Consider the following 122,324-nt stretch of genomic DNA (forward strand, 5'->3'; position numbering starts at 1 on the left):
AACCTGGTCACCTTCTCCGCTGTCCGCCGCTTCTGCCGCGCAAGGAAGCAAGTGCTCACTAAAGCTCAACACACACACACGGGTCCGGCATATTCCGACCTGCGAGCGGCCAAGACCATTCTCATCCTTACGGCCTTCCTCTTAGCCTCGGTGGTCCCTGTGGCAGTTCTCGTGGTGGGGAGTGTTCTAGGTGTAGACTGGTGCCGGTTCTCCCGCTATGCCTTCTGGCTTCTAGCCTGCAGTAGTGGGTGGAACGTTCTGATCTACAGTGCACGGGACCGCCGGTTCCGTCAGAGGGTGCAGGAGCTGTTCCTGGGGAAAGGGGGCAGCAGGAGGCGGGTACAGGGGGGCGCAGAGCCTGGTCGGACCCCTGCGGTGGCTCATTGGGGTAGAGGAAGGTCGGGACGCTGTGTGGCGGTCATCAGTAATGTCTTGACCCCTGACTTTACAGTACTCACCCCAGAGATCACCATCAGACATGAGGTCACCATGGTCACCAGTCTTAGGAGGACAGAAGACAGGTCACCTATTTGTTCTAAAAAAATATAAATAATTTTAAAACAGTTGATCTGAAAAAAAAAGTAGATAAGTCACCATAACAGTTGGATTGCCAACCGTCGTGCAATAACATTCCAAATAAGAAGAAGAAATATGAGGTCTAAAATATCTAGAATATTTAAGGCAGATATATGGCCAAAGTAAGTTTGGGTACTGTATGGCAGTGATCAGGGATGTTTTGTGTCTTGAAACGCAACGTTTCGGCTCGAGTGCAACTACACAAGGCGCTATCTAGAACCTAAAAGGGGACTTCGGCTGTCCCCATAGGAGAACCCTTTAAAGAACCCTTTTTAGTTCCAGGTAGAACCTTTTTGGGTTCCATGTAGGGTTCCCAAAAGGGTTCTATCTGGATCTAAAAAAGGTTATTGCTGGAACCAAAAAGGGTTCTCCTATGGGGACAGCCAAAGAACCCTTTTGGAACCCTTTTTTCTAAGAGTGTAGAGTGCATGGTTTAATCATGAGCAATGTCAATGGTGTGTATATAGTATATAATATGATACAAATCAAATCATATTGTATTTGTCACATGTGCCGAATACAACAGGTGTAGTTCTTACCGTGAAATGCTTACTTACAAGCCCTTAACCAACAATGCAGTTTTAAGAAAATATAGTTAAGAAAATATAAAATAAAAAGTAAAATAAAAAGTCACACAATAAAATAACAATATCGAGGCTATATGCAGGGGGTACCGGTACCGAGTCAATGTGCGGTGGTACAAGTTAGTCAAGGTAATTGAGGTAATATGTACATGTAGGTAGAGGTAAAGGGACTATGCATAGATAATAAACAGCGAGTAGCAGAACGTGTAAAAACACAGTGGGGGGGAGGGGTCAATGCAAATAGTCCGGGTGGCCATTTGATTAATTGTTCAGGAGTCTTATGGCTTGGGGGTAGAAGCTGTTAAGGAGCCTTTTGGACCTAGACTTGGCGTTGCGGTACCGCTTGCCGTGCGGTAGCAGAGAGAACAGTCTATGACTTGGGAGACTGGAGTCTTTGACTATTTTTTGGGCCTTCCTCTGACACCGCCTAGCTTGGCCCCAGTGATGTATTGGGCCGTACGCACTACCCACTGTAGCGCCCTACGGTCGGATGCCGAGCAGTTGCCATTCCAGGCGGTGATGCAACTGGTCAGGATGCTCTCGATGGTGCAGCTGTATAACTTTTTGAGGATATGGAGACCCATGCCAAATCTTTTCAGTCTCCAGAGGGGGAATAGGTGTTGTCGTGCCCTCTTCATGACTGTCTTGGTGTGTTGGACCATGATAGTTGGTTGGTGATGTGGACACCAAGGAACTTGAAGCTCTCGACCCGCGCCATACAGATAAGATATAGATTAATTCTAACTTGATGCTTTCACAAAGCGTTGTAAACTCAATGAACTGCTATTTCCTTGTATGGTGACGTTCAGCGTGTTGTAATTGTGTGAGTGTTGATTCATTGTACATTCAAATGACATATTGAGCACATCATCATAAAACAACCAATTTCATGTGGGAGTGAAGTTCCTCTTGTTTCCATCTCTGGTAATAATTTGTGTGGGCAGATGAGAGATGGACTGATGCTAGCTGGTCCTGTTTATTTTAGTATACAACTTAGCTAGCTTGATAGGTAGCATCTAATAGATTGTGAATTCACTTACAGTGGGGAAAAAAAGTATTTAGTCAGCCACCAATTGTGCAAGTTCTCCAACTTAAAAAGATGAGAGAGGCCTGTAATTTTCATCATAGGTACACGTCAACTATGACAGACAAAATGAGAAAAAGAATTCCAGAAAATCACATTGTAGGATTTTTAATGAATTTATTTGCAAATTATGGTGGAAAATAAGTATTTGGTCAATAACAAAAGTTTCTCAATACTTTGTTATATACCATTTGTTGGCAATGACACAGGTCAAACGTTTTCTGTAAGTCTTCACAAGGTTTTCACACACTGTTGCTGGTATTTTGGCCCATTCCTCCATGCAGATCTCCTCTAGAGCAGTGATGTTTTGGGGCTGTCGCTGGGCAACATGGACTTTCAACTCCCTCCAAAGATTTTCTATGGGGTTGAGATCTGGAGACTGGCTAGGCCACTCCAGGACCTTGAAATGCTTCTTACGAAGCCACTCCTTCGTTGCCCGGGCGGTGTGTTTGGGATCATTGTCATGCTGAAAGACCCAGCCACGTTTCATCTTCAATGCCCTTGCTGATGGAAGGAGGTTTTCACTCAAAATCTCACGATACATGGCCCCATTCATTCTTTCCTTTACACAGATCAGTCGTCCTGGTCCCTTTGCAGAAAAACAGCCCCAAAGCATGATGTTTCCACCCCCATGCTTCACAGTAGGTATTTTGTTCTTTGGATGCAACTCAGCATTCTTTGTCCTCCAAACACGACGAATTGAGTTTTTACCAAAAAGTTATATTTTGGTTTCATCTGACCATATGACATTCTCCCAATCCTCTTCTGGATCATCCAAATGCACTCTAGCAAACTTCAGACGGCCCTGGACATGTACTGGCTTAAGCAGGGGGACACGTCTGGCACTGCAGGATTTGAGTCCCTGGCGGCGTAGTGTGTTACTGATGGTAGGCTTTGTTACTTTGGTCCCAGCTCTCTGCAGGTCATTCACTAGGTCCCCCCGTGTGGTTCTGGGATTTTTGCTCACCGTTCTTGTGATCATTTTGACCCCGCGGGGTGAGATCTTGCGTGGAGCCCCAGATCGAGGGAGATTATCAGTGGTCTTGTATGTCTTCCATTTCCTAATAATTGCTCCCACAGTTGATTTCTTCAAACCAAGCTGCTTACCTATTGCATATTTTGTCTTCCCAGCCTGGTGTAGGTCTACATTTTTGTTTCTGGTGTACTTTGACAGCTCTTTGGTCTTGGCCATGGTGGAGTTTGGAGTGTGACTGTTTGAGGTTGTGGACAGGTGTCTTTTATACTGATAACAAGTTCAAACAGGTGCCATTAATACAGGTAACGAGTGGAGGACAGAGGAGCCTCTTAAAGAAGAAGTTACAGGTCTGTGAGAGCCAGAAATCTTGCTTGTTTGTAGGTGACCAAATACTTATTTTCCACCATAATTTGCAAATAAATTCATTAAAAATCCTACAATGTGATTTTCTGGATTTTTTTTCTCAATTTGTCTGTCATAGTTGACGTGTACCTATGATGAAAATTACAGGCCTCTCTCATCTTTTTAAGTGGGAGAACTTGCACAATTGGTGGCTGACTAAATACTTTTGTTCCCCACTGTACGTAACAGAAGCTTGTGTGTCAGCCTTGCCTTTATTCGTTGCATCTCGTCTCTCTCTTAATTCAATTCAAATTAATGTAATGTTGAAAAATTGTATTACAATGTATATTACTGCCTTCATTTTTGCTGGAACCCAGGAAGAGTAGCTGCTGCCTTGAATACGAATTATTGGGGCTTTATTGGCATTGGAAACATATGTTTACATTGCCAAAGCAAGTGAAATAGATATTAAACAATTAAAAATGAATAGTAAATATTACACTCATAAAAGTTTCAAAATAATAGAGACATTTCAAATGTTATATTATGGCTATGTACAGTGTTGTATACATGTGGAATCTCTCTCTCTCTCTGTGTCTCTCTCTGAGTGGCGCAGTGGTCTAAGGCCACTGTGCCACTAGAGATCCTGGTTCGAATCCAGGCTCTGTCGCAGCCGGCCGCGACCGGGAGACTTTATGGGCGGCGCACAATTGGCCCAGCGTCGTCCAGGGTAGGGGAGGGAATGGCCGGCAGGGATGTAGCTCAGTTGATAGAGCATGGCGTTTGCAACGCCAGGGTTGTGGGTTCAATTCCCACGGGGGGCCAGTATAAAAAAATATATGTATTCACTAACTGTAAGTCGCTCTGGATAAGAGCGTCTGCTAAATGACGTAAATGTAAAATGTAATTCAATTTCAATTTAAGGGGCTTTATTGGCATGGGAAACATATGTTTACATTGCCAAAGCAAGTGAAATAGATGATAAACAAAAGTGAATTAAACAATAAAAAAAATTACACTCACAAAAGTTCAAAAAGAATAAAGACATTTCAAGTTTCATATTATGTCTATAAACAGTGTTGTAATGATGTGAAGATAGTTAAAGTACAAAAAGGAAAATAAATAAACATAAATATAGGTGTATTTACAATGGTGTTTGTTCTTCACTGGTTGCCCTTTTCTTGTGCCAACAGGTCACAAATCTTGCTGCTGTGATTGCATGCTGTGGTATTTCACCCAATAGATATGGGAGTTTATCCAAATTGGATTTGTTTTTCGAATTATTTGTGGGTCTGTTTAATCTGAGGGAGGTATGTTTCTCTAATATGGTCATACGTTTGGCAGGAAGTTAGGAAGTGCAGCTCAGTTTCCACCTCATTTTGTGGGCAGTGTGCACATAGCCTGTCTTCTCTTGAGAGCCAGGTTTGCCTACGGCGGCCTCTCTCAATAGCAAGGCAATGCTCACTGAGTCTGTACATAGTCAAAGCTTTCCTTAATTTTTGGTCAGTCACAGTGGTCAGATATTCTGCTACTGTGTATTCTCTGTTTAGGGTCAAATAGCATTCTAGTTTCTCTGTTTTTTGTTAATTATTTCCAATGTGTCAAGTAATTATCTTTTTGTTTTCTCATTATTTGGTTGGGTCTAATTGTGTTGCTGTCCTGGGGCTCTGTGGGGTCTGTTTGTGTTTGTGAACAGAGCCCCAGGACCAGCTTGCTTAGGGGACTCTTCTCCAGGTTAATCTCTCTGTAGATGATGGCTTTGTTATGGAAGGTTTGAGAATCACTTCCTTTTAAGTGGTTGTAGAATTTTACAGCTCTTTTCTGGATTTTGTTCATTAGCGGGTATTGGCCTATTTCTGCTCTGCATGCATTATTTGGTGTTTTACGTTGTACACTGAGGATATTTTTGCAGAATTCTGCATGCAGAGTCTCAATATGGTGTTTGTCCCATTTTGTGAATTCTTGGTTGGTGAGCGGACCCCAGACCTCACAACCATAAAGGGCAATGGGTTCCATACCTGATTCAAGTATTTTTAGCCAGATCCTAATTGGTATGTCAAATTTTATGTTCCTTTTGATGGCATAGAAGGCCCTTCTTGCCTTGTCTCTCAGATCGTTCACAGCTTTGTTTCCTGTGGCGCTGATGTTTAGGCCTAGGTATGGGAGACACCTTGGTCTCCCACTAGAGATCCTGGTTCGAATCCAGGCTCTGTTGTAACCGCCCGTGACCGGGAGACCCATGGTGCGGCGCACAATTGGCCCAGAGTAGGGGAGGGAATGGCTGGCAGGGATGTAGCTCAGTTGGTAGAGCATGGTGTTTGCAACACCAGGGTTGTGGGTTCAATTCCCACGGGGGGCCAGTATGAACCCCCCCCCCCCAAAAAAAAAAAACATCTGTCGAAAATAATGTATGCACTCACTAACTGTAAGTCGCTCTGGATAAGAGCGCTCTAGGGCAACGGTGTCTATATGGAATTTCTATTTGTGGTCCTGGCATTATTTTTTGTCTTACTGAGATGTATTGTCAGGCCCCAGGTCTGACAGAATCTGTGCAGAAGATCTAGGTGCTACTGTAGGCTGTCCTTGGTTGGTGACAGAAGCACCAGATCATCAGCAAACAGTAGACATTTGACTTCAGATTCTAGTAGGGTGAGGCCGGGTGCTGCAGACTGTTCTAGTGCCCTCGCCAATTAGTCGATATATATGCTGAAGAGGGTGGGGCTTAAGCTGCCTCCCTGTCTCACCCCACGGCCCTGTGGAAAGAAATGTGTGTGTTTAGCACATTTTTACCGCACACTTGTTGTTTGTGTACATGGATTTTATAATGTTGGATGTTTTTCCCCCAACACCACTTTCCATCAATTTGTATAGCAGACACTCATGCCAAATTGAGTCAAAAGCTTTTTTAGAAATCAACAAAGCATGAGAAGACTTTGTCTTTGTTTTGTTTTGTTTGTTTGTCAATTAGGGTGTGCAGGGTGAATACGTGGTCTGTCGTACGGTAATTTGGTAAAAAGCCAATTTGACATTTGCTCAGTACATTGTTTTCACTATTATATTTGTATTGTTTGTTTTCTACAGTCTTTTTTGCTCATCTTTATCAAGGGTGACATTAATTATCAACCTGACTGAAATATGTGTTGTGTGATTGATATAGATTTAATAAACAATATTGATTTGTATGATATAACATGCTGTAGAAAATGATCCCAACATGCATCTTTACACCTTTATAATATATGAAGTACGATCTGTCTTTCTTCAACATCAGATTTTCAACTTTTCTGTTTACACTATTTGTATTTATTAAGGATCCCCATTAGATCCTGCCAAGGCAGCACCTACTCTTCCTAGGGTCCAGCAACATTAAGGCAGTTATATACAGTTTAAAATATTACATTACATTACGTTTCATAACACTTTACCCAATACATTTAGTGTGTTTCCTAAGGCCACTACTCCACTATCACATATTTACAATACAACATCCATGTGTACGTGTGTGTAGAGTGCGTGTCTTATCATGTGTCTGTGCCTGTGTGTGTGTGTGTGTGTGTGTGTGTGTGTGTGTGTGTGTCTCCACAGTCCCCTTTGTTCCATAAGGTGTATTTTTATCTGTATTCTTTAATCTGATTCTACTGCTTGCATTAGTTACCTGATATGGAATAGAGTTCCATGTAGTCATGGCTCTGTAGTACTGTGCTCCTCCCATAGTCTGTTCTTGACTTGGAGATTGTGAAGAGACCTTTGGTGGCATGTCTTGTGGGGTATGCATGGGTGTCCGAGCTGTGTGCTAGTAGTTTAAACAGACACCTCGGTGCATTCAGCATGTCAACACTTCTTACAAAAACAAGTAGTATGAAAAATGTATGCACTCACTAACTGTAAGTTGCTCTGGATAAGAGCGTCTGCTAAATTACTAAAATGTAAAATGTAATGTAAATGAAATGTACGAGTCTGCTGTTAATGATAATGCAGAGGATTTCCCCAAGGTTGCTGTTGACGCATATCCCACGGTAGTTATCGGGGCCAACTTTGTCTCCATTTTTGTGGATTGGGGTGATCAGTCCTTGGTTCCAAATATGGGAAAGATGCCAGAGCTAAGGATGATGTTATAGAGTTTACGTATAGCCAATCGGAATTTGTGGTCAGTATATTTTATCATTTCATTGAGGATACCATCAACACCACAGGCCTTTTTGGGTTGGAGGGTTTGTATTTTGTTCTGTAGTTCATTCAATGTAATCGGAGAATCCAGTATATTTACTAGTTGATTCTAAGATTTGTATTTGATCATGTATATGTTTTTACTGTATGTTCTTTGTTATGGAGCCAAAAACATTGGAGAAGTGGTTTACTCATAGCTCTTCGTGTTGTTGTTTGTTTGGTGTTTTCCAATTTTCCCAGAAGTGGTTAGAGTCTGTGAATTCTTCAGTTACATTGAGCTGATTTCTGATGTGCTGTTCCTTCTTTTTCCGTAGTGTATTTCTGTATTGTTTTTGTGATTCACCATAGTGAAGGAGTAGGCACAGGTTTTCTGGGTCTCTATGTTTTTGGTTGGATAGGTTTCTCAATTTCTTTCTTAGGTTTTTGCATTCTTCATCAAACCATTTGTCATTTTTGTTGCTTTTCTTAAGTTTTCTGTTTGACATTTTTAGATTTGATAGGGAAGATGAGAGGTCAAATATACTGTTTAGGGTTTCTACTGCCAAGTTTACAAGACTTCTGAAAAATACTAACTTTTTCAAATCACAGCACCCCATGACTAGCCCGGCTGACGCTCGACCCACGTAACTACACAGCGAACTGAAGACTTTGAGAGCTGATGTCAGCCAGTGTCACGCCCTGACTCAGGGGACTCTTATATGTTGAGTCAGGGTGTGTGTATTCTTTGTTTGTGTATATTCTATGTGGTTTATCTAGGATGGGTATTTCTATGTTGGCCGGTGTGGTTCCCAATCAGAGGCAGCTGTCGCTCGTTGTCTCTGATTGGGGATCATACTTAGGCAGCCTATTGGCACTATTGAGTTGTGGGATCTTGTTCTGGGTAAGGTTTGTTGTATGTACAACCTTAGGACTTCACGTTTCGTTTGTTTGTTGTTTTGTCGTGTGTTTATTCAGTGTAAATAAACATGTACGTATATCACGCTGCGCCTTGGTCTGACCCGTCATTCAACGAGCGTGAAAGCCAGACTACCCCATGGCAACTTATTTTACAAATATTGTATCACCTAACATGCCTATGGTTGTTGCTAAAGACATAAATATAAAATACATAATTTTCAATGTCTTATGTCCAGTGTTGTTTGGTTTAGAGGTCACCTGACCTGACCTGGTCTCACATGGGTAGGTTATACGTTCACTTCTGCTTTCTGGAGATCTACAGGAACTTAAGATAAGAGGAATTATTACCAAGGGCCAGATTCCTAGTGGGGGTCAAGTGATATCCATCTGAGGCTGGACGTTATCTGGACAGGAAGGCCACTAACTCCACTTCAAAGAATCCTGATCCAGATCTGGGTACTGGGATGCTGGGACTGCATGCAGGATTTATGCAACAGGATGTAATGCCTTGTAAAGATCAGTCCACTGTCCCACTGAATGGGGTTCGTCAGCAGCACAGCAACAGAGAAACAGAGAAAAATCATCATATGGCAAAGTGTTTATTGGGACAATGTTATTTTTCTTTCATTTTAGTCCTTGGAAATGGAAATTATATAGATGAATATGCATCATCATTATTCAGCTTCGCAGGATTTATGAATGCCTAAGAGGCTTAGAGTTCTGGTTGCCTGTGTTTCATCATCAATCATTTAAAAGTCTAATTACAGAGAGAACAGGGAGGAAGGAGTAAGGAGAGGCCACTTCATATTATTTAGAGATACACAATTGCCCAGAATATAGAGCTCTGTAAAGGGTCTCCATCTATTGGCCAATTGTGTAACTGAATTGAAGTGGACGTGTTCTGCCATTGAACCACAAGAGGGCGATAGAAGGCTAGTTATGTGACGTCTCAGGCCAGCGGTTGGCCAGGAACTTAATCAATCACAAACGGGAAATGAATTCAAACCATGTATAACACAGATTCCTAGTGTAGTATAAATCAATATCATTTTATTAAGTTGATCTGATTCCTTTAACTTGGAAGAGGGTGTTAAGTGTTTATTACCTGAGGCTTTTCTAGACAACCCAGACAACTTATACAGGAAGTGGCCTTACAATGGCTAATGATACCTCAGACAGACAGATACACATACACATGCATGCATGCACAAACACACACACACACACACACACACACACACACACACACACACACACACACACACACACACACACACACACACACACACACACACACACACACACACAAACACACACACACACACACACACATACACACACACACAGGCAACCACAGTCACACACAGACAGTACTGAATGCGATGGATGACGCACTGTGGAATGTGTATGTTGTGCCTTGCTCTAGCATTAAAAGACAAGTGTGCTATGGAATTCAGCTCAGCTGACGAACAGACTTCCACACCTATCTCCCCTGACAACAATAGGCCTACCACACCTACAGTACCAGTCAAAAGTTTGGACACACCTACTCATTCCAGAGGTTTTCTTTATTTTTACTATTTTCTACATTGTAGAATAATAGTGAAGATGTCAAAACTATGAAATAACACACATGGAATCATGTAGTAACCAAAAAGGTGTTAAACAAATCAAAATATATTTTTGATTTTAGATTCTTCAAGGTAGCCACCCTTTGCCTTGATGACAGCTTTGCACACTCTTGGCATTCTCTCAACCAGCTTCATGAGGTAGTCACCTGGAATGCATTTCAATTAACAGGTGTGCCTTCTTAAAAGTTAATTTGTGGAATTTTTTTCCTTCTTAATGCGTTTGAGCCAATCAGTTGTGTTGTGACAAGGTAGGGGTGGTATACAGAGGATAGCCCTATTTGGTAAAAGACCAAGTCCATATTATGACAAGAACAGCTCAAATAAGCAAAGAGAAATGACAGTCCATCATTACTACATAATTCCATATGTGTTATTTCATAGTTTTGATGTCTTCACTATTATTCTACAATGTAGAAAATTGTAAAAAATCAAGACAAACCCTGGAATGTGTAGGTGTGTCCAAACCTTTGACTGGTAGTGTATCTCCCCTGACGACAGTAGGCCTACCACACCTATCTCCCCTGACGACAGTAGGCCTACCACACCTATCTCCCCTGACGACAGGAGGCCTACCACACCTATCTCCCCTGACGACAGTAGGCCTACCACACCTATCTCAATGGTGCTCGTCTGACTGAGTCACATACAGCCACAAACTAAACATTGCTGTTTTTACTGAGTCATATAAAAACACACACATGCATCTACAGTACCTTCAGAAACTATTCATACCCCTTGACTTATTCCACATTTTGTTGTGGTACAGCCTGAATAATGACAAAGTGAAAACATGTTTTTTGAAATGTTAGCAAATTTATTGAAAATGAAATACGGAAATATCTCATTTACGACGGAGGGACTCAATTTAACCCATTTTAAATTCAGGCTGCAACACAACAAAATGTGGAAAAAGTCAAGGTGACCGTGTGAATACTTTCTGAAGGCACTGTTTGTCCTCATGATTGTGTCTGAGATTATGTTTCAACCTGCTAGTAGGCTACATGGTGTTCTTATTGCATTTATCATATCTTAGAATGCATCTAGCAGGCATAACTTTGCATTATAAATGGACCATTTAGCTATTTGACATAGAATTTTAGGACCCCTGTACAGTATATACAAAATATTTACAAATTATTTGATTAAACATTGAATTTGGCCTTTACTACTATAGCCCATAGAAACGTATTGAATAACACATTTGTACATGGCAAAACAGACAGTCAAAAAATAAAGAATAAAGAATAAGGTTTTGAAGTGTCCTATCTCAGAGATATAAGAAAACTTTTTTCATTTTATTCTTTGCACTCTCTATTTAAAGGTAATTTCCAATTGAGCCGACATATGCAGCAGTTACGGTGAATGCGGTCTCCATGAATGCGGCACCATTGCATTAAAAAGGTGCATAGCCGACAAAGCGGCCTAAAACAGTGATGAAAAATCATGTCAGCTACATTGTTATAAAGCATGTCAAATTCAACACCTAAATGACATGAAATCCTCACCCTGATCAACATTAGACAGAAAACCTGTAACCGCTGTTCATCATGACCTTTAACCTTGGTTACAGAGTCAGTAATTGGCTGACTGAGCTCTGCTCTGCCTGCTATGTGTCCTCTTTGATATTTATGTAAGTCAATGGTCCCCTCCTATGCCTACCTCGCTCTTTCTGTTGAATCAGACTGTTGAATCAGACTGTTGAATCACCCATTCCCCCAATGGTGAAGCCCTACCAACATCAGAGAACATCTGGAATAATTAACCGCACACGGAGACAAGAGTAAATAAAGCCTCTCTCTCTCTCTCTCTCTCTCTCTCTCTCTCTCTCTCTCTCTCTCTCTCTCTCTCTCTCTCTCTCTCTCTCTCTCTCTCTCTCTCTCTCTCTCTCTCTCTCGCTCTCTCTCTCTCTGAATTCACAGTAAAAATAGAATAGATACTCATTCACCTCTCCATAATTTTCTGTCGTGTCTGTGGAGTCTGTTGTGTTCATTGTCAGAGGATAGAGAGAATCACATGACTACATCAACCATCTATATTCTAAGGTAAACCTAGAATGGCATTACAACCTACATCTATAACCCTAACCCTGGAATGTTATTGCAATGTCCCTACAGCTATAACCCTAACCCGCTGGGAAGTGTGTCTATGTTGACAGGAAAATTCCCTTTTGGGTGCTACAATACTGTCTTCATCGATTCCCCACAATCATTACACATTCGGAATCTGTCTACTCCCTTTGTAAAACAGGCCTGGGTGAGGCTTCATGTTGAAAGCTACAACCTGGTCGAAAGCTTCAAGTGACTTTAAGTGACCAAATGTACTTGGCAAAGTGGGTCAGTCAGTCACAGGAAGGACAGTACGATGATCCCCCCAGCATACTCCAGTTCCTTGGAGGATAGGATGTCCTGTCCAACTGTCCACACTAAATGTGATGAGGGTGATAGAAGGAGTCAGGCGCAGGAGGGTAATCACCAAATACTGAGTTTAATCCGTCTTTACACAAAATGCGCTGGATAGCGACAAACGAAACAGGCAGAGGGGAAACTATCTACCCTGGCAATACACTGTAATGGTAGCTTCAACATTAATAGGCACAGGGGAAAATATCTACCCCGGCAACAAATAGGTACGAGTAGCTCCACCGAGCTACACTACTCTCACATAATAACAATCACCCACAAGGACAAGGGGGGCAGAGGGAACACTTATACAGGGACTAACGAGGGGATAAGAACCATGTGTGTGTAATGACAAGACAAGACAAATGGAATGATGAATATAGGAGCGGCAGTGGTTAGTAAACCTGAGCGCCGAAGCCTGCCCGAACAAGGAGGGGAGGCAGCCTCGGCGGAAGTTGTGACACTAAAGCTAGGACACTGATCTATGGTCAGTTGAGCTTTTATCTCTCTAACAGTTAAACTTGGGATTTGGCGAGGGTAAGCTGATCCTAAATCTGGGTAAATTCTACCCAGAGCCCAAAAGAACATGGTGTCCTTTTCACATATGTTTGCCTTGTTTATGTCTCTTCTTCCTGTTCCTTGTTGGGTTGTTGCGTCCCTGTTGGGTTATTGTGTCCTTGTTGGGTTGTGTCCTTGTTGGGTTGTTGCGTCCTTGTTGGGTTTTTGTGTCCTTATTGGGTTGTGTCCTTGTTGGGTTGTGTCCTTGTCGGGTTATTGTGTCCTTGTTGGGTTGTTGTGTCATTGTTGGGTTGTCGTGTCCTTGTTGGGTTATTGTGGCAGCAGGGCCAGAGGTTGGTGGGTTGTTGTGGCAGCAGAGCCAGACGTTGGTGGGTTGTTGGGGCAGCAGAGCCAGTGGTTGGTGGGTTGTTAGGTTTATCTAATGGTTCCCTGGTTACTGTGGTCAGTCCAAAGGAGGGACAGAGAGCATTCAGTTGTAAACGGCCTGGTCACCAAATAAGGAGTGCACTGACCAGTAGCCTACAACATGACTAAACTGCATCCCCAACTCAAAGTTGAAAATAAGAGCTAATCATTATTTATTTATATATGTTTTTTATATATATTGCTGAACAAAGGTGCCTCTTTGATTTTCTGTCCCTTTTGTGATGATCTAATGTATAAGATGGGTAGGCAAAAATTATAGCAATAATACCCCTGTTACTGTTCACATTTATTTATCTTCATCCCATTCCTCCCATCACAGTCAATTCAAAGATTTGGCTGCAGTAGTGCTGTAGACGACTTTATCACTGACCTCAACCCAGAGTCTCTCAGAGCATTCACAGTCAGCCAACTGACACCCCTATCAGACCACAGCAAAATCACGGTCTACTTGAATAGAGCAATATTCAATCATGAGGTATCAAAGCCAAAGGAACTGAATAATATTAAGAAATGCTATAGATGGAATGAAAGTAGTGTGAAAACCTACCAAAAAACAATTAGGCAACAACAAATTCAATCCCTTTTAGACAACTTCCTGGACAAAATGTTCCACTGTAATAGTAAAGGTGTAAACTTGGTAGTAGAAAACCTAAACAGTATATTTGACCTCTCATCTTCCCTATCAAATCTAAAAATGTCAAACAGAAAACCGAAGAAAAGCAACAACAATGACAAATGGTTTGATGAAGAATGCAAAAACCTAAGAAAGAAATTGAGAAACCTATCCAACCAAAAACATAGAGACCCAGAAAACCTGAGCCTACGCCTACACTATGGTGAATCACCAAAACAATACAGAAATACACTACAGAAAAAGAAGGAACAGCGCGTCAGAAATCAGCTCAATGTAATTGAAGAATTCACAGACTCTAACCACTTCTGGGAAAATTGGAAATCACTAAACAAACAACAACACTAAGAGCTATGAGTAAACCACTTCTCCAATCTTTTTGGCTCCATAACAAAGAACATACAGTAAAAACATATACATGATCAAATACAAATCTTAGAATCAAATTACCGTACGACAGACAACGTATTCACCCTGTGCACCCTAAATGACAAACAAACAAACCAAACAAAGGCAAAGTCTTCTCATGCTTTGTTGATGTCAAAAAAGCTTTTGTCTCAATTTGGCATAAGGGTCTGCTATACAAATTGATGGAAAGTGTTGTTGGGGGAAAAACATACAACATTATAAAATCCATGTACACAAACAACAAGTGTGTGGTAAAAATTGGCCAAAAACACACACTTTCTTTCCACAGTGCCATGGGGTGAGACAGGGATGCAGTTTAAGCCCCACCCTCTTCAACATATATATCAACTAATTGGCGAGAGCACTAGAACAGTCTGCAGCACCCGGCCTCACCCTACTAGAATCTGAAGTCAAATGTCTACTGTTTGCTGAACTCTCAGTAAGACAAAAATAATGGTGTTCCAAAAAAGTTCCAGTTGCCAGGACCACAAATACAATTTCCATCTAGACACCGTTGCCCTAGAGCACACAAAAAACTATACATACCTCGGCCTAAACATCAGCGCCACAGGTAACTTCCACAAAGCTGTGAACGATCTGAGAGACAAAGCAAAAAGGGCCTTCTATGCCATCAAAAGGAACATAAAATCGACATACCAATTAGGATCTGGCTACAAATACTTGAATCAGTTATGGAACCTATTGCCCTTTATGGTTGTGAGGTCTGGGGTCCGCTCACCAACCAAGAATTCACAAAATGGGACAAACACCAAATTGATACTGCATGCAGAATTCTGCAAAAATATCCTCAGTGTACAACGAAAAACACCAAATAATGCATGCAGAGCAGAATTAGGCCGATACCCGTTAATTATCAAAATCCAGAAGAGAGCCGTTAAATTCTATAACCACTTAAAAGGAAGCGATTCCCAAACCTTCCATAACGAAGCCATCACTTACGAGGAGATGAACTTGGAGAAGAGTCCCCTAAGCAAGCTGGTCCTGGGGCTTTGTTCACAAACACAAACAGACCCCACAGAGCCCCGGGACAACAACACATTTAGAACCAACCAAATAATGAGAAAACAAAAAGATAATTACTTGATACATTGGAAAGAATTAACAAAAAACAGAGCAAACTAGAATGCTATTTGGCCCTAAACAGAGAATACACAGTGGCAGAATACCTGACCACTGTGACTGACACAAACTTAAGGAAAGCTTTCACTATGTACAGACTCAGTGAGCATATCCTTCCTATTGAGAGAGGGCGCCGTAGGCAGACCTGGCTCTCAAGAGAAGACAGGCTATGTGCACACTGCCCACAAAATGAGGTGGAAACTGAGCTGTACTTCCTAACCTCCTGCCAAATGTATGTCCATATTAGAGACACATATTTCCCTCAGATTACACAGATCCACACAGAATTTGAAAACAAACCCAATTTTGATAAACTCCCATTTCAACTGGGTGAAATACCACAGTGTGCAATCACAGCAGCAAGATTTGTGACCTGTTGCCACAAGAAAAGGGCAACCAGTGAAGAACAAACACCATTGTAAATACAACCCATATTTATGTTTATTTGTTTTCCCATTTGTACTTTAACTATTTGCACATTGGTACAACACTGTATATATACATAATTTGACATTTGAAATGTCTTTATTCTTTTGGAACTTCTGAGTGTATCGTTTATTGTTAATTTGTATTGTTTATTTCACTGCTGTTTACTATCTACTTCACTTGCTTTGGCAATGTTAACATGCATTTCCCATGCCAATAAAGCCCTTAAATTGAATTGAAATTGAATTGATTGTCTTCTCCTTTGATTTAGACAAAAGAGATCATGGAGATGCCGGGGATTGAACCCAGGGCCTCATACATGCAAAGCATGCACTCTACCACTGAGCTACATCCCCTCCCCTACCTGAAGTTATGCAACAGGCTTTATGTGCTTTCCCTGCAGGCAGGTGTCAGTCCTTATTGGTCCTGTGAAAGAGGAGCCAGTAGACAGCCAGGTTATTTCTGTCTAACTGCGATGCAATATGATTTGAGGTGCACAGTCTCAACCCTTGACCTTGTGTTCATTATGTGTGTGTGTGCGATTGTGTGTGTGTGTGTGTATGGATGTGTGTGTGTGTGTGTCTTGTGGATGTGTGTCTTTGTGTTTGTGTTGTAATTGGCTTTGGATATTTCAAATTCTGTCCTTTTTTTATGTCATGAATATTGAATTTGAATTGATATTTTACATGAATATTCACTTTTGTTTCTATTTTCAAGGAAAGACATGTACCACAAAGTACATTCCTTTCATCCATTCATATTTTCTTCTGTTCTCTTCATAAAAACATGCACAATATTTTGTAAACAGAAACAAGGACTTCACTGTAGATGAAAAAGAAACATACAGATTATTTATAGACACACATTTCTCTTTGATATAATCCAGGCTATTTTTAGCTGAAGGTTGTGTTTTGGTTCACTGTAATGGGATTGGGGAAATAGCCGATCTTCCCACAGCGCAAATACACACCCTGGTTGGAGAGAGAGGGGGAAAGGGGAAGAGAGACAGAGAGAGACAGAGAGAGAGAGAGAGAGAGAGAGAGAGAGAGAGAGAGAGAGAGAGAGAGAGAGAGAGACAGAGAGACAGAGAGAGAGAGAGAGAGAGAGAGAGAGAGAGAGAGAGAGAGAGAGAGAGAGAGAGAGAGAGAGAGAGAGAGAGAGACAGAGAGAGACAGAGAGAGAGTGAAAAAGACAGTAAGGGGGAGAAAGAGTGAGTGTTTCTGTGTTTGTATTGTGTGTGTGTGTGTGTGTGTGTGTGTGTGTGTGTGTGTGTGTGTGTGTGTGTGGTGTGTGTGTGTGTGTGTGTGTGTGTGTGTGTGTGCATGCATGCGTGATCGGGTGGAGACCAGCATTTTCTCATCAGCCATGATATCCTAATCCATGGGAGATTAAAATAGCCCTGTTTCCTAATATCTTCCAGAGGGCCGTGGACAGGACCAAGGCCTCTCCCTGCTGATCCCCAGCCACACTCTCCACCCCGAGCCCTGCCAAGGACATCACCTCCAGCCCTGTTTGTGTTAGCCATGTAGGGACAGACTCACGGAATCGGGCACATGGAGTGAGGATTTTAGGAGAGCTAAAAGAGAGGAGGAGATTGACTCCCTCCCCTATCTCTCTCTCTCTCTCTGTCTCTCTCTCTCTCTCTCTCTCTCTCTACACTCTCTCTCTCTCTCTCTCTCTCTCTCTCTCTCTCTCTCTCTCTCTCTCTCTCTCTCTCTCTCTCTCTCTCTGTCTCTCTCTCTCTCTCTGTCTCTCTCTCTCTCTCTCTCACACACACTCTCTCTCTCTCTCTCTCTCTGTCTCTCTCTCTCTCTCTCTCTCTCTCTCTCTCGTCTCTCTCTCTCTCTGTCTCTCTCTCTCTCTCTCTCTCTCTCTCTCTCTCTCTCTCTCTCTCTCTCTCTCTCTCTCTGTCTCTCTCTCTGTCTCTCTCTCTCTCTCTCTCTCTCTCTCTCTCTGTCTCTCTCTCTCTCTCTCACTCTCTGTGTCTCTCTCTTGCTCTCTCTCTCGCTTTCTCTCTCAATTCAATTTCAATTTAAGGGGTCTTTATTGGCATGGAAAACATATGTTAACATTGCCAAAGCAAGTGAAATAGATAGTAAACAAAAGTGAAACAAACAATAAAAAATGAACAGTAAACATTACACTCACAAAAGTTTCAAAGGAATAGAAACATGTCAAGTGTCAAATTATGTCTATATACAGTGTTGTAACGATGTGCAAATAGTTAAAGTACAAAAGAGAAAATAAATAAACATAAATATGGGTTAAATTTTACAATGGTGTTTGTTCTTCACTGGTTGCCCTTTTCTTGTGGCAACAGGTCACAAATCTTGCTGCTGTGATGGCACACTGTGGTATTTCACACAATAGATATGGGAGTTTATCAAAATTGGGGGTCTGTGTAATGTGAGTGAGGTATGAGTCTATGGTCATACATTTGGCAGGAGGTTAGGAAGTGCAGCTCAGTTTCCATCTCATTTTGTGGGCAGTGTGCACATAGCCTGTCTTCTCTTGAGAGCCAGTCACAGTGGTCAGGTATTCTGCTACGTATGTATTCTCTGTTTAGGGCCAAATAGCATTCTAGTTTGCTCTGTTTTTTTGTTAATTCTTTCCAATGTGTCAAGTAATTATATTTTTGTTTTCTCATGATTTGGTTGGGTCTAATTGTGTTAGGTCTCTGTGGGGTCTGTTTGTGTTTGTGAACAGAGCCCCAGGACCAGCTTGCTTAGGGGACTCTTCTCCAGGTTAATATCTCTGTAGGTGATGGCTTTGTTATGGAAGGTTTGTGAATCACTTCCTTTTAGGTGGTTGTAGAATTTAACGGCTCTTTTCTGGATTTTGATAATTAGCGAGTATCGGCCTATTTCTGCTCTGCGTGCATTATTTGGTGTTTTACGTTGTACACTGAGGATATTTTTGCAGAATTCTGCATGCAGAGTCTCAATTTGGTGTTTGTCCCATTTTGTGAATTCTTGGTTGGTGAGCGGACCCCAGACCTCACAACCATGAAGGGCAATGGGTTCTATAACTGATTCAAGTATTTTTAGCCAGATCCTAATTAGTATGTCGGATTTTATGTTCCTTTTGATGGCATAGAAGGCCCTTCTTGCCTTGTCTCTCAGATCGTTCACAGCTTTGTGGAAGTTACCTGTGGCGCTGATGTTTAGGCCGAGGTATGTATAGTTTTTTGTGTGCTCTAGGGCAACGGTGTCTATATGGAATTCGTATTAGTGGTCCTAGCAACTGGACCTTTTTTGGAACACCATTATTTTTGTCTTACTGAGATTTACTGTCAGGGCCCAGGTCTGACAGAATCTGTGCAGAAGATCTAGGTGCTGCTGTAGGCTGTCCTTGGTTGGTGACAGAAGCACCAGATCATCAGCAAACAGTAGACATTTGACTTCAGATTCTAGTAATAATAATAAATAATATGCCATTTAGCAGACGCTTTTATCCAAAGCGACTTACAGTCATGTGCGCATACATTTTTACGTATGGGTGTTCCTGGGGATCGAACCCACTACCCTGGCGTTACAAGCACCATGCTCTACCATTTGAGCTACAGAGGACCACGTAGGCTGAGGCCGGGTGATGCAGACTGTTCTAGTGCCCTCGCCAATTCGTTGATATATATGTTGAAGAGAGTGGGGCTTAAGCTGCATCCCTGTCTCACTCCACGGCCCTGTGGAAAGAAATGTGTGTGTGTTTTTGCCAATTTTAACCACACACTTGTTGTTTGTGTACATGGATTTTATAATGTCGTATGTTTTTCCCCCAACACCACTTTCCATCAATTTGAATAGCAGACCCTCATGCCAAATTGAGTCAAAAGCTTTTTTGAAATCAACAAAGCATGATACTCTCAATGGCTAGCAAAGAGAAATGCACCTGCATGTGTTCAAAGGGGCCGCTGTATTTCTCTCCCTGCCCTTTCAGTGCTGTGAATACTTTTATGTGACTTCCTTGGAATCCAAAGGTATGAACACTGAGCAGTATGATGGAAACCTATCCAGTCCAGGAAGGGAATATATATTTTGGACAGGCTGCAGGGTGCACTGCAACTGTCTATACTGTTCCCTGGTTCCTGGTCCTCAGAGGCATGGGACACAGCTGAGCAGACTGGACAGGAAACAGTAGGCCTTACAAGGGATTGACCAAGTCAGCCCAGAGAGAGAACACATACACACACACACATACACACACACATACACACAGACACACACACACTGCAGACTATGATTAAAAACCAGTTGGGCTTGATCCAATAAGCCAGGCTGAAAGAGAACTCTAATTAAACATATGGCAACTCTACACATGTTGGGTTGTATTATGCTCTATGATGAGCCATGAACTATGAACTGTTCTTCATGTTTTGTAATTCATTGCTGTAATGAATACATGTGCATGACCTGTGTGTTAGTGCAGTGTTAGTGCTGTGTGTGCATTGGCCTGAATTTGTTTACAGTAGGCCTATAAGCAGGCCATAGCCGCTGGCATGTCTCTCAGTCAGCTGGGAGGAGGTGATACTGATAGAAAGACTTATCCTGACCTATCTGCTGTGGCTGTACACTTATCATGAGCCAGCACACTCACACTGATGAGAGGGTAGAGAGGGAGATAGGGGAGAGAGAAGGGGGGGAGAGAGGAAGGGGAATGAGTCTGAGAGGAGGCAGGGCATAGAGGGAGGGTGAGACATGTTAGAGAGGGAGAGAGAGACATGGCAGAGAGGGAGAGAGAGACATGTTAGAGAGGGAGAGAGAGACATGGCAGAGAGGGAGAGAGAGACATGGTAGAGAGGGAGGGTGAGACATGTTAGAGAGGGAGAGAGAGACATGACAGAGAGGGAGAGAGAGACATGTTAGAGAGGGAGGGTGAGACATGGTAGAGAGGGGGAGAGAGACATGGCAGAGAGGGAGAGAGAGACATGGTAGAGAGGGAGGGTGAGACATGGCAGAGAGTGAGAGAGAGACATGGTAGAGAGGGAGGGTGAGACATGTTAGAGAGGGAGAGAGAGACATGGTAGAGAGGGAGAGAGAGACATGTTAGAGAGGGAGAGAGAGACATGGCAGAGAGGGAGGGTGAGACATGGTAGAGAGGGGGAGAGAGACATGGTAGAGAGGGAGAGAGAGACATGGTAGAGAGGGAGAGAGAGACATGGCAGAGAGGGAGGGTGAGACATGGCAGAGAGGGGGAGAGAGACATGGTAGAGAGGGAGAGAGAGACATGGTAGAGAGGGAGGGTGAGACATGGTAGAGATGGAGAGAGGGGGCTGAGAGGAGAGGGGGTAAAGGGGTATAGAGGTCTGACAATGGGGGAGAATGGCAGGGTTAGCGAGGGTTGCCACATTCCAGTGTAAATGTGGAATAGGGTGAAAAGAGAGGTAGTCCTAAAAGTAATCAGAGAAGAGACAAAGATTCAGTGAACTGCAGGTCAGACATAAATAATGGGCTATATTTACTCAATGATTTCACCAGTGCACACGCTGCAAAGCTAGCACCTGCTAAATGTATGGAAGCAACATAATGCTACAACATCAAACAGCACATTATGAACACCTCCTCCAACTCTGCCTCCTCCCCTTCTCCATACCTTAGACTCCTCCCCCCTTCCTCCTCCTCTTCCTCCTCCACCCCTCGCCTGAGAGTATGTTATGTCATCAGGTTTTCCCTGTTTGTGCTTCCCTCCATATAGGCAACCCTGCAGATCCATCTCTCTATCCATCACTCCATCCATCTCTCTATCCATCACTCCATCCATCTCTCTATCCATCACTCCATCCATCTCTCTATCCATCACTCCATCCATCTCTCTATCCATCACTCCATCCATCTCTCTATCCATCACTCCATCCATCTCTCTATCTATCTTTCTATCCACCTCCCTTCCTGCCTTACGGCAAATACCTCTGTTCCTCGGTCATAGCCTTCTGAAGGTCGAGGGTGCTTTGTCTGACCTGTTAGGGCTGGAACAAAAGCCTGAACGTTGCAGCCCTCTAGGACCAGAGTTGCCCATACATGTTGGTGAAACCTACCCAGACACAGAGAGGGACACTGAGCCTTTGAGTTTGCTCTGTCAGCTGTTATATTTCTCTTTCCTGTGAATCCATCTCGCATCAAAAGCACACATAGCTCTGTCATCCCTCTTGTTCCTAAAGCTGAGTACAGAAAACAGGTCTTGGGTGATATAATTAAGCAATAAGGGCCGAGGGGGTGTGGTTTTTGGCCAATATACCACGGCTAAGTGCTGTTCGTATGCACAACGCAACGCGGAGTACCTGGATACAACCCTTAGCCATGGTATATTGGCCACATACCACCAACCCCTGAGGTGCCTTATTGCTATTATAAACTGGTTACAAATGTAATTAGAACAGTAAAAATGAATGTTTTGTCATACCCGTGGTATACGGTCTCATATACCACGGCTTTCAGCCAATCAGCATTCAGGGCTGGAACCACCCAGTTTATAATTAAGCATAGTAGGCAGATACATGTGAGCAAAACCTCAGTCTCATCAGCAGTTGTATGCTCCCTTTGTACCTCCTAACAAATGTTTAATGCAATAAGTAAACAGAACACATAATGTCATGTTCTAAAGTGTCATCTACTGCCTTTTGCTGAATATATGCTAACCATACACTAACATGCACACACCCAACCCGTTGTTTACAAATCTAAGTTTGCCCTCACGTGCCATTGCGGGGTAAGGGAGGTTAGGGGTAGGCGTGATAGCAAAGAGCAACTGAGCTAAGTGCACACACACACACACACACACACACACACACACACACACACACACACACACACACACACACACACACACACACACACACACACACACACACACACACACACACAGCAGCCCAGTGACCTTTCCCCTACTTCCTCTACCAGACCTTGGTGCTTGCTGGGAGAAGTGTAGGAATCCAGTCAGCATTCTGCAAAAACAGTAATTGTAGTTAAGAAGAAGAGAAGGAGGGAAGGAGTGAGGAAGTCTATCACTTCTATGTGTACTTGAGGAGAGTTTTCAAGTTCAGCTGACAACAAAAGACTCTCTGGTCTGGGTTACTGTGAGAACATTTATGAATCATATTTCACAAGATGTATTTTTGGGGTTTCAGTCCCGAGAACACAGCTTTTTATTTAGGGATGGATTGTAATTTACATAATGGGTACCTGGAGGAAAATGGGGGAGGGTCATGATTGTTCCATTTCAGTCAAGGGGAGGGTTTAGTATTTTTAAAATCTAGTCCAGGGGAGGGTCATATAATTTGTAATTGATTAAATGTCTATATTTTTCAGGGGATTTCCTATGATCTTCCAAGTAGAAGAACCCATTACCTTCTAAAGACTCTTGTGTAGCAAAACGTGTGCATGTTTGTAGGAGTCTCAGCTTTTCATGGATAGCTTTTAATAGTTTGTAGCTCAAACCCTTCGGACTCTACAGACGTTTTTGTAAAAAGACCCGGCCCCGGGCCCCTTCGGGATCCACCCTTATTTCACAAACACCGCTCTAGCTCAGCCCCCGTTAATCACAGACTAATCACACAGGTATCAATGGATGCAGAAGAAATATACTAAACCAATGGTACAACCCAGTCTGTAGCTCGAACATACAATGCTTTAAAGGGGTTAGAAGTCCAAAACGTGCTGGCGCCACGGTGGGACTAGGAGTTAAGGGGACTGAAATAAAATAATTTGATCATGGTTAAAATAGCTTTTGACTCAGGCTGGTAATCAATAGGGCTTATACAGTAACTGAGCTGTAACAAACACCAGGGTCAAAGATAGCAGACAGACAGGCTATCTGCTCCATGTTTGTGTACATGGTGTTATCACAGTGCAGGTATCAGGGAGAGGTGAGGTGTGTGTGTGTCTGTATGTCTGCCTGCCTACAGTATACCTGTGTAAGTGTGTTGCTTAGCACTTGGTAACTGTACAGGCCTGTCGCTTATGGTCTTGCCTTCCGTTTAGACGGCTAAAGCTGGTCTCTCCTGTCATCTTTCAGTGGTGCGGTAACCACAACAAAAGCTGTCAGAGAGAGGGAGGCTTACTGGAGAGCATGTAGCCTACAGGACATGGCCAATCACTGACACAACCTGTTCTGTTAGCTTTGATCTGTGTTCAAAACACACTGTCTCCCCTTCCCACTTCTGTACTCAGACAGTACAGTATGCACACTAGTCAGTATGTACACTAGTCAGTATGCACACTAGTCAGTATGCACACTAGTCAGTATGTACACTGACTGTAAGTCGCTTTGGATAAAAGCGTCTGCTAAATGGCATTTTATTATTATTATTATTATTATTATTATTATTATTATTATACACTAGTCAGTATGCACACTAGTCAGTTTGCACACTAGTCAGTATGCACACTAGTCAGTATGCACACTAGTCAGTGTCTCTCTCTCTCGCTCTCTCTCTTTCTCTCCCTCCCTCACTCTCTCTCTCTCTCTTTCTCTGTCTCCCTATGTCTCTCTACACGAACTCACATTTGTATCATAGTGATTCAGTTCAGAGTCTCTGTGGAGGACATTGAGTCCTGTCTGACATGACCTGTCCTGTCTGATCTGATCTAGGAGAATGTGAATATCTGCTCATAAACCAGATTGACTACTGACCATCACACCCATGCTTAACAATAAACCTTTGTCTCAGATGTTGTAAGAGATACTGGCTAATCCTGTGGTCACTGAGTAATTCTAACATGTAGGCCTGCTGTTAATGTGACGAGGTGTGAATGAAGGAGTCAGGCGCAGGAGGTAAAACACCGAAGTCCAGAGTTTATTCCGTTTACATAAATCAAACGCACCCAGCGTCAATATGAAACTATCACAAGGGAAATATTCCACCTTGGCAATAACAAATGGAAGAGTACCGAGCTACTCGCTCTCACAATGAAACAATCACTCACAAAGACAAGGGGAACAGAGAGAACACTTATACACATACTAATTAGGGGAATGAGCACCAGGTGTGTGTGATTGACAAGACAAGACATGACAAGTGGAGTGATGAGAATGGGATCGGCAGTAGCTAGTAAGCCGGTGACGACGAACGCCGAAACCTGCCCGAACAAGGAGGGGAGGCAGCATCGGCGGAAGTCGTGACAGTTAAGCCTTTGCTATAGCAATCAAACAACCTTACTGAAAGGTTCCTGATGGTCCAAACTTTAATGTACTAATTTCTTGGTAAGGTAAATATGACCTCTGGTCCTCACAGCAAGCCAATAAGACAGTGTATCTCAAACTCAAACCCATTGGGGTTGTGTGGATGTTTGTGTGAGGGGTGTGTGTGTGTGAGAGAGTGTGTGTGTGAACAGGATTCCAGACCCTCAGGAACCTTGGCCTTCTTCCAATATGGAGGGTAATGTTATGGTGTTAGGTGTCATCTGTGAATGGCATCCTCCCTGACATAACAACAAACTTTCCCCCCATACTGCAACAAGCTCCAACAGCAGACACATAGCATGCACGGCATACACACATTGACGTGAAGATTCAGGAAAACTAGCGCAAGACATAACTTAAACAAACAGACAGTTAAGTTATACACAATACATAGCCGTAGGTCTGTACGTTAGCACAAATGTACTGGACTAACAAGACTCAGACAAGTGCACACATCATTGAACATTTGTTGACATCACATACTGTATGCAAAAGTTTGCTCAAACGCCTACCGTTGTACACACACACACAGTACAGATCAGCTGGCAATTGTCTTCACTGACAACCTCTCCCTGACCCAGTCTGTAATACCTACATGTTTCAAACAGACCACCATAGGCCCTGTGCCCAAGAAAGCCAAGGTAACCTGTCTAAATTCCTATCGCCCTGTAGCACTCACATCTGTAGCCATGAAATGCCTTGAACGGCTGGTCATCTCACTTCAACACCATCATCCTAGACACTCTGGACACACTCCAATTCGCATACCGCCCCAACAGATCCACAGATGACACAATCTCTGTTGCACTCCACACTGCCATCTCCCACCTGGATAAGAGGAACACATATGCGAGAATGTTGTTCCTTGACTACAGCTCAGCATTCAACACCATAGTGCCTTCCAAGCTCATCACTATGCTAAGGACCCTGGGACTGAAAACCTCCCTCTGCAACTGGATCCTGGAGTTCCTGACGGGCTGCCCCCAGGTGATGAGGATAGGCAACAACACATTCGCCACGCTGACCATCGACACGGGGGCTCCTCAGGGGTGTGTGCTTAGTCCCCTCCTGTACTCACCCACGACTGCGTGGCCGTGCACAACTCCAACTCCATCATTAAGTTTGCTGACGACACAAGGGTGGTAGGCCTTATCACCAACAACGATGAGACAGCCTATACGGAGGTCAGAGACCTGGCAGTGTGGTGCCAGGACAACAACCTCTCCCTCAATGTCAGAAGACAAAGGAGCTGATCGTGGACTACAGGTAATGGAGGGCCGAGCACGCCCACATCCACATCGACAGGACTGTAGTGGAGAGGGTCGAACGCTTCAAGTTCCTCGGTGTCCACATCACTAAGGAATTAACATGGTCCACACACACCAACACAGTTGTGAAGAAGGCACAACAACGCCTCTTCCCCCTCAGGAGGCTGAAAAGATTTGGCATGGGCCCTCAGATCCTCAAAAATGTCTACAGCTGCACCATTGAGAGCATGTTGACTGGTTGCATTACCGATTGGTATGGCAACTGACTGGCATCCGAACACAAGGTGCTACAGAGGGTAGTGCGTACGGCCCAGTACATCACTGGAGCCGAGCTCCCTGCCATCCAGGACCTATATACCAGGCAGTGTCAGAGGAAGGCCCTAAAAATTGTCAAAGACTACAGCCACCCAAGTCATAGACTGTTCTCTCTGCTAACGCACGGCAAGCAGTACCGATACTGGAACCAACAGGACCCTGAACAGCTTCTACCCCCAAGCCATAAGACTGCTAAATAGTTAACCAAATAGAACCCGGACTATCTGCATTGACCCCCCTTTGCACTAAATCTTTTGACTCATCACTACTTCTTATTATATATCCTGTTGCCTAGTCACTCTACCTCTACCTAGAGTGCATTCGGAAAGTATTCAGACCCCTTGACTCATCAATCTACACACAATACTCCATAATGACAAAGCAAAAACATTATTAAAAATAAAAAACTGAAATATCTGACTAGTCTCCCAGTCCCTGCCACTGAAAAACCTCCCGACAGCATGATGCTGCCACCACCATGCTTCACCGTAGGGATGGTGCCAGGTTTCCTCCAGACGTGACACTTGGCATTCAGGCCAAAGAGTTCAATCTTGGTTTCATCAGACCAGAGAATCTTGTTTGCCTTTTGGCAAACTCCAAGCGAGCTGTCATGTGCCTTTTACTGAGTAGTTGCTTCCGTCTGGCGACTTTACCATAAAGGTCCGATTAGTGGAGTGCTGCAGAGATGGTTGTCCTTCTGGAAGGTTCTCCCACCTCCACAGAGGAACTCTAGAGCTCTGTCAGAGTGACCATCGGGTTCTTGGTAACCTCCCTGACCAATGCCCTTCTCCCCCAATTGCTCAGTTTGCCCTGGCGGCCAGCTCTAGGAAGATTCTTGGTGGTTCCAAACTTCTTCCATTTAAGAATGATGGAGGCCACTGTGTTCTTGGGGCCCTTCAATGCTGCAGAAATGTTTTGGTACCCTTCCCCAGATCTGTGCCTCGACACAATCCTGTCTCTGAGGTCTACGGACAATTCCTTCAAACTCATGGCTTGGTTTTTGCTCTGACATGCACAGTCAAATGTGGGACCTTATATAGACAGGTGTGTGCCTTTCCAAATCATGTCCAATCAATTGAATTTACCACAGGTGGACTCCAATCAAGTTGTAGAAACATCTCAAGGATGATCAATGGAAACAGGATGCACATGAGCTCAATTTTGAGTCTCATAGTAAAGGGTCTGAATACTTATGTAAATAAGGTATTTCTGTTTTTTAATTTTAATATATTCGCAAACATTTCTAAAAACCTGTTTTCGCTTTGTCATTATGGGGTATTCTGTGTAGATTGCTGAGGATTATTATTATTTAAAAAATATATATTTTAGAATAAGGCTGTATCGTAACAAAATGTGGAAAAAGTAAAGGGATCTGAATACTTTTGAAGGCACTGAGGGAAAAAAGTATTTGATCCCCTGCTGATTTTGTACGTTTGCCCACTGACAAAGAAATGATCAGTCTATAATTTTAATGGTAGGTTTATTTGAACAGTGAGAGTGTCACGCCCTGACTCAGGGGACTCTTATATGTTGGGTCAGGGTGTGTATATTCTTTGTTGTGTATGTTCTATGTTGTATTATCTAGTGTGTGTATTTCTATGTTGGCCGGTGTGGTTCCCAATCAGAGGCAGCTGTCGCTCGTTGTCTCTGATTGGGGGCATACTTAGGCAGCCTATTGGCACGGTCTAATTGTGGGATCTTGTTCCTTGTAAGGTATGTTGTGTGTTCTACCTTGGACTTCACGTTTTGTTTCTTTTGTTGTTTTGTCGTGGTGTTTAATAGTTTAAATAAACATGTACGCATATCACGCTGCGCCTTGTTCCGTCCCGTCCTTAAACGAACGTGACAGAAGATCCCACCAGACCTGGACCAAGCAGTGTGCCGAGGAGGAGCAGAGAGGATGGACTTGGCAGGAGATAAGAGAGGATCTGGCAAGAAAGATGGAGGCCCTGAAAGGGATCAGAATGGGATCAGGGTGGAGAGGCAACCCCAAGAACCCCACGGGGGGCCAGTATAAAAAATAATGTATGCACTCACTAACTGTAAGTCGCTCTGGATAAGAGCGTCTGCTAAATGACGTAAATGTAAATGTAAGAAAAAAAAATTTGGGGGGGGGGGGCACACGGTGTGGACGACGAGGCAGCAGGAGGCCGCGACAGGGCGGATCTGCTGGTTAGGAGAGGAGGCCACCATATTACGGGGGCTATTGGTTCAGAGGGAGCAGGAGGTATTCGGTCAGAGGGAGGCGCTACAGGAGGCTAGAAGGGAGAAGGAAAGAGTAGAGGCACGGCGAGAGGAGCTGGTTGGCAGCAGAAGGAGCGGGGGTTAATAAAGGAACCCAGTCCTGCTCCTCGCACCAAGAAAGTGGTGCGTGTCGCCAGTCCGGTCCGGCCCGTTCCTGCTCCCCGCACCAAGCCAGAGGTGTTCCTGCCCCTCGCACCAAGCCTGTGGTGCGCGTCGCCAGCCCGGCCCGACCTGTTCCTGCTCCTCGCACCAAACCAGTGGTGCGCGTCGCCAGCCCGGCCCGGCCTGTTCCTGCTCCTCGCACCAAGCCAGTTGTGCGCGTCGCTTGCCCGGCCCGGCCTGTTCCTGCTCCTCGCACCAAGCCAGTGGTGCGCGTCGCCAGCCCGGCCCGGCCTGTTCCTGCTCCTCGCACCAAGCCAGTGGTGCGCGTCGCCAGCCCGGCCCGGCCTGTTCCTGCTCCTCGCACCAAGCCAGTGGTGCGCGTCGCCAGCCCGGCCCGGCCTGTTCCTGCTCCTCGCACCAAGCCAGTGGTGCGCGTCACCAGTCCGGCCCGGCCTGTTCCTGCTCCTCGCACCAAGCCAGTGGTGCACGTCGCCAGTCCGGCCCGGCCTGTTCCGGCTCCTTGCACCAGACCAGTGGTGCGTTTGTCCAGTCCGGCACGGCCCGTACCCGTTCCACCGGTGCCTGGTCCGGCACCGGTCAGCTGCTCCACTCCGGAGCCAGAGCAGTCCGCTCCACCGGTGCCTGATCCAGTTCCGGTCAGCTGTTCCACTCCGGAGTCAGAGCAGTCCGCTCCACCGGTGCCTGATCCAGCTCCGGTCAGCTGCTCCACTCCGGAGCCAGAGCAGTCTGCTCCACCGGTGCCTGATCCAGCTCCGGTCAGCTGCTCCACTCCGGAGCCAGAGCAGTCCGCTCCACCGGTGCCTGATCCAGCTCCGGTCAGCTGCGCCACTCCGGAGCCAGAGCAGTCCGCTCCACCGGGGTCTAGTCCAGCTCCGGTCAGCGGCTCCACTCCGGAGCCAGAGCAGTCCGCTCCACCGGTGCCTGATCCAGCTCCGGTCAGCGGCTCCAGTCCAGACCATGACGTCAGCCCCTCTCCAGGTTCGGGGTCTCCCACACCAGGGTCCAGACAGGGTCTGGCATATCGTGGGAGGAAGGAGAGGGGAAGTAGCGCGCCGAGGTCCAGACCAGACCAGGGGCGCAACAGGGAGGCGGAGAGTGAGAGGTCGTCACGCCCCGATCCAGATCCGCCTCCGAGGCGGAATGCCCACCCGGCCCCTACCCTGTTATGTTTATGTTGTGCGGTCGGAGTCCGCACCTTTGGGGGGGGGTACTGTCACGCCCTGACTCAGGGGACTCTTATATGTTGGGTCAGGGTGTGTATATTCTTTGTTGTGTATCTTCTATGTTGTATTATCTAGTGTGTGTATTTCTATGTTGGCAGGTGTGGTTCCCAATCAGAGGCAGCTGTCGCTCGTTGTCTCTGATTGGGGACCATACTTAGGCAGCCTATTGGCACGGTCTAGTTGTGGGATCTTGTTCCTTGTAAGGTATGTTGTGTGTTCTACCTTGGACTTCACGTTTAATTTCCTTTGTTGTTTTGTCGTGGTGTTTAATAGTTTAAATAAACATGTACGCATATCACGCTGCGCCTTGGTCCGTCCCGTCATTCAACGAACGTGACAGAGAGACAAAAAAATCCAGAAAAACGCATGTAAAAAATGTTATAAATTGATTTGCATTTTAATGAGGGAAATAAGTATTTGACCCCCTCTCAATCAGAAAGATTTCTGGCTCCCAGGTGTCTTTTATGCAGGTAACGAGCTGAGATTAGGAGCACACTCTTAAAGGGAGTGCTCCTAATCTCAGTTTGTTACCTGTATAAAAGACACCTGTCCACAGAAGCAATCAATCAATCAGATTCCAAACTCTCCACCATGGCCAAGACCAAAGAGCTCTCCAAGGATGTCAGGAACAAGATTGTAGACCTACACAAGGCTGGAATGGGCTACAAGACCATCGCCAAGCAGCTTGGTGAGAAGGTGACAACAGTTGGTGCGATTATTCGCAAATGGAAGAAACACAAAAGAACTGTCAATCTCCCTCGGCCTGGGGCTCCATGCAAGATCTCACCTCATGCAGTTGCAATGATCATGAGAACAGTGAGGAATCAGCCCAGAACTACACGGGAGTACCTTGTCAATGATCTCAAGGCAGCTGGGACCATAGTCACCAATAAAACAATTGGTAACACACTACACCGTGAAGGACTGAAATCCTGCAGCGCCTGCAAGGTCCCCCTGCTCAAGAAAGCACATATACAGGCCCGTCTGAAGTTTGCAAATGAACATCTGAATGATTCAGAAAACTGGGTGAAAGTGTTGTGGTCAGATGAGAACAAAATCGAGCTCTTTGGCATCAACTCAACTCGCTGTGTTTGAAGGAGGAGGAATGCTGCCTATGACCCCAAGAACACCATCCCCACCGTCAAACATGGAGGTGGAAACATTATGCTTTGGGGGTGTTTTTCTGCTAAGGGGACAGGACAACTTCACCGCATTAAAGGGACGATGGATGGGGCCATGTACCGTCAAATCTTGGCTGAGAACCTCCTTCCCTCAGCCAGGTCATTGAAAATGGGTTGTGGATGGGTATTCCAGCATGACAATGACCCAAAACACACGGCCAAGGCAACAAAGGAGTGGCTCAAGAAGAAGCACATGAAGGCCCTGGAGTGGCCTAGCCAGTCTCCAGACCTTAATCCCATAGAAAATATGTGGAGGGAGCTGAAGGTTCGAGTTGCCAAACGTCAGGCTCGAAACCTTAATGACTTGGAGAAGGTCTGTAAAGAGGAGTGGGACAAAATCCCTCCTGAGATGTGTGCAAACCGGGTGGCCAACCACAAGAAGCGTCTGACCTCTGTGATTGCCAACAAGGGTTTTGCCACCAAGTACTAAGTCATGTTTTGCAGAGGGGTCAAATACTTCTTTCCCTCATTAAAATGCAAATCAATTTATATTTTTTTGTTGTTACTCTGTCTCTCACTGTTCAAATAAACCTACCATTAAAATTATAGACTGATCATGTCTTTGTCAGTGGGCAAACATACAAAATCAGCAGGGGATCAAATACTTTTTTCCCTCACTGTATCTACCTTAATTGCCTCGTACCCCCGCACATCGACTCAGTACTGGTACCCCGACTCAGTACTGGTACCCCGACTTAGTACTGGTACCCCGACTCAGTACTGGTACCCTGACTCAGTACTGGTAACCCAACTCGGTACTGGTACTCATTGTGCATTTTTCCTTGTGTTATTCTCTTTCTATCATTTTTCTATTTTTCTCTCTGCATTGTTGGGAAGGGCCCGTAAGTAAGCATTTCACTGTTAGTTTGCACCTGTTGTTCATGAAGCATGTGACAAATAACATTTGATTTGATGGATTTGATTTACAGTACATGTAGGCTATGCAGAAAACTATAAACTCAACACACTCATACAGTACAAGTGTTCACATAATTAAAGCCTGGTACAACACATAGTGTACATAGGCAAACACACGTAAAACAAACCCTCAGTCAAGGACCATGGTCACCAGCTTGCATAACTTGTGAGGAGTGGGAGCAAGGGTAGGGGAGGGGAGGGCTGTGGGAGCTGACAGAGATTACTTGTCCTGGGCACAGACCACTGAGTCTGGAGTCACCAGCTGAGGCTTTCAAAACCTTCACCGCCCATTGGCTGCTCAAATGCTGCATTCAGACTTAACCCATCTGATTGGCCAGTTTGTGTCGAGTGGCGCTCAAAGCCACTCCCACTGAAGGGAGAATTAATAAAATATAAGGAGGGGGAGGGGAGGGGAGAGAGGGAGAGTAGGGGACTATGACATTTAAAGCGACAGTACTCTTAATAATGCGATGGAATATTACCACTGCACAATCAAGTTATTACTATAACATTCAACAATTGTTTTTCTGTTTATTCAGTGAGCATATGTTCCTTATTCATGTGTTATTAAATGAATATAGGCCTAGAGAGGAAGGCAGATTGTAATGTTATTTTAGGGTTAAGGTTATATCTTGTTTTAACTGTTGCATCACTGGACTGAAGCTTGCTGGTCGACATAATTTATGTAGGCGTACTGTAAATCATTTTTCACCCATGAGAGATTGATCATGAATTTAGTTGCAATTCAATGTTTTAAATGCAAAATGTTTAACGCAATATGTTTGTATCTTCAGGGGGCACAAGAAGAGTCAAAACAATTTTCTCTGAGTTTGTAATATAACCAGAAAGATATTGTCTTTGTCCTGCTATCTCTTAGTCCATCAGGAATTAGTAATGATGAGGTTGACAGTGAATTTCCTGTCTATGCTGTCAAACAGCTTTCATCACTTTATTGGTCTCGCCCATCCTCACACACAGACTGGAGTCACTCCACAGGCCATTCACAGCTCTAGGATCAGTTTACCCTCCCCGCCACCAGCCGTAACCAGTTGGAGGGGAAACAAAACACTGACCTTAGATCAGCTTCTAAGGGCAACCCTATTCTACTCTATCAGAGCAGGTTGACTGCTTTGAGTAGGACTACCCAACCCATACCCAACCCCCACTCTGTTACCAGGACGCCCGGCTTGGATCTTGTGTAATATTCCAATTGGCCCTCGGTTGTTGAGGGCGTGGAAATGGGCGTCACTGGAAATATTGTGATATCACAATCAGCTGTTTTGTACGTTCTACATTCTGATCCGAGGATCAGCTGGAGGAAGCAATAACAGAGGGAAAATCTGCAGGGGAAAAATCGAACAAGAGGGAAAAACTACAGATGTTATGATCTGAACATCAAGTGTAAATTCTAGTTTTACACGAAGTCCCTTCTTCTAAGAAGAAAGCCTTTTTTTTTATTTTATATTATGGTGTTTTAACTACCTCACTTAAAAGGCTACCTAAAGCTATGCTTTAAGAATTGTTGTCGTTTCTACTTTGTGTGAGATCATCACGTTTACAACTTGAATTATATTGCTAATGCAGGTAAGCTATTAAATCTACTTTGCTGTTGTTTTTTGTGCTTTTTGGAAGGCAAACTGTGTAAGCTTGCAGGGTATCAGGCTACCTCTGCCACTGACGCCTGTATAGCCATCTATGATGATGCATAGCCTATCTCATAACAGAACGATGAAGAAAATGCTAATTAGGTTGTGTTATAAACAGATTAATTCTGAAACGAAACAATCAACATTATGACGGAATTAATCCATTGTAGTAGTGGCTGTCACAGAGGACAATGTATTGTCTCGTTAGTTCTGCATGAAATGAATTCTCGACTGTTATGCATCCTAGACATCCGTTTATAGGTCATGGAAATCTTGATGGCTTCCATAAATTGATGCTTTTACGGAAATCTCGACGTCCGGTTTATGATCTCACAGAATATGAAAATTATGTTTACATAAAACCTGTCCCTGTTTTTCGAATGAAGACGATGGGGGGGGGGGGTATTTTTGAATTGTGCCTTTCTCTATGAATCATGTCATCAGTACTTATGTAGGCCTATGTATGGATTTTGACCGACCTCGATATTATAATCGATTCCTTCGCATCAGTCCTCTACTGGTGAGCCTATCTGTCATTGCCATGACCCTTCAGCTATCCATAGCGGTGTCACAGAGACTCGGAGCTTACACGGATAATTAATGTTTAACCTGACCGCTATCGACAAGGACTTATTCTGGGCCTTATTTTTCTCGTCGTCGGTGACATTGGGAAGGTTTTTGTCATCCAAATTACTTTCTGTCGGTCTTTGAATCAAATGTACACTGCTTGCTGTCGGCCCCATAAAATAATAAAACAAATATATGTTTTTCATTTCTCTCTCTCTCGCTCTCTCTCTCTCTCTCTCTCTCTCTCTCTCTCTCTCTCATCGGCATCTGTCATGTGGATTGAAGAACTCGAAACAAAGCAGTTAAGAATGTTGAATCATTCCTTTATTTATTACCAATGCTTGGGGGTTATTCTTTCTTTTGTATCCGAACAATTGCAGTTTAAATACATAAATAATTATTTGACGGCATCCGAATTGTTCCTTTTCTATTCGCCGCTGTTCTTTTTTCCTTTTGCTCGACTGAAGTAGGCTGAACCAGCAGCATCAGTGACGTAAGAGTCCTTCGTCATGCAAGCGCATAGGAGGTATTTATTTTTTATTCGCGAAGCCACTCCCATCTCCCTCAGCTCCTCCCTCTGTTTAAAACGCCTTCTGACAGCCATGAGCAGAGAAATTATGAGGGCATCTGGGAACAGCAGAGCAACAGAGGGCTTTTGTTTTGTAGAATTAGGAAGAAAAAATAAAATCTATAATTGTCTACATCTGGTCTTTAACTATTTACTATGAGCTTATACTGGTTTATAACCAGTTTATAGCCAGTGGATCAGGGTGAAAAGCACACAAAATGCATCAATGTAATATGTATTTGTACACTGATTTAACACGTTTTATTATTTTTGCTATGTATAATAAATTATTAACTCAACAGGTACCTGGCAGGGCTGTAATTACCATACCATACATGCCATTAGTTTTGAATAACACATTTTTGCACATTGGTTCAATCTCCATTCCACACCATTTAATGTAGGGGCATGTTTCCTGTCACAATGGAATCTTTATGACCACAAGTAATAATTTAACAGGCACAGTAAACATTGTGATATCATCCAGATGATAAATGCCTTGTGTTGGTCTATCATATTTCCTGCTTAGTTTATACAGGGCAAAAATAGGGGAAACCTCTCGACATTTTACTTGGATGCATTTCCAATGTCTTTTTTCCTGTTTTCCCCACATATCAGTCCTTATATGGACCACCTGTGCCATGAGAGACCATTGCTGGCTGTTTAATGATATTTTCAATATGTTTCCAGTGCTGTTCTTGTCCCTGGTGTCGTCTGTCTGTCTTTCCCAATAGACAGAATGGTATATTTATACACCAGGCAGATAATACTGAATTAGCATCACAGCTGACTGATAACATTTGCTTATCAAGGAGACTGAATGGTGCTTCATACAGCTCCTTTAAAGGAAGTGTGTGTGTGTGTTCATGAATTGGGAACTCATAAAAAAGTGGTCCTGGGGCAGTTGAATATTCTTAGGAAGATTCCAAGTGGGCAAACTCACGTAAACACTTTTTAGAAATGTTTTATCTCCCATCATCCTGTGACTTCAGTAAGCCTTAAGGAATGCATGAAAAACAGTCAGGAAGGGAGCGGATCAACGGACTCCTCTCTGTCCTCTGCAACATCTCTCATATCTCCACCTAAACCATCAACATTAATGGAATTGGTAGCCTATCGCTTTATTTTACGAGCCTTCTTATGACGTTTTATATTTGCCTTATAAACATATGCAGCCACAGATAAACCATTACAAAACGGTATAATACAACGATAAGACAGAATCTAGAAGTCAGAATGAACTTTCTTAGCAGTAGGTTTTTATTGTTTTATCCTCTCCACAAGCACATCACACTGGTTGAATCAACATTGTTTCCACGTCATTTCAATTAAATTGAACCAACGTGGAATAGACTTTGAATTGACGTCTGTGCCCAATGGGATGATAATGAATCTGTTTACATCCCTGTTTTGAGAAAGGCATCGTTACTTTCTTCTTGGATGCTTTCCTGACAGGATACTGATGGTCACACACACACACACACACACACACACACACACACACACACACACACACAGACAGACAGACAGACACTTTGACAAAGAGCCATTTTGATGGGATCCGATTATATCTAGAATAGACACACAGTATGGCTGACCTCTATCGTTTCTGACAAAGTGTCTAGCAAATGTGATCATTTGTGTGTGTATGTCTGTGTGTGTTTTTCTCCTGAGCGTGAGACTCCTGTGTCCTCCTGCGGCCCCTAGTGTCAGTGTCACCATGGCAACCGTCCAAATAAGCAGGAAGTGTCGCTGTCCACCCATCCCTCTCCTTCTTCCTCGCTCTCCTTTCCTTTCACTACTCTCTCTCACTTCCTTTTACACCTTTCTCCTTCTCTCTACCTTCTCTCGGTTTTTATCCATACCTGTAGCCTAATCGTTATCTCTTTTAATTTTTTATTCCTCTCTTACACCTCTCTCCTTCCCCCCCCATATTGTCTAATTTTAGAAAGTACACCCTGTCAGATCAGAGAGGTCAGTGTTCTGTCGTACCGTCCAGTAGCCTCTGCAGGAATGATATGTCTCCCTGATATCCAATATCTCCCTCCATGGTTAAATACAGGGACAGGGACTTTATGTGCAGGCTCCAGTGGCTCAGTTGGTTAGAGTATGCTGCTTGCAACACCAGGGTTCTAGGTTCGATCCCCAGATGATCTATGATGTGTCTGAACTTTTTTGTATAATATACTGTGTTTGTTATTTTTTTTACTGTCTTTGTGTTACTCCTTCCCCCTAGATTACTAGGCCCCGATTCCGACCCGAGTTAAGCGTGCGTAAATTGAACTTTTCTCTCTATGCGTATTCTGACCTTGAACTTAAGCATGAGAATAGCATGCTATTCTCCCGCTATTCGTTCGGGGTGGAGATCTAAGAAATTAAGCTGTGGTGGAGGTATGTCTTCAGATAAACTGTATTCTGACCTTCAATTATTTCCCTCATAATTCCACCACCTTTACGCGCGAGGAAACCATGAATAAGGTCTAGCGAACCTGCCGGTTCCAAGTGGAAAAAGTGTCTACTTTTTCGTTTCTCTGATAGAAATAACAGCATTCTCCATGCACTGTAATTTATAAATGAATAAGAGCTATTGATAAGAGCTAGGTAAATGAGTAATCCGTTTGAAGAAGGGGATTGTAAATACACATAGCAATTGTTTTAAATGATTTTGCCTTATGATCCCTGGAGACGAATGTGAAACCAGCGATATGGAAGCAAACTGAAAATCATGTCAACATGACATGTATTGCGGCCCCTTTTCCACAGTGAAATAGGCTCCAAACACACCAAGACAGTCGTGAAGAGGGCACGACAACGCCTTTTCCACCTCAGGAGAATGAAAGATTTGGCACCGGTCCCCAGATCCTCAAAAAGTTATACAGCTGCACCATCGAGAGCATCCTTACCGGTTGCATCACCGCCTGGTATGACAACTGCTCGGCATCCAACCGTAAGGCTCTACAAAGGGTAGTGCGTACGGCCCAGTACATCACTGGGGCCAATCTTCCTGCCATTCAGGACCTACACTACCAGTCAAAAGTTTGGAAACACCTACTCATTCAAGGGTTTTTCTTTATTTGTACTATTTTTTACATTGTAGAATAACAGTGAAGACATCAAAACTATGAAATAACACATATGAAATCATGTAGTGAACAAAAAAGTGTTAAACAAATCAAAATATATTTTATATTTGAGATTCTTCAAATAGCCACCCTTTGCCTTGATGACAACTTTGCACACACTTGGCATTCTCTCAAACAGCTTCACCTGGAAAGCTTTTCCAATAGTCTTGAAGGAGTTCCCACATATGCTGAGCACTTGTCTCAATTTGGTTGAGGTCGGGGGACTGTGGAGGCCAGGTCATCTGACGCATCTCTCCATCACTCTCCTTCTTGGTCAAATAGCCCTTACACAGCATGGAGGTGTGTTGGGTCATAGTCCTGTTGAAAAACAAATGATAGTCCCACTAAGCCCAAACCAGATGGGATGGCGTATCGCTGTAGAATGCTGTGGTAGCCATGCTGGTTAAGTGTGCTTTGAATTCTAAATAAATCACAGACAGTGTCACCAGAAATTATCCATATTGACCTTCACGTTTCTCTTTGCTTATTTGAGCTGTTCTTGCCATAATATGGACTTGGTCTTTTACCAAATAGTGCTATCTTCTGTATACCCCCCTACCTTGTCACAACACAACTGATTGGCTCAAACGCATTAAGAAGGAAATAAATTCCATAGATTAACTTTTAACAATGCACACCTGTTAATTAAAATGCATTCCAGGTGACTACCAAGAGTGTGCACAGCTGTCATCAAGGCAAAGGGTGGCTATTTGAAGAATCTCAAATATAAAATTAACACTTTTTTGGTTACTACATGATTCCATGTGTTATTTCATAGTTTTGATGTCTTCACTATTATTCTACAATGTAGAAAATAGTAAAAATAAAGAAAAACCATTGAATGAGTAGGTGTGTCCAAACTTTTGACTGGTACTGTATATACTAGGCGGTGTCAGAGGAAGGCCCAGAAAATGGTCAAAGACTTCAGTCACCCAAGTCATAGACTGCTGAACAATTAATAAAATGGCTACCTGGACTATTTGTATTGACCCCCCCCCCCCCCCCTTACATTTTGTACCATTCCATTCCGTTTACCGTTCGTTCCTCTGTCATATCCATGCAAGTTGTTCCTGAGGGTCGCTAGCATTAGTGGATCATATTAGGCTAACGTTGTGCAATAATTTGGGACATGTAGCCTATTTGAATCATTATGGAAATCAGACCACAGTTAGCAGGTTAAACCTAGAGCCTGGCGCACGGTTCACGACGACTGGACCGTTGTCATACAGTTCCATGATTAGTGAGAATTAGGGTCGATTTATAGGACTATTGTTCAACCCCTATTGTACACTTTCTTTCCATCTTCCAATATTTCATGGATTGAATTTGAATATGACAACTTTCAGGATGAATCGATGGCTCTCCAAACCTGTTTTTTTTTTTTATGATTCATGCATACTTTCCTAACCCTAAAATGTGCCTAAATAATCTACAAGATCAGAGTATTTTAAAATCTACCAGTTGGTGCAGAAATAGAGACGAAGATGCATAGATGGGTTGGTTGTTTAGCAACAAAAACGAGGCACGCACAACCATGGGGCAAAACAGATGACAACATGTAAGTTATATTTCGTCTCCAATGTTTTTTGAAAAAATAAATAAATTTGCACAATGACCACTTGATGTCTCTCAAATACATTGTTCGAGTTGTTGGTTAGCTAGCTAGCGAATTTTAGCCATATTAGTATTGTCATTAAATCAGTCAAAACACCTTAAAACAAGAAATGGAATCAATAACAAGATGAAACGAGCCACTTACGATTCCCCAAATCGCAGTTTCTTATCATTCTTGCTAGCAATCTGGCCATCCAGAATCACAACAACAGACGCGCTGAATTACATTTATTCAATGCGCGCAATGGAACCACCGTTATGCACCTTCATAAGGTAACTACTGAGAAAGAAAAGCGTGCGTAAGAAAGGCGTAATTTCCTAAATCGGAATCGGGTGCCTAGTGTCTTCTCTCCGTTGTCCATCTGGCCTAAACCCATTCTGTTAATTGGTCAGCGTTCACCATAGCAGTAGCACAGGGGGGAGGGTGTAAAGCCATTGTTCCTCAGGAACAGCCTGGCTGAGTCTCGTTAGTCTGCAATAGCTTCCCTTCCCTTAATCTAATTTCCTTCATTTTAACCCAATTCAAAGGACTCCTCTGAAAGAAGCCATCTATCTGTTTGCATTTGTGTCTGAGTGTCTTACAGATTCTAACTGCATGCATTCATTCTATGATCCTATTGAGAAAATACTATTGTGATTGTTCACGATTTGTTGCGCTTATTAAGCTATTTACTTGTTATTCATTTCGGAAATACATTACAATTAATAAAACATTTTCCAACTTGAGTTGAATTCTTTGAAGTACAGTAAGCACCACAATGTGCGCACCGTTGTTGCTGCATCATTTACTAGTAGATGGAAGACAAATTGACCAGCTGAAACAGGACTGTAAAAAGTAATACTGTTACCTTCTCCAGTCAGCCTGTATGACCCAGACAAGCCTCCTCACTGACCTTGGAAAACTCAGAGTTAGACAGAGACTGCATCTCAATACTCTAGTAGCTTCCTCTCCTCATCTCTTTCCCTTCATCATATGCACTGATCTGAGGACACAGAACAGGTGAAGAAATTATAAGTGGATGCCTGCTGGGCATTTGCTTTCAGTTTACCCGTCCAGTTCTTTCAGATTAGTGCGGGGAAGGGAATGAAACGAGGATGAGGTGAGGAAAACACGAGACTGTTGAGATGCAGCCGACCTATCACACTTTCTAATCTTCTCCTCAGAAATGGTTCCTTCACCAGCATGATTAAAGTAGCCCTGGAACAGAGAGGCTGTTTTTGTTCAGTTCTGCTCACATGATTTTGCCACATACACTACAAAAGTATGTGGACACCTGCTCGTCAAATATCTCTTTCCAAAATCATGGGCATTAATATGGAGTTGTTCCCCCCTTTGCTGCTATAACAGCCTCCACTCTTCTGGGAAGGCTTTCCACTAGATGATGGAACATTGCTGCGGGGACTTGCTTCCATTCAGCCACAAGAGGATTAGTGAGGTCGGGCACTGATGTTGACCGATTAGGCCTGGCTCGCAGTTGGCGTTCCAATTCATCCCAAAGGTGTTCGATGGGGTTGAGGTCAGGGCTCTGTGCAGGCCAGTCAAGTTCTTCCACACCGTTCTCGACAAACCATTTCTGTATGGACCTCGCTTTGTGCACGGGGGCATTGTCATGCTGAAACAGGAAAGGGCCTTCCCCAAACTGTTGCCACAAAGTTGGAAACACAGAATCATCTAGAATGTAATTGTATGTTGTAGCGTTAAGATTTTCCTTCACTGGTACTAAGGGCCCTAGCCCGTACCATGAAAAACAGCCACAGACCATTATTTCTCCGCTACTAAACTTTACAGTTGGCACTTTGCATTTGGGCAGGTAGTGTTCTCCTGGCATCTCCCAAACCCAGATTTGTCAGTCCGACTGCCAGATGGTGAAGGGTGATTTATCACTCCACTGCTCCAGAGTCCAATGGTGGCGAGCTTTACACCACTTGGCATTGCGCATGGTGATCTTAGGCTTGTGTGCGGCTGCTCGGCCATGCAAACCTATTTCATGAAGCTCCCGACAAACAGTTCTTGTGCTGACGTTGCTTCCAGAGGCAGTTTGGAACTCTGTAGTGAGTGTTGCAACCGAGGACAGACGATTTTTACGCGCCATGCGCTTCAGGAATCGGCGGTCCCTTTCTGTGAACTTGTGTGGCCTACCACTTTGTGGCTGAGCCATTGTTGCTCCTAGACGTTTCCACTTCACAATAACAGCACTTACAGTTGACCGGGGCAGCTATAGCAGGGCAGAAATTTGATGAACTGACTTGGAAAGGTGCCACGTTGAAAGTCACTGAGCTCTTCAGTACGGGCCATTCTACTGCTAATGTTTGTCTATGGAGATTGCATGGCAGTGTGCTCGATGTTCTACACCTGTCAGCAACAGGTGTGGCTGAAATAGTCGAATCCACTATTTTGAAGGGTTTCCACATACTTTTGGCCATGTCATGTCTCTCCTTCATCAGTTTTTTTACCACTTTGTGGTGTGCAACGCTGCTTTCTAAAGTTCCTCTCCACTTACTCCACATTGTAATCTAAATATTTTTCTTGCTGTTATTAATAGTCTCTCCTGTCTCTCTTTTGTCTCCCCACAGGCCTTTGCAGCGATACCAAGTAAAACCTTACATTTGCACTACGGAAGCCTGTCGAGTCCTGTAAGAACATCAACCTACGAGATCAAGACAAAAAAAGAGCTTGAAGGAAAGAGAGGCCAAGAAAACCGTGCTCACTTTCCTGACCTGGCAACTGTTTGACAAAGCAAAAAGCTAAATACGAATTCAAAAATACTTAATAAGTAGCAAAAACATACACATTACAAAGGCAGCTAGCTTTTCCTTGAGAACTACAACTACACACAGCACCTGACTTCCGCGACCCCTGATCCTTGACGTTTTACCCATTGACGTGTACCCGACCAACCGGCCCAGCCATGTTCCAAGCTCTGAGCAGCCTGTTCTTCGGGGAGGTGGAGGAGGTGGCCGCCGAGATCAATGGGCCAAATCCCTGTGTGACCGACGCTGACGAGGAGGGATGGATGCTGGTCAACCTGCCCGGTGAGTCCCCCCTTAGGGATGGGTGGAGGGGGTTGGAAGTGGAGAGGAGAAGGGGAGTCACTAGATGGCCAATTCAGAATGGACAGAAGTCCTGTAGAGCATGTACATCAGCTGTTTGTTTTCTAAGGTCAAAGGTTTTGGTGATTTATGGTCAGCACTTCAGTCCTCTCTAGTATGGCCATATAGTGATGGGGGGGGGTGAGATATATCGTAAACAATCTCCATCAAAGAGAATCTGAATAGTTTAGAGGCCACTTCTCAAACTAAACATATAAGCCCCAATGAAACACCTCACAAAACAGTCAGTACAACAATACTGTCACTGACATGACCAGGCGGTTAGAGGTTCGAAGTAACTAATTATATTATTCCTATGTTTATGTTTTGTGTTTCTTTACCCTTTCTTCTCCCCCTCTCCTATTTTATTTAAATACCCTGACATTTCTCACACTGGTGGGTTTGTGTGTTTGTGTGTGTGTTTGTGTGTGTGTGCGTGCGTGCGTGTGCTCCCCTTTTAATGACCCCAAAACCTGCATGGCTTCTTCCACTTTCTCCCTAATTTACACCACCCTAAACATACACCACCCTAACCTACACCACCCTAAACATACACCACCCTAAACATACACCACCCTAACCTACACCACCCTAACCTACACCACCCTAAACATACACCACCCTAAACATACACCACCTAACCTACACCACCCTAAACATACACCACCCTAACCTACACCACCCTAACCTACACTACCCTAAACATACACCACCCTAACCTACACCACCCTAACCTACACCACCCTAACCTACACCACCCTAAACATACACCACCCTAAACATACACCACCCTAACCTACACTACCCTAAACATACACCACCCTAACCTACACCACCCTAAACATACACCACCCTAACCTACACCACCCTAACCTACACCACCCTAAACATACACCACCCTAAACATACACCACCCTAAACATACACCACCCTAACCTACACCACCCTAACCTACACCACCCTAAACATACACCACCCTAACCTACACCACCCTAACCTACACCAACCTAAACATACACCACCCTAACCTACACCACCGTAACCTACACCACCATAAACATACACCACCCTAAACATACACCACCCTAACCCACACCACCCTAACCTACACCACCCTAAACATACACCACCCTAACCTACACCACCCTAACCTACACCACCCTAAACATACACCACCCTAACCCACACCACCCTAACCTACACCACCCTAAACATACACCACCCTAACCTACACCACCCTAACCTACACCACCCTAAACATACACCACCCTAACCCACACCACCCTAACCTACACCACCCTAAACATACACCCTACCTCAATTGGCCAACTCCTCCATGGCCCCACCTTTACTGTGTTCTCAGGGGAAGCTGATTGTGCGATGCTAGTAGAGGGAGGGATCAAGGTGCCATCGATAGCACAGGCGCTTGCACAAAACAACCAATCAAATTACCCAGACACACCCACCAGAACTGAGTGCCCCGTCCCCTCTCCGAACCCTTCCCCCCAACATCAGAATCGCCGCAGAACACACAAAGCTTGTTCACGAGCGGCGACAGTGGCGCCATCAGACCCCCTCTCCACTCTCCCTTCTGCTAGCCTGTTAGCCGCGGGCATAGCTACGCCCATATCCCTAAAAAGGCGGGCCAGGCTCTCCACCCCATCTGTGTCCCCTGGCAGTAGTGGGTCGGAGAGAGGCTGCATGGACGAGAGCTGGTTCGTTACCCCTCCCCCCTGTTTCACTGCAGAGGGAGCCACGGCGGAGACCAGCCCCATGGAGGACCTGCTCATAGAACACCCCAGCATGTCCGTCTACGTCTCCCCTAGCAACCTGTCCATGATCTCCAACGGCAACCTGTCCATCGTCGGGGAGGAGAGCATCACCAGCCTGACAGGCAGCATGAGGTGAGGACCGACCGACCCGATATCTTATTATATCTTTGTCACCATGTAAGAGATTTGGTACATAGCCACAGTTCTATGAGAGAGCTACATAACTTATTGACTAATGTTCTATACCCCCACTTCCTCGTATTCCTCCCCTCCTCTAGCAGGGTGGCAGAACCAGCCGCTGCCCCTGCCGTCCACAATACAATGCCCACCAGGGTGACCCGAGGAGCGGCTGCCCAGGCTGGTACCCTGGCCAAGGTCACCCAGGTGGCCAGGGTTCAGAGGGGCAAGGCCCGCACTGAGAGGCGCCACCTTGGACGCAACCGCATCCAGCGCCAGAACCGCACTAGGGAGCAGGTTCCCCGCCATGCAGCCCACGCTAGAAACACCTACTTGCACCAGCCCTGCCAGCGCAACATCTGCCACTGAGCCTCCACACCCACAGGGGGAGCCATTTACTCTGAGGGCATTAGTGGTTATACTCCCCCTTACATACACACAGGTAGATTTATATGGACACACACATATACACAAATATGTAAATACACATGTACACACAGCACATAGACACTCATTCTCTCTCTCTCTCTCTTTCACTAACTCACTCTCTCTCTCACACAGACACACAGACACACAGACACACAGACACACACTCATTCATTTACATAGGCTACTGTGCCCTGTTAGGCCCCAAACCCCAACCAAGCCCTCTAATAATTTAATAAGTATTATGTTGTTAGCTGTCACACATAATAATTATTGAAAAAAACATGCAAAAAAAAGATAACTTAGCAACTACTATGTGTGTAAAACTACAAAAACTTCCATCCACTCTCTCCATTTCAGTTGAAATACTCCTCTCCTCTATCTCTTCCCAGTGGAAGTACACCTATTTACTGCCATGGAACACATGGCCCTCTCCCCTTTGCAGCCGTCCTATTGCTTTTAACCAGGTTGGGGGACAGACATGCTAAGGAGGAGAAATGAAAGATGCTCACTCTCTTTCTGCGGGGACAAGCTTTTATAGGGAATCTTTATTAGATCGTACACCCCTGGACACGTAATAATTTTAGCTGTTGAGTATCTATGTAGCTATACTTGTTATGAATGAGGGCGGCAGGTAGCTTAGTGGTTAAGATCATAGTGCTAGTAACCGAAAGGTCGCTGGTTCTAATCCCTGAGCCGACTAGGTGAAAAATCTGTCGATGTGCCCTTAAGCAAGGCACTTAACCCTAATTGCTCCTGTAAGTCGCTCTGGATAAGAGCGTCTGCTAAATGACAAAAAAAAAAAAAGAATGAAGACAGGGAAAGGCTGCCCACAGGAAAAAACATATAATCTTGTCCTTTATTTGCAGTGTTTGAGTTATGAAAGATTTTAGGAAAAAAAAATCTGTTCACAAAAAGGAAGGGTATACCGTGTACACTACAGTGAGAGAGGAGAAAAACCAGAAGAGGGGTTTTTCTTCTTGTCCCACTGTGAGGGATGGAAGCAGGAAGAGGAAGGTGAAAGAGAGGAAGACGAAAACAGACTGAAAAGTAAAAAGAAGACTAGAAACAACACATTTGAGAGTTTAGACGGATGACAGAGGAACAAGAGTGGATATAGTTGAGAGTTTAGATAGGATGACAGAGGAACCAGAGTGGATATAGTTGACTGTGTAGTGTAGCTTTCTGTGCAACCAATAGCTAGTTTTTAGAATGTCTAACTGGCTACTTTTACATAGTTGGCTTGCCATCTGTGACTAAGACAAGTTTGCCAATGCAGAAACAAACTGCCACTCTGTTATCTCAAGTCAGGCAGCCTTGTAAAGCAGGAAGCTGATTTCCTCATTTCCTAAATGTCTTTGTCCAACAACTACAACACGATCATGAAAGTAATTCAAAGCTGTCTGGTCATAAGAAGTCTAGTATAGCTAGCTTCAATGACTGTGCATAGTTAACTGTGTATGTACTGTGCAAATTACTTTATTGGGACGTACCATAATGATATATGTAGGGAAACTAGCCAAGGGTTGCCTGTAGGTTACAAGGTATGACAGGCTAAAGTAGGTGCAGGGCGGTATAGATGGCAACTCTTTATTTTGTTTAGTTGGTTTGTTTGTTTGTTTTTCTGCTACTGTTATTAAAGTTATGGAGAAGGTAGGCCTAACCATAGCTCTCTGCCTGATGTCCGTGACAGGAAAAGCCTGCTCCCTGCAGGCCCATAGGGAGAGGAGAGCACACCGTTTCATCCAAATAGCTGACAACCTAAAAACTTGGCCTCGTTTGACAGAATGACTGTGAAAAATTCACACTTTGAGGAGAATAGTATAAAGGAAAAAAACAAGAGAATAAATAAATATAAATTTGCTCAGCACATACATTGGGCTCCAACTGTTGGTGTGCTGTGATGCTGTTGTATTAAGACACCTCCCCCCTAACTAAATATCAACGAAGTGACAATCTTGCCCATGAAAAGACAAAACAGGGAAATAGATAACATCGACCGATCCCTTTTCACTTCACATCATTCAGTGACAACATGGTAATCATGGTAGGAGACTCGGGGTGAACACACACACACACACACACACACACACACACACACACACACACACACACACACACACACACACACACACACACACACACACACACACAATGTCCACCGGGCTGATACTGCTCAGTGTTTCTAGTAAAGACTGGCTCAAGGACAGAGAACGAGTGATGAGTGACCCTTTACATTCTCAATAGCACATCCAGCCGTAACAGTGTCCCCACCTTAAGATCTAGCTTACTGAGATGTATTCAACTACAATAGTAAACTATGGTGCTGAAGTGTATATGACTATATACTAAAGTTTGTAAATTATTTGCGACATGGATGTAAGTTTGCACTGTCATACATTTTAGTGAGTCAAAGTTTTAGCTGTGTGCTGTGTGATGTCTTTTTTTCTCCTTTGGGATGTTTACTCTTTTCTTTTTGTTTTGAATCGAACCGTCAAAGTCTGTGTGAGTGTGAGAGGATGTGTGTTTAAAAAAAATACTTAAAAAGACTAATAATAATCAATTATTTTTCTTGTACATATTAGAATACAGTTTGTAATGCTCCTTGCCGTTAGGTGTCAAAGCCACTCAGGATTTGAGTCGTTAGAGTAGCTACCATCTTGACTGAGGACAAGACTGTCCCTGCCTCTTTCCTGAATTGGACAGTAAGGATGCATCTCAAAAGTGTCATCCTTTTGGGTTAGGATGTATTAACGTTCCAATTAGACACTGCCGTCTAGGGGGATAAAAGTGTAATAACTTGTAAGGACAGGATAATTTCATGCTGGCATCATCATAACGCTACACATATTTAAAAGTATAAAGATGTATTTGTGGGAGCAGTGTAACATTAATAGTTCTCTAGATAAAGTGAGAGTGATCTGAGAAATTGTTCTTATTGTTTAGAATGTTCTGAACTAGAAACATTTATTTTTCCCTTTAATCACAAACCACCATGTTCCACTCAACGTATCGCCAACTATCTTGTAAATTACAATATTTTATTTGAATTATCTACTAATATATGATATAATTATTAATATTATGTATATTTATTTTTCTGTTGCTGTTTTAAATGATGACTGTATGTAACTCTGTTTGATCCTGTGAATGACGCAGTGTGTGGATTGCAGTAATGAGTCACACACACACACACACACACACACATTCACACACAGATACACACACACACAAATACACACACACATCTGGTCTCCATGCTTCCTTAACCCCTAGAGTTTTCTGAACCCTATACTACAGTACCTCTGGGGTCACACTTCTTACTCGCATGATAAAGACATTTTACAGGGAGAAAGGGGAGGGGGCCTATACATGAGAGACCATAGGTGTGTGTGTGTGGGACTCACCCCCTCTAACGAGGCCTTGTTGGTCCTCACTGCAGACTGTTTCTCTCCTTTTCTTGTTGTTCTTTTCTTTCCTCCCATCACCCTCTCACCTTTACGTTCACGTTATCTCCAAGTTGTTGTCTTCTGAGTATGTAGTGTGGGACTAATAAAAGGTGTGGGTTTAGGGTGGCAACCCGCCAATCACAGAGAGAGGGCGGGGCCACCAGGTGCACGCGTGTCTAGTGTGACGTGAGAGTTGTGTGTGGGGGACGGAGGGAGGGAGGAAGGGATGATGGGAGGGAGGAAGAAAGAGGGGATGTGACAGAGGATGGAGTAAGCAGATTGATTTTAAAAAAAAAACTGCAATGAAATGTATCAACAACAAAAAAAATGCTTGTATTTTTTCCCATATAGTTAATAGAACAATTGTTCACCTAGTATGTTCATGTTTTAAAAGAAAGGGGGTTGATTGTGTGGGGATTTTTTTTTCTGCTTTGCGCCCTAAAATGTGATGGCAGCTTAAAGATACTTTGGGGTTCTCCCATGTACCATCTCAACGAGTACACCCTTCCCCTGTCAAAAAAACGATTTATAGACATATAAAAAAGATTGGTGTATCTGATATCTATGGTGATCGTGCCTTTCACTATTTCTGCATGGTTTTTGTGATGTACTGAATTGTTCCATCCCTGAGTGGACAGTCAAGTCCATAGACAGTCAAGACCTATGCAACCACCAACAGATGGGTTAATCCAACATCCATTCAGAAAAACGCAGGTACCACACAAATCAACAACAACAATAAACACTCAGGTTGACAACCTGAATCTCGTCTCATCATTTACACCTGAGGGACTGGGGGGAAGGGGGGGCAGGGCCACTTGGCTGGGGGTTGGGATGAGGACTGGAGTTGGGGCTGGGAGGATGGATGGGGTAGATTTGATCTGGGTTAGGGTTGGGTTGGGTATGGAGCATTTGAACAGAAGATAATTTGAATGAGAACAGAACATTCCTCCCATAGTCTCTCCATGTAATCTTGCGTCAGCGAGGGCCTCTGGCCATCCTGTTAAGTCAAGAGACTAATCTCCATTTAGACTATATACCAACTTAATACCGGCTATATATCCCATCTAATAGATTAAAGTGTGACAAGAATTTGAGTGATGGAGTGGAGATACAGTACATTTGAATTGGAGAAGCCAACGTTGAGGAAGGGTTGAGTATAGATTTGGTTGCAAATGGGTGGGGAATGGGGAAGACAGTACAGACACACAGAAACAACAGCCTCTCCAAGTTCGTTCCAGTTTTAAATCTTGTGGGGGAAAGAATAGGTATGGGTTTTTGAGCAGCTGTTACATTGTACGACCTAGCAGGGTTAAAATACACACACACACGCACGCACACTCGCACGTACACACACAGACACACACACAAACACGAAAGTGTAGAGATAGAGAAGCCTATGACCGGTAGGGATGCATCTGGGTGGCCACTTTTGTCTCTAAAAATGCCTAAAATAGATATCTGTCTGTCCGTCTGGCATTTACTCCTTAGGGTGGATTTACATTAGTAAAATATGTCTAGTGAGATCTATCTCTCAACATCAGATGTGCAACTATTCTGTTTGCACTAGCCTTGGATGTGGTGTGGCCAAAGCGATATTCCTGTTTCATGTGGAAGCGCAACTATTAGCATACCGTAATTACCATAGTATATACACTAACAAAATAAGGATAGCAATTTCAACTATACAGGAGCTTCTTATCTAAACCATATTGCATATAGTTTTGCACACTTCATTAACGATATGATTCACAAATGTGTGGATATTTTAAAAGCCTTTAATTTTCAATTTGGCTAAGAGAGCAAAAATGCTGCCTACTGGTATTAAGGTAATTAAGGTAATTTTTGCAGGAGCCTTTGTCTTTACACTGTACCACTCAGAGGGGGGTATGTGGTATTGAAAGAGATATTGGACATAGTCTGTGTCATCAAAGTAGTGTAGGTAGTGTAGTGGAAAGTGGCTCTAATTCTCTTTACTTGAGTTGCAGGGTGGTGTAGCCTATAAACAGAAAGAGAGAGAGAGAGAGAGAGAGAGAGAGAGAGAGAGAGAGAGAGAACGAGAGAGAGAAAAAGAGAAAGGAGGTCTGTCCACCTCAGCTTTCCTTTCGGTAATCTGAGCACTGAGCAGGTGCTATAGCATGCCCTAACCTACTAAAACTAGTTCTGCAACTCCAGTAAAGAGTCCCCTTCCGGAAGCACAGTCTCAGGTAAATGCTAACCCAGATACCTATTTATGTTTTTTTGTTATGGGGTGTTGTAGGCTACGTGTAAATATACCTACATGTTACGTTTTCGACGAGATCTGTGTTCGTTCACTGACTAAGATTCCAACAGTTTGATTGCAGGTGAGTCCTGCCGTCTCAAGGTGAGACCATATTGTATTTTAGGATCAACAACTGTAGGCTACTACATCTCATTGTGTGACCTGTAGGCTTACCTTCAGTGGTGACCATGTGAGTTATGTCACTTAAAAAAATTATGACAGCTGTGATAGAAACAGGAAGTTATGGTACAATTTTATAAATGCAGACGGATAATTTGTTGGTTCGACATGTGGGGATCTTTCATGAAATTAATTATGTGAGAAATGGCGGTGGAAACGCCATTAGGCTCAAATATTGATATAATAACCATCATGTCAAGCAGGGGCGCAACTTTCACTTGGGACGGGGGAGACATGTCTCCCCCCCCCCCATTCTGAAATTGCATTTTTGTCCCCCCCTGTTTTATCATTGGAATGTGATACAAAACGAAGCAACGGTGTGCTTTGGGAACATGCGGACGCCTCGGAGCAATCGGTTAGGCTGTTTGGAGTGTTTATCCGGCTGGATAAAAAAATACATAAAAATAAGTTATGTCCCCCCCACTTCTAAAACCAAAGTTGCACCCCTGATCAAGTAAACTTGGAGTAACACCATGACATAGTTTGTGGTCCTCCCACTATGACTCGTCAAACCATGGTTTGTTAGGCTACACATGAAATACATTATGATGAACTTCACAGGGTGGTGAAAGTGCACGGTGATGAGCTTGATGCTCCTTTCCCAAAAATATCGATGGTCTTATTCTGGTGACATTATCAATGCTTGACTGCCGTTTGACAATTACAAATATTATTGCGCTTATCCATAATAATGTCATCATGTAGACTAGCCTACCCGCAGAGCCTACCCGCACTGTATCTGAGATGTGTTAGCTCGAAACTCTGTCGCCAATTGGACCTCCACACAAACATTCCTCACTTCATAGTCTTATTTTCAGGCGGAGTAAACCCTCTGGCTTCGCCTCTCCCTCTCTGATATCACAGGGTGTAATTATTAGTCCAAACAGTTGCAACGTTTTGCAACTAAAACGAGAGTTTCTATTGGACAAATTCAGGTAGGTCCCGCCCCGTTTCGTTCGCTTCCGTTTAAGAAACGTTTTGCAACATAATCTGCGTAATGAATACGCCCCTGCTCTCTATCTGGAGATGGCTACAGGAAAGCCCTTATGTTCTGCCTTCCTTCCATTATAAATGCTACAAGAACGTCCTATCTGAATTGGTTGATGCTTGAATACAGTCGTCTGTCTCAAAGGGTAAGAATTTCACAATTTCTACTGCAAATAATATTCCGTCGCAAAGGGGGACAACCTTAGCGATGCGTCAATTTATGGAAGGCAGCAGTGTAGGCTTTAGCCGATGTAGGTTACATCTCGAAGCGTCGCCTGCAAAATCAACAAGGAGATAACAATCCTCTCAGGGAGCAGCCGACGCGATTAATTCTGTCACATTTGATCTAAAAACCACATTACGCTGGTTTTGTGGTTGTAGGCCTAGGTAGATATTTGCCGCATTTAGCCGATGTGTTACACGACCACTTTCACCGTGGAAGCATAGGTATTGGTAACGATAGCCTAATATTCATAGGGGCCTATGTATTTGGCCTACTGTTTTACTACTGAATCTATGAAGTTATGCATGTGGTGTTGGCTTTATTTTCAACTACGAATGATATTAGATGTGCTTGATCTTTCCACAGGTCTTGCGAATGGAATCGGATAGGCTATGAATAATTGCCGCATCACCTCCTAGACCTAGAGGGAGCCAGACAACAATGTTACGGATCAAGTGCAACATTGTTACAACGGACCAATAACAAGTGTATCATTGCGGTCCAATAGCATAACTAATTGCAACATTTTAACACGCCAGGCTTAGGCTACATGGCCATCTCGTGTGAAGTCAAAAGGCAAAACGTAATACAATTCACCCTGAAGTCTGCTCAATAACATCATCAGTGGAAACTGTAGGTCAACAAGAGAGAAGAGAACTCAGGTTTCGCTGTTTCCTCTATTCATTAGTTGTGTAACTGGACCGTCGACATGTATAACCCTGCCAACGATGCCGTGGCCGGGTACTCCAGCGGCACCATAACAGAGAAAGACCCGAGCCAGGAGACGACCCTGGGAAGTGCCTACTCACCGGTGGACTACATGAGCATTACCAGCTTCCCCCGGTTACCCGAGGATGATGTGGTTTCCGGGGAAAACACTCTCAAATCACGCAAAGATGACGATAACTTCCTTAGCGAGCAAGACACAGGTAAGACACTGGTGGAGATATAGCAGACAATGAGGTGGTGACTGTAACCAAACCATCAGTCAGAAGGTCTACATAACACTGTCATAGCAGTGACATCTCCTTTACCTTCCATGTCTGCCAGACATGGTCATGTATGATGTTCAATATGTTGTTGTACTCTGAGCCATATACAGTATTTTGATCTAAATATATGGGTCTGGTTTTACTTATTCTTGCAACTGCTGCCTGCCTATTGCCCTTCATGCACAGTAGACACTTCCTGAATTGTATTGACCTCTGACCTCTATGTTCCAGACCCAGACCTGTTCCTGAAGTCAGCCCGTCTGCAGCGTCTCCCGTCCTCCGCCTCTGACCTGGCCAGCCATGACATCACACCCCTGCGGGAGACCACCAGAGACCCCTTATCAGAGGGCTGTGCCTGCCAGAGAGATGGCCTCACTGTCATCATCACAGCCTGCCTCACCTTTGCCACAGGAGTCACTATTGCTCTCATCATGCAGATCTACTTCGGAGACCCACAGGTGTGTGTGTGTGTGTGTGTCTGCCTTCTGCCCCTCTTCCTCCCTTTTACCCTCCACCCATCTCTCTTTCTCTCCATCATCTCCCTTCCTCTCTCCACCCTCATTCCCTCCCCCAATCTAAGTCAATTTCCTCTCCTCTTCCCTGTGTGTCAGATCTTTAACCAGGGGGCGGTGGTGACTGACGTGGCCCAGTGTACATCTCTGGGCTTCGAGGCCCTGGGAAAACAGGGCTCCAGTGTGGATGCTGCCATCGCTGCTGCCCTCTGTCTGGGCATCATACACCCACACACCTCCGGCATCGGCGGGTGAGTCTTTACACATCACACCAGCAGATAATGAACAACAATAGATAGTCAATAGGATTAGGTGTTTCCTAATCAATGTGTGAGTTATGTCCACCTAGATCTGCAAGAAGAGGATGCACTTATTGCTGTTGAACAACACTGGTCTCTGTCTTTGTTATTTGCAGTGGAGGCGTGATGCTGGTGCATGACATCCGTAGGAACGAGAGCAGGGTCATAGACTTCAGTGAAACAGCGCCCTCTGCCATCCTGGAGGACATGTTACAGACCAACCTGGAGCTCAAGGTAAGAGCCTCATCTCAACCTCAGTGTGATAGGAGTCAGACGCAGGAGGGTAAATCACTGAATAGAGTTTATTCCTTCGTACACAATTGCGCTAGATAGTGACACACGAAAACAGGCACAGGGGAAACTATCTGCCCTGGCAATACACGGTACGGGATACTCCAACAATATACAGGCACAGGGGAAATATCTACCCTGGCAGTACAACGTGCGAGTAGCTCCACCGAGCTCCACTACTCTCACAATAAACAATCACCCACAAGGACAAGGGGGGCAGAGGGAACACTTATACACAGACTAATGAGGGGATAAGAACCAGGTGTGTGTAATTGTTACGTTCTCCCGTCGGGTGTAGTTCGTCTGAGGAGGAGACATAAATGCCTGTGCCTGCGCACACAAGGTAAACTAGATGGATGGGGAAGAAATGTGGGGTGTAACTAACTAAAATAACCAGACACAACAACCAGAACTCAGTGTTAGCCCTAGGGGGACGTTTAGTAAGGTACTGAACAAAATATACAACACCCATAAAGAAACAGTAGTAAAACAAAGACCAATCAAACAAACCAGGGATGGTAAGGGAAGGGAATGTTTGGGAACGGGGTCCAAGTAATGAAAATAAACAAAAGGTCTCTTCTCTTCTACACACCTAATCCTTCCTATCACACTCTAAACCCTAACCCACTTTCCTACCTGTTTACCAAAACAATACAGGGGTGACACCCGCCCGGCTAACCTAGTGTGTAAAACAATGGGTTATCTACGTGTGAATGTACACCCATGGGCAGATCTACCTCTCCCTTCTCCAGGACCTAGGTAGGGTGGAGTACATCAGGAGGACAGACTGGAACAAAGATAAATTAACACAACCAATACCCAAACAACTGTCCTCTACCCCCCCTCTTCGAGCTCAGCACACCTGTAATGCCCAGAACACACAAACACACTACAAAGGGAAATGGGGAGAAAGAAAAACACGTAACACGCCCCCCCCCCAAAAAAAAAGAGTAAACCCCTGGGTTTATGATAAGAACCTTACACATACATATATATTTATTTTTTATAATACCAAATACTTACAACACATCCCCCCTAGTTGTCAATGCCTCGTTTTATTATTTTCTGAACTGAGAAAATAATAGACAGAGCATCCGCAACCACGTTTTCTGCACCCTTTATATGCTGAATTTCTAAGTTATAACCCTGTATAACCAACGCCCAACGCATAAGACGTTGGTTGTGGTTATACATGCGGCTCAAAAAAGTTAAAGGGTTGTGGTCTGTGTATTTCAGGCTCCCGAGTGGCGCAGTGGTCTAAGGCACTGCATTGCAGTGCTAGCTGTGCCACTAGAGATCCTGGTTCGAATCCAGGCTCTGTCGTAGCCGGCCGCGACCAGGAGACCCATGGGGGGGGGGGGGGCGCACAATTGGCCCAGCGTCGTCCAGGGTAGGGGAGGGAATGGCCGGCAGGGATGTAGCTCAGTTGATAGAGCATGGTGTTTGCAACGCCAGGGTTGTGGGTTCGTTTCCCATGGGGGGGCCAGTATGAAAAATAAAATCAAAAAATTTAAATAATGTATGCACTCTGGATAAGAGCGTCTGCTAAATGACGTAAATGTATACCACAACAGGCAACACACTGGAGCCAACATAAACCTCAAAACATTGTAGGGCAAACGTGACTGACAGCTGGGTTATCTACGTGTGAATGTACACCCATGGGCAGATCTACCTTTCCCTTCTCCAGGACCTAGGTAGGGTGAAATACAGCAGGAGGACAGGCTAGAACACAAACAAAGATAAATTAACACAACCAATACCCAAACAACTGTCCTCTACCCCCCCTCTTCGAGCTCAGCACACCTGTAATGCCCAGAACACACAAACACACTACAAAGGGAAATGGGGAGAAAGAAAAACACGTCACACGTAACACGCCCCCCCCAAAAAAAAAAAGAGTAAACCCCTGGGTTTATGAGAAGAACCTTACACATACATATATATTTATTTTTTATAATACCAAATACTTACAACACATCCCCCCTAGTTGTCAATGCCTCGTTTTATTATTTTCTGAACTGAGAAAATAATAGACAGAGCATCCTGCCCAAACAAGCCTGCCCAAACAAGGAGGGGAGGCAGCCTCGGCGGAAGTCGTGACACTCAGGCCGTGTTTGAGAGCATCAAAACTGTAATGTATCATGGGTCAATTGTGACTGACATGTCTGATCTACAAATAATATTGAGTAGTTACTTATGATGCAATGTGATTTGTAGATTTGTAGTCAGTCGGCAGTCATTTTGATGCTCTCCAGTCTACAAGTAAAGGACAGGTGTTGTGTCGGCCTGGGGTTCTGGTATTTGTAGTCACAGGAAATGTTGACCATCTCTGTTCTAGCCTGGCCTGATGGTGGGAGTTCCGGGCATGCTCAGTGGGATGCACCAGGCCCACCAGCTCTACGGAAAGTGAAGTCTCTTTCTCGCTTTTTATCATTGATTCAGTCACTTTGTCTTAGAGCATTGAAGCTCATTAGCCCCAGTTAAATTACACAAGGTTTAATAGGCTCTGGATGTCTGCTTGCTCCAGTTTAGCGCACACAGACAGTCCCAAGCCATTGATTGAGTGTTATTATCTGTATCAGCGTTGTACAAGGGGACCATTAGTCCATCTCCTGTACAGTGGAGCTATAATTACTCCAGTGATACATGGTCATTATCGTGCCTCAGTTGGAGGAGCGGGGTGCAACTTGGAACAAAGCTGTGGATTTGATTACAATGTTGTCTACATACACTAAATATAGCTATGTACAATTGTAGGATCTTAATTTGATCACTCTTTTTTTGCTGAGAAATGTTCTGCACAGTAGGAAATGCAAACTTGTAGTGTATTTGAGTCTTAAACGTGCTTCTAAAGTTTGTAATTTCCACTTTGAAATTTCAGAGTTGATTTGCCCTAGCAAAAAATTCAACCCCTACAAAAATGTCCATTAATAATAATTCACATAATAATTCACATTTCCTGTTGCTGCAGAATTATTTTTCTGCTGTAGCAAAATGGCTCAAATTAAGATCCTACCTCTGGAAGTGGCTTTGGATACAAATGTCTGTTAAACCATATTTGATTACAGATTTAGGAGATAAAATGTAATGATAACACAATCCAAACGGATATCTTTGAATTTTTCCCTAGAATGCCTTGGAAGGATGTAGTTACCATGGCAGCAGATATGGCCAGAAATGGTTTCAATGTTACACATGACCTGGGTAAGCATGAGGAATTGAAATTATGCTAAACATATAATGCATTGGTGCTCATTCAAGTCTAATCCTGAACCATTCAGAGGGAAATACACACATGACCTTAGATCAGTGTCTAGGGGCAACTTCATCCTACTCTGTATCCCCCCCCACCCACCCCCACTCTCTCTAGCTGAGGCCCTGGCCAAGGTCAAGGACAAGAATGTGTCGGAGGCTTTCCGTGCCCTGTTTCTCCCCAACGGTCAGCCTCCCCTCTCCGGCCTGTTCTCCCAACGACTCGACCTGGCTGCCATCTTGGATGCTGTGGCAGCCAATGGGATCGCTGAGTTCTACAGTGGAAACCTGACCCAGGAAATGGCAGCCGCAGTAAGCAGCTCATCTGTCTCCCGGACGCCAGCCTCTGGCATTATATAAGCACTCATAAATACTGTATTGGCTCCACTCTAAAATATATGCTCTGGGTAGACGTAGCACTTAGGGACATATCTAGGATCAGCTTACCCTCTCTAAATCCAAACCTTAACCATTAGGAGGGGAAAGCGTAACACTGTCCTTGGATCAGTGTATAGGGGTAACTTCATCCTGCTCCAAAAGATACTGCTTCTCGTGACATCACTTGGTTATTCCTTATTCATAGGGATCTAGTCAGCTTTATTCCATCAGCACAACTCTTGCCAGAATGGAAAGGTATTATCATGTGTTATCATGTATTTAAGCAATAAGGCCCGGGGGGGTGTGGTATATGGCCAATATACCATGTCTAAAGGCTGTTCTTAAGCACGACACAACGTGAAGTACCTGAAAACAGCCCTTAGCTGTGGTATATTGGCCATATACCACAAACCCCCGAGGTGCCTTATTGCTATTATAAGCTGATTACCAACGTATTTAGAGCAGTAAAAAAAATGTTTTGTCATACCTGTGGTATATGGTCTGATATACCACGGCTGTCAGACAATCAGCATTCAGGGCTCCAACTACCCAGTTTATAATGAGATTTTTAATAATGTATTTTCTAACAGGTGCAAGCCAGAGGAGGAGTTCTCTCTGAGGAGGACTTTGGGAACTACACCACCGTCCTACAGCAGCCGGCTGAGAGTTTCTATCAGGGTAAATATAGTGTTCCCTTTGAACAAATATATTTTCACGATTATATTGTGATTATGCATCCTCGCTCCCAATTCTTGCCAGATGTGATATTTGAACCTGCAACCTTGCGGCTAAATGCATCCATTTCTCTGTTGTTGATGTTGTTGTTGTGTAGGGCACCATGTGATGGCAGCCCCAGCCCCCAGTGCAGGAGCAGCTCTGATCACAGCTCTGAACATTCTGGAAGGCTACAACATCACCAGCCAGGTGCCCCGCAACAGCACCTACCACTGGATCGCTGAGGTACTACGCCCTATTTCATTTACATAACTTAGGAAAATACTTGGGTGTCAGCCTGATCATTTAGTTAATCAGTAATTGTTGTTGATTACTACATGTATCCTATAGTAAATGTTAACCCTGTATACTGTGGTGCCTACAGCATGTATTTGTAAAGCACTGCTACGTTTCTGTCATTTTCACCTACTAATGTCTCTGTCCAGTCTCTGAAGATTGCTGTGGCCCTGGCCAGTGGGCTGGGAGACCCCATGTATGACACCTCCATCTCAGACATAGTCACACAGATGCTCAGGTAGGTTCTACTTGTCCAACACAATACATCATCAGACACTTTTATCACATAAAAATAAGAAGATGATTGAGACACGAATCACCATGAAGCATGACCATCAGACCAATATGATGTTTTGAACCGTCATAAAGCTGGCTAACCTGTTGATTCCTTGGCTCTCTCCCTGTCGTTTCACCTGTGGTCCCCCAGTAAGTCCCAGGCAGTGCTGCTCCGCCAGATGATCAATGATTCCCAGGCGTTCCCCCCGGGTCACTACACGCCCTTGTACGCCCTGGAGGAGGGTGCTGTGGCCAGCCAGGTCATGGTTATGGGGCCTGACGACTTCATTGTCTCCGTCATGAGGTTAGCATTGGCTCTCGAAACTACCTCTAACTTCCTTCATACTGCACACAGAGACATAAAAATGATGTCCACGAGTTCATCTGACTCTGGGGAAGTGGATAAAGGGCCTCATTGCCATAATCCTGAAGTATCACTTTAACCTCAGAGACATTATTAATCTCAAATGTTAGTGCCAATCTCCTATTGAGTTAATAATCCTGGACTTTGAAGGTTTGAGTCAAGTTGCTTGTGTGTAACTAAGGTTAGGATTTGGTCCAATATCGACCAAATAGTCATGATTGTATTCAGATGCTGTGTGCTTTGTTCAGAAAAGGAGGACCATATGTTTGATCTATTACTGTAAATGTTATGCAGTTGCTGTTTATGATTGTAAAATGGTTGGTGTTATCTCTGTAATCTCCCTTTAGCTCCCTGAACCGTCCGTTTGGCAGTAGGATAGTGACACCATCTGGGATCCTGTTGAACAGCCAGATCCTGGACTTCTCATGGTCCAACAAGACCCAGACCTCTCAGCCTCCGAACCCGGTACTACTGCCTGTCATATAATGGAGTGGTTTTATCTTTGACTTGGATTTAATCAAGTTGGTTATTTGAATCAGCTGTGTAGTGCTAGGGCAAAAACCAAAACATGCACCCAGGGGTGGGGGGCCCAGGACCAAGTTTGGGAAACCCTGATCTAAACCACCAGTTGTTGGGTATATAAATAACCCTCTCTCTGCTGTGTCTGTCTGCAGCATAATGTCATCCAGCCTGGAAAGAGGCCCCTGTCCTTCCTGGTGCCCACGGCAGTGAGGCCTCGCCTGGGTTTGTGTGGCACCTACGTGGCCCTAGGATCCTCCAACGGGGACCGGGCCCTCAGTGGCATCACCCAGGTGTTGATGAACGTCCTGTCCTCTCGTAAAAACCTGAGTGACAGTTTGGCATATGGTAGACTCCACCCACAGCTGCAACCCGACACTCTCCTGGTGGACTGTGAGTATGGCCTTCAGAGCTAGCTAATGCTTAGTTTCTAGCTTTGTCTCTGTTTCATCCACAAATAATCACATATCCATTCATATACTGTATGTCTAAACACTAAACTTGTATCGTGCTTGTTTTTCATCTTTATTCCTTCCCTCTCTTCTTTCCCTCTTTCAGCTGAGTTCCTGGAGGAGGATGTGGAGGTGCTGCAGTTCAAAGGTCACCAGGTGCAGAGGGTAGATGTCCTCTCATTGGTGGAGGGCACCAGGAGGACCAATGACCTCATCATCGGGGTGAAGGACCCGCGTAGTGCGGACGCCTCAGCCCTCACCATGTCCATGAACATGCCCTAGCCTCCTCACGCCAGGGTTGGGTGAGTGACAGGAGGGGGTGGAAGGTGAGGGATGCAAAAGGGAAACAGAGGGTTATGAAGAGTATGGAGTGGTATGAAGGAGAAACGTCTATATATGAGGCCAGTATTTTGGAGGAAAATGATGCTCGAAAGGGCTGATATTCCACCAAAGGGCTGATATTCCCAAAGGGACTGATATAAAAATAAAAAAAAGATTTATTATAGACGGGTATGAAGGAGAGATAAAAAGGGATATTAAGAAGAGGAGGATGGGTGCAGGAAATGGAGGGGCGTGGAGCAGTCTTTGGGTGTGTAATAAGCGAGTAATAAATGAGTCTCTGAAACGGGTTATACCCTCCTCTACTCACACAGGGTGTAGCATGCTGTGTGTTTTCGGTTGTCTTTAGCCAGGCACATTTCACTGTAAATACACTCGGATATGGCTATGCTCACTGAAACGGCTCCTTCCACCACACGCACGCACGCACGCACAATCCTACGTACGCACACATTCATTCCTTTGCACAAACAACACACACAGATGGCATGCTTAAGTCTAGATTCTCCTCAGTGGCCCATTTAACTTGGCTGAGCATCCCCTCCCCTGCCTGTTGTTATACTTCCACTCATTCAAAATGGCGGCGAATGCCAGTATATATAAAAGCATATGGGTTTGATCTGCTCAGTTCCATTATCTTCCCTTGTGAACACTCAGGAGTTGGCTAGTCACATATTGACACACCTTGATTTATGCTTAGACCACCCGTTTACTGTGTGTGCATTTGTACAGGCAGTGAGTCAGTGACTGAGTCAGTGACTGTCCTTAATCTGATTCTTGTGGCTTGAGTCTAAAGGTGTTGTAGCTTGTAGATATCTAACCTGTTACGAACAATCACTAGGCTACTAGAGGCCATTTTGTAAAGAATAGAGATGATATTCTTATCTGAAAAAGAGAGTGGACACCGCACACTACTCTTCACGTGAATGTCGTCTGTCCTCACTTCAATATTGAATGTTATTTATTGCTAGTACTACTGGGTTTAAATAATGTTGTATTATTATTTAAGGTGATCTGGGGTAATGACTGGAAAAGGAGTAGTTTGAAAGCTTGTTGCAAGCATTTTTTAGAAAGGATATTTTTAGAATGAATGGTCAGAATGACCAGGTTATCAACAACTGCTCCTACAATGATTTTCTCTATTTATATTAGCATATTTTGCTTATACTTTGTCATTTGCACAAATGTTTTAGCTTGAGACAACACTTTACTTTTTAATATATTGAATGATTATTGTATTTTAGTGAAACAGTAGATGTTAGTCTGTGTGCCCATATTGCTGTCAATGGGCTATTTATTATAGCACGTATGAAAAGACTCTCCCTTTGTGTTCCAAAATGCTACCATAGGCCAATTCTTCTCCATAGCCTCAGTTGATTAACTGACCATTGTGCTAATACCTCAGATGTGGCTGTTTTCAATCTAATTTCAAAATGCCAAGAACCATGATAAAACACTGATTGGTTACATAAATAGTCATTAATGCCATTATGAGGCATTAAATAAAATGCATATTTTATTTTCTCATTTGTTGAGCAATGACTGGCTCTGTTTTCAGTGATGCTAGATGCCTTTCCTTCTCCTTTGTCTTAAATTTAACGTCCACTTGTTTGCAATGTAACAAGGTTGTTTGTATACGCTACGCATTATGTACTTTGTATTAAAAAGTATGAATTCAGACGGGAAGAAACACTGTATAGGAGGACCCAGTTATGGAATAAATATGTTTACACAGAAATGTGTATATAAGAATGAAGTTACTGTTACTATGTTTTTTAAACGAATTATATTTTTAGACAGATACTGAACTGTCATTAAATGTATTATCAAAATATAAACTATAAAGGTAATCAAATGGGTGTGTCAATATCACATTTTAAACATGTGATGCAAATTATTTAAAACATCTAACAAATGTGAGAAGTCATAAGCTAGGAACCCAGTGAAAGCTTTTAAGTTCAGTTTTTTTTTTGTCACATGCACATGTACAGTGAAATGCTTAACTTGCAAGCCCTACACAACAGTGTAGTATTCAATATTTAAAAAAGTATAACTAATAAGAAAGGGCGCTATGGTGAACAAAAATATAAACGCAACATGCAACAATTTCAACGATTTTACTGAGTTACAGTTCATATAAGGAAATCAGTAAATTAAGCCCTAATCTATGGATTTCATATGACTGGGCAGGGGCGCAGCCATGGGTGGACCTGGGAGGGCATAGGCCCACCCACTTGGGAGCCAGGCCCAGCCAATCAGAGTTTTTCCACACAAAAGGGCTTTATTACAGACATAAATACTCCTCAGTTTCATCAGCTGTCCGAGTGGCTGGTCTCAGACGATCCCGCAGGTGAAGAAGCCGGATGTGGAGGTCCTGAGCTGGCGTGGTTACACGTGGTCTGCCGTTGTGAGGCCCGGGTTGGACGTACTGCCAAATTCTCTGAAACAACGTTGGAGGCGGCTTATGGTAGAGAAATGAACATTAAATTCTCTGGCAAATTCTCTGGTGGACATTATTGCGGTCAGCATGCCAATTACACGCTCTCTTAGACATCTGTGGCATTGTGTTGTGTGACAAAACTGCCCATTTTAGAGTGGCCTTTTATTGTCCCCAGCACAAGGGGCACCTGTGTAATGATCATGCTGTTTAATCAGCTTCTTGATATGCCACACCTGTCAGGTGGATGGATTATCTTGGCAAAGGAGAAACGCTCACTAACAGAGATGTAAACACATTTGTGCACAATAAGATTTTTGTGCGCATGGAACATTTCTGTCATCTTTTATTTCAGCTCATGAAACATGGGACCAACACTTTACATGCTGCGTTTATATTTTTGTTCAGTATATACAGTGCATTCGGAAAGTATTCAGACCCCTTGACTTTTTCCACATTTTGTTACGTTACAGCCCCTCATCAATATACACACAATACCCCATAATGACAAAGCAAAAACAGGTTTCTATACATTTTTGCTAATGTATTTAAAATAAAAACGGAAATATCACATTTACATAAGTATTCAGACCCTTTACTCAGTACTTTGTTGAAGCACCTTTGGCAGCGATTACAGCCTTGAGTCTTCTTGGGTATGACTCTAGAAGCTTGGCACACCTGTATTTGGGGAGTTTCTCCCATTGTTCTCTGCAGATCCTCTCAAGGTTGGATGGGGAGCGTCGCTGCACAGCTGTTTTCAGGTCTCTCCAGAGATGTTCGATCGGGTTCAAGTCCGAGCTCTGGCTGGGCCACTCAAGGACATTCAGAGACTTGTCCCGAAGCCACTCCTGCGTTGTCTTGGCTGTGTGCTTAGGGTCGTTGTCCTGTTGGAAGGTGAATCTTCGCCCCAGTCTGAGGTCCTGAACGCTCTGGAGCAGGTTTTCATCAAGAATCTCTCTGTACTTTTCTCTGTTCATCTTTCCCTCGATCCTGACTAGTCTCCCAGTCCCTGCCACTGAAAAACATTACATTTACATTTACATTTTAGTCATTTAGCAGACGCTCTTATCCAGAGCGACTTACAGTTAGTGAATACATATTTTTTTTATACTGGCCCCCCGTGGGAATCGAACCCACAACCCTGGCGTTGCAAACGCCATGCTCTATCAACTGAGCTACATCCCTGCCGGCCATTCCCTCCCCTACCGTGGACGACGCTGGGCCAATTGTGCGCCGCCCATGAGTCTCCCGGTCGCGGCCGGCTGCGACAGAGCCTGGATTCGAACCAGGATCTAGTGGCACAGTTAGCACTGCGATGCAGTGCCTTAGACCACTGCGCCACTCAGGAGTTCATCCCCACAGCATCCCCACAGCATGATGCTGCCACTACCATGCTTCACCGTAGGGATGGTGCCAGGTTTCCTCCAGACGTGACGCTTCTGGAAGGTTCTCCCATTTCCACAGAGGAACTCTGGAGCGCTGTCTGAGTGATCATCGGGTTCTTGGTCACCTCCCTGACCAAGGTCCTTCTCCCCCGATTGCTGAGTTTGGCCGTGTGGCAAGCTCTAGGACGAGTCTTGGTGGTTCCAAACTTCTTCCATTTAAGAATGATGGAGGCCACTGTGTTCTTGGGGGCCTTCAGTGCTGCAGAAATGTTTTGGTAACCTTCCCCAGATCTGTGCCTCAACAAAATCCTGTCTCTGAGCTCTACGGACAATTCCTTCAACCTCATGGCTTGGTTTTTGCTCTGTCATGCACTGTCAACTGTGGGACCTTATATAGACAGGTGTGTGCCTTTCCAAATCATGTCCAATCAATTGAATTTACCACAGGTGGACTCCAATCAAGTTGTAGAAACATCTCAAGGTTGATCAATGGAAACAGGATGCACATGAGCTCAATTTCGAGTCTTATAGCAAAGGGTCTGAATACTTATGTAAATAAGGTATTTCTGTTGTTTATTGTTAATAAATGTGCAAAAAAAACGTTTTTAACTTTGTCATTATGGGGTATTGTGTGTATTTCATCATTTTTTTGAATAAGGCTGTTACATAACTAAATGTGGAAAAAGTCTAGGGGTCTGAATACTTTCAGAATGCACTGTATAAACATGGTCAGTGCCAGTACCAAATCTACAATTTGCAGGGATACTGGAGTATTGAGGTAGATATATACATGTATGCAGGGATTAGGAGAAAGTGACTGGTAGCAGGATTAATAATAATAATAAACAGTATAGCAGCAACATAAGTGGTGGGTGTGTATGTAAGTGTGTGGGTCTTTGTGTGAGTGTGCAAGAGTGTCAGTGTTAGCGTGATAGGTGGATATACATGTAAACATGGCGGAAAAGTGACTGGTAGCAGGAATATATAAATACTTATGGTAATATACTAATGGTAATAAACAGGAGTAATAGTGACCAGTAGCAGGATAAATACTGTAGATGTATACTAATTGTAATGGCAATCAATCAATGAACACCAGCGTAGTGGTAGTAATAAATCTAGCTAATCAATAATCATTTTAGCAGCAGCGTAGATGTGAGGGGGAGCAGTAGTTGTTAGCCATTTAACAGTCTTATGGCAAGGGGATAGAAGCTGCTTATTAGTCTATTGGTCTGAGCCTTGATGCACCGGTACCGCCTATTAGACGGGAGCATGGAGAACAGTCAATGTCTCGGGTGGCTGGAGTCATTGGCATTTTTTTGGCCTTTCTCAGACACCGCCTGGCATGTACGTCCTGGATGGCTGGGAGTTCATCCCGATGGATACGCTGGGCCGTCCGCACCACCCTCTGTAGGGCCTTCCGGTCGAGGGTGGTGCAGTTGCCATACCAGACGCTGATACAACAACTCAGGATGCTCTCGAAGGAGCAGCTGTACAAGTTCCTGAGGATTTGAGGAGCCATGCCCAATCGTTTCAGCCTCTTGAGTGAGAAGAGGCACTGCCGTGCCTTCACGACTGTGCTGGTGTGAGAGGACCATGATAAGTCCTCAATGATGTGGACACCAAGGAACTTGAAGCTCGTGGCCCTCTCCACTGCGGCCCCGTCGATGTGAACTTTCTTATGATGGGATAAAGGTCAGCCATTTTGTTCAGGGAGTTGGTCACCCATGGTTTGCCAGTGCTGTGATAAGATAGAGTACAATTATGAATTTGAAGAATTGATCTGCACTGTATGTTTATTAGCTAGCTAGCCAGCCAGTTTTAGAGGAATTATTTCAAATTAACTGCCAATATGCCAACATTCCATTCAAACATTGTTGTCAATCCACAGCCATACACTGGCTGAAATCAGTTGATGATAGGACTTAGACATGTTGTAAATGCAACAAGTACTAATATTGTGTCATGTAATAACACTCACAGCTTTCTGAGAAAACAAACATTTAGAAATGTATGGTCTGTTTACATATAGTTTAGAGGATTTTGTTAGAAATTGCGTAATTCAAATCTGGTATTGGAATAAGAATCAAGAGATCTTCAATCCAAGCTTAATTTATTATATGCAAAATGTATGTATGATAAGTATGAAGGTTCGTATATACGGGTCCACTGAAATACCACGCAGGGCACTCAGAGAACTGATCCATTGTTCTAAGTTCTTCTTCAAATACTCTGACAGAGATAGTTCCCGCTCCCTGCTGGCCAATCAGAGTAAAGGACTGAGTGTGGTTTAGACTTTACTCAGCCAATCCGTTGGTGCACGGGTTAGTCCCACCCCTTGGCGCTCCACCGTTCCCAGGCATAAGTTGCTATCATAATAACCTATGGAGTCAGCACCCAAAAGACACCCCTCCAATCTGTACTCCATGTACCCACGTTCAAGGACGGTTTCACAGACAACAAAGAGAGAGTGTTCGTATCTGTAAGAAATACAAGTCCTATCTGACCTACCCCCTAACGTTCCCCACATGAATCACAGCCTGCTATGTGAAACAATCCATATCAGTACAGTTCAAACCTATGCTCCTCATTAATGCATTCCTTCCAAGCTATTCATCACATACAGATCCAATTATGAGAAAAATAGAACCCAACAATTTGTATACATAAAATTGCTATAAGCCCCCTATAAACTGTATTTATAACTATATGACAATATTTTCGGTTGACAACAATTCTGATACACCATTTCTGAAATATCACATGCCTTACTTTTATTTTCCTGCATAATTAAAATCAGGATTATCCCTCTACTGCCATTCATTCCAATTAGACTGGTTTGGATTTCTCCCCTGACCAATATGGCTGCCGTTTTCAACCCATTCTGGAACTTTTAGGGTTTATGACATAACCTATTAAATTACTAGAGGGGCTCTGTATGTCCTCACGTATGAAATTAGCAATTCATTTTTTTGGTTCGACACTCATTGACCTCCATACAAAAATACCTCAGTTTGTGGTCATAATTTTCGTGGACAGATTTTGGGCGGAGTATCCCTCTCGCGTCGCCTCTTCCTTTCTTGATAATACCAATCTAGCTACGCAAACACAGCCGCAAATAGCGTATTTCAGGAAGAAAATTGTCCAGTCTAAAAAAAGAGGATTATCAGTCCGTGGGTCGTACGCTATGTTTTAAACGCATAATTTATTCACAAAGAATTACGACGTAAGTATGCGAGTACCTCTTTCTGAGAATACAGAGAAAACCGAAAGAAAAATTATCGTCTGATTCGGATTGGAAAGCCTCTCCTGTTGCGGTATTGGTTGCCACTGGTCCCAGTTCATGTTTTGTTAGCTATCAGATATTACATCGTTGGACTTGCTCACAAATGGATTTATCTGGTAAGTATTGCATTGTTATCTTTGCTGTTAACATTTGGTTGATGAAGTTGTAGCTAGCTAGCTAAGTAGCAGCAGGAACGTAACGTTAACTGGAACGAATTTGATGAAATAACTTCATACGCATTATCAGCTAGCCAACTAAGCGGTGCATAGTGAATAGCAATTAGAAGTGTAGCTAGCTAATGCTAACTGCTGGATCTTGCTAGCCAGAGCTAGCTGTTAAGATCTTCATAGTTGTTTTTGCTCAGCTGTGTGTCGTGATGTATAGCTAGGTTATCTCTTATTTTATATATTGCACTGTGGGTAATGACAGTAACTTTGTCATCAATTGGCGTTTCGGTGATCTCTAACGTCGTTCATGTTCGACAAGTACAAGTTGTTGTTTTTTGCTTGCTAGCTCGGCACTACGCAGGCTTGTCAAGCCAGATCTTGTTAGTCGATGACCAGCTAGCGAAGGCCTTGCAATCAATCGTTACCGTTAGCCTATCGAGGAAATTATTATATCGCGTTTGCCAGATAGTGCGGTGGTTTTACATATTTTGTAGTACTAGGGGTCGTCTTATTAGTTATTGCTAAAACATGGCTTGTTATTTTTGTAGCTAGCTAGTTAGTTATTATTGGTGTTCACTTTAGCCGTTGGTGTTCGTTAACGCATCGACAGTTAGGTAGGCTAGCTTAAAGCTAACGCTACGTGTCATGTTCATGATTGTGATAAGCAACTTTGTATCAAACGCTGGACCTTGTAGCTAGCTAATTATAACCATTAAGACTGCTTGATATACAGTAAAATAACAACTCTCGAAACTTTGAACATCGGCAGCTATCTTATCTACATTGAACAACAATTACCAGGGGTATTCTCATGGGTACTACTAGCCCTTGATCATGACTCGCAGTTCCATTACATTGAGTCCCGACGCTTGGATTGAACATTAACACGCATCGCTTGCGGTATGTTTGGAAGCATAAGGACTTTATCTTTCATATCAGCTAGAATTTAAATCCCAAGAGACAGGTTAAATTGTAACACAACTTAATAGGTTTAGTGTTCCCACACGGCCATATCTCCATGTTACAGCGTGTGTTTATTCTGCTCATCAAACTCGAGAACGAATCGTTTGGGGGGCTGCAGTTCGCGAACGACTGTACTTATCGCCTTACCTGGCTACCCAGACTCCTTGCTCCGGCCAAACGCTACGGGCGTTAGTTTCTTCTCTGCAATGAGAAGTATGTAGGGTACCACAGAGCAGCAGAATAATTGTGTGAGCAATGCATTCCGCCAAGAGGCGTGCACAATCTAGTCAGATTGCAGCCACAGCTAGACCTTGTTTCAAATGTATCAAGAAATAATCGTATTTGTATGCCTACCAATCAACAAATGTACGTTGTTGAAAGCACACGTTTACAATTGTCACAAATTTACATTTTAGTCATTTAGGAGGAGCAATTAGGGTTAAGTGCCTTGCTCAAGGGCACATCGACTGATTTGTTTACCTAGTCGGCTCGAGGACTCTGTTACCGGCCCAATGCTCTTAACCGCTAAGATGACAGCTCCAGTAAGCCCCCTATGGTGAATGATAGGCTCGTAGAATCATGACTCTTTCTAGTTTTCAGTTCAATGTTCGCTGGTAGAGTGTCCTGCGTGCTCTGAGCATTATTGACTCAAATGAACGAAATGATTCGAAAGATTCGTTATTTTTGACTGAATGAGTCGAAAAGATCAGAGTCAGTTAAAAGAGCCGAACTTCCCATCACTAGTTCACAGAAGACAGAGGGACCACCTGTGCTATTTAGCATACTCCAAACACCTGTGTGTAATGGAAGAAGGCCGCAAGAAACGTGTTGTCACTGAAAAATACTGTAGGCTGCAACTGTGATAAAGCTGGTTAAAAGTGTACGTACAGCACAGGAGGTTGGTGGCACCTTAATTGGGGAGGACAGGCTCATGGTAATGGCTGGAGTGGAATCGTATTAATACAAACACATGGTTTCCATGTCTACCTCTGAAAATAACATACGGTGCCTTCGGAAAGTATTCAGACCCCTTTACCTTTTGTTACGTTACAGCCTTATTCTAAAATTGATTAAATAGTTTCCCCCCCCTCATCAATCTACACACAATACCCCATAATGACAAGGCAAAAAGTTTCAGACATTTTTGCTAATTTATAAAAAAAATAAACTGAAATATTACATTTACGTAAGTATTCAGACCCTTTACTCAGTACTTTGTTGAAGCACCTTTGGCAGCAATTACAGCATCAGGTCTTCTTGGGTATGACACTACAAGCTTGGCACACCTGTATTTGGGGAGTTTCTCCCATTCTTCTCTGCACATCCTCTCAAGCTCTGTCAGGTTATTCAAATCTGGTTCAAGTCCGGGCTCTGGATGGGCCACTCAAGGACATTCAGAGACTTGTCACAAAGCCACTCCTGTGTTGTCTTGGCTGTGTGCTTAGGGTCGTTGTCCTGTTGGAAGGTGAACCATCGCCCCAGTCTGAGGTCCTGAGCAGGTTTTCATCAAGGATCTCTCTGTACTTTGCTCTATCCATCTTTCCCTCGATCCTGACTAGTCTCCCAGTCCCTGCTGCTGAAAAACATCCCCACAGCATGATGCTGCCACCACCATGCTTCACCGTAGGTGCCAGGTTTCCTCCAGACGTGACGCTTGGCATTCAGGCCAAAGAGTTCAATCTTGGTTTCATCAGACCAGAGAATTTTGTTTCTTATGGTTGAGAGTCTTTAGGTGCTTTTTGGCAAACTCCAAGCGAGCTGTCGTGCATTTTACTGAGGAGTGGTTTCCGTCTGGCCACTCTACCATAAAGGCCTGATTGGTGGAGTGCTGCAGAGATGGTTGTCCTTCTGGAAGGTTCTCCCATCTCCACAGAGGAACGGTAGAGCTCTGTCAGAGTGACAATCAGGTTCTTGGTCACCTCCCTGACCATGGCCCTTCTCCCCCGATTGCTCAGTTTGGCTGGGCAGCCAGCTCTAGGAAGAGTCTTGGTGGTTCCAAACTTCTTCCATTTAAGAATGATGGAGGCCACTGTGTTCTTGGGGACCTTCAATGCTGCAGACATTTTTTGGTACCCTTCCCCAGATCTGTGCCTTGACACAATCCTGTTTCGGAGCTCTACGGACAATTCCTTCGACCTCATGGCTTGGTTTTTTGCTCTGACATGCACTGTCAACTGTGGGACCTTATATAGACAGATGTGTGCCTTTCCAAATCATGTCCAATCAATTGAATTTACCACAGGTGGACTCCAATCAAGTTGTAGAAACATCTCAAGGATGATCAGTGGAAACAGAATGCACCTGAGCTCAATTTCGAGTCTCATAGAAAATGGGCTGAATACTTATGTAAATAAGGTATTTCTGTTTTTATTTGTAATACATTTGCAAAAATGGCTAAGCTTGTTTTCGCTTTGTCATTATGGGGTATTGTGTGTAGATTGCTGAGGATTTTTAAAATGTATTTTATCCATTTTAGAATAAGGCTGTAACATAACAAAATGTGGAAAAAGTCAAGGGGTGTGAATACTTTCCGAAGGCACTGTAAAAGGTCCTTCGACCTTAAGGAGGAACGGTAGGCTCCTTAAGAGTACATCCTGGGCTAGGGTACTATGAACTCACAAACCAGCAACATAGCTAACTTGTTTAGGATTTATATACAGTTCCAACTGTACTGTTGCCTTCATCATAGCAAAGTTGACATAGCAACTAGAATCAAGGTCAGTAATTTGTTATCCATTATTATGGTCAAGACATATCTTGACACTTCCTTGCTTGTGTATGCAAGTTCATGCTGTTTAAATTGCGTTAGGCTCACTAAAACTATACAACAAGTAGCCTATCTCTCTCCTTGCTCTCATCAAACTAATCAAATCTGTAACAAGTCAAGACTATATCTTTGATGTACATTGACACTTTCTTATGATCTTTCCATTGAAAGTAGATTTAATTACATGACATACATTTTCATGGATTTACGTGATGTAATTCATATAACTTACAATATTTGTCTCAATTGGGTATATCATGGAAGATAAAGTCCTCTTTTGGTTCCATAGCATAAACGGTTCCAGTCTTCCCCACGCCAGTCCTACTGAGAGGGGAGGATGGCACATCAACACCCCCCATTGGAGCTTTCCGAGTGGACAGCAGTCCCAGGTGGGGATCCTGACTCAGATTCCGACCGGGACTCAGGAGTCGGCGAGGATGCTGGAGAGGATGCTGGCAGTCACCATGGCAATGACATATCGCACCGGCAGGATGGAGTTGGAGAGCGAGGTGGAGAGGAAGAAGGAGAGGGGGATTTCACTATCTTTGTTGCCTTTCAGGGAAATATGGATGACGAGGACTTCCAAGAGAAACTTGACAACATCCTTAACAGGATGCCTAGTATGCTTGAATTAGGTTAGTAGTGGGTGGTGACGTGGTGCACCTTTCTAACTGGTTAAACAGTTTCCTACATTTTACATCTACTTTGAATGTATCCTGAAAGTAGTTTGACAATGTTTGAAAGCCATCATTTCAGACCTCTGTATTATTTCTATACTGAAAATGAACCATGATATTGAGTTATTTTATTGTACCTCTCAACCTCCTTATCTCATCCTCTCTTTCTCTGTCTTCTTATCCCTCCCCAGATTCTGAGAGACTGCAGCCGCAGCATGTGGAGCCGTGGAACAGTGTGCGTGTCACCTTTAACATTCCCCGGGAAGCGGCAGAGCGCCTGAGGCTGCTGGCCCAGAACAACCAGCAGCAGCTCCGAGACCTGGGCATACTCTCTGTACAGATAGAAGGTATGTACAGTACGCAGATAGCAGCAGCGATGGCTATGATCAGGCCCAAAAGTGAAAGCGTCCAGAAAAGTACCTAGACCCTGATTGTTGTTGTTTTTGTTTGTTTCGTCCAGGTGAAGGAGCCATCAATGTGGCCATGGGGCACAACAGAGGTCAGGAGGTCAGGGTGAACGGACCAATCGGAGCGCCTGGACAGATGAGGATGGATGTGGGATTCCCAGGACAACCAGGCCCAGGTACCTAACGCTCATATTATGTCATACTAACCCGGGACAGGGAAGTGACAAGTTGAACTACACTGCTCAAAAAAATAAAGGGAACACTAAAATAACACATCCTAGATCTGAATGAATGAAATAATCTTATTAAATACTTTTTTCTTTACGTCTGTCACGTGCTCAGTGTGAACCTGCTTTCATCTGTGAAGAGCACAGGGCACCAGTGGTGAATTTGCCAATTTGGTGTTCTCTGGCAAATGCCAAACGTCCTGCACGGTGTTGGGCTGTAAGCACAACCCCCACCTGTGGACGTCGGGCCCTCATACCACCCTCATGGAGTCTGTTTCTGACCGTTTGAGCAGACACATGCACATTTGTGGCCTGCTGGAGGTAATTTTGCAGGGCTCTGGCAGTGCTCCTCCTTGCACAAAGGCGGAGGTAGCAGTCCTGCTGCTGGGTTGTTGCCCTCCTACGGCCTCCTCCACGTCTCCTGATGTACTGGCCTGTCTCCTGGTAGTGCCTCCATGCTCTGGACACTACGCTGACAGACACAGCAAACCTTCTTGCCACAGCTCGCATTGATGTGCCATCCTGGATGAGCTGCACTACCTGAGCCACTTGTGTGGGTTGTAGACTCCGTCTCATGCTACCACTAGAGTGAAAGCACCGCCAGCATTCAAAAGTGACCAAAACATCAGCCAGGAAGCATAGGAACTGAGAAGTGGTCTGTGGTCACCACCTGCAAAACCAGTCCTTTATTGGGGGTGTCTTGCTAATTGCCTATAATTTCCACCTGTTGTCTATTCCATTTGCACAACAGCATGTGACATTTATTGTCAATCAGTGTTGCTTCCTAAGTGGACAGTTTGATTTCACAGAAGTGTGATTGACTTGGAGTTACATTGTGTTGTTTAAGTGTTCCCTTTATTTTTTTGAGTAGTGTATATCCATTCATTGTTAATATTTTAGTTGTTAAAATATAAACAAACCTCCATACCAATTCAGGGCTTGACATTAACTCTTGTCCTCTTGTCCGGGACAAGTAAAACAAGTAGTTGGACAAGAAGAAAATAGATTTAAGTTGTCCAAATAGACAAGTTTTTAAAAAATCACACACAAATCACAATATCAAACAATTACTCTGATCAGAATTGGATCGGAGGCTAACATTGGAATAATTTTCAAATCTATTGATCATGTACATTAAAAGAAAAAGCCTACATGTCAAAGTGTAGGTGATATGCATATTGGCTACAGCTTGTGTCTAAACCGATGCTGACATGAGGGAGGTGCCAGAAAATGTAGCCAAACTGAGACTTTTAATAACTTAAATATAGGCTAAACACCAGTTATGTTTGACAAATATATATACGTTTTATTGTCACATACAGTACACCGGATAGGTGTAGTGAAATGTGTTGTTTTACAGGGTCAGCCATAGTAATATGAATGAACCGTGCCTCAAGTATGTGGACAGAATCAAGGCTTTAGCCTTTAGCTTGATTCTGTCACAAGACCGGAGAGTCAAGGACAGTGCCTGTTGCGCACCGCACATCACCCACCTTAATGAGCAGAGGCAGTCAGCATGTTGAAACTATTTAACCATAAACTTCATTGTTTTAAACCTGGACTTTTTAAGTCATTTTATGAAGTATGTCTTACCTTGTTTCAAAGTAGCCTAGCCTAAAATACGACCATAGGAATGTTCAGGGGATTATTTTATAAACATTTATATGGCATTGAAACCAGCATTTGTTTTTGATGTCCTATTGGTTTTCAAATCAAGGTTATTTTATTGTCCAGCAGCCAAAGGCAGAATCCTAGTCATATTAGTAACCCATGCTAGCTGATGCATCTTTAGATCTCCCCTTTCTTAATTTCTAACGGATATTTTCCCGCTAATTGCATTTTGGAACATTCGCGTGTAGCCTATAGCCATGTGCGCATTGTTGAGCTTACAGTGGGGGAAAAAAGTATTTAGTCAGCCACCAATTGTGCAAGTTCTCCCACTTAAAAAGATGAGAGAGGCCTGTAATTTTCATCATAGGCACACGTCAACTATGACAGACAAAATGAGAACAATTCCAGAAAATCACATTGTAGGATTTTTTATGAATTTATTTGCAAATTATGGTGGAAAATAAGTATTTGGTCAATAACAAAAGTTTCTCAATACTTTGTTATATACCCTTTGTTGGCAATGACACAGGTCAAACGTTTTCTGTAAGTCTTCACAAGGTTTTCACACACTGTTGCTGGTATTTTGGCCCATTCCTCCATGCAGATCTCCTCTAGAGCAGTGATGTTTTGGGGCTGTCGCTGGGCAACACAGACTTTCAACTCCCTCCAAAGATTTTCTATGGGGTTGAGATCTGGAGACTGGCTAGGCCACTCCAGGACTTTGAAATGCTTCTTACGAAGCCACTCCTTCGTTGCCCGGGCGGTGTGTTTGGGATCATTGTCATGCTGAAAGACCCAGCCACGTTTCATCTTCAATGCCCTTGCTGATGGAAGGAGGTTTTCACTCAAAATCTCACGATACATGGCCCCATTCATTCTTTCCTTTACACGGATCAGTCGTCCTGGTCCCTTTGCAGAAAAGCATGATGTTTCCACCCCCATGCTTCACAGTAGGTATGTTGTTCTTTGGATGCAACTCAGCATTATTTGTCCTCCAAACACGACGAGTTGAGTTTTTACCAAAAAGTTATATTTTGGTTTCATCTGACCATATGACATTCTCCCAATCCTCTTCTGGATCATCCAAATGCACTCTAGCAAACTTCAGACGGGCCTGGACATGTACTGGCTTAAGCGGGGGGACACGTCTGGCACTGCAGGATTTGAGTCCCTGGCGGCGTAGTGTGTTACTGATGGTAGGCTTTGTTACTTTGGTCCCAGCTCTCTGCAGGTCATTCACTAGGTCCCCCCGTGTGGTTCTGGGATTTTTGCTCACCGTTCTTGTGATCATTTTGACCCCACGGGGTGAGATCTTGCGTGGAGCCCCAGATCGAGGGAGATTATCAGTGGTCTTGTATGTCTTCCATTTCCTAATAATTGCTCCCACAGTTGATTTCTTCAAACCAAGCTATTGCAGATTCAGTCTTCCCAGCCTGGTGCAGGTCTACAATTTTGTTTCTGGTGTCCTTTGACAGCTCTTTGGTCTTGTCCATAGTGGAGTTTGGAGTGTGACTGTTTGAGGTTGTGGACAGGTGTCTTTTATACTGATAACAAGTTCAAACAGGTGCCATTAATACAGGTAACGAGTGGAGGACAGAGGAGCCTCTTAAAGAAGAAGTTACAGGTCTGTGAGAGCCAGAAATCTTGCTTGTTTGTAGGTGACCAAATACTTATTTTCCACCATAATTTGCAAATAAATTCATTAAACATCCTACAATGTGATTTTCTGGATTTTTTCTCAATTTGTCTGTCATAGTTGACGTGTACCTATGATGAAAATTACAGGCCTCTCTCATCTTTTTAAGTGGGAGAACTTGCACAATTGGTGGCTGACTAAATACTTTTTTTCCCTACTATATAATATGAATAAATAACATTTTATGCTAAATGGTCTGATCTGTCGCATTAGCCTCATTGCTTTATTTTTTTATTTTTACATGTTTCAATGTGCAGTGGTAGTATGAATTTTGGATCTATCGTCCCAGGGTGTTTTGAACCAAAGACATATTTATCGTCCCTGGGATGACGGGATGTCCTTAATGTCAAGCCCTGGAGGGAATTATTTTATAAAGACATAAAAAGTATTTGGTTGTAATTTATAGACTACCAAGGGTGGCCAACCATCCGCCAGGAGAGCCTTAAAGGGGCAGTGTTGTATTTTGAGACAGGTTTGAATAGGTAGAGTGTAGCCTACATTGTCTTATTCTCTATGGTAAAAAAGATAGTAATGTATTTTGTAAAGTGTTTCCTTGCATCATACAATGGTGTTAGACTTTTTTTTTGGGGGGGACAAGTGACTTAAGCTTTTAGACAAGTAAAAAAACAACATCCTACTTTTCTAAAAGACAAGTGGCTAAAGAAATTAATGTCAAGCCCTACAATCTCTCGTAGGAGGCATGAGAATGAGCAACCCGTCGATGGTCCCCCCTGGCCCCGGTATGTCTGGTCAGGCCATAGTCCCCAGCAGCAGTGGACAGATGCACCCCAGACCCCCATCGCAGACTGGTGAAGACATACTTGCTTAATAACCAACCAGTTAACTCATTCACACATCCAAAATATATGCAACTTGTTCAAAGGTAGTGAACATATATATTTTTTTCCCCTCCTTCAGATGCAATGGACCCCATGATGTCTTTACAGCAGCAGCAGCAGCAGCTTCAACATCCCCAGGCTGGTCTCCACAGCCAAGGCCCCATGCCCCCCCAGGCAGCTCACCACATTCAGGTATACAATCACTAATGGCGCTCAACAATAACCATGCATTATAATCACTATCAATATTACCACGTAATGCAAGGATCAACTGTATCAGGAGTTGACTGTATTTTGACCACAGGTCATGCAGACAGGGAGGCAGCTCAACCCAGCCGCCCTCCAGCAGCTGCAGCAGGCCCAGCAACAGGCCCAGCTCTCCCAGCTTGGTGGCCCCCGTCCCCCTTTCCATCCCTCTGGCCAGATGCCTGTACCCTCTGGCTGGAACCAGCTCCCCTCAGGGGTCCTCCAGCCCCCGCCAGCCCAGGGAGGACCCATGGGCCCAGCCTGGAGGAAGGCCCCTCCCCAGGCCCAGATGGGTCAACATCCCCCCTCCCTGGCTACGGTGCAGACCCCCAGCCACCCTCCACCTCCGTACCCGTTTGGTAGCCAGCAGGCTGGCCAAGTGTTTAATGCTATGGGGCAGCTCCAGCAACAGCAGCAGCCAGGGGCTGGTCAATTTGCTGCCCCCCAGCCTAAAGGTCTTCAAGGTGGGCCTGGAGGGGTGGCAGGACTCCCTAGACCTCCACCACCTCTGCCTCCGTCAGCAGGGCCTCAGGGTAACCTCACAGCCAAGTCCCCTGGGTCTTCATCTTCCCCCTTCCAGCAGGGTTCTCCAGGGACTCCTCCCATGATGGGTCAGGCCCAGCTAGGCCCGCGACCTACGACCCCACAGGGTTTCCCTCAAGGGGTGGGCTCACCGGGCAGGGTGGTGCTGGGACAGCAGGGTAACATGCAGCAAGGGTTCATGGGAATGCCCCAACATGGGCAGCCTGGACCTCAGGTTCATCAAGGAGGAATGGGAGGTAAGAAACTAAACCATTGCAGATGACTACAAATGATTCATTCACTTTCATAGAGTATGTTTGTTGCATGGCCACAGATGATCTCCTGAAGTATTACCTGTGTAGTTAGAATTGCTGGTATCTAGGGATGTGACGGTATTTTGATATTTTTTCCATGGCAAAAATGGAAACACGAAGCAGATAACGCTCTGGTCCTTTCAAAACCTGTATGTAAAATATTGTGTGCTATAGCTGGATGACAGCATAATGATGCTTGTTTCCAACATTAGGGAAGTTTTCCTAAATTAATGAAATCTGCTTTGTGTTTTGTTTCCTTGCCACGATACTAGCGAGTATCATGAAACTGGTATCGTCCCGGCCCTACTGGTATCACAATTCACGCTTACCTCAAAGTAGTGCTCAGACAGTTACAGTGTAATACAGACTCACTATAATGACCGTGTTAGCTGGGCTGATGAAGTTCCCCATGCTGATGTTTGATCACAGGCATGCCCAAACGTCTGCCCATGGGGTTCCCTAGCGTCTCAGGGAACCAGAACTTTGCCCAGGGTCAGGTGACTAGCGCCCCAGGAACCCCTGGGGGAGGACCCACTCCGCAGCTCCAGAGCAGCCAGGCTATGGCCCACACAGGTACAAAGAATAGAATAGATCAGCACATACCTTTCAGATATGCTGTATACCATAGAAAAAGGCTTAAGAGCAGACAACACAGTGATATGATTTAGGCTGCATTCGTCAGTGTCATTCTTCTGTCACGATCTGATTTCAGGAGCCCAGTCGTCAGCCTCCATCCCCAACACCATGCAGGGTCCGTCCCACTCCCAGCCCAAAGTCATGGGCCTCCACAGTGGCATGGCTGGCCAGCCCCAAGGCACCAACTCCGGGCCCAGTATGAGCCAGCCCCAGCCCGGCCTCCAGTCCCAGATGATGGACCTCCAGGGCCAGCCCGTGTCCTCGTCCCCCAGCCAGATGGTCCAGGGTGGGGGTCCGGGGCAGACAGTACTCTCTAGACCCCTCAACCCAGGGCAGAGAGGAGGCATGACCCCACCCAAACAGCTGATGCCACAGCAGGGCCAGGGGGTGATGCACGGCCAGGGCCAGATGGTTGGAGGGCCGGGGCACCAGGCGATGCTCCTACAACAGCAGCAACAACAAAACTCCATGATGGAACAGATGCAACAAATGCAAGGAAACAAGCAGGCGTTTGGGTTGAAAGGTCAAGCTGGGGTCATGCCAGGTCAGATGATGCGGGGTCCGTCTCCTAACGTGCCCGGTAACATGGCTCAGTTCCAGCAGGCTCAGGTGGGCCAACAGCAGCAACCTATGACTCCACAGCAGCAGCATCAACAGCAGCAGCAAATGGCTCAGCTCCAACAGTTACAACAGCAGCAGCTACAACAGCTACAACAGCAGCAACAACTTCAACAACAACAGATGACTCAGCAGCAGCCCCAACAGGTATTTAATTCATTTTTTTCATTTTTTATTTGCACGGAAAACCATCCACCAATTTTACTTCAGGGTAGCATTAAGGGTATTATTTAACTCGCTCATTCCTTAATTTTTTCAGGTCCCCATTGGTGGCAATCCCAACCAGGCCATGGGTATGCACGGTCAACAGATGAGACTCCCCAGTGGTCATCCTCTGGTCCAGCAGCAGCTACAGCAGCTCCAACAACAACAACAACAAAAACAACAACAAGCCATGCTGCAACAGCAGCAGCAACAACAGGTGGCGCAGCAACACCCACACGCTCTCGGAGACCCCAGTGGTGCTACAGGCGACATGGGCGGTGTCCAACAGATGCTCCCGGACATGCAGGGTCAGCAGCAAGGCATTATGGGAATTGGAGGCCCTCAGCACATGCAGGTGGGCAATGGCCACTTCCCGGGTCACGGGATGAACTTCAACCCCCAGTTCGGGGGTCAGATGGCCATGGGAGGGCCATGTGCTCAGGCAGGGGGGTTTCCAGTGAACAAGGATGTGACGCTGACCAGTCCTCTCCTGGTCAATCTGCTTCAGAGTGACATCTCTGCCAGTCAGTTTGGGCCTGGGGGGAAGCAGGGGACTGGAGGACCTGGTCAGGCCAAACCCAAGAAGAAGAAACCACCACGCAAGAAGAAGCCCAAAGTAGGGGAGGGACAGCAGCCGGTCGAGGGGCTAGGGTAAGTTTATTGAAATCAAAAGCAATACTGAACAAAAATATAAATGGAACATATAAAGTGTTGGTCCCATGTTTCATATGAAACATGAAATAAAGATCTCAAAAAATTTCCATACGCACAAAAAACGTATTTCTGTCAATTGTGCACAAATTTGTTTACGTCCCTGTTAGTGAGCATTTCTCCTTTGCCAAGATAATCCATCCACCTGACAGGTGTGGCATATCAAGAAGCTGATTAAACAGCATGATCATTACACAGGTGCACCTTGTGCTGGGGACAATAAAAGGCCACTCTAAAATGCCACAGATGTCTCAAGTTGAGGGAGTGTGCAATTGGCATGTTGACTGCAGGAATATCCACCAGAGCTGTTGCCAGAGAATTTAATGTTAATTTCTCTACCATAAGCCGCCTCCAACGTCGTTTTAGAGAATTTGGCAGTTCGTCCAACCGGCCTCACAACAGCAGACCACGTGTAACCACGCCAGCCCAGGACCTCCACATCCGGCTTATTCACCTGAGGGATCGTCTGAGACCATCCACCCGGACAGCTGATGAAACTGAGGAGTATTTCTGTCTGTAATAAAGCCCTTTTGTGGGGAAAAAATCATTCTGATTGGCTGGGCCTGGCTCCCCAGTGGGTGGGCCTATACCCTCCCAGGCCCACCCATGGCTACGCCCCTGCCGAGTCATGTGAAATGTAGGGCCTAAGATTAGGGCCTAATGAATTGATTTCAGTTGACCGATTTCCTTATATGAACTGAAATTCATTAAAATCGTCGAAATTGGTGCAAGTTGCGTTTATTTTTGTTCAGTATATATTCGCACAAGGTATTCGTTATTGGACATGGTTTGTCATCAAGGTATTCTTCTTCTCTCCTCAGGGGTCTGGATGTTGGGACTGGCCTGGAGGACCCAGAACTGCCAGGGCTGAGTGGGGAACAGGGAGTGGGCATGGACCCCTCCGGACCCAAACTCTCAGACTTCACCAACAGGCCTGCAGGTATGCAGTTTGAATGTTTCTTTGCTCACTCACACTTTTTTATATTTTAGTTGAGTGGCTTTTTATCAATCCTTCTGTCATGTCAGGTTTCCCAGGTCAGCCTGGAGACCAGAGAGTCCTACAGCAGGTGCCCATGCAGTTCATGCAGCAGCAACAACAACAACAGCAGCAACAACAACAACAACAGCAGCAACAACAACAACAACAGCAGCAACAACAACAACAACAGCAGCAACAACTGCAACAGCAGCAACAACAGCAGCAGCAGCAACAACAGCAGCAACAACAACAGCAACAACAACAGCATCAACAACAGCAGCAACAAATGCAGCATATGCAGCAACAGCAAATGCAGCAACAGCAAATGCAACAGCAAATGCAACAACAACAACAACAACAACAACTACTACAACAACAGCAGCAGATGCAGGGACTGCAGGTTCCTCCTGGACAGCAGCAGGGGGTGGCTGGAGCTCAGGGTCCGGCTCAAGGCCAGCCACAGATGCACCCTCATCAGCAGCAACAACAGCAGCAGCAACAACAACAACAACAACAACAACAGCAACAACAGGTATAATGTACTGCCAATGTGTACTTGCTGCTTCCAGGCTTGCGTGTGTGTGTGCATGTGGTCAAAATACACATTTTCCATTTTGACTATGGATAATATAGATAATTGGTTCCTTGTTGTGTTAAAGCAGCAGATGCTGATGATTATGAAGATGCAGCAGGAGCAGGCTAAGAGCCGGATGCCCCTCCCTCCAGGCGGGCAGTACGCCCCCAGGGGCATGGTGAACCCCGGGGAGGCCCAGAGGATGCCCGGTTCCCAGCAGGGCAACATGCCTGTCATGATCAACCTCCAGGGGCACGGAGGAGTGCCTCCCTCTCCAGATAAACCCAGAGGGATGCCCCTCATGGTCAACCCACAGGTTGGACACACTATCTGGATGCTTGAAATGTGTATATATCATATTTATTGTTATTGTCTTGTGAATGTTCTATGCTTATTGAATTTGTCTGTGTATAAATAAAGTGTCCTGTTTTTCTTGCTCTACCTATGTAGATGGCTGGGGCAGCCAGACGAATGTCTCACCCCGAGGCAGGGCAGGGTCCCCAGTGTACTGGGGCTGAGGAGGCCCCTGGAGCGGCCAACTCCCTGCAGGACAGACCCGGGGGCCAGGAGATGGGGATGCCGCCTGGGAACGGGGCCCAACAGATGGTGGTGAACCAGGGCCCCAACACCCACATGATGAAGCAAGGCCCCGGCCCCTCACCCCAGCACCCTGGAGCAAGCCCCCAGCAGCAGATGCCCCCTCAGCCCCAGCAGGGTGGCCCCATGCCAGGCCTCCACTTCCCTAACGTCCCCACCACTTCCCAGAGCTCCAGGCCCAAAACACCCAACCGGGCCAGTCCCAGGCCCTACCACCATCCTCTCACCCCAACCAATCGTCCACCCAGCACTGAGCCCTCTGAGATCAACCTCTCCCCTGAGAGGCTGAACGCCTCCATTGCAGGTCTGTTCCCCCCCAAGATTAACATCCCTCTGCCCCCTAGGCAGCCCAACCTTAGCCGGGGCTTCGACCAGCAGGGTGGGCTCAACCCCACCACTCTCAAAGCCATAGGGCAGGCCCCTCCCAGCTTAACTCTGCCCAGCAACAATGGAAGCGGTGGAGGTAACTCTAATAACGGTCAGCAGTCTTTCCCTACAGGCAGTGGAGCTGCCAACACGGGCCAGGGCAAACCGGACAAGCAGTCTGGAGGAGGTCAGGCTAAAAGAGCCAGTCCCAGTAACAGCCGCAGATCCAGCCCTGCCTCCAGCCGCAAAGTCACTAACCCCAGCCCAGGGAGGCAGAAGGGGCCCAAAATCACCCTCCCATCCCCCTCTCACCAGCAACAGATGGTCAACCCCCAGACAGGGCAGACCATGATGCTGAGCCCCACCCTGGTGCCTTCTAGACCGGTCTCTCTCCCACCAGCGGCGGGGGTAGGCCTGGAGCCCCAGCAGATACAGACCCCCTTCCAGGGGATGCAGGGTAACCCAGCTGAGATGCCCAGGGAAGGGCAGGGAATGGCAGGTGTAGAGCACCGGCAGATGCCCCAGCCTCTGAGGGAGCTCTCCGCCCCACGGATGGCTAGCCCTCGTGTAGGCACTCCTCAGGAGGCTAAAGCTGGGCTGGAGCAGACAGTGGTGACAGGGGAGAGGCAGCCTGTACAGAGCACTCCTCAGCAGGGGTCTGGATCTGAGGCCTCTCCTGCTCTCAGGGATGCGCCTACCTCCCTCAACCAGCTGCTGGATAACACAGCCACCCCCAGCGTGCCTCCCAGGCCCACTCAGAGTGCTCCGGCTGGGGATGCTGCCTGCAAGGAGAGCACTAAAGCCTCCATAGTTTCAGAGAACCCATCCAGTTTTTTTCAGAGCTCGGATGTAGGGGCTACCACTGTTGCTACTACTGCTGCTGTGAACGAGCCAGAAGCTAAACCCAAGCCTAGCTCAACCCCCAGCCCAAAACTCCCAAATCCAGTCGGTAGTCCTAACCTGCAGCGCAACGCAAATACCAATCTGAATGCTAATCCCGGCCCTAGCCCCAATCTAAACCCAACTGACAGCCCCAACCTTAACTCTAACTCTAGCTCCAGTATCAAGCCTAGCACCCCTAACCCTAACGTAAACCCTACCACTACCACCGGCCCTACTCTAAACCCTACTCCTATTCTCAGCGTCAGTGTGGGCGCCAGCGTCAGTCACAGTAGTCCCCTCCCCAACGTTATCCCCAGCCCCAAACCTAACCCAAACCCTGCCATTAGCCCCAAACCAACCCCCAGCCCCAAACCTAACCCAAACCCTGCCGTTAGCCCCAAACCAACCCCCAGCCCCAAACCTAACCCAAACCCTGCTGTTGGCCCCAAACCAACTCCTAGCCCTAAGCCCCCGACCAATGTCCCCACTGTCCTGCAGATCCCTTCATCATCTGCCACCATCTCCCCCAACCAGATCAGTTACACCTCCGCCCCAGCTCCCACCCCCCAGGCCCCCCCAACCGTCGTCTCCGCTATGGTGGCCATGCCCAATAAGAACATCCGACCCCAGCAGACCAACCAGCAGACACGTGGCCCCCGCCCCCCGTTCATCACCACGCCTGTGTTTATTAACACCGGTACCGCCATCTTCCAGGTCCCTACATCGTCTGTGGCACCCAACACCACGGTGGTGTCCCAGCCGGTCACCATGGTAAAGCCCATACAGGTGTCCACCACTAACATCCAGCTCACCACTGCTCCAACCCAGGCCCAAGCCCCGGCCTCGACCCAGGCTGCTGTGGTCAGTGTGGCTAGCTCCCAGCCTGCCCGAACGCTAGTTGGGCAGGTCCAGATGGCCACTAGACGGGCTTCCCCTGTCCCTGTTAGGACCCTGCCTCGTCCTCAGCAGCAAAGCCCTGGCACTCCCAAGTCGGAGACCCCGGGTGAGGCGCCCCCTGGCCAGAAATCGAGCCCATCCCCCCGTCCCAGCCCCTCTCCCACAGCCTTGGCGTCTGCTTCATCTCCCGTCCAGCAGCCCCTAGCGTCCCCTCCATGCTCCAGTCCTGGTGCCCCAACCAGCACCCGGAAGAGCCCTATGTCCCCCACCTCTGCTTCCCAGGGAAAGCCTGCCCAGGCTCCTGGCTCTGCACCAGTGGGTAATCCACCAGACTCCCAGCAGTTTGCTGAGGCACGGTCTGCCCAACCTTTAGAGGGGACTTCCCATCCCCAGAGGGGGCCGAACTGGGCTGTGCCCCCTCACGCCTTCCCTCCACCCCCTGCATCTGTCACCCAGACTCAGGCCACAGTGTCTGGAGCGCAGACTCGGACCACAGCTGGTGCTGTTCCTCTGAAAGTCACCACTCCTCCTGTATCAGCTCCAACTCCTGTCCCTGCTCAACCTGCTGCACCAGCCCAGTCCCCTGTTCCTGCCTCTACTCCCACCACCCCTCCCCCAGTGTCAGTCCCTGTCACCACCCCAACCCCTACTACTGCCCCTGTTACGTCTGTCCCTGCTCCTCCTTCAGCCTCAGTCCCAGTCCCAAGTCTGTCCCCATCCACCTCTCCTGTTGCTGCCACCCCTGGACCCTCCAACCCCCCCGGGGACTCCCCAGCCATATCCTCCCCAGTGGCCCCTACCCCTATGGGGGCTCAGCCTGCCCCCACAGCCATGGAGCCTCCCAGCCAGCCAGCCCCACCAGAGCCCCCAGCACCTGCAGACAACACCCCAGGTACATATCAATCGATCGATCAATCAATGATTTGATTGAGTGACTTATCCCCCACATGTCAAACTTTGACTGATAATAATAACCTCCACCATGTCCTTTCTCCCAGTGTCAGTCCAACCTGAACCTCCACAGCAAGAGGAGCCTGCTGCTACTGAGAAGACTGGTAAGTACTGTCACACTAACTTATCTGTAACAAAATGGTTAATGCTCCGGCCCCTTTATGTAATGACATGGTCATGACATGATATGGTATCTTGGTAACAAAGCACAAATGGGAACATCCATAATGTATGCAAAGATTGTGGTAGATCATGAGGGCACCATAAAATGTAAATACTAGAGCAAGTTATTCATGCAGGCTGTGCTGATCTAGGATCCGTTTTTGCCTTGAAGATCATAATGAATAAGGTTATTTGGACAGATCCCAGAGCAGCGTTAGCCAGGTTGCCAGTCTTTTTAGCTAACATTCCACTCTGAACTTCATGTCATGTGCCATATGTTTGGGCGTGGCCAATGGCGCAGTTTTAGAGGCCCTTCTCTTGGCCGCAGAGACAACATTTTGCTGTTTTTAAAAGCTAATTTCCTGCAATTCTACACGTTTTGCCATGGCTGATGCCTTGTTCTTATGCTATCTGAGTGACTCAAGCATTATAACAGGCAATGCCATGACATTTTGGGAATTTCAGATTCACCTTTTTATTTGGGTGATTGTTAGTTCTCAAACATTATCTTATTTAAAAAGATAGCTATATTATATTTTCTACATAATCTGGTTTTGGTCATTTAAATTTACACTGAAAACGTTTTACCATCCTGATTTTCTTTGGGCCGGCCACGATTTAGCAGCGTTGGTGCAGATACCCTGTATGCTGTGAACATAATATGCCCTTTGCTGTGATATTTAGTAACTTTTTTGTTTGTCTTTTTTCCCTCTACAGCAGAAGAAGTTGCCACAGTAACCGAGCAAGGGTGAGGTTATCAAAAGAGATTTCAAACTAACACATGAAACCCTGTTCTTTTTAATGTCAGTATGAAATAAATACTTGTCATGCCAGGGGTGATTGGGATATTCCATTGCCTTTAAGGTTAACATCAGTATTAAGTAGTTGGCCTAGTCTGCAGTAAGTGCCATGTTTGTAAACAGAAATGTAACTCTACTGAAACTCAGGGAGTTTATTTGGTTGGCCAGGGCAGGGGGGTACATGGCGAAACCCAATGAGCCACGTGGCCTCAGCACTTGGTATGTATGCTTAGCATGCAAACTATATCCAAACTTAATGCATGTCAAAAGACGACACAAGCACTACCACTCCATAAAAACTTGACTTTACAAATTGAGTAATGAATGTGGCCATGTCTGATGATGATGATGATGATATTTTCTGGGGATGATTATAATCATTAAGAGTATGTTGGGGGACTAAAACCATGTTTGTTCAGCATCATCACAGTTTAGTTTACCGCTGTTTTTCCACTTCTATCACAGATGGGCAAAGAAAAGAAAGACTCCAGTCAACTTAGTCCCCAGGTATGTATTTACACGCGTGAGTGCTGCCAGGACGCACGCAGCAGCCCTGTCTTGTCCACCATTTCGTTATCTATCGGATACCGTTTGGGGTGAAGACGGACAGTATCTGTGGTAGACGAGGAAAAACAGCCCAGTCCGAAGCGGTTTTCCCAACTGTGGAATACCGGAGTGGTATTCCAACTTTCACTGAGTAGCTACTGTAGAGTTACTCTTTTTATTATCTCTGTAAATGACCTCTCCTGCTTTTCTTGTCTCTCTCTCCCCTGTTGTCCGTGGCTCTGTTTTCTGTCGGGAATCTATCAGGGCTGCCGTGGAGAAGCCGAAAGGTCCCAGCAGACGGAGCTCGCGTGCTGAAAAGGAGGTGGAGGAGGAGACGGTGGCAGACAGCGTGCAGAGGAAGAGACCAGCCAGGCCTGGAGCCAGCGCTGTTGTCGCTGCTAAAGGTACACACACATATACAGTACACTACAGTACACACACTTCCCACTGATTGAGGACATACACACACACACACTCTCACACATAACTTACTATTGCATAGCTTAAGTTGTTATTTAAAGTTCTTTGTCTCTTCAAACATGTCCCCCTCTCTCTTTCCTCTGTGTCCTTTCAGAAACAGGTGCCAGTCCAACCCAGGCTAAGAGAAGGAAGTCTAAATGACCACAGTAGTGAAACCCTGTGAACTCAACTGTAAATGTATTTTTCTCTGTCAATCATTCGATTATCTTTTTTTCTCCCGGATTATAAATTCTCAATGGAGAAAATAACCATGTACAGATAATTGTTTGAAAATAATTATGTTGTTGATGTTTTGTCCCCGCTATCATGTGAGGTTGTAGCTAGTGTGTGTGTGTGTGTGTGAATACGTTTGTGAGTTTTGTTTTAAAAAATAATGCTGGGTTAATCATGTGAAGACTGATAATTGAACGTGTCTCAATTGTATAATTGTTGTAAAACGTAATAAAATGTTCTGCTACTTAATTGTCCTGGTTTAATGTGTTGTACTTTCAAAGTTTAACTGACATTCTGTGAAAAGTTCACACGTAAAAGTGGCCTACATCATGAATGAATTGTTCCATTTTATACTATTTTGTTAGGACTGAATACTGTCCCGTTTGAAGGGCTGTTTGACAAGAGTATTTTCTATAGTCTATATCCTACTGTTAATCTATCATAGAGAGGTCTTACGACAAATCAGGGAACGTTAACTATTGTAGTGAGGAATCATGCAGGACAGCAGGCAACATTTATTTTTCATTATTTAAATGTAATTGAGCATGCGCAGTTGCAGAGAATTCGGACTTAGCCCAGTGCGCAACGACTCCATTCCACAGTCTATCCAGACTACTCTGTCAACCTCATCTTCTTACCTTGGGCATCCCTGCCTTGTGTATTTGGCTTTACAAGACAATGAGCGGGGATCACGGTGAAAGAGACTCGCAGGTAGTGTTATTATGCTGCTCGAGAGGATGGAGGCAGCTAGTTATTTGCATTATGTGACAGTTGGTTTGGTTGACTAGATAATGATAAAATTACATTAATGTGATTGCATGGATACAATCGATAGGCTATGTTAACAAGTTGTATTAGTTGTCTTTCAAGTAGCAACTTTGTTTTAAATATCACAAGCGATCCCTGGGCTTTTTGTAGAATTTCTCATATTTCTCTGTCTGAAACTTGACATTCTCCTTTCTACCGGCATACAGAAAATATAAACATCTATTTAATATCTTTTTAACATTTTGCAGGTCAATTCTGGGTCTCGAGCCAATGGTAAGTTGTTTTTAACCGCAAAATAAATATTTATCAAGATTTTGCTTGTGATCAACTCGTTATCTTCATTTGTCTACTGTTAGTTTTTAAAGGACAGAAATGGCGTCCCAGAGACTAAGTCCCTTCTCCTCCACTCTCTTGTGTCTATTGTTCAAAAAGAGGGCCTCAAAATTACCCTTTCGATATATAATATTTCGATCTGAGAGGAAATTCTGGCAGTGCATTACACCGTGTTTCTCAAATAGACAATTGTTTGTTTATGTTGTGGTGCAACAATGTAAAAATTTTGAGCCGAAAGTAGTGAAATGGGGGTTGAGGACTTAGTCTCTGCGCCATTTTCTTTTTCTCTGTCTAGCAGCCAGTGCGCCGAGCACTGATAGAACAGTTGGCCGTGATATGGAGGCTAGAGCTGGGAGTTCATCGGCCTCTCCCACCCCATGGCTCCTGGCACAATCGCTGCAGACATTACTGCCACTACATGTCATCTGTCAAAGATAGTTGCTTTATTGGAAATGCATGTTTTAAATGTTGTTATTGCTTGTTGCATTTGTTAGTCAACTTTGGGAATGGTTTCTGGAAATTATAATGGAAATCTGCCGGCATAATAATAATAATAATACTGTAATAACATATATTTTAAAAGAGGGGAGGTGGGGAGGGTGTATCAAGTGCACACACCTTTGACAACTCAACATTTCATTTGTAAAATAATTAAACAGTCATGGAAATGGGACAGAGATATGGTAGTGGGAGCATGTTATTGTTTCCTATGACAATAGCCCCCCTACCCGTTATTTAACTGCCATGACAGAGGGACGCCACAAGGTGACGTTCAAGCTCAAGACTGACAGTTATATGGGCCCACCCTCTGACAAAGCCACCACTAATTGGGAGTTTTTCACACTTTTGTTCAGGGGGGATAAAAAAATAGCCAAAATAGATGGCCCACTTATTGAGGAATTATAGAATGTCTCAAATGATAACCTGCTACTCCCAATGCACCACTTCTGACCAGCCGCACATAGACTATTGTGCACCACTAGAGGAATAGGGTAGCCTATCATTTAAGACAGGGGTATTCAACCTGGGGTCCGTGGCCCCCTGGGAGTCCGCCGTGGTACTGCAGGGGGTCTGCGAAAATACATGTTTTTATTGAAACGTTTTCATTAATATCGCTAGCAACAACAGAATAAACCTTTTTTTATTACAAACCTACAGTAGAAAAGAGGAGAATATATTATTTCTAATGATGTCAACTTTATTACTCAACTCCTAATATTTAGCAAATTACACTCGTTGGACCTAATTATACTCACTGGAGTATCTGTCATAGGCTTTGAAAAAGTGCCGCTGGCTGCTGGTAAGCTTTCTTGACTTTGACACTTCCTCTTCCAATTATAATGTGGGGAGGTCAAAACAATTAAAAACAATTAATTTTAAAATGTGTTTTACTTCTTGCCATTATAATTTACTTCATGATAAGACATATGATGGGGGTCCATGGGTCACCGGTTTTCCTGGCCAGGGGTCCCTGGACAAGAAAAGGTTGAAGACCTCTGATTTAAGATTTTACCTTAGACAGTGATGTAGTGGTAAAAAATAGGTGGGTAAACGCTGATTGCCAGACTGGATTACAGAGGTAAAGCTCCCTATACTTTCAATGCATTTTTCTGCAAAAGCTGGGTAAACGCTTACCCAAAAGAAAAAAAGACGCGTACTACACCACTGGCCTTAGTCTAGGGTTACATGTGATGTCAACTTGTGTTTCACAAGACCCAGCCAGTTGTGATGTTACCATCAGAGAACGTGCAGGCATGTGTGTGCGGGTGGTTCAGGCCTAGATGTCTGGGGTGCGTGTTGAGACAGGGCAGCAGCAGCAGTGTGGCTCTCTCATGTTTTGGTGTAATAACAGCGATATGCAGCCTCCATTTTTGGAAAGTAGACCCACTTAGATGTCTGAACCTCCCTCCCATCCCCACTCCCCTGGACCCACTTTCTTTCTCTTTGACACTCCCTGTGTGATCTAATATTGAGTTTAGACAGGTAGGGAGGGATACGCAAGGCTGGTTTTGACTTTCAATTGCCCAGTCCCGTTTCCGTACTTGATTTTACAGGTAATTCTTCACATTAAATGGTATGATACCGTTTAAGCTTTAAATTGTGGTGTAAGTACAAAGTAACTACACAGTAACTTGATAATCCAGCCAACTAATTTGAAAGAAAATGTGGCACTAAAGAGGCTGGGTTAGGGGCTGTTTGATGTTTAATATTGAACACCCTTGCGGTATGAGAAGTGATTCTATTGGTTGAACCTGCAGTTTGTGTTCATTACTATGTGACGCTGAAGACTTTAGCATATCCATACACAAAGTGCTCAGATTACACTGTGTGGTTACAGTTCCCATTGTCTGGGGGATCTCTACTAAACGAGTCAATCTCTAACTTTGTCCCAGACTCTCACAAACACAAGGACAAGCACAAAGACAAAGAACACAGGCACAAAGAGCACAAGAAAGACAAGGAGAGAGAGAAAGCCAAGTACAGCAACAGGTATGTTCCCTATCCCCTCCTCTCTTTGTCTTCCTCTGTCTCTTTTCTCTCTTAATTTTCTCACTCTCTTTGAAATAAATAATCCTACCACGTGGCAAGCCATGCCACTGTCATCTCCATCCCACCGATGGTTTCTCAGAAGTCTTTCCATGTTGTTCTCTCTCTCTCCTTCCTTCTCATTTCCCTTTTAGTTTGGTCTGTGGGAGAGTTCTGAGTAAACTGCCATTGCTGACCATAATACTTTGTGTTGTACAAGACCATAAAGAAAGACGACACAACATTACATCATACAACAGGATATCTTCATTTATTGTGCTGCCCCTATGCTATCTCTGTGCTGTCATACTATGCCTTCAGAACAGTGGCGGTCGGTGCCGTTTAAGATGAGGGAGGACCATTTTGTTTAATGAGCATGGCCTTATTTCTATTACAGCATATTGGATGACTGTCATTCATAATCCATTCACCCAGCTCAGTGTAACATTGATACATTTAGGCTACTACATGATACTCAAATTTTCCCTATATCCATCATGAGGTTGCTACAACCTAGCCTATGGATGAAAGTTTACATCATAGGTGCACAGGTCGAAAGAAATGTGAGTAATCAAGGTGACAGAAATTGACACATTCAATACTGCCTTGCACACTCTTGCCTGCATCTAGCTGATCTAGGGTGTAATCATTAGTGCAACAGTTGCAAACGAAAGTTTCTATTGGACAAATTCAGGTATGTTTATCCCCGTTTCGTTCCATTTGAGAAACGTTTTTCAACAGAATCGGCAGAATGAATACGCCCCTGATCACACGTAAACACAGTTTACTTTCATAGCAGCCACATACAAACAGCATGATCACTTTGATTGTTGTATAATTCCTTATCGCATCTATGTTCTCTCTTCCTCTCACCTTTTCCCTTTGCTTGTGGACTTCAGTGCCCTTCACATCACCTGTCTGTGACCAGGCAAAAAAAACTTAGCAAGCCGAACCTTCATATCATGAATGCTAACCGCTACACACAACCAACATCATTGTCACCATATTAGCTAACGTCATAGTCAACATAGCTACTAGAACTAATGCGTTAGTTAACCCGCTACAATCACGCAGTACAGTGTACAGCAAGCAGTTTAGCAGTTACACTGGCGGGCCCCGGGGGCAATAAATTATTAAAACCAAAAGCTTACCTTGTATTGGAAGAGTTCCAGACTTGGATAGCCATAGCCAGCTAGCATCCCTCTCTGTTTGATCTGGGAGTTTGAGTTGGCTAAACTAGCTAGATGGAAAAGGGGGATATCTAGTCAGTTGTACAACTGAATGCATTCAACTGAAATGTGTCTTCTACATTTAACCCAACCGCTCTGAATCAGAGAGGTGTGGGGGGCTGCCTTAATCAACATCCACGTCATCGGCGTCCGGGGAACAGTGGGTTAACTGCCTTGCTCAGAACGACAGATTTCTACCTTGTCAGCTTGGGGATTCAATCCAGCAACCTTTCAGTTACTGGCCCAACGCTCCTACCCGCCAGGCTATTTTGAGATGTTTTGGTTAGCTAAGTAAGTGAAAGTGGGAAAAAAATACAACGAAATATAGCTACTGTAGCTAGCTGCTTCTCCTTCATTTTTGAATAATTTAATTTGTTCAAAACTGTTCAGCTATTGTCTTTCTCTCTCTTTGAGTCAACTACTCACCACATTTTATGCACTGCAGTGCTAGCTCGCTGTAATTTATGCTTTCAGTACTAGATTAATTATCTGATCCTTTGATTCGGTGGACAACATGTCAATTTATGCTGCAAGAGCTCTGATAAGTTGGAGGACATCCTCCGGAAGTTGTCATAATTACTGTGTAAGTCTATGGAAGGGGGTCAGAACCATGAGCCTCCTAGGTTTTGTATTGAAGTCAATGTACCAAGAGGATGGAAACTAGCTGTCCTCTGGCTACACCATGGTGCTACCCTACAGAGTGCTGTTGAGGCTACTGTAGACCTTCATTGCAAAACAGTGTGTTTTAATCAATTATTTGGAGACGTGAATATATTTAGCATTGTTTTAACTAAAAAAAAGCATAACTTCTTTAATGTTTCACTATTTCAATTTTTCTGTAATACACTGAGGAGAATGGTCTTCCCCTTCCTCAACTGAGGAGCCTCTACTGCTTCAGAAACTATTCACACCCCTTTACTTTTTCCACATTTTGTTGTGTTACAGCCTGAATTTAAAATGGATTATATTCAGATTGTGTGTCAGTGATCTATAGAGTTCAAACAGTACTCTCACTCAAAACCATGGAAAGTGCAAGGTGCTAAATAAAATAAAAAAGGAACGGAGCATTCGTTATGCCTTCATCAGTGCTGATGAACAAAAGGACAAAAGGACCACCTGTGTGAGAATGCTGTTCATTGACTACAGCTCAGCGTTCAACACCATAGTGCCCACAAAGCTCATTACTAAGCTAAGGACCCTGGGACTAAACACCTCCCTCTGCAACTGGATCCTGGACTTCCAGATGGGCCACCCCCAGGTGGTAAGGGTAGGCAACAACACATCTGCCACACTGATTCTCAACATGGGGGCCCCCAGGGGTGCGTGCTTAGTTCCCTCCTGTACTCCCTGTTCACCCATGACTGTGTGGCCATGCACGACGCCAACACCATCATTAAGTTTGCTAACGACACAACGGTGGTAGGCCTGATCACCGACGACGATGAGACATCCTATAGGGAGGAGGTCAGAGACCTGACAGTGTGGTGCCAGGACAACAACCTCTCCCTCAACGTGATCAAGACAAAGGAGATGATTGTGGACTACAGGAAAAGGAGGGCCGAACACGCCCCCATTCACATCGACGGGGCTGTAGTGGAGCGGGTCGAGAGCTTCAAGTTCCTTGGTGTCCACATCACCAACAAACTATCATGGTCCAAACACACCAAGACAGTCGTGAAGAGGGCACAACAATTCCCCCTCAGGAGACTGAAATATTTGGCATGGGTCCCCAGATCCTCAAAAAGTTATACAGCTGCATCATAGAGAGCATCCTGACCGGTTGCATCACCGCCTGGTATGGCAACTGCTCGGCATCCGACAGCAAGGCGCTACAGAGGGTAGTGTGTACAGCCCAGTACATCACTGGGGCCAAGCTTCCTGCCATCCAGGACCTCTATACTAGGCGGTGTCAGAGGAAGGCCCAAAAAATTGTCAAAGACTCCAGCGAAAAAAGTAATAGACTGTTGTCTCTGGTACCGGAGCGCCAAGTCTAGGTCCATAAGGCTTCTTAACAGCTTCTACCCCCAAGCCATAAGACTGCTGAAAAATGTATCAAATGGCCATCCAGACTATTTGTATTGACCCCCCCCCCCCCCCCCCCCTTTGTTTTTACACTGCTGCTACTCGCTGTTTATTATCTATGCATAGTCACTTTACCCCTACCTACATGTACATATTACCTCAATTACCTCGACTAACCTGTATCCCCGCACATTGACTCGGTACCGGTACCCCCTGTATATAGCCTCGCTATTGTTATTTGGACTGCTGCTCTTTAATTATTTGTTACTTTTATTTCGTATTATTATTATTATTATTGTTATTTTTTAATTTTTTTTATTATTTCTTAAAACTGCTTTGTTGGTGAAGGCCTTTTAAGTAAGCATTTCACGGTATTGTGTTCGGTGCATGTGACAAATATAATTTGATTTGATAAAGGCATGTTCCTTTTTTATTTTATTTAGTACCTTGCACTTTCACTTTTTGTATTCTTTCGAGCATGGATTAAATTAATAATATTATTTTTGCATCTCGGCCTTCTTGGGTTATTCCTTTTCATGGTTTTGAGTGCGAGTACTTTTTGAACTCTACATGTATTTTCTCTCCCATGCACTGGCCGCCTTTCATTATAGCCTGAGCGCAAACCCTCATAATGGCTTTCTTCTGAGTCACTGATGTACACTTGTTATGGCAAGCCTAAATAAAAATGTGCTTAGCAAATCACATAATAAGTTGCATGGACTCATTCCGTGTTCAATAATAGTGGTTAAAACGTTTTTTTTTTATGACTACCCAATCTCTGTACCTCACACACTGTAAGGTCCCTCAATTGAATAGGAATTTCAAGCACAGATTCAACCACAAAGACTAGCGAGGTTTTTCAATGCCTCTCAAAGAAGGGCACCTATTAGAATATCCCTTTGAGCATGGTGAAGTTATTTATTAGACTTAGATACAGGCGTCCTGTCACGCTCTGGCTCCGGGACTTTGTATTATTGAGCCAGGGTGTGTTCATTTTTGTTGTGTTTGGGGATTAGTTGGGTTGTTATTGGTGGTTTCATTGTTTGGTCCAGTGACTCCCAATCAGTGGTAACGAGTGTCAGCTGTCGGCTCGTTATCTCTGATTGGGAGCCATATTTAAACTGTCATTGTTCACCTTGGGGTTGTGGGTTTTTGTTCTATGTTCAGTCGTTGTCACTGAGGACTTCATGATCGTGTTTTGTTTTGTATTCTCGTGTATTGCATTAAAGTCAATATGTTCGCTACCAACGCTGCGCTTTGGTCCTACTTCATAGACGATCGTGACAGAAAAACCCACCACAACGAGACCAAGCAGCGTTTCCAGGAGTTGGATGACGAGTGGTGGAGACAGAAGAGCGAAGGTTGGGAGAGGACTATAGAGGCCTGGTCCACGGAGAGGAGAGACCCCCAGAAAATTTTTAGGGGGGGGCTCACGACGTCGGGGCAGCAGGAGTACGGGTTAGAGGAGTGCAGTAGGTTGGCAGAAAAGGCCGCCAGGTTAAGGGGGCCACTGGTCACGAAGGGGAGGGAAGGTGTGGAGGCACGGCGAAGGGTACTGGGGTGTGTTACCAGTCCGGTCCGGCCCGTTCCTGATCCCCGTGTAGGGCCAGGGGTGTGTGTCCTCAGTGCGGTCCTGTCTGTTCCTGTTCCTCGCATGGAGCCTGTGGTGCGCGCCGCCAGCCCGACTCGGTCTGTTCCTGCTCCCTGCACCAAGTCTGTGGTGCGTTTCGTCGGCCCTGTCCGGCCCGTGCCTGCTCCCCACACCAAGCCAACGGTGTGCGTCGCTAGGCCAGCTCGACCTGTTCCTGCTCCCCGCACCAAGTCTGTGGTGCGTTTCGTCAGCCCTGTCAGGCCCGTCCCTGCTCCCCGCACCAAGCCAATGGTGCGCGTCGCCAGCCCAGCCCGGCCGGTTCCTGCTCCACGCATCAAAACTATGGTGTGCGTCGCCGGCCCAACCCGGACTGTTCCTGCCACTCGCACCAGGCTAAGGGTGCGAGTCGTCAACCTGGGTCAGCTCGTTCCGGCTACTCGCACCAAACCAAGGGGGCGAGTCGTCAACCTGGTTCAGCCTATTCCTGCTACGCGCACCAAGCCAGGGAGGCGAGTCGTCAGCCTGAGGAGGTCCGTTCCGGCTCCACGCACCAAGCCGAGGATGCGTATCGTCAGCCAGGTCCGGTCCATCCCTGCCTCACGCGCCAAGCTAGGGGTGCGCGTCATCAGTCCGGATCCAGCCAGCTGGGTGGGATCGGACCGGGGCCATTACGGGGGGATGGATGTAGGATGGTGGTCAAGCCCGGAGCCAGAGCCGGAGCCGCCTCCGAGGAGCAACACCCACCCAGCCCTCCCCTATTTGGGTTATTTGAGGCGCGGTCGCAGTCCGCGCCTTTAGGGGGGGGTACTGTCACGCTCTGGCTCCGGGACTTTGTATTATTGAGCCAGGGTGTGTTCATTTTTGTTGTGTTTGGGGATTAGTTGGGTTGTTATTGGTGGTTTCATTGTTTGGTCCAGTGACTCCCAATCAGTGGTAACGAGTGTCAGCTGTCGGCTCGTTATCTCTGATTGGGAGCCATATTTAAACTGTCATTGTTCACCTTGGGGTTGTGGGTTTTTGTTCTATGTTCAGTCGTTGTCACTGAGGACTTCATGATCGTGTTTTGTTTTGTATTCTCGTGTATTGCATTAAAGTCAATATGTTCGCTACCAACGTTGCGCTTTGGTCCTACTTCATAGACGATCGTGACACGTCCTTCCTAACTCAGTTGCCGGAGAGGAAGGAAACTGCTCAGGCATTTCACCATGAGCCAATGGTGATTTTAAAACAGTTACAGAGTTTAATGGCTGTGACATGAGAATGGATCAACAACATTGTAGTTACTCCACAATACTAACCTAAATGAAAGAGTGAAAAGAAGGAAGCTTGTACAGAATAAAAAATATTATAAAACATGCATCCTGTTTGCAAGAAGGCACTTAAGTAATACTGCCAAAAAATTAGCAAAGAAATTAACTTTTTGCCCTAAATACAAATTGTTATGTTTGGGGCAAATCAAATATAACACATCACTGAGTACAACTCTTCTTATTGTCAAGCATGGTGGTGGCTGCATCATGTTATGGGTATGCTTGTCATCGGCAAGGACTAGGGAGTCTTTTGGGGATAAAAATAAACATAATACAGCTATAAGCCCAGGCAAAATCCTAGATGAAAATCTGTTTCAGTTTGCATTTCCAACAGACACTGGGAGACTAATTCATCTTTCAGCAGGACAATAACCTAAAACACCAGGCCAAATCTACACTGGAGTTGCTTACCAATATGACATTGAATGTTCCTGACCTAGTTACAGTTCTGACTTAAATCGGCTTGAAAATATATGGCAAGACTTGAAAATGGCTGTCTAACAATGATCAACAATCAACTTGACAGAGCTTGAAGAATTTTGCAAAGAATAAATGGCCAAATATTGTACAATCCAGGTGTGCAAAGCTCTTACTGACTTACCCAAAAAGACTCACAGCTGTAATCGCCGCCAAAGGTGCTTCTACAAAGTATTGACTCAGGGATGTGAATACTTATGTAAATGAGATATTTCTGTATTTCATTTTCAATAAATTTGCTAAAATTTCAAAAAACATGTTTTCACTTTGTCGTTATGGGTATTGTGTGTAGATGGGTGAAACAATTTATATTTAATCCATTTTGAATTCACGCTGTAACACAACAAAATGTGGAATAAGTCAAGGGGTATGAATACTTTCTGAAGGCTCTGTATATACTGTAGTCTACCTAGGTCTCTAGGACATCTAGGACATCAATGCATGATTTACGCAGAAGCCAGACTGAACACATGCATTTTAAGCATGCTTAAGGATTGACACAACTTGCAAACTCTTTCATGCACAGAAATTACTTTATCGCACTCTCTCACTCTCACTCTCCCTCTTTCCCTACCCCACTCTCTCTCTTTCTTTTTCTCTCTATTTCTCTCTCTCTCTCTAACCCTTCCCCTCTCTCTCTTGCTCTCTCTCTCTCTGCTAACATCCATAGTCATGAAAACCCTCTCTGAAACAAAGTGTTCCCTCTTTTATTTGTTATGACATCATTTTTCAATTGGTATTTGGCACAATGTGGGTCTTATGCTTTTTGGGTTAGCTCTGGGTAGCAATACCAGATAAAAAATGAAAACGTTTTTTGAGGATGACTTGGATTTGTTTATTTATTTAGCTCTTATGTGTCTAGGTAAATTCACTGAGAACACATTATAATTTATAGCAAAGACCTTGGGAAATTTGTCGGAGAGAGGGTTTGAATGTGGTCTGTGACAAAGAATGGCTATGGTTTCAGTCTGGAATACCGTGTGCAAGTGACGCGTTCCTACGTCATACTTCCGTGTTCATGTCCCTGGTCTTTTGAATGGGCTTGAGGATTATATAATCAAATTCAAGAAAACGCGGTCATATAAGATACAGTGCATTAGGAAAGTATTCAGACCCCTTGGCTTTTTCCACATTTTTTAACGTTACAGCCTTATTCTAAAATGGATTACATTGTTTTTTCCCCTCATCAATCTACACACAATACCCCATAATGACAAAGCGAAAACAGGTTTTTAGACATTTTTGCAAAATAAATAAATATATAAATACCTTATTTACATAAGTATTCAGACCCTTTGCTATGAGACTTGAAATTGAGCTCAGGTGCATCCTGTTTCCATTGATCATCCTTGAGATGTTTCTACAACTTGATTGAAGTCCACCTGTGGTAAATTCAATTGATTGGACATGATTTGGAAAGGCACACACCTGTCTATATAAGGTCCCACAGTTGTCAGTGCATGTCAGAGCAAAAACCAAGCCATGAGGTCGAAGGGATTGTCCGTAGAGCTCTGAGACAGGATTGTGTCGAGGCACAGATCTGGGGAAGGGTACCAAAAAATGTCTGCAGCATTGAAGGTCCCCAAGAACACAGTGGCCTCCATCATTCTTAAATGGAAGAAGTTTGGAACCACCAAGACTCTACCTAGAGCTGGCCGCCCAGCCCAACTGAGCAATCGGGGGAGAAGGGCCTTGGTCAGGGAGGTGACCAAGAACCCAATGGTCACTCTGACAGAGCTCCAGAGATCATCTGTGGAGATGGGAGAACCTTCCAGAAGGACAACAATCTCTGCAGCACTCCACCAATCAGGCCGTTATGGTAGCGTGGCCAGACGGAAGCCACTCCTCAGTAAAAGGCACATGACAGCTCGCTTGGAGTTTGCCAAAAGGCACCTAAAGGACTCTTAGACCATAAGAAACAAGATTATCTGGTCTGATGAAACCAAGATTGAACTCTTTGGCCTGAATACTAAGCGTCACGTCTGGAGGAAACCTGGCACCATCCCTACGGTGAAGCATGGTGGTGGCAGAATCATGCTGTCGGGATGTTTTTCAGCGGCAGGAACTGGGAGACTAGTCAGGATCGAGGGAAAGATGAACGGAGCAAAGGGCAGAGTGATCCTTGATGAAAACCTGCTCCAGAGCGCTTAGGGCCTCAGATTGGGGCGTAGGTTCACCTTCCAACAATCCTTGAATGCCCAGCCAGAGCCCGGACTTGAACCCGATCGAACATCTCTGGAGAGACCTGAAAATAGCTGCAGTGACGCTCCCCATCCAACCTGACAGAGCTTGAGAGGATCTGCAGAGAAGAATGGGAGAAACTCCCCAAATGCAGGTGTGCCAATCTTGTAGTTTGGCACACCAAGAAGACTCGAGGCTGTAATCACTGCCAAAGGTGCTTCAACAAAGTACTGATTAATGTTCTGAATACTAATATAAATGTGATATTTCCGTTTTTTATTTTTAATAAATATGAAGAACAAAAATGTTTTTGCTTTGTCATTATGGGTGTAGATTGATAAGGGGAAAAAAACAATTTAAGGCTGTAACGTAACAAAATGTGGTTAAAAGTTAATTTAATGCGTTTGAGCCAATCAGTTGTGTTGTGACAAAGTAGGGGGGTTTACAGAAGATAGCCCTATTTGGTAAAATACCAAGTCCATATTATGGCAAGAACAGCTCAAATAAGCAAAGAGAAACGACAGTCCATTATTACTTTAAGACATGAAGGTCAGTCAGTACGGAAAGTTTAAAGAGCTTTGAAAGTTTCTTAAAGTCCAGTCGCAAAAACCATCAAGCGCTATGATGAAACTGGCTCTCATGAGGACCGCCACAGGAATGGAAGACCCAGAGTTACCTCTGCTGCAGAGGATAAGTTCATTAGAGTTACCAGCCTCAGAAATTGCAGCCCAAATAAATGCTTCACAGAGTTCAAGTAACAGACACATCTCAACATCAACTGTTCAGAGGAGACTGTGTGAATCAGGCCTTCATGGTCGAATTGCTGCAAAGAAACCACTACTAAAGGACACCAATAAGAAGAAGAGACTTGCTTGGGCCAAGAAACACAAGCAATGGACATTAGAGCGGTGGAAATGTGTCCTTTGGTCTGGAGTCCAAATTTGAGACTTTTGGTTCCAACCTCCGTGTCTTTGTGAGACGCGGTGTGGGTGAACGGATGATCTCCGCATGTATTTTTCCCACCATAAAGCATGGAGGAGGAGGTGTTATGGTATGGGGGTGCTTTGCTGGTGACACTGTCTGTGATTTATTTAGAATTCAAGGCACACTTAACCAGCATGGCTACCACAGCATTCTGCAGCAATACGCCATCCCATCTGGTTTGGGCTTAGTGGGACTGTCATTTGTTTTTCAATAGGACAATGACCCAACACACCTTCAGGCTGTGTAAGGGCTATTTGACCAAGAAGGAGAGTGATGGAGTGCTGCGTCAGATGACCTGGCCTCCACAATCCCCCAATCTCAACCAAATTGAGATGGTTTGGGATGAGTCGGACCACGGAGTGAAGGAAAAGCGTTCAACAAGTGCTCAGCATATGTGGGAACTTCTTCAAGACTGTTGGAAAAAAATTCCAGGTGAAGCTGGTTGAGAGAATGCCAAGTGTGTGCAAAGCTGTCATCAAGGCAAAGGGTGGCTACTTTGAAGAATCTCAAATCTCAAATATATTTGATTTGTTTAACACTTTTTTGGTTACTTCATGATTCCATATGTGTTATTTCATAGTTTTGATGTCTTAAAATTAAAGAAAAACCCTTGAATGAGTAGGTGTTCTAAAACTTTTGACCGGTAGTCTATATCAATAAATTATATCAAATGCCTTTCATTAAGTTTTTGCGCAGAAGATTGTTGCACTATGTTTTTTCCCGTTGAAGACCATTCAAAAGCCTACAAAAGTTCAAAAACTACAAGGCTACTTGCCGTGTCAATTGCGTAGCGTATTCAGTGAAACAGAAAGCTATAGACAAAAAAATGTAAGCCCTCCATTTACAATCTACGTTTTAAAAACCTTTATTAAGTTTCCTTGTCCTTTTTCTGCCTTCTTTGACATGTTCTGTGTTCATTCAGGTTGTGTGTTGTAGTCTGTATTCAATATTGGAGCTCTCTGTGGCCTGAATCATTTTGTGTCTGTGTAGCTTTCCTGTGTCTGACCCCTGTCCACTGACCCCTAACCCCTGACATCTCATGTGTTGTCCATCTCTCAGTGAACACAGGGAGCACTCTGAAAAGAAGCACAGAGACAAAGAGAAGGAAAAGGAGAGGTTGAAGCACAGCGACGGGAGTGTCGACAGGCACAGGGAGAAACAGAAGGAGGAGGAGAGGTTGAAGCACAGCGACGGGAGTGTCGACAGGCACAGGGAGAAACAGAAGGAGGAGGAGAGGTTGAAGCACAGCGACGGGAGTGTCGACAGGCACAGGGAGAAACAGAAGGAGGAGGAGAGGTTGAAGCACAGCGACGGGAGTGTCGACAGGCACAGGGAGAAACAGAAGGAGGAGGAGAGGTTGAAGCACAGCGACGGGAGTGTCGACAGGCACAGGGAGAAACAGAAGGAGGAGGAGAGGTTGAAGCACAGCGACGGGAGTGTCGACAGGCACAGGGAGAAACAGAAGGAGGAGGAGAGGTTGAAGCACAGCGACGGGAGTGTCGACAGGCACAGGGAGAAACAGAAGGAGAAAGACAAAGAGAAGAGAAGAGAGGAAAAGGTTTGTTTTCTTCTTATAGAGCAGGGGTATTCAACTCTTAGCCTACCAGGTCCGGAGCCAGCTGGTTTTCTGCGCTACGTGATAATTAATTGCACCCACCTGGTGTCCCAGGTCTAAATAAGTCAGTGATTAGAGGGGAACAATGAAAAATGCAGTGGAACTGGCTTCGAGGTCCACAGTTGAGTTTGAGGGATATAGAGGGTCTATCAGAAAAGGTAGATCTCAGATGTCACAGTGACTGTACTAGTACACTACAATTCCCAGCCAGTTTCTCTGACATTGATTGCCCCCCTCTGTTTCTCGCAGGTCAAATCCTCCCATGTTGAAGGAAAGCCCAAGAAGGAGAAAGAAAACGGTCATGCAAGGTAAATGGGAATATAGAATTGACTGTTTTATTTTCTTTTTAATTGTAACTACAGGTAGTAGTGTAAACAACTGTGGGTGTAGAAGGCAGATACTGTACATTTTAAGAATATCTACAGATTGTACCTTTAACACTGTAATGTGTCCTACAGGGAGATGTGGAGCAGCCCCAGCCCCAGCCCTCCTGCCATTAAGAGTGAACCAGAGGAGGACAACGGCTTGTACCCCTCTCCCAAACACAACAAGACTCTGAAGAGAGAGAGAGATGAGGAGGAGTGAGTAACCACAACATTCTTCTTATTATGTCTTGGTGCAGTATGCTCAGATATTAATAGTATGTACGCTGCATATAAATAGTTAATTAATGCCTTTTTTTAATGAAAGTGATCAAATTAAACCTAGACACACTTTTTTTTTACATGCTTCATCTGATGGATGTATTTTGTTCAGATTTGAATACAAGCCCAAAAAGATGAAGACAGAGAATGGCAAGAAGGCAAAGAAGAGAAAACAGGAATATGAAGACGAGGAGGAGGAAGAGGTGAGTTGAGGTTCTCAGCTGAGGTTGGACACTCTCTTTCCTCACCCTTGTTCACACTCGTTTTGTCTCATTCAGGAAATAAAACCCAAGAAGAAGGCGAAAGACAAGAAAGCCAAGAAGGAACCAGAGGAGAAGTGGAAATGGTGAGATGTTTGGGAGGATTGGTTGATTCCTACAGATACAATCACTAAATGGTTGTGGGTACTGTAAAAAACTAAACAACTACTGTCCTTCTACTGTTTATTTGTTATTTCTCTCATACACATTTTGTCATCCATCTTGTTCTGGGTTTTAGGTGGGAGGAGGAGAGATCTACTGACGGCTCCAAATGGAAGTTTCTGGAACACAAGGGACCTGTTCTTGCTCCTCCATACGAACCCCTACCCGGCCATGTCAGGTTTTTCTACGATGGTGAGTGAGTCCATGTAGATTCACACTTTATGTTTAGGTGGTTAGATTATATTTCTGATATGATGATACCACCAAGTCTCTCTGAAAAACAAGTCATACTGTATGTGATCAATCTTTCTATGTACTTCTCCATCTCTCTCCCCCCACCTCTCCCTGCTAGGTAAGCCCCTGAGACTAAGTGCCCCTGCAGAGGAGGTGGCTACGTTCTTTGCTAAGATGCTGGACCATGAGTACACAACCAAGGACATGTTTAGAAAGAACTTCTACAAGGACTGGAGAAAGGTAGGTACATGGCTGCTCTGTTTCATCTAGTAGAATGATCAGACAGGTGTTAGTTAAGCGATGCCCCATGGATTACTGTGTTATACTCCATTGCACCTACCATTGGCCAAGCATTTTCACATTTGAAATCTGACTTTCTGGTACAGCAGAAGACACTTTCTGATCTTAAGTTGGTGCTAAATACTAACAAAACAAAAGATATGCTCTTCTCTAGGCTACATCATTTAAATCTAAATTACTATAAAATTACTAGTCTAAATGGTATAGAAGTTGAACTAGTTCCTTATTATAAATATATTGATATATGGCTAGATGACAAGTTGTCTTTCAAAACACATATATCAGCTGGTAAGAAAGTTGAAGTTTAAGATTGGTTTATTTTACAGAAACAAAGCCTGTTTATCATCTGTTAATAGAAAGGAAATGGTTCAGGCTACCTTTATGTCTGTATTGGATTATGGGGATGTTATTTCCATGCGTGCTGCAGCGTCCACACGTAAACCCTTGGATGCTGTATATCATTGTGCCCTGAGGTTCATTACTGGATGTGTTCCTGATATCTAGAAGTCGGTTGGGCCTCTTTAAGCACCAGAAGAGAGCAGCATGTTATGTTATTTATCTATAAAGCGTTAATACAAAAACTTCCAATGTATCTGACATCTTTCATTTCTTATAAAATTACTAATTATAAAACTAGTTCAATGAATTACATTACACTTCAGATGCCCCCAGGTTCTACACAGATTGGAAAATGCTCCTTCAGTTATGCTGCACCTTACATGTGGAACAATTGACAAACATTCTTAGAATGGATGTTCTAGTGCCTCTTAGACAATTCAAAAAATTGATTTCTGATCTTTTAAATGTTAATTGTGATTGTTTTTCTTAATGTGTATATGTCTTGTGTATTTGTGCAGATGTGTTTTTTCTTTGTATTGAAAACAGGACTCAACTGCAAATGAGACCTTGGTCTCAGTTGATCCCCTGTATAAATACAATTATAAAAAAGAATTTTAAAAATATACATAAACCTCCATTCTGTCCTTTAACCCCAGGAAATGACATCGGAGGAGAAGTCAAAGATCACAGATATAAATAAGTGTAACTTCACAGAGATGAGCGAGTACTTCAAGGCCCAATCAGAGGCCCGGAAACAGATGTCCAAAGACGAGAAACTGGTGAGGCCCTGAACCAACACGCACACACACACACACACACACACACACACACACACACACACACACACACACACACGCACACACACACACACACACACACATATACAACTCACACACCCTCCAACATTCTCTAATGTTATTCCAACGTTTTCCAGAAAATCAAAGAGGAGAATGAGCGTATCCTCCAGGAGTATGGCTTCTGTGTGATGGACAACCATAAGGAGCGAATTGGAAACTTCCGCATCGAGCCTCCCGGTCTGTTCAGGGGGCGTGGGGACCACCCAAAGATGGGCATGCTGAAACGCCGCATCCGCCCTGAAGACATCATTATCAACTGCAGCAAGTGAGTCTCCCCATCTTTATCAGCATCATCACCATTGTCATAGTTGGAAAGAGGGTGATGAATGATCATTGCGAGGGATTGGTGGTAGAAAGAACGAGGGATAAATGATGAAAAGGATGGATAAAGGGATCACCAAGTTGATGATAAGTGTGTAGTCTTGTGTTCCTACCACAAGGGGTCCCTGTACACCACTATATATTTGAGTGGTAAGCTATTGTTCCTGACATCACACAATGTTTTTTCTACAGTGACAGGAGTTCTTATTGTGTGTGTGTGTGTTTTTATGTGAAAGACTCCTCCACCCCTCTGCCCCATTGTTATGTTCCACTGTTCTCTCCCTTATCCCTCCCTCCTCTCCCTGCTGTATTTCTGTCCCTCTCCTCCCTTCTCCCTCCCTCATCTGAATGTCTGTCCCTCTCCCCTCTCTCCCCCGTTCTCCCTCCTGCCTCTGTATGTCCCTCCCACCCTCCCTCCCTCTGTAATTCTTATCTCCCTCTCCATCTCCTCCATCTCTGCCTTGTTGTGATTGCTGCAACTATTTTTATCCAAGGGAAAAAGTATCTTTGCTTGCTGTCCTGCCCTGTTCTGTCCTGGCTCTGTCCTGTCCTGTCCTGGCTCTTCTGGTTTGCGTGCATGGTTTGTGTTTGTGTGTGTGATGGTCCTAAACATGCCATATGGTTGTTTACGTGTGTGTCCGTCTGTGTCAAAGGTCATCTTCCTGTCTGTGTATCTCCAGGCTCAGTTGTGTGTGTGTGCGTGCGTTCGTGTGTGCATGTGTGTGTGTGTGCATGCGCACGCATGTGTGTGTGTCGCCTCGGACCCAGTCCGGTGGTGGAAACAATAAAAGGCCAAGCTGACCATCTACCTGCTCAGCTTGGCTTTGTTTTGTTGTGTTTTTCACCCCGGTCCTGTAATAGTTGTACACGGGAGAGGAAATGTCAAAACAGGATCAGCTTTCCTCACCCAATGCCTTTAGAACACGATTGAAGACGTCAGTATGCCATCCCATCCTATGCATTATGAGAGATCTGAAGGCCTCAAGCCTAAAGGATTTGGGGTGAACCCACGTGAACTAGGCCTTTCCCTAGACTAGCTAAAAAAAACATCTCTCTGCCCCTCTTCCCCAAGTTATGTCTCACTCAGTCTGTTTGATCCAAGGTATTGCTTTATTCTTCTTCTAACCTTCTCTCTGCCCCTCTCCTCTTCTTCTCAGAGATTCCAAGCACCCCAAGCCGCCCCAGGGCACGCGCTGGAAGGAGGTTCGTCATGACAACAAGGTCACATGGCTGGTGTCGTGGACTGAGAACATCCAGGGTTCTATCAAGTACATCATGCTCAACCCCAGCTCCAGAATCAAGGTAATGACAACCTTAAACCTTCTCACTCCTAACCCTAACAAGTACATTTACTTCTGCTCCAGAATCAAGGTAACTCTAAGATCTCACACCTAACCCCTAACCATGACCCTCTCACCCTAACCTCAACTAAAGGAGGTTACAAAAGGAGTCCCTCACTCCCTTATCCTTACCCTATCACTCTAATCTGATCTAACCTGTCTGTCTGTCTCTGTTCCGTGTCTGCCTGTGTGTAGGGCGAGAAGGACTGGCAGAAGTATGAGACGGCCCGGAGGCTGAAGAAGTGTGTGGACCGCCTGAGGGCGCAGTACAGAGAGGACTGGAAGTCTAAAGAGATGAGGATCAGACAGAGAGCTGTGGCTCTCTACTTCATAGACAAGGTGATGGGAAATACATGCTACATCTATTATCTGTGTGTGACTGGATAGGTGAGAGCAAGGTTACTGCCCTTTTTCTTTCACCTCTCCAAGCCTTTTCGATTGGGGTTGGATACCTAAATACTTGAGGATACTCAAACACAACCTCTGCCCTCCATCCTGTTTGTCCCATAGCTGGCCCTGAGGGCAGGGAATGAGAAGGAGGAGGGGGAGACGGCTGATACAGTTGGCTGCTGCTCCCTGAGGGTGGAACACATCAAGCTGTACCCCAAGATGGACGACCAGGAGTATGTGGTGGAGTTTGACTTCCTGGGAAAAGACTCCATCAGATACTACAACAAGATGCCTGTGGAGAAGAGGGTGAGGAAGGGGAGGAGTGGAGGGAAAAGGGGGGGGGGGAGTGTGAAAGGAGAGGAGAGGGGGAGTGTTGACGAGGGAAGAGTAAGTGGTGGAGAGGGGGAAGAGTGGAGGAGAAGCGGGACTGGGATGAAGGGGAGGGCAGAAGAGATTGAGAAGAGGGGGAGGAGTGGAGGAGAGAGGGGACAGATGGAGAAGAGAGGAGGGGGAGGACAGAAGATATTGAGAAGAGGGGGAGGAGTGGAGGAGAGAGGAGGAAGGAGGGAAGAAGATATTGATTTAAGAATTGAAGGGATGTTTAAGATTTCATAGTTTCCATTTGATGGGATGGTCTAGTCAGTGTTGTGCGAGCGTTTAACAGATGTCTGGAACATGTGTTACTCATGTTTTATTGGGTCTACCTTTGTGCACACACCTGTCTGTGTGTGTGTGTGTTTGGACACACACTGCTCGGAGGATGTTTGTACAGACAGGTGATCCAGGCCCTAAAGTGCTTTCTGTCAGCTCTGCCTCTGGGGGAGGTCTGTTTCCTGGCATACACATTACACACACATTACACACACACACACACACACACAACCTGCTCAATGACGGCACCCTCATCTGGCAAGAATCAGACATTACAACTAAGAGAATAACTAGATCACCAGCTTGTTCACGGTTATTTATCAAAACCTCAAAGTCAAATGTACTAGAATACTGGTGTATTCAATAAGGAATAAGACATGTCAAGACTCCATCTTAAATGAACCTGTGTATTCTTTCTCAGGTGTTTAAGAACCTGCAGCTGTTCCTAGAGAATAAGCAGCCTGAGGACGACCTCTTCGACAGACTCAATGTAAGAGAGACAACATATGGTCTTAATACTGGGTGAATGAAGGAACTGAGAACTAATAGTAAATTATAAACTGGGTGGTTCGAGCCCTGAATGCAGATTGGCTGACAGCCGTGGTAATCAGACCATATACCACGGGTATGACAAAACATGTATTTTTACTGCTCTAATTACGTTGGTAACCAGTTTATAATAGCAATAAGGCACTTCGGGGGTTTGTGATATATGGCCAATATACCATTTACATTTTAGTCATTTAGCAGACAGACGCTCTTATCCAGAGCGACTTACAGTTAGTGAGTGCATACATTTTCATACTGGTCCCCCGTGGGAAATGAACCCACAACCCTGGCGTTGCAAGCGCCATGCTCTACCAACTGAGCTACAGGGGACTATACCATGGCTAAGGGCTGTATCCATGCACTCCGTATTGCGTCGTGCATAAGAACAGCCCTTAGCTGTGGTATATTGGCCATATACCACACCCCCCTTACATCACTGTCTCAATTGTGCTCTCTCTCTCTTCCCTAAACTCACCTACCTCTTTCTCTCTCCCCATCTCCTCTAAACTCACCTACCTCTCCCTCATCTCCCCTACCTCCCCCATCTCCCCTAAACTCACCTCCCTCTCTCCCCCATCTCCTCTAAACTCACCTCCCTCTCCCTCTCTCCCTATCTCCCCTAAACTCACCTCCCTCTCTCTACCATCTCCTCTAAACTCACCTACCTCTCCCTCTCTCCCCATCTCCCCTACCTCTCCCCCATCTCCCCTAAACTCACCTACCTCTCCCTCTCTCTCCCTCATCTCCCCTAAATCACCTCCCTCTCTCCCCCATCTCCCCTAAACTCACCTCCCTATCCCTCTCTCCCCCATCTCCCCTAAACTCACCTCCCTCTCCCTCTCTCCCCATCTCCCCTAAACTCACCTCCCTCTCTCCCCATCTCCCCTAAACTCACCTACCTATCCCTCTCTCCCCCATCTCCCCTAAACTCACCTCCCTCTCCCTCTCTCCCCATCTCCCCTAAACTCACCTCCCTCTCCCCCTCTCTCCCTCATCTCCTCTAAACTCACCTCCCTCTCCCCCTCTCACCTAAACTCACCTACCTCTCCCTCTCACCTCCCCTCAACTCACCTCCCTCTCCCCCTCTCTTCCTCATCTCCCCTCAACTCACCTCCCTCTCCCCCTCTCCCCCTCTCTCCCTCATCTCCCCTAAACTCACCTCCCTCTCCCCCTCTCTCCCTCATCTCCCCTAAACTCACCTCCCTCTCCCCCTCTCTCCATCATCTCCCCTAAACTCACCTCCCTCTCCCCCTCTCACCTAAACTCACCTACCTCTCCCTCTCATCTCCCCTCAACTCACCTCCCTCTCCCCCTCTCTCCCTCATCTCCCCTCAACTCACCTCCCTCTCCCCCTCTCTCCCTCATCTCCCCTAAACTCACCTCCCTCTCCCCCTCTCTCCCTCATCTCCCCTAAACTCACCTCCCTCTCCCTCTCCCCCTGCCTTTATATCTTCCTTCTCTTCCTCATCTTCCTCCTCTTCTCCAGACTTCTATTCTGAATAAGCACCTCCAGGAGTTGATGGATGGGCTGACAGCCAAAGTGTTCCGTACGTACAATGCCTCCATCACCCTGCAGCAGCAGCTCAAAGAGCTCACCAGCCGTGAGTGACAGCACGCACACAGCCAATCACACACACAGCTCCCATGAGTGACAGGTCCACTAGCCAATAGTGGATGAAGTTGTCTGCTCAATGTTTGCTTCTACTAACCTGATGTCGGTGCAAATGTTATTGTTGCTGTATCACTAGCTTTAATAAAGATCACATTGGCAGCAGCAATCAGTGAGCAAATATTTGGTTAAACTTCATGTTACGGTAGCCTACACAATTGACCAGATATTTCCTTGAAAAGCGCATGGTAAACACTGTATCTGTGTCTATCTCCAGCGGACGAGAGCATTCCTGCTAAGATCCTGTCCTACAACAGAGCCAACCGGGCGGTGGCTATACTGTGCAACCACCAGAGGGCTCCACCCAAGACCTTTGAGAAGTCCATGCAGAACCTGCAAACCAAGGTAACAATAGAATAGAATAAGTCTCTATTGTCCACTTGCACTGAAATGTATATTTTTGCTGTAACAGTATCCACATAGTATACACGGTAATGACCAATTGTGTGTGTGTGTGTGTGTTTAATGCTCTCAGATAGATGAGAAGCAGAAGCAGCTGTCGACCACCAGGAAACAGCTGAAGGGGGCCAAGACAGAGCACAAGGCTTCACATGATGACCGGAGCAAAAAGTGAGTACAGCTCTACTGAAGCTACACCAAACTAGGGCCCCATGCCAAGTCAACCCCTAGCTAGCCCCTTCCCCTACGTACTTTGTGCTGCATACAAATGACAATAGATTCACCGTGCCGGCAGATGAGTGGATGTTTCTACTCATTTCTTACCCCAATCCGATTTGGTAGAACTAGTGATCGATCAATCAACTAATCAATGAATTGTGTGGTGTCCTCAGGATGGTGGAGGTGAAGAGGAAGGCGGTCCAGAGGATAGAGGAACAGCTGATGAAGTTACAGATGCAGGCCACAGACAGAGAGGAGAACAAGCAGATCGCCCTGGGAACCTCCAAACTCAACTACCTGGACCCACGCATCTCTGTGGCATGGTAACAAACAGACAGGGGGGGGAATGATCACATCTCTGTGGCATGGTAACAGACAGACAGGGAGGGGAATGATCACATCTCTGTGGCATGGTAACAGACAGACAGGGAGGGGAATGATCACATCTCTGTGGCATGGTAACAGACAGACAGGGAGGGGAATGATCACATCTCTGTGGCATGGTAACAGACAGACAGGGAGGGGAATGATCACATCTCTGTGGCATGGTAACAGACAGACAGGGAGGGGAATGATCACATCTCTGTGGCATGGTGACAGACAGACAGGGAGGGGAATGATCACATCTCTGTGGCATGGTAACAGACAGACAGGGAGGGGAATGATCACATCTCTGTGGCATGGTAACAGACAGGGAGGGAGGGGAATGATCACATCTCTGTGGCATGGTAACTGACAGACAGGTAGGGGAATGATCACATCTCTGTGGCATGGTAACAGACAGACAGGGAGGGGAATGATCACATCTCTGTGGCATGGTAACAGACAGACAGAGAGGGGAAATATCACATCTCTGTGGCATGGTAACAGACAGACAGGGAGGGGAATGATCACATCTCTGTGGCATGGTAACAGACAGACAGGGAGGGGAAATATCACATCTCTGTGGCATGGTAACAGACAGACAGAGAGGGGAAATATCACATCTCTGTGGCATGGTAACAGACAGACAGGGAGGGGAAATATCACATCTCTGTGGCATGGTAACAGACAGACAGGGAGGGGAAATATCACATCACTGTGGCATGGTAACAGACAGACAGGGAGGGCAAATATCACATATCTGTGGCATGGTAACAGACAGACAGGGAGGGGAAATATCACATATCTGTGGCATGGTAACAGACAGACAGGGAGGGGAAATATCACATCTCTGTGGCATGGTAACAGACAGACAGGGAGGGGAATGATCACATCTCTGTGGCATGGTAACAGACAGACAGAGAGGGGAAATATCACATTTCTGTGGCATGGTAACAGACAGACAGGGAGGGGAAATATCACATCTCTGTGGCATGGTAACAGACAGACAGGGAGGGGAATGATCACATATCTGTGGCATGGTGACAGACAGACAGGGAGGGGAATGATCACATCTCTGTGGCATGGTAACAGACAGACAGGGAGGGGAATGATCACATCTCTGTGGCATGGTAACAGACAGACAGGGAGGGGAATGATCACATCTCTGTGGCATGGTAACTGACAGACAGGTAGGGGAATGATCACATCTCTGTGGCATGGTAACAGACAGACAGGGAGGGGAATGATCACATCTCTGTGGCATGGTAACAGACAGACAGAGAGGGGAAATATCACATCTCTGTGGCATGGTAACAGACAGACAGGGAGGGGAATGATCACATCTCTGTGGCATGGTAACAGACAGACAGGGAGGGGAATGATCACATCTCTGTGGCATGGTATCAGACAGACAGAGAGGGGAAATATCACATCTCTGTGGCATGGTAACAGACAGACAGGGAGGGGAAATATCACATCTCTGTGGCATGGTAACAGACAGACAGGGAGGGGAAATATCACATCTCTGTGGCATGGTAACAGACAGACAGGGAGGGGAAATAACAGACAGAGATGGGGAAATATCACATCTCTGTGGCATGGTAACAGACAGACAGGGAGGGGAATGATCACATCTCTGTGGCATGGTAACAGACAGACAGAGAGGGGAAATATCACATTTCTGTGGCATGGTAACAGACAGACAGGGATGGGAAATATCACATCTCTGTGGCATGGTAACAGACAGACAGAGAGGGGAAATATCACATCTCTGTGTCATGGTAACATACAGACAGAGAGGGGAAATATCACATCTCTGTGGCATGGTAACAGACAGACAGGGAGGGGAATGATCACATCTCTGTGGCATGGTAACAGACAGACAGGGAGGGGAAATATCACATCTCTGTGGCATGGTAACAGACAGACAGGGAGGGGAATGATCACATCTCTGTGGCATGGTAACAGACAGACAGGGAGGGGAATGATCACATTACATAAAGTGGATTACATTTTACTTCACAAGTTGCACAGATACCATGTAGTTAATTTCTCTTGTAATTACACGATAAGTAAGTAACTAATGTCTGTGCCAGGTACAACTGAGGAATATATTTGTTATTAAAGTAGTTACATAGTAATGTAAGCCTGACATAAGGGTAACTACATGTAATGTTTTCATAGGTGGGGGTGGATGTGTGTCTTGGGTGGGTGGGTGGGGGTAGTGGTGGGGTCACTAGTGCTCGCCAATGGTGACAGAAGGCAGGAAATGCTTGTGCATTGTGGGAAAGCAGCAGCGACGGCAGCAGCAGCTGAAAAAAGCAGAGTGAAGAAGAGAAAGAAAGGGTGAGAAGGAAAAGTGTGTGAGCATGAAGAACAATAGGGTTTGTTTGTAGGGCCAGAGAGCGTCCCCTCACTCCACGTGTAGAGGCAATGTGACGGGCCACCTGGGACAAATAGCCAGTCGTGTGAAAAGTACTCAATCGTCATACTTGAGTAAAAGTAAAGATATCTTAATAGAAAATGACTCAAGTAAATGTGAATGTCACCTAGTAAAATAATAGTTGAGTAAAAGTCTAAAAGTATCAGGTTTTAAATGTACTTAAGTACAGTGGTGGAAAAAGTACTCAACATGTTTGTTTTTTACGGAGAGACAGGGGAACACTCCAACACTCAGACATCATTTACAAACGCAGTAGGGATGATTGATAGGTGTGTGAATTGGACCATAATTCTGTCCTGCCTGAGCATTTGAAAGGTAACGAGTACTTTTTGGTGTCAGGGAAAATGTATGGAGTAAAAAGTAAATATTTTCTTTAGAAATGTTGTTTCTTTATGAATGAGTAAAAGTAAAAGTTGACAAATATATAAATAGTAAAATAAAGTACAGATTCCCCAAAAAACTACTTAAGTAGTACTTTAAAGTATTTTACACCACTCCAAATAGCTTACTGCTTCTGGATGAAGGAATAGGCCAAGGATAGGCCAAGGAAGAGGGCCCTCCACCAACACAACCTTTATCCACCAACACAACCTTTTATGATCAATTGAATTTTCATTTTCAATGATGAAAGGACAAAACATTAATCAAAAAGACAACTGTCTTTGTACTGTCTTTGTACTGTCTTTGTACTGTCTTTGTACTGTCTTTGTCAGAGATTGAGAGTGTGAGTACATAGACCCACCATTTTAGGGCACCAAAGGTATTGGGACAAATTCACTTACAGTGAGGGAAAAAAGTATTTGATCCCCTGCTGATTTTGTACATTTGCCCACTGACAAAGAAATGATCAGTCTATAATTTTAATGGTAGGTTTATTTGAACAGTGAGAGACAGAATAACAACAAAAAAATCCAGAAAAACGCATGTCAAAATGTTATAAATTGATTTGCATTTTAATGAGGGAAATAAGTATTTGACCCCCTCTCAATCAGAAAGATTTCTGGCTCCCAGGTGTCTTTTATACAGGTAACGAGCTGAGATTAGGAGCACACTCTTAAAGGGAGTGCTCCTAATCTCAGCTTGTTACCTATATAAAAGACACCTGTCCACAGAAGCAATCAATCAATCAGATTCCAAACTCTCCACCATGGCCAAGACCAAAGAGCTCTCCAATGATGTCAGGGACAAGATTGTAGACCTACACAAGGCTGGAATGGGCTACAAGACCATCGCCAAGCAGCTTGGTGAGAAGGTGACAACAGTTGGTGCGATTATTCGCAATTGGAAAAAACACAAAAGCACTGTCAATCTCCCTCGGCCTGGGGCTCCATGCAAGATCTCACCTCGTGGAGTTGCAATGATCATGAGAACGGTGAGGAATCAGCCCAGAACTACACAGGAGGATCTTGTCAATGATCTCAAGGCAGCTGGGACCATAGTCACCAAGAAAAAAATTGGTAACACACTACGCCGTGAAGGACTGAAATCCTGCAGCGCCCGCAAGGTCCCCCTGCTCAAGAAAGCACATATACAGGCCCGTCTGAAGTTTGCCAATGAACATCTGAATGATTCAGAGGAGAACTGGGTGAAAGTGTTGTGGTCAGATGAGACCAAAATCGAGCTCTTTGGCATCAACTCAACTCGCCGTGTTTGGAGGAGGAGGAATGCTGCCTATGACCCCAAGAACACCATCCCCGCTGTCAAAATGGAAGTGGAAACATTATGCTTTGGGGGTGTTTTTCTGCTAAGGGGACAGGACAACTTCACCGCATCAAAGGGACAATGGACGGGGCCTTGTACCGTCAAATCTTGGGTGAGAACCCCCTTCCCTCAGCCAGGGCATTGAAAATGGGTCATGGATGATTCCAGCATGACAATGAACCAAAACACACGGCCATGGCAACAAAGGAGTGGCTCAAGAAGAAGCACATTAAGGTCCTGGAGTGGCCTAGCCAGTCTCCAGACCTTAATCCCATAGAAAGTCTGTGGAGGGAGCTGAAGGTTCAAGTTGCCAAACGTCAGCCCCGAAATCTTAATGACTTGGAGAAGATCTGCAAAGAGGAGTGGAACAAAATCCCTCCTGAGATGTGTGCAAACCTGGTGGCCAACTACAAGAAACGTCTGACCTCTGTGATTGCCAACAAGGGTTTTGCCACCAAGTACTAAGTCATGTTTTGCAGAGGGGTCAAATACTTATTTCCCTCATTAAAATGCAAATCAATTTATAACATTTTTGACATGGATTTTTCTGGATTTTTTTGTTGTTATTCTGTCTCTCACTGTTCAAATAAACCTACCATTAAAATTATAGACTGATCATGTCTTTGTCAGTGGGCAAACGTACAAAATCAGCAGGGGATCAAATACTTTTTTCCCTCACTGTATATGTGTATTAAAGTAGTCAAATGTTAAGTATTTGGTCCCATATTCATAGCACACAATGACTACATCAAGATTGTGACTCTACACATTTGTTGGATACATTTGCTGTTTGTTTTGGTTGTGTTTCAGATTATTTTGTGCCCAATAAAAATGAATGGTAAATAATGTATTGTGTCATTTTGGATGCACTTCTATTGTACATAAGAATAGATTAATGTGGATGCTACCATGATTACGGGTTAATCCTGAATTAATTGTGAATAATGATGAGTGAGAACGTTACAGACGCACAAATATCATAACCTCCCCTGTTATTAACATGTCTTGGGGGTATGATATTTATGCGTCTGTAACTTTCTCACTCATCATTATTTACGATTAATTCAGGACTATCCATAATCATGGTAGGATCCACATTAAGTGTTTAGAAACATATTCTATTCTTATTTACAATAAAAGTGACTCCAAAATGACACAATACATTATTTACCATTCATTTCTGTTAGGCACAAAATAATCTGAAACACAACCAAAACAAACAGCAAATGCATCCAACAAATTTGTAGAGTCACAAGCTTGATGTAGTCATTGCGTGCTAGGATTATGGGACCAAAAACTTAACGTTTGACTACTTACTGTAAATACACATATAAGTGAATTTGTTCCAATACTTTTGATCCCCTAAACTGGGGGAACTATGGACAGAAAGTGCTGTAATTTCTAATCGGTTCACTCGATATGGATGACAATACCCTCAAATTAAAGATGACAGTCTGCACTTTAACCTCTGTAATTTCTAATAGGTTCACTCGATATGGATGACAATACCCTCAAATTAAAGCTGACAGTCTGCACTTTAACCTCTGTAATTTCTAATCGGTTCACTTGATATGGATGACAATACCCTCAAATTAAAGCTGACAGTCTGCACTTTAACCTCATAGTCATTGTATCATTTCAAATCCAAAGTGCTGGGGTACAGAGCCAAAACAACAACAAATGTGTCACTGTCCCAATACTTTTGTTTGCTTTCCCTCCTCTGCTTTTAGTGCTCTCTCCTAATGCCCTGCTCTCCTCCACTCTCCTTCTCTCCTCCTCTCTTCCTCTCCTCCTCTCCTCCTCTCTCCTCCTCTACAGGGTTAAGAAATGGGACGTTCCCATAGAGAAGATCTACAATAAAACCCAGAGGGAGAAATTTGCCTGGGCCATCGACATGGCCGAAGAAGACTATGAGTTTTAGATCCTATTCTGTAGTTTTATCCCTCTGTTGTATTCTTGTTTAATTTTAGAAGTATGTGTAGTTCATGTGATTGATTCCACATTCTTAGCGATTGACCAGGGTCCTGTTTGAAGCATGTACTGTATCCTTCCTTCCTCCCTTGAATTGAACGCAGATCTGATAGTATTGGTTAAAGCAGTATGGTAGAAACCTTGCTTACACGTATCCAATCACATGCAAATCAGTGATGAGGAATAAAGTAGTGCATTGGCCAAGTATTCAAACAGGGATCACACCCTGGGTCTTACTGCAGCGCAAAGTATAGTAGTGTGTTAGACCAAAACTAGTTGACTTGACCTTTCAACCTTATCAGCTTCTGTGATTTTCAGCTAGCTAATAGAAGTACTGTAAATGCCGGCTTTTTCTATTGATTTATGCTCCAATATCTTAGTCATCAAATGTATTGATAAATTCTATATTTTGAAATATTAATGAATTAATCAAAGAATTCCCTAAGGAGCGGCACCTTCACACCTTGTGGAAAGAGACAGAGCAGTGGTATGGTGTGTGTGTGTGTGTGTGTGTGTGTGTGTGTGTGTGTGTGTGTGTGTGTGTGTGTGTGTCGCAAGTGTTTAATTGTGAATGAGTGCACCATTATTAATGATTTATGAACTTTGAAATCTGTATGAAGAGTGAGGAGAAGAAAATGGGGATGATGTTTATAATGGAGGATGATGGTGATTAAGACACAACCAAGCACTATGCTCATGTAATTCTAGCACATAGAATGTGAATTTGTTTTTCATTGGTTTAATTTTGCTGTTTATTTCAGGGATGTATATATTTCTTGTCTGTTTTCAGTATGTACTTGTATGTTATTCTGTGTTTTGTAGTATGTGTATCCTTCGTGTTGTCACCAGGCCTCCCTACCTGTAGATAGATATCTTTTCACACGTTTTGCTGAATGAAAACGATTCCGCTGTATGTTACTTGAAGAAATGGCTATATAAAAATGTACTGTTTTGGTGCCTGTTTTGTGTAGATACAAATGACTGCTTGCTCTTTTAAAAAGAGAAAAATAGAAATGTGTGAGGGATATGGATTTTGCCAAAAACAAAATGAAAACAACTGTTACATAAACATCTATCATTAATTAAAGATTTTAGGGTGTTTCTTTTTTTTGTACTGCTGTAAACAATGTGGAAGAAATATGTCCTCTATGAAATGATTGTTTAATGTGAATAAGCATTAACATAACATTATTAAATTAGCATTATTACCACTAAGCACATATTTAGCATTAATGTAACTAGCCAATAGCCTTTCTTAACCCTTTAACCATCCTATTCATTTTTAGTTTGTTTGTTGTTTGCTTATTATTTTGGCTTTGTAGATAATTTGAGAATAAAACATACAACTCATCATACTACTGCTTTCCTTCCCTGAGAGATTAAAGTTCAATATTCTTATGTAATGACTAAAACATAAACTGCTGGAAGATATTTGACATGAATAAGATCAACCATTAACTACAGTACTTGTCTCGATCGAACAGACCTATTATGGCAGTGATGTACTCTACATAATATACAGCCGTTCTCAGTCTCTGGGATTATACATAGCCTAATGCATATTGTTCATCAAGTTTATATTCAAGCTTCTGAGTGACGATGAATGCAAAATACAGCACAATGTGATAGTGTATCAGAACAGACAATATATGCATGTAGAGAGAGAGAAAGAGAGGAAATGATCAGCCAGTGCTGCTTGGTGGACAAAGAGAAATGTAATCCTGTCAGATAATTAACAGTGGCCATTCAGGGTGGTGGTCGCAATACAATTCTCAGTGATCTCATGTCCTTAGGGAGAGAGCTGGGAGGTAACAGGCTTGCGTGCTGTGCTGTTGTGTGTTGTGTTGGCTCTACAGTTTCTGTCTGTGCTGTGTATTCCTGCTGTGGTGACCTGTCCTGTTTATGGGTCTATGTGTATACTCAGTTTAGAAAGAAAGGTGAAATTAAATCACAACACCACACATGACATTGTCATCTTTATGAAACTGAAACTTAGTTGCGGTACCTCCTCAGACCACATGAGGGCTCTATTTTAAAAACAGAGCAGAGGTCAAAACTCCCCACACAATAACAAATGTAGCATATTAGAATCCAGATCATGACTTGAACAAATATTTGTAAAAATGTGTCATTTTATGACTTGATAAAGATTAGACAAAGAGTGGATGTGTGAACATGTCTGTAGTTACATGTTTTGTGGTGAGTTTCAGTGCACTGTATGGTTGTCATAGGAGTGTGACTTTGGCTTTCAGCAAGCATACTAATTACTTATGTACTTGAAATGACTGTAAATGGGATGTGGTGCAGCAAGGACAATGTTAGAGAAGGGCTCTACAACCCTGTTCCTGGAGAGCTACCATCCTGTAGGTTTTCGCGCCCACCCTAATCTAGTACACCTGATTCTAATCATAAACTTGTTGATAAACTGAATCAGGTTAGTTACAACTGGGGTTGGATTGAAAACCTACAGGAGGGTATCTCTCCTGGAACAGGGTTGGAGAGCCCTGGACTAGAGTGTAAAAAATTATGCATGACTACATTGCATAAAAACACTCAGAATATGGCATAATCAGGCTTGTAGGCTACTTTTTTTCAGCAGGTTTGTGATTTTGTATGCAAATGCCTCCTAATGCTACTGGTTGACAATGTATTGCACAAGTACAGTGCCTTCAGAACGTATTCACACCCCTTGACTTATTCCACATTTTGTTGTGTTACAGCCTGAATTCAAAATGGATTAAATATATTTGTTTTTTCTCACCCATCTACACACAATAACCCATAATGACAAAGTGAAAACATGTTTTTAGACATTTTAGCAAATTAATAGAAAATGAAATGCAGAAATATCTCATTTACATAAGTATTCACACCCCTGAGTCAATACATGTTATAATCACCTTTGAGAGCTATAATAGCTGTGAGCTTTGCACACCTGGACTGTACAATATTTTCACATTATTCTTCAAGCTCTATCAAGTTGGTTGTTGATCATTGCTAGATAGCCATTTTCAAGTCTTGTCATAGATTTTCAGGCCGATTTAAGCCACTCAGGAAAATTCAATGCCATCTTGGTAAGCAACTCCAGTGTATATTTGGCCTTGTGTTTTAGGTTATTGTCCTGCTGAAAGGTGAATTTGTCTCCCAGTGTCTGTTGGAAAGCAGACTGAACCAGGTTTTCCTCTAGGATTGTGCCTGTGCTTAGCTCTATTCTGTTGATTTTTTATTTTTTTTTAACTCCCTAGTCCTTGCCGATGACAAGCATACCCATAACATGATACAGCCACCACTTGATTGAAATATATAAAGAGTGGTACTCAGTGATGTGTTGTGTTGGATTTGCAAACACAATGCTTGGTCCCCTGTAGCTCACTTGGTAGAGCATGGCGCTTGCAACGCCAGGGTTGTGGGTTTGTTTCCCACGGGGGCCAGTATGAAAAATGTATGCACTCACTAACTGTCGCTCTGGATAAGAGTGTCTGCTAAATGACTAAAAATGTCAAATGTATTCAGGACACAAAGTTCATTTCTTTGCCACATTTTTTGCAGTTTTACTTTAGTGCCTTATTGCAAACATGATGCATGTTTTGGAATATTTGTATTCTGTTCACTCTGTCATTTACGTTATTATTGTGGAGTAACTACAATGTTGTTGAGCCATCCTCAGTTTTCTCCTGTCACAGCCATTCAACTCTGTAACTGTTTTAAAGTCACCATTGGCCTCATGGTGAAATCCCATTTCCTTCCTCTCCGGCAACTGAGTTAGGAAGGACGCCTGTATGTTGAGGTGAGTAGGTGTACTTATACACCATCCAAAGTGTAATAATAACTTCACCATGCTCGATATTCAAAGTCTGCTTTTCTTTTAACCCATCTAGCAATATGTGCCCTT

General features: G+C 44.5%; 5 protein-coding genes across 11 annotated transcripts in view; all 5 read left to right on the forward strand.

Annotated features, from left to right (window-relative positions):
* Positions 1–2,108, forward strand: part of LOC311149506 (lysophosphatidic acid receptor 2-like) — a gene marked incomplete at both ends in the record, with an annotated part of 4,456 nt that extends 2,348 nt beyond the window's left edge. The window contains 2 exons of the mRNA XM_084186692.1: positions 1–521; positions 2,105–2,108. The exon at positions 1–521 is cut by the window's left edge and continues 81 nt beyond it. Coding sequence (XP_084042818.1) covers positions 1–521; positions 2,105–2,108 — 525 coding nt within the window. The remainder of the gene's footprint in view (positions 522–2,104) is intronic.
* Positions 2,109–33,941: 31,833 nt separating this feature from the next.
* On the forward strand, positions 33,942–49,841 carry tp53inp2b (tumor protein p53 inducible nuclear protein 2b). Of its 4 annotated transcripts, none has more exons than XM_084186583.1 (4): positions 33,942–34,236; positions 42,744–43,202; positions 44,623–45,163; positions 45,310–49,841. In XM_084186583.1, the coding sequence occupies exons 2-4, from the start codon at positions 43,079–43,081 to the stop codon at positions 45,575–45,577; spliced, it is 933 nt and encodes a 310-aa protein (XP_084042709.1). In that variant the 5' UTR covers positions 33,942–34,236; positions 42,744–43,078; the 3' UTR covers positions 45,578–49,841. The 4 variants fall into 4 exon arrangements, with proteins under 4 accessions (XP_084042709.1, XP_084042710.1, XP_084042711.1 ...); XM_084186584.1 differs by having other exon boundaries at positions 45,313–49,841; XM_084186585.1 differs by having other exon boundaries at positions 45,007–45,163.
* Positions 49,842–50,962: 1,121 nt separating this feature from the next.
* ggt7 (gamma-glutamyltransferase 7) lies at positions 50,963–63,180 on the forward strand. 2 transcript variants are annotated; one of them, XM_084186896.1, is made up of 16 exons: positions 50,963–51,290; positions 53,103–53,319; positions 53,425–53,665; positions 53,960–54,186; positions 54,340–54,491; positions 54,656–54,773; positions 57,172–57,239; positions 57,964–58,037; positions 58,204–58,397; positions 59,054–59,141; positions 59,296–59,423; positions 59,624–59,712; positions 59,902–60,054; positions 60,462–60,579; positions 60,789–61,026; positions 61,192–63,180. In XM_084186896.1, the coding sequence occupies exons 2-16, from the start codon at positions 53,287–53,289 to the stop codon at positions 61,365–61,367; spliced, it is 2,097 nt and encodes a 698-aa protein (XP_084043022.1). In that variant the 5' UTR covers positions 50,963–51,290; positions 53,103–53,286; the 3' UTR covers positions 61,368–63,180. The 2 variants fall into 2 exon arrangements, with proteins under 2 accessions (XP_084043022.1, XP_084043021.1); XM_084186895.1 differs by lacking the exon at positions 50,963–51,290 and adding an exon at positions 52,514–52,659.
* A 5,166-nt stretch (positions 63,181–68,346) lies between these two features.
* Positions 68,347–88,833, forward strand: LOC311150104 (nuclear receptor coactivator 6-like). 3 transcript variants are annotated; one of them, XM_084187384.1, is made up of 19 exons: positions 68,347–68,648; positions 72,719–73,064; positions 73,298–73,453; positions 73,567–73,689; positions 77,743–77,856; positions 77,966–78,078; positions 78,191–78,911; positions 79,398–79,541; positions 79,681–80,369; positions 80,482–81,077; positions 81,959–82,077; positions 82,164–82,648; positions 82,776–83,006; positions 83,141–86,324; positions 86,431–86,487; positions 87,263–87,293; positions 87,811–87,852; positions 88,156–88,295; positions 88,466–88,833. In XM_084187384.1, exons 2-19 carry the CDS (start codon positions 72,767–72,769, stop codon positions 88,510–88,512), a joined length of 7,290 nt encoding a protein of 2,429 aa, XP_084043510.1. In that variant the 5' UTR covers positions 68,347–68,648; positions 72,719–72,766; the 3' UTR covers positions 88,513–88,833. The 3 variants fall into 3 exon arrangements, with proteins under 3 accessions (XP_084043510.1, XP_084043512.1, XP_084043511.1); XM_084187386.1 differs by having other exon boundaries at positions 82,779–83,006; XM_084187385.1 differs by lacking the exon at positions 68,347–68,648 and adding an exon at positions 69,394–69,599.
* A 376-nt stretch (positions 88,834–89,209) lies between these two features.
* On the forward strand, positions 89,210–119,786 carry LOC311150207 (DNA topoisomerase I, mitochondrial-like). Its single transcript, XM_084187562.1, has 21 exons — positions 89,210–89,295; positions 89,601–89,625; positions 92,079–92,175; positions 103,065–103,563; positions 103,870–103,928; positions 104,079–104,201; positions 104,377–104,467; positions 104,543–104,610; positions 104,763–104,878; positions 105,039–105,160; positions 106,216–106,338; positions 106,494–106,681; positions 107,895–108,039; positions 108,273–108,416; positions 108,588–108,773; positions 109,540–109,608; positions 111,154–111,268; positions 111,554–111,681; positions 111,812–111,906; positions 112,128–112,277; positions 118,280–119,786. The coding sequence occupies exons 1-21, from the start codon at positions 89,263–89,265 to the stop codon at positions 118,380–118,382; spliced, it is 2,679 nt and encodes an 892-aa protein (XP_084043688.1). The 5' UTR covers positions 89,210–89,262; the 3' UTR covers positions 118,383–119,786.
* Positions 119,787–122,324: the final 2,538 nt, after the last annotated feature.

The sequence above is a fragment of the Coregonus lavaretus genome (assembly GCF_964263955.1).
Source record: "Coregonus lavaretus genome assembly, chromosome: 22".
In the NCBI taxonomy this organism is placed as follows: domain Eukaryota; kingdom Metazoa; phylum Chordata; class Actinopteri; order Salmoniformes; family Salmonidae; genus Coregonus; species Coregonus lavaretus.

Coding starts and splice junctions, on each gene's coding strand:
- LOC311150207 (XM_084187562.1), top strand. CDS start 89,263: ATGAGCGGGGATCACGGTGAAAGAGACTCGCAG. Junction 104,468..104,542: donor AAGACGAGGAGGAGGAAGAG/GTGAGTTGAGGT, acceptor TGTCTCATTCAG/GAAATAAAACCCAAGAAGAA. Junction 111,907..112,127: donor CATGATGACCGGAGCAAAAA/GTGAGTACAGCT, acceptor TGGTGTCCTCAG/GATGGTGGAGGTGAAGAGGA.
- tp53inp2b (XM_084186583.1), top strand. CDS start 43,079: ATGTTCCAAGCTCTGAGCAGCCTGTTCTTCGGGGAGGTGGAGGAGGTG. Junction 43,203..44,622: donor GATGCTGGTCAACCTGCCCG/GTGAGTCCCCCC, acceptor CTGTGTTCTCAG/GGGAAGCTGATTGTGCGATG. Junction 45,164..45,309: donor AGCCTGACAGGCAGCATGAG/GTGAGGACCGAC, acceptor CCCCTCCTCTAG/CAGGGTGGCAGAACCAGCCG.
- ggt7 (XM_084186896.1), top strand. CDS start 53,287: ATGGCCATCTCGTGTGAAGTCAAAAGGCAAAAC. Junction 57,240..57,963: donor GCCCACCAGCTCTACGGAAA/GTGAAGTCTCTT, acceptor ATTTTTCCCTAG/AATGCCTTGGAAGGATGTAG. Junction 58,398..59,053: donor CCCAGGAAATGGCAGCCGCA/GTAAGCAGCTCA, acceptor ATTTTCTAACAG/GTGCAAGCCAGAGGAGGAGT.
- LOC311150104 (XM_084187384.1), top strand. CDS start 72,767: ATGGCACATCAACACCCCCCATTGGAGCTTTCCGAGTGGACAGCAGTC. Junction 78,912..79,397: donor TCATCAAGGAGGAATGGGAG/GTAAGAAACTAA, acceptor GTTTGATCACAG/GCATGCCCAAACGTCTGCCC. Junction 83,007..83,140: donor CCCTCATGGTCAACCCACAG/GTTGGACACACT, acceptor CTACCTATGTAG/ATGGCTGGGGCAGCCAGACG.